The 141,508-nt window shown below is 46.8% G+C and overlaps 1 protein-coding gene across 1 annotated transcript; it reads right to left on the bottom strand.

Annotated features, from left to right (window-relative positions):
• Nucleotides 1-66,285: 66,285 nt before the first annotated feature.
• On the bottom strand, nucleotides 66,286-121,259 carry NSG2 (neuronal vesicle trafficking associated 2). The gene is made up of 5 exons (XM_027605710.1): nucleotides 121,103-121,259; nucleotides 120,052-120,202; nucleotides 104,663-104,746; nucleotides 70,535-70,645; nucleotides 66,286-68,110 (listed from the first exon to the last, which is right to left on the bottom strand). The coding sequence occupies exons 2-5, from the start codon at nucleotides 120,178-120,180 to the stop codon at nucleotides 67,919-67,921; spliced, it is 516 nt and encodes a 171-aa protein (XP_027461511.1). The 5' UTR covers nucleotides 120,181-120,202; nucleotides 121,103-121,259; the 3' UTR covers nucleotides 66,286-67,918.
• Nucleotides 121,260-141,508: the final 20,249 nt, after the last annotated feature.

A 141,508-nucleotide genomic window follows, 5' to 3' on the forward strand; every position in this document is an offset into this window, starting at 1 on the left:
GAAGAGGGGGAGAAATCAAACTCTTCCTGGGGTGAGCACAGGGCTGTTATGGACTGAATGTTTGTGCCCCCCAGAATTCACATGCTGAAACCTCACCCCCAGTGCTATGGTGTTAGGGGGCGGGGCTTTGGAAGGTGATGGAGGGTGGAGCCCTCAGGAAGGGGGCTAGGGCCATTACGAAAGGCACCCCACAAAGCTCCCTTGCCGTCTTTGTGCCATGTGAGGACGCATCAAGAAGTCAGCAGTCTGCAACTGAGAAGAGGGCTTTCAGCAGAACCAGCCGATGCTGGCACCCTGATCTCGGACTTCCCAGCTTCCAGAGCTGTGAGCGATACACGCCTGGTGTCCGTAAACCACCCAGTCTATGGACTCTGTTACAGCAGCTGGAGCAAAGACAAGTCTCGCCATGGCTTTAATTCTTGATTTGGCTAATCTGTCTGGAAGCTTAGGATCTGGTGTGTGACCTTGCTTAATGCTCATGATAATCAGTGAAGCGGGAATCTTTATCTTGTCCATTTAACAGATGGAGGGACTGAGGCTTGGAGGGGTAAAATTCACCCAGCCATCAGCAGCAGGTTTGTTCAAGGATTCATTCACCCATTCAATCCACACATACCCAGTGGGCCTCTCCTATGTGCCAGGCTCTGTGCTAATGACCAGCGTGCCAAGCGCTCTTAACAGGACAGACACGGTGCCTGCCCTCAGGATGCTTATAGCCTAGTGACAGGGACAGACGTGTATGGAATACCCACAGACGATCTCACAGTTGCAGGCTGTTGCGAAAGCAAAGTAGACAGTGCTACTCATCAGAATGGAATTGGAGTTACCCAGGAAAGGGGCTGGGTGGGGAGAAACTTCCAAGGAGGAGAGAACCCTGACACAGGGTCTTGTCTGATCAAGTATGAATCTTCTGGTTCCCAAGGGGGAGCTGGTAGCCTCTCCCCACAGGCAGCAAGTGTGGAGACAACACCTCGAGCTCCTGTACTGCCTCACAGCCTCCCCAGCCTTGCCGGGGCTCCTAGCCAAAGAAGTGAGTCTCTCGCTCTGCACACAGTCTGAGGTCCCTCAGGGGGAACAGGCCTTCCATGTGAGCTTGGAGACGTGGAGGTCATTCTAAGGGGTGTGTGTCTCAGTGCCTCAGGCTGTGCATGAGTGATGCCATCGGGCTGCCGTCATGGGGCCAGCCAGCGAACATTCTGAGGTTTTCAGAGACGTTAAGTGGTGATTAGAGCACAAATAATCTTCCCCTCTCGTAAAAATACACATCAAAAGCGTGTTAGGCCTGGCCCCATTGCTATATTCAGACAATTGGATCTGCCTCACTATGTGAGTTCAAATGCTTTAGAAGTCTGGCAACTGGAGAAAGAAAGTATCATTATGCTCGGGGGTGAAGGGGTGCTAGGTCCCAAAGCAAGGTACTCCTGAATTCTCGTACCAAGAAGCCCTGTGTGGGAGACCCCCTCGCTATCTCAGGGAGAAAGCCAGGGGCAGGTGGAAGGAGAAGCCAGCAGAGGCTGGCTGTTCAGGGCCTGAAGCCTAGCTGAAGATTCTGATCTTTATCCTAAACTATTGGCGCAACCCAAGGGGTTTTGGTGGAAGTGACATCATCTGGTGCCTGTTTTGAGAAGATGTCTCTGAGGCTCTGGGAAGAAGGACCGGGCAGGGGCCTGTGGGAAGCAGAGTGTGGATGCAGGAATAAGGTGCTGGGGGTGACATGGAGCACGGGAGCCAGGGAGGGGAATGCCGAGGGCCGGCCATAGGATTTGGCTCACTTCCTCTCCCAAGCAGGCAGCAGGGAACCACATTTTCTCATGGTGTCCAAGTATCCAGGCGATTCATCTTAATTGCTGAGAACGGGCCTGAGAGTTTTGTGTGAACATGGGGCACTGACTAGAGCAGCTGATGACCATGAGTGGATTTTGAAATGCAAGCATCTCCAAGCTGGGACACGCAGGAAGCAGACGCAGGAGTCTCCGAGAGGGGCCAAAGTGCGTGTACTTCACTCTGGGCATTGTAAACCTCAAGCAGTCGAGTGGAAGTAGTAATAAAACTCGGGTTCCGTAATCAGAGCATCCCCTTCCTTCTTCTGTTAGGGGCCTGCCAGTCCCCCATTCATGCAATTTGGTGTGAGCAAACTGATATTAACTGATCCCAGGACAGATCATCACAGCAGAACAGAGAACACATGTATCCAATTCTTGGCTTTTGGATTTCTAAATAATAAATAAAATAATAATAATAATAATAAATATATAGAACAAAGATGAATGGTCAGGGTCCATTTTCCCACTCCTGTAGTTTCTACACCAGTGGGAGGAGAGGGCAGGTGACAAGCAAGGACAACGAAGGACACAGGTTTAGAGAGAGCCCAGGACAGGAAGCCAACCCAGGGGCTGCCGGCAGAAGCTGGGTCAGCCTAGGAGACCACCTGTTTGTACTCTCCGGGGGCTTGCCCCCGCATGATAGACTGTCTAGTTTCCATAGCAGTGGGCGCTGTTAGTTGTCACCATCAAGAAGCTGGGTTAGCTGTCCATGAGACTGAAAATTGTCCATCATCCGCAGCCTTCACGGCACCCAAGAGCACCTGAAGCCAGCCCCCATGTGATGCACCTAGGCAACCCACCACCCCCACAACCTCCTGGGACCCCCATGAGCACCCCTCCCAAGACAAAGGGTAAGCTGTGGAAGGGAGGTTGTTCTGGAGACTTTTTTTTGGTCCATCCATGCACGGGAACAATCAGAGGCCTCCTCTTCACACACCATCACGTAACTCACTTCGTAAGTGGTCGGGTTTGGGGGCTTTTGGGTTTTTTTCATCATGAAGTCAAATTACATATATTGATCTGAGACCAGCTTTTCCCAGTTCATAATACACTTCAGAGATCTTTCCTCGTCAGAACACAGAAGACTACTTTGTTCTTTTTTAAGAGCTGCAAAATAATTCTTAACATGGAAACATTTGTAAACACCCTCTATTGCAAACATTGCATTGTTTCTGTTCCCCACTGTTATAAAACAAAGCGTGAACTTGCGCCTTCATGCGTGTGTGTGTGTGTGTGTGTGTGTGTATCTTTGTGCTTTTGGAGTGTGGAATTTCTGCATCAAATTTTGATGGCTTTTGGCCTTTTGCCTTATAGAAAGGCAGCATTACTAGATCCACATGCTGTGAATGATTTGACCAAGACGTTGAGGGAAAAAGACTTGGCCAAGGTCCCTGACTGCTAGAATGGAAGAGGCAGGATGGGAGTCCAGGTCTAGCTGCCCCCAGCCCTGGTAAGCAGCTACACAGCAGCCTCAGCTGGAGGAAGTCTCCACTGCCTCACACAGAGGGGCCTGTGATGAGTTTGGAGGCACCAGGCATCTTGTGGGCCCAGCTAGGTGTGTCCCTGTCCCTACAGGTTCAGCCCTGTCTCTGCCACGCCCTAGTGCCCACCACCAGCTTCCCGAGGGCAGCCCCCGTCACAGAGGCAGGAACAGCCAGATCAAGCCATCGGCCTGGAGTCAAGGTTACCAAACAAAACAAATGTACCACTGGGGTCTCCCTGACAAGCAGATGGCTGAGACCATCTTTCTCCTCCAAGCCCAGTGACAGAGCTAGCTGGGGTGCGGAGGCATTGAGGGCGAAGTGGCTTCTGCAGCACTCAGCAAATTCTATGACCCAGCCCCAAACACAATGTCCATTAGTGAGGTCTAATGAATGTCCTGCTTACGTTTACTTGGAAGTCTCGGTTAGGAAAGAAAGAGCTAAGACAGATCTTGGGGCTCTATTCAGTTTCTCCCACTGAAGTTGGGAAAAAGATTTTTTTCTCAGAATATATTATTTAAGGGCAGTATTTCAAGTGAGAGGGTCAGGAATCGAGAGGAGTTCAGTGCTAATTGGCAAGTGGTCTGAGTAATTTCATTAATCTGCTGTCCCCTCAGCAGGCCAGGCATGCAGCCCGTTCCTTGAACTGTTGGTTAATTCACTGTAGTCCACACAGACTTTCATCCCGCCTCCTTATTTATCAAAGCCTGGTAGCAAGTGTCTACTCGCCTTTTATTTCCTAGAACGCAAGCGCCTGACTGTTCCTGGATGCAAAGCACCCCGCCACATTCCTCTCTGCCCTACACAAGGTCAAATACAGAGTAGGTGTTCCCTAAATGTCTGGTGCCTTGAGGCTGGGTTCATTCATCCATTTGAGAAATATTCCACAGCTCTGATATGCTGTGCTCTGCTCTGCACTCAGGTTTATCTGATTCGGTGGCCAATATATAAGCAAACTACGACGTTGGGTGGTACGAAGCAGGAGTCCTGGACGGAGTCAGAAATAGGAGTTCTGGCTTGACCAATGCCCTTTCTGGGTGTCAGCTTCCTCCGCTATGATAGAAGGGGCCCTGGAGGGTCACCATGTCTCTACGACCAGCCAGCTCTGAGGAAAAACCGATAACCTTTATCAGAGTGCATAGGCCTTCAAAGAAACAGATGTGTTGCTTACTGAGTAACAGATGTGAGACAAAAGCGATCAGTCCTGGGGAAATTGACTGTTTGTTGATGCTGTTCACAGATGGAAGAGCAGATGTGGACCAGTATTGCTGGGGGAACCTGTCGCCATTGGTAGGCAAATGGCAGAGGCTGAGGCCAAGGACGGGTGGGCCGGGAAAGGGCTGTGGCCCTGGACTCAGGTGGACCTGAAGCCTTGTGCTGCTCCTTCCCAGCTGTGGCCTCTCTTGGACACTATCAACCTCTCGAAGCCCATCTCACCTGCATCACTTCTGTGAGAATCAAAGGTGCTGGTGCCAAGACTGCGACATCGCACAGTGGTGAGCCCCTGAATTCTGGAGTCCAGCCACATGGGTTCAAATCCCTATCATAACCTTTCTAGGTGGGGACTGTGGACAAATCATTCATTGTCAGTTTTCTCATAGAGATAAGAAGTAATTATTCTGGGGTTAAAAAAATTATAATAAACGCTCGATAAGGGGTCGTTATTAACACATAACTGCCTGGCACACAGTAAGTGTTAAATGTAGCGCTTGGGGAGTTCATTGGAATAATTGAGCTTGGTGCTCCCAGTGCGTCATGAGAGTCAACGGGAACGTGACGGGGCTGCTCAGCTGGCTATAGGCATCTGTGTGTGGCAATTTGCGGTGAGTGAGGGACAGTCTGACTCTAAGTGGGCTGACAGGCCTCTGGCTCTAGCCTGGGGCAGGACCATCCTACTGGGTAGTAGAGTCAGAGACAAGAAACTCCGGGCACTATAAGGATAAGAGAAGACCATCGGGATTCAAGTGGGGTTAAGGAACCCCAAGTCCTGACGTGGAACCTGCTATTTGGGGCAGTGGCCCAAGGGTAACCACTGTGAACAACAAGTTTTAGAATGTGGTTTATGATGCTTTGGGATCTGTTTTGGTTCCGTGTGTGTGTGTGTGTGTGTGTGTGTGCGTACACGCGCGCGTGTGTAAGGAAAACCAATTACTAGCATGCCGACCTAGAACCCCGGGGCACCTGACATCCACTAGCTTCCCTGGTGGTGATTATTGTCCCAGGTGGGGAAAGGAAGTCTCTTGTCCCCATTAGATTAATGCCAATGTAAGAATGTATTTGTTCTGGCTTCGGCTTTCCACAGCTTTCCCTCAGGAAATCACAGAGGACATTTCCCTCTGGGTGGTAGGAAGCCGTTTGCCCACCCTCAGTACTGAGAGGCCGTTGGCTGGTGGGAGCCCCTCTGAGGCAAAGGCCTGCAGAGCCGGCTCACCCCGGAGCTGCTGCAAGCCCAGCAGGAAGCGGGGGTGGGGGGCAGGAGGAGCTGGGAGCCCCCCAGGCGGTGTCCTTCTCCACCAGCGATGCTGGGATGTGTCTCAGCCACGGTGGTGTCTCAGGGAAGCCTCCACACTGGCTACCTCCAGCCCTCCCACACTGGTTTTAAAACTCCAGATTCATTCTTTCTAGAAACATGCACCCCTCCAGCTCAGTCTTACCCACTTACCAGCACTAACCTCTGCCTTCAAAGCAGGTATCCATTGGAGGGAGCAGCCCCAGCTCTCCCAGCCCCTTCCTCCCCTCCTGGGCTTGTGGGTCCCTCAAAAATAATAGGAGCCATCACAAATCTCTGCCACTTAACCAAGAAAGATTATATTGCTTTAAATAACAGAAGAGCAGAGATAGACGTGAAGGAAGAGCCGTGGCCCAAGTGGGCTTTGGCCAACTAGGAGAGTCTCCCAGACCTTACCTTCATCTTGCCATCACCACAGCGTCCTCTAGGGGCCTGGCGTCTAGGCTTGGAGGCCAGCTGGGAGGGCGCCCCATCAGGGCTCTGACAATGGTCAAGGACATATAGAGCTGCTGCCCAGGCCCCTGGGGCTCCCACAGTTTATCTGATTCCGTGGTTTTGGTTTCAGTGAAGCAGAAGACGACCACCCCGGCCAGTCCAAGCAGGTGATGGAATTGTCCCAACAATCGCCAGCGAGCCGCTGCAGTGGGGAAGCTGACTGGTCCTGGTTGGTCACTGCCACTGCCCCGACATTGGGCTGGGAAAGGGAAAGCAGCAGGGTTAACAGAAAGACGCTTTAAATGAACCATACCGCTGTGATCTTGACCTTTTGGTGAAGTGACTAAGACACTGTCCATTTTCCTGCTTATTAAAAGCCCACTTCTGAGACAAAGGGCATTGTGGGTGCACTCACTTCCTATGGCTGCCATAACAAATTACTATAAACTTGGCTGCTTAAGACACAGATTTATTCTCTTAGTGTTCTGGAGGTCAGAAGTCCAAAGTCAGTGTTAACCAGGCCAAAATCAAGGTGTTGGCAGGGCTGGCTCATCTAAAGGCTCTAGGGGAGAATCAGTTCTCTTCTCTTCGAGGTTCTAGAAGCCACCCTCATTCCTCAGCTTGTGGCCACGTGACTCCAATCTGCTCCTGTCACCACATCTCCCTGTGTCCTCCTAGGAATTACACCGGACCCACTGGGATAACCCAAGGTCACCTGGGGAGATGGAAGTGAAAACACCCCATTGTATATGGTGGGGTTTGGGACATGCTACCCCAAACCCCATCTTAGAATATTGAATGTCTTGAGCTGAAGGAGTTTGAGAAAATGGCAGAAGCTGGAAGGTCACTCTGACACCCCCAGCCCGTCCTTCTTTCCTGAAACAGATCGTAAAACTCCCATGGGAAAGGTAGCTTCCAGTACCAGGAGGAAGGAAGGCATGCTTACCCCCAGACAGGGAACTTGGGGCCGAGAAATCTTAACCCCTATCTGCCAGTTCCTTCTTCACCATTCATTCCTCAATCCAAACGCCTTTATCTCGTCAATTCTTCAGTTGTTTCTGTGTCAAAAAGGCATACAAACTTCCTGTTTCTGGTCACTTCCTCGAGTCTTCATCCTCTTGTGAAGACTCCTGCATCCAGGTGAAAATTCAACACTACTGGTCTGCTTTTCTCCTGTGGACCCGTCTTTGCCAGCTTACTTTTTAGGCCCAGCCAGGGACTCTATGAGGGTCAAGGAGAACATTTTCCTCCCCTACACAGTCCGATAAGGGCAGCATCACGTCAGGTCAAGCAGGTGGATCAGGGCCCCTCTGGCAGCAGGTACTTTCGGGCTCTGCGTGTGAATCATGGGCACGCGGGACAAAGGCTTGGCGGAGCCCACAGTATGGTGTGCCCGGGGGTTTCAGGGAGCTAACGGGCTTCCCCACCCTGTCCTCCAGGTTGCATGAGGCTAAGATGGGCGACATACGGAAAGCGCTTCACGAACTTCAAGGCCCTGTGTGAATGGCAGACCTGAGGCAGTGGGGGCCTCTGCCACCACCCACGGGTCCATGGCACTCTTCTCTGCTCTGGTTTCCATCAGTCAAACAGAGGCAACAATCCTGAAGTGACCTCAGAGGGTGTGTGAGGGGCAGATGAAACAAAGCGATGGGGCTATGAAAAAAAATCATTAAATGCCAACACATAATCTCATGGTCACTCTCCAGGTTAAAAGCCTCCAGTAGCTACCACACAAGCCAAAATCTCTTCCGAAGGGACCCCAGAACCCAGCTCTGGCCAGTGCTACTCTGCTGGACCCCCCCCCGACTTCTCCACCTCTCTCCCTCACCAGGGCCCCAACCCCTTCCCCCCTCCATGCCGACCTTCTCTCTATTCCTTGGACACCCCCAAACACATGCTGACTTAGGACACTATACTTGCCGTGTCCTCGGTGTGTCGGGCCCTGCCCCCAAATCCCCCACGCCTGCCTCCTCCTTCTCGTCCCTCCTCAGAGGCCTCCTCTGTGGCCCCCACGCCCCCTCTCACCTCGCACACCCCGCCACCCTCAGATTCTCTCTTCTTTTCCTCACATAACATTTATCATCACCTGGAATTACTTTCTTCCAGTACTTACTCGCTTGTCTCCCGGCGGGGTTAGGAGCTTCACGAGGACGGGTACCACGCCATGTTTGCTCGCCTCTGCATCCCCGGTGCTTGTATGACAGCTTCCAGAGCAAGGAAGACAGTCAATATTTGAAAGAATAAAATCCCAAGTGAAGAGATGGATGAGTGTAACGACAAGGATTCCTCCAGGGCTTGCAGCCCTTACTGGACAAACCGAAAGGGAGATTTGTTAACCTTCAAGTCTTTTTATATCAGGCAGTTTGGTTCTCCCTTCAGGAAAGTGGAACAACTGGCAATAGCACCCAGACATCCTGGAGGGAAAAATGAGACTATCACTGTAGAACGTATGAAGAACTTCAGCACGCCTTGTCTCACTCTTCTTTCCATGGGGACGCTGCATATTCGCTTGTATCTTAACAGATGAGGAAACAGAAGAGAGCCCAGCCGAAGCACAGAGAGGCTGTGTCACTTGCCTGAAATCACACAGCTCAATCATGGAGGACCCAGGCTCCTAGGGAAAACTATGTTCGGAAATACCCTATGCCAAGCTCCTCTCTCTAAGAACACTGATATCTGTCTTTTGTTCTGCGAGCAGTTCCTTATGAATGCACTCCTTTGGTTATTCCACATTCAGTGGCACCAAATCTTGTGCTGGGTGCCCAGACTCGGGCACTGCCCTGACATATCCATGCCAGATGGGGGAAATGAACTGTGACAGATACCCAGTTGCTGTGGTTATTACTGGCATTGTATTCTGTCTAGCATCCTACCTTTCTTCCTTTGGTCACTGCCCTTGATTTTCCCTTGGGAAATCGCCCCAAGGTGGGCGTGTGTCCTTTTCCTGACCAGTTGAAGGCACAGAGACTGAATCAGCTTAGGCACCTGACCCAAACCAGGCCAGCAAACCCATCCTAGGAATTTCCTGGAAGTTTCCTTTTCCCAAAGGTATTGTTTATTTGGGAAAATATAGGTTTAAAGTTACAATGGCTATGTGAGAATGAGCCAAATATGATGAAGCGGTTTCTCATTTACTTCCCATTACTACCTGGATCGAGCCATGCCTGAGGGTACAACTCTCTTGTTAAGGCCAGCCAGAGCTGGGCTTCTGATACTTGCAACTGAAAGAATCCTGGTGAATACAAGATGTGTGAGTCATCACTATCCCGCGCCGTAGGAATACACACTATGAAGGTTCGCCATTTGGAGGCCAGGGTAAGTCTCAGAGAGGAGGGGACGTTCGAGGTGGAACTCGAAGGAAGGGTAGGAATTCTTGGGCAAATCTCTAGGTGTTGGGACTAATATACACAACCACACTGCCATGGGATTCGGCAGGTCCAGCATTGCTGGACCACAGAATGAGCGGGTAACATGGGGAAGGGCTGAAAGGGGATGTGGAGCCCCTCACAAAGGGCTTTGAAGGCCATGCCGGAGTTTGAACTTTATTCTGTGGGCAGTAAGTTCTCACCTAAGAACATTCAAAAGGGAAGGCTGGGTTTCTGAATCAGCAAACCGTTCAGAAACCCTCCTGGAACAGGTGACCCTCGCCTCCTCCCTCCTGGAATCCTGTCATCTCCTCTGTGGGTGGATCAGCCACCCCCATCCCCACTGCACTTCAGCAGCTGAATGGCATTGGCATAATTAAGCCATGCTGGGCATATTTCCAGAAGAGACCCAGCCGAGGCCAATGAAAGCTGTGATTCTATTACAGTCTCAGATTTCTTTCAGACTTAGAAATTCTACTTTTCCTCATTTTCACCTCAGAAACAAAACACAGTCCGTCCGGAATTGGGCTCCGCGTGTGATGGGGTGTGGGGCTTTCGGGGGCTCCGACAATCTCTCTGCCAGCACCGGTGGGGCCTCCTTGCAGGATGCCACCCAAATGCCCTAAAGAGAGGGTGCCCCCTCTTGACAAAGGAAGCCTCTGGATAGGGGAGGAAGCAGAGAGTGTGCAGATGGGGAAGATGAAGCAGGGCCAGACTGCCCTCAAGGGGAACTGTGTCTTCATTAGCATCTTACTGGTGCGCTTCCTTGAGGGAGGTTGAGGGTGCAGCCCCCTGATCTGCCCTGGGGCCAAAGGCCTGCTCTCCCCTTGGCTTCTGTGGGTGGGGGAGGCTATCCATTGTGAGAGCCCCGCTGGACCCTAGGAGGGCGTCAGGATAACCCCAGACTCTTTGAGCCTAATGTCGCCAAACAGATGCCTGGGCATTACCTGGGAAGTGTCGTGATTGCAAAGCCTGGAGCAGGGTAATAATGCATTGTTACCCTAATCTCCAATCCCCCCCACACCTGCTCTTGTCCACCCCTGCCCCCACCTGCGCAGGTCCACTGCCCTCTCCGGCAGCCCACTGTGTCGCACCTGCCCCGAGCCTGCCACGGCCCACACCGCCGGCTGGATCTGGGGGTCCACAAGGCTGCTGAGCCTGGGAAGGAAATGACCCCACATGCTGGCGCCAGAGGCAGCCCCGGGGGCTTAGAGATGGTGCAGGGGGGCCGAAGGAAGCTTCCAATCCAAACTGACAAACCTGGTTGCCCTATTGTTTGCTCAGCTGCTCAGCATACTGTTCCCTCTGCTCCAAGCCGTTCCTCCCCCAGAAATCCACACGCTCTACTCCCTCCTCCTCCTCCTTCTCATTCCTCCTGCTGTGCTTCCTCTTCTCTCCTCCTCTCTCAGATCATGACTCAAATGTTCCCTTCTCGGTGGCAAACCCCTCCCTGACCACCCTATTCAGAAATGAACACCGCCCCCTCTTCCCAAAATGAACACCCCCTTCTCTCTCTCCCTCTCCTCTCTCTCTTTCACACACACAGCATGCACACGCTCCCAAGAACTCCTTATTACTGCCTTTCCTGCTTTCTTTGTCTTCCTAGCACTTGCTGGCAATATAGAAACCCACATATATCAAGTATGTACATAGTTCTTTCATGACAACAACTGCCCTTTGTTAGTCACTTGCGGTGTTCCAGCCCCTTCACGGAGCACTGTGTGTGCGGCGCGTTCCCCCTGCCGGCCTCAGGAGAGAGCAGGCGTCGCTCCAGGAGCTGTCCACGGTGACATCACCGAGGACCGACAAGTCTACAGGGCAGAGGTCGGGCCCAGCCTAGCTGGAGCTTTGGCTCAACGTCCCTGGAGGCTGAACTCAAGAGTGTCAGCTGGGGTCTTATCAGATGTGGCTGTTAATAGAAGTCATTTCCTTGTGACGGTAGGTAGGACTGAGGTCCCCATTTGTTTGCTGGCTATCGCCTGGGGGCTACTCTCAGCTCCTAGGGGCCCGTTCTCCCATTCTGGCCACAGGATCCCTCTGCAGACGCTCTTGACACAGGCACAGAAACAGTCTCAAACTCACTTATTAATGCTATCTCCCCCCCCCCCCATGCTCCTCTAGAACATAGATTCTGTGTGGGTGAGGATTTGTGTTGGTTTTGTTCACTGCCATATCCCCCAGCGCCTCAAACAGCACCTGATACATAGTAGTTGCTTAACACATGTTGATGGAATAAATGGCTACAGTGATGAAGGATGGAGATTCTAGAGACAGACAGATGGGGTTCAAACTCTAGCATTAGCATCTGCTGGTCTCGTGGCGTGGTGCTCAGCCCCTCTGGGTTCAGCTCTCTCATCTACAAAACAGGGGTGGTTGTAATGAAAATTCCTTCCTCCCAGAGTAGTTGAGCAGATTCATGAGATCCTGCATGGAAGGCACGTAACAGGTGTCCAGCCTCATGAGCATGGAGTACTCTTATCCCCTGGTGTGGTGATTTCCTTCCATAGGGTTGGGTAACTGGCCATTTTCTTACTGGAGCTCTCTGCAGGTAGAAAGAAAGTAGTATTTCAGAAAGGTCCAGTAGTTTTCTCGAGGTCCCAGGGTGAGTAAGTGGCCAACAGAACTAGAACCCAGGACCGTGTTACTCAGGGACAGACGCCAGTAAGTGGGGGACAGTAGGTAGGGAGGAGTGTGAGGGGCGATGGGGCAGCCGTGAGGTTGTCACAAGAGACTGGGGAGGAGAGGTCACCTTCCATTCCACAGATGCACTCCAGGTGATCATGTGGGGCACATGCTTAGAAGGTGGGCTCTTCCCTCACAGACCCAGTGGGAGAAAGCACACACCATGATGTTCTTGTACAATTGTCTACATATATAACTAACTGAACATCGATTCTGCTTCCATCCACTGTGTGTACATCTGTCTCTGCCCGCCCAGCATCCATGCCCTACTCTTCTGGTTCCAACACCTGATTTTGCTTTGGAAACCAGTCCTTGCCCATCCTCAGCCCATGTGGTTCTGGTGCGACTGACCATACCTCTCTGCTTCAACAGTGCTCCTTGCCAGTGATTGGGTCAAGGATAGGCATGCCACCCAGCCAGTGCAGTGAGAGTCAGTCCTGGGGTGATTGGCTAGAAGTTTGGAAAAACAGGCTCTTTTAGTGTTGCTAAGCTAGTAGGATATAAGCAGGAGCTGTACAGCATCCCCATATGGAAAGAGTATAAATAGGAAACCCAAAAAGCTAAAACGGAAGAAAAACAATGGGGAGACATGAAGAGAAAGGACAAGTAGGAGAAAGGAAACAACTTGGTAATATCGTTTGAGTCCCTGGATCTCACTGTGCCTGAAGCTAGCCCTGTCCCTGTGCTTTTCATTTGCATGAGTCAATACATTTCTTCTTTGCCACGTCAGTTGGTGTTGAGTTGCCGTCACCTACCACCAAGAAACTTCTGGTTAATGCACCGACTCCCATCCTGACTTAGCTATTAAGCAGCTTGTGATGTGTTCAGAGGTTTAAGAACATTGGAGGGAAGGAAACTACCGTCTACTGAGGACTTATCATGTCCCAAACCTTTACCAGAATCATCTAATCCTTCACAAACCCTAGGAGCTAGAAGTTATTACCCCAACATTACTGATGGAGGAACTGCAGCTCAGGAAAATGACTTCCAGAGCCAGGTTGCAAAGCAGAGGTTCAAATCCTGCACCTTCCTTTTTCTAATGCAGGCTTCCATGGATTAGGGAGGAAGGTCTTCTAAAAGATGGGACTTTAGAGCCTGGTCAAAAAGCAGGAATGTGGTCGTGTTAGGCCAAAAATGGGTAGGAAAGGAGTTCTAAGAAGAAGGAATCACACAAGCCAAGCTCAGAAGCAGGACCATGGAGAGTTGTTTTGGAAAACAGCATGGAATCCAAAGGGACTGGAAGCTAGAGCTCAGGGAGGGACCAGAAAGGAGAAGAGACCTGAGAGACGGACAGTGACTAGGTGGCAGAGGCCTGGAGAGTCCCCCTAAAGCACTTGACTGTAACCTCTGACTTCAGGGAGCTTTGACAGGTTTAGCAATTTCGTAAGATCCTTCTGAAGACACTGGGTGGGGTGAAATAGGGTGCTGGTACATGGCCCTGGTGAGAAATCAGGAGGCCTAGACCAGGCAGGGGGAGGAGGATGCGGGTGAGGAGGCACATGGGGAGAAGATTGTAAAGAAAAGGTATCAATACAACCTAACAATGAATGGAACGGAAAGAGGAATCAGAGAGTCCTCAAGTGTGGAGTTATTTACAGGAAACACAGTGAGGTTTTTCAGACGTCAGGAAGTCAGGTGAAGTAGGATCAGGCAGCAAAGATGATGATTTCTGCCAGCAGTGCTGAGAGTCTTGGGGGAAGACTGTCAGGTGAGCCGTGGGATGGGCAGGTGGTAAACAGCTGGACTCAGGACAGAAGGTCAGGGCCGTGGAGTCAGTCCTGGAGGCCAGTGACTTGAAAGCAGGCTCATGACCCCTGTCCCCCTCCCACATCACTGACAGACTGAAGAAGACCACGTGGAGAAAGGGACCAGGGGGTACCCTGTCCTTAGGGTCGGGTAGCAGGGCAAAGGCTCCAGCCCTACCACTAATGAGCAAGTTTCAATTCCGATCCTGCTGTGTGGCGCCCCAGTTGTATGATCTTGGACAAGTCACTTCCCCTCTGTGAGTCTCAGTTTCCTCCTCTGCAAAATGGGGGTCAGAGGCCCCGCCTCAGAGGGTTGTTATAAGAAGAGATGAGCACAGAGTATAGTCGTAGCTCTTCGAGGACAGTTCTTCTTTCAGCATTGCCCCTGAGGAAAGGAGGGATGTTTATTCAGGGACTGAAACTTACCTACTGACTTAGTCTGGTCAGAACAGCGTTTTTATGGCCTCATTCCTCTTGCCACCAGGACAGGAAAGGCATTTTATGGTGCAAGAGCATTTTTGCTCAGTTCTTCTAAATCTTCCTTGCAAGGTTCTGCACAAAATCACTCAGACTGTAAACAGAATTGAACAAATGGCTGAGGCAATTTCCCCTGACACTCTGAGCCTCCCACTCACCTTTGCATGGTGTTCACATTTCTCCGGCAGCCCATGGAGGACAGTTTCTGGAAGCCCGAGGTCCTGGATGGTCCAGCCCATGAAGATTGATGCATATCTGGTTAAAATAAAAGGTCACCAGTTATCTGCATAGGGTTTGTTCCTGTCCAAACAGTTATCAGTCGATGTGGCTTTGACCTCCCAAGGAGCTCCTGCACTTTGCCAGCTATGCCCATTTAATACAAACTGAGGGTTGCTGGAGTGGTGGGGGGTGGGAGGGATGGGGGCGCTGGGTGATGGACACTGGGGAGGGTATGTTCTATGGTGAACGCTGTGAATTGTGTAAGACTGATGAATCACAGACCTGTACCCCTGAAACAAATAATACATTATATGTTCATTAAAAAAAGAAAATGTATAAATATTGGGAAGGAAGAAATAAAACTGTGTTTACAAATGACAAAAAAAAGTATGCCAGTTTCAAAATACATTTCTTATTGTTGTTGCAATTTAAGCCCTAAAGCAAGGGTCACCAATTCCAATATCCACAGGGACCAAAGTGAATGGTGCTTGCTGGGTGTGGGACAATAGGGCACAGCGGGGCCTCTGTAAACTACCAGCTCAGGCCTCTCAAAAGGACGAAAGGACATAGCTGCCCCTTGACCCCTCTCCCCCCATCACCATGTACAAATGTGATTCTAACACTGCCAGAGCATTCCAGTTTTCTAGAGAAACTGGAAACCAATGTTTTCACTTGACTATGTGCTGCTGGGTGGGTACTGTGTTAAGTTAAATTAATGCTTGTAACAGCCCTTTGAAATAATTGCTATTATTAGGCCCATTTGATAGATAAAGAAATTGAGGCTTAAAGAGGTCAAGTGATCCACCCACCAGGAAGCAGAGGGACCAGGGTTCAAACCGAGGAGGTCTGATTCAACAGGGCGCTCTCAGCCACCACATTTGACAGTTCCAGGGACCCAAGCCCAAGGCAAGGGAGACCCAAGTGGTTGGGAAGCCTGCAGAATAGCAACAGTGTGGCTCTTCTCTCAGCAGGTCTGTGTTTGAATCCATGCTGCGTGACCTTGAGCGAGTCACTCCACCTCTCTGATGTTCCGGTTTCTCACCTGGGAAAAGAGAAAATAGTGGCAATGCTCTTTTAGAGACTCAGCCAGTCAGTGCGCACATCGTCCAGTTTCTGGAACATACGCGGTGCTCAGACACACATTGTGAGAATGTGGCCATTCGACTGGACACCTGAGGGTCCTCAAGGTCATCAGGGTTGCCTGTGTGACTTAAATAAAGGCTTCCCAGATAGGAAGTGAGCTCCCAGATCTTTCACTAATGGCTGTCCAGGTTTTTTATAACCTTGGGAGAATATCAGGCAGATCCATCTTCTACCGACAGGTTGTCATCCCTCAGCCGTGAAAGGACTTGCTTTCCTCAAGCCTTTGTGCTTGCAGGGTGGCTAGCTGGTGAGGAGCTGGGTCTGTTAGATGTACGGAAGCTCATTTACCCTAAACCCAAACCCCTTGTCCTCATCTGGGGATGCCTTAGCAAGGGAGATACCAAAAGTAAATTCGCAAAACACATTTTCTTTGCATCCTCTAGCTGTTTCCTTTTGGCTCCAGTAGGACTTGGCAGACTTGCCTTGGGTTTCCAGCCAGAATCATAAAGCATTTATCACACATGAGCATACGCACATACGGCTTCAGTTGCTGGATCGTTTTAACCACTCGGCTTATAAATGCCCCCTCCTCTAACTCTGTACCACCTGCTCCCTCCCTACCCACAAGTAAACTCTGAATCCACTTGAGTCCAACAGACACTCACTGCACAGCTGTCCAAACCCTGGCCTCTGGTTGGTGCAGGGCATCTCAGGAGCAGTTCTGAACAAGCTCCGCCCTTGAGGAGTCCACCTGCCCGGGCAGGTCAGATCCTGTCACTCCTCTGCCTAAAACCTCCCAGGGTGTAATGGAGGCAGCTGACTGTTCACCAAGTCGGCCTCCGCATCTTGCTGGGGCACAACTGAACCACATTTCCCAGCCCCCTTTGCAGTTAGGTATTACTATGTGCCAAGTGTTGAACGGCATCCCATAAAAATTCATAGGTTGAAGACTTGGGACTTAACCCCCAGTACCTCAGAGTGTGACTTTATGTGGAAATAGAGTCAATGCGGATGTAAGTAGTTTTGATGAAGTCAGACTGAAGTAGGGTGGGTCCCTAATCCAATAGGACAGATGTCCTTATGGAAAGGGGAAATTTGGACACAGACACACATGCAGGGAGAACACCACATGGAAATGAAGGTGGGGGGGTGCTTCCACTAGGGAAAGCAATGCCAAAGATTGCCAGCAAACCACCGGAACCTAGGAGACAGGAGACATGGCCTGCAAATCATGGAACACAGACAAGAGCATGGGACACATTCTCCATCACAGCCCTGAGAAAGAGCCAACACGCCAACACCTCGGTCTTGGACTTCCAAGCTCCTGACTGCGAGACAGTCCATTTCGGTTGCGTAAGCCATCCAGTCTATGGCACTGGGTCCTGGCGGCCCTGGCAAACTGACCATGTCACTGAGCTGGACCCCATGAAACGTGATGGCAAGAACTGTGTGCCCGGGACAGCCTGTGCCAGAGACACATCCGACAAGGCCGCCCCAACCCTCCGTCCTTCTCCCAGAAGTGGACACGCAGATGACTTGGAGCCACGCGTTGGAGGTGTGGGGCTGCTGTCCGCCTGGGTCTCTGTGTGACAGCATGGGGCACAGCCACCACCCCCGGCAGTGACTGGGTCTGATGTACTAGAGAAACGGAGTCTGACTTATTAAGCCCCTGAGATTTGGGGGTTAGTCTGAAAACCCTATTTAAAGTAGCCACCCTCACTTCCCTTTGGAGCATTCAGCACAATTTCTGTGATGCTTTCCGTTTGCTGACTTGCCCATTTTCTGCCTTGCTACCAGACCCTCAGTTTCACGAAGGTGGAGGATCTGCTTGCTAACAGCAGGCCAGGCCCGGCCCTCCTTCCATTTTTCCGGATGGGATTAAGTCTGGTCGGAGAAAGGGGCAGGGTCACACTCACAAGCGCTGCTCACAGGGACGTAAGCTGACCGGCGTGTGAACAGGTCTGGGGAGCAATGTCTTTAGCGGAAAGAAGAGAAGGACAGAGAAACTTCAGAATGCATTCTATAGGAGAGAGTGGCAGGGGGAGGGGGAGACGTGAGGCTGGGGCTGGATGAGAAACTCTGCAGACTAAGGCACAGGGACTCAGAATGTTCTGCAGCTGAGCAGGTGGTGCACCGGCCACCTGTGGGGAGCAGTAATTCCAGGGAGTGCAGCTGGACAAGTCTGCAGCAGCTGGACCAGGAAAGCTTGGATGAATTTTCACTTAATCCACCGACTTCCAAACCTCTCAGACCACACCCCAGAGAAGGAAACACATCTCACACCACAGTCCAGGACGCACGCATTCATGTCTGAATATAACAGAAATAACAGTCTTAATAAGTAATACTGGCCCTTATAATTTAAAAATATGTCTTTTATTTCCTATTCTATCCCATCCCATCTATTTTAAAATGCTGATCTCTTATGCTAAATGGATTTCACGGTAACTATTGGGCTGTGACCCAGAATTTGAACGTCTCTGCTGCCGGCACATGGAACTCCTTTAGGTGGGCTCAGAGCCAGGGAGGGGCCCGATGAGCAGACGGAGGTTGGGGAGAAGGGGAGGGAAGGGCAGGGCGGCCAGCCCCACAGTGGAGGGGCAGCAGCCCAGGCCAGGGGGTGCTCTACACAGGGCAGGGGTTACAGCCGGCGGGATGATGGATGCGATCCTGTGAGCAGGTGGGTGCCTGGGGACTGGCAGGAACCCAAGTACAGGAAATGGCCCTAGCTCTTTCTGAGGGCTTGGCTGAGCACTGTGGCATGAGTCCCAGGCCAGGGTGGGGACCGTGGGTTGGTTGATGGCTTGGATGGCTTTGTTGGAGAGGAGGGTCTGCAGAGGGGCTGGGAGTCAGAGCCAGAGGTGCAAGGAGAAGGGAGAGTGTCCAGGGGGGTGTGGGCACATTTGCGCCTCGAGAGTGGCCGGAAGGCCTCAGTGTCTGCTCTCAGCACAAGTGGCAAACCCTCAACACAACACGGGGCTGGGTGTGTGTGCGTGTGTGCGTGAGCGGCGCATGAGCGTGAGTATGTATGTGCAAGAGGGTGTGGGAGTTGTGTGTGCTTGCATAAGAGTGTGCACGTATGAATGTGTGAGTGTGAGGGGGTGTGTGTGGGAGCGCGCATGTATGAGACAGCCTGTGTGTGAGCAGGGGACCTCCTCTGGCCGCGGGGTGTCAGCCTCAGGTCTCCCCTCATCACCCCTCAGGTGGTGGCCTAACCCAGGGTGTAGAGTCAGACAGAATCCTTAGTCAGGTGCTGACTATTCCATGCTCACATGTGACTTGAGCCATATGGCTTCTCTCTGGGCCTCAGTTCCCACACCTGTGAAGTGGGTATAGAAATCCCATCCCTGCAAGGTGGCTCTGTGAGGCTTTTTGAGGCAAGGTGTGGCACATGGCTGGCATCTTCAAAGCAGATGGAAGAAGGTTCTGGGCTTTACTTCATTTCCACTGGGACCTCTCAGGCCAATACCTGAGGCAATTTGCCTCCTTTCTAAACCTCTCTCACTGCAGAAGTTGCTGCGTTAACTATTTGCTACCTTAGGAGCCTTTCCCCACTCTCACTGGTGGTCCCCCTCTATCCTGGAGACTGATGCATCCTTGAGTGACAGATGTCAGGACTAAGGGTTCACCTCTGCTTTCTTGAGCAAACTTCTCTAAGGCTTCTCATCTGCATCTGAGCAATGGGCACAAGACTCAACCCTCCCTTTGCAGGGCTGTTTTGGAAGAGCTGATGAATTACACATTTGGAAAGGTTTGTCAACTGTGAAAGCAGCTTGGGTGGTGACGAGATAATCGGAGATCGTGGGGATGTTGGCATCTCAGACAAGCCCCTGGCAAAGTCCCTGCAGAGAACTAGGAGCCCAGAACAACCCGGGTCTGCTCAGGGTGCTGGGTGTGGGTGCGGGCTGCCAGAGCCTGCGGAGAGAATTCCCTCCTTCCTTCCCTCCTCCCTGCTCCTCCCTCATCTCCTGGTTATATTTGGGTTTGGATGTGATTCAAAGGGAGGGGAACAGAGATGGTTCCCAAGAGGGCCCTGGGTCCTCCCTGACAACAGCTTGGGCCCCCTAGTACCTCCCTCGCCCCCCCAGGGGGGGCCCGTGGAAAGACCTAGAACAGCATCTCCACTGCCCCCACCCCCAATCTTTGCAGCCAGCCCTGCTTCCTGAGCAACAGGGATAAATCTGCAGCCTTCCAAGGGCTAGAATTCTCCAGTTCTCCCTGGCACCCGGTTCCCATGGCAACCGGAGGCTCTCCTTTGCCACCTTCAGGAATGTCATTAGGGCTGCTGGGGGGTGGGGGCGGGGAAGCAAACAAAGGAAGACATGTCGGGCTGTGCAGCATCTGCTCCAAGCAGAAGCCCTGTGTGTAGCAGGGGCTTTTTCTTTCCTCGTAAAGAAAATATACCAACCATTTCATTACATCAGACCAACCAAGGCTTTTCTTTCCTAAGGGGAAAAAACAACAAAACTCATAAAATGTACCTCAGAGCCCAGTCTGAGAACTGGAAAATACACGCTAATGAGTGAACCACAACAACACTACAAAAATAATAAGGACTTTACATTAAACCCTCCCAACCGCCTCCACACAGAAGAGGAAACTGAGCTCAGGAGAGGCCAACAGTCCCCTCAGGGCATGGAACCAGGGGTGGGGGGTGGGGATGTGAGCCCAGCTCAGAGCCTGCTCAGCATGAGAAGCCCCGCCAACACGCCCTCCCAGGAACCCGCGATGATGGCATCAGTGTCTGATTTAGGAGCCAGGTGCCTGTGGAGGAAGGGGAGGGATGCTGGATGTCTTCTTGGCCCTCCGCCCCCAGGTGGGCTGATGCAAACCTGGACATAACCCAGATCCCAGATGTCTCTGGAATCCACGTTCATGCCATCTTCCAGCTGGATGCTTCGAGCTTCTTCTGCTTTGGTCTCACTAACTTCCATCGCTTCATCCCAAGCCCCCCTTCACCGAGGCCACAGAATCTGTGCAAACACGCTCTGGCCATATCCTCCCACCTCTGCCTAGCCAGCACAAGATGAAGTCCAATCTCCTTAGCATCAGCCTCTGGGCCCCGCGCTGGTGGGTTCACCATAGACCTTCCAGTATCACCCTCCAGAAATAAGCCCGTTGCTCCAGACAGACTGAGCTCCACGTGGCTAACCAAATGGTTCCTGTTCCTTTTGATCTCTTTTCCTTTTATTTAAGTTGATTCCTCTGCCTGGAACAGTACCCTTCTTCCCTATGAGCCACATAAACTCCTGGTTGAACATCCAATTTCAGCCCGTGCCATCCCCCCCTGGGAGATCTTCCCTAATTTCTGGTCTCCTCCACCTCCATGCAGACTTAGTCCACCTCTCCTCTGGGCCCTTAAAATATTTAGACTCCTAGCACTTTCTTCATTTACTGAGATTACCTCCTTAGGGTCTGTGAACACTTTGAGCTCGGGGACCACAGCTGGTGCATGACTGTGATTTCAGCACGCAGTAGACGCTGAGGCATTTTTAAATGGCTGACTGGCACATTCCCGTACACAAACATGCAGATGGACAGTGAAAAGAGGAGAGCACGCAAATGTGACTAAAACTTGTTCTAAGCTAAACCAACAAGAGGTGGTGCTGGAATGAGCTACTTTCCAACTTGAAAATCTCTTTGGAGTTGTTACAACATGATTTGCCTGATATAAACAAGTCTGATCTAATGTTGGACGAATGACCCGGCTCATGGCATGGTTATCCAAGCAAGTTCAAGAATTAGCAGGATTAGTCTTACCTTGTTTAGCACCGATTACATCTCCGGCCAGTCCACCCACTTAGAGGAAAATCCATGGCCTTAAATGCATTTATTAAGAACCACAAAGCTTGACAAGAAAAGGACTTAACTTGCATCTAAAAAAGGCAGAAAAGTACAAAATAACTCACTCTCTAAACTGAAGGAAACAAGAAAGATGACAGCAGAAATTAATAAAATAGAATACAAGCAAAACAAAAGCAGTAGATTTGATCAATACAAACCTGACATGGTTTTTTTGAAAAGACCAGTATAATAGACAAATCTCTGGTAACTCTTATCAAGAAAATCAGAGAGAAGATATTAAAAAATAACTTTGGAAATGAAAGAAGTCGAAGAGCTATAGATAAGAGTGATAATAAAAATGCATTCAAGAGTGCTAAGAACAAGTTCACAGCAATGAATGTAAGCGTCTCCATGAAATGAATGACTTTTTAGGAAAATATGAATTACTAAAATTGATTCAAGAAGAGGTAGAGAACCTAAATAGAGGGGTGCCTGGGTGGCTCAGTCAGTTAAGCGTCTGCCTTTGACTCAGGTGATGATTCCAGGGTCCTGGGATGGAGCCCAGTGTCCTTAGGCTCCCTGCTCAGCAGAGTCTGCTTCTCCCTCTGCCCCTCCCCCTGTTCACGCTTCTCTCTCACTCTCACTCTCTCTCTCTCTCTCAAATAAATAAAATCTTAAATAAGAAAGAAAAAGAAAACCTAAATTGATCAACAAACAGGAGAAAAGTTTAAAGTAACAAAAGGCCTGTCCCTTAAAAAGAAAATAAACTCAAGTGGTTTATGATGAGTTCCACCAAATTTTCGAACAAAAAAAAAAGTTATCTATGATATATAAACTGTTTCAGAACATAGATTAAGATGGAAATTATTTCTCAGCCTCTGAGCAAATCCTGATATTAATATTAAAACAAGGAAATAGTAGGCTATACTCACTCAGAAACATACATATAGACGTGCTGAATAAAATATTAGCAAATCAAATCTAGTGTATTAATATTATAATTCCAAGGATATTTTGCTATTCAGTATCTATTCAATACTAGAAAAATCTATATATTTTACCAGCTTAACAGATAAGAGAAGAAAATCGTATGATTGTTTTAATAGATGCTACAAAAGCACAATAAAATTAAAGACCTGTTTCTGTTGAAAAAAGTAATGATGTAATAGCTGATGTTTCACAAACATCAAAATTCTAAACAAATAAAATTGTCATTATTTGTAGGCAATATTCTTATCTCCCTAGAAAATCAGCTAATAAAATAACAGAACAAGAGACATCAATGAAGGGGGAGTAGGTAGATATTACACAGCATTTAAAAATTAACAATTTCCTGGGTGCCTGGGTGGCTCAGATGGTTAAGCGTCTGCCTTCGGCTCAGGTCATGATCCCAGAGTCCTGGGATCGAGTCCTGCATCGGGCTCCCTGCTCAGTAGGGAACCTGCTTCTCCCTCTGCCTCTCTCTCTCTGTCTCTTAGGAATAAATAAACAAAATCTCAAAAAAAAAGTTTAACAACAAAAAAAGTTAACAATTTCCTTTGCTAAATAATAATCAGCTCTAAAATGTAATTAAAGTTCCCATTCATAACAAGAAAAAACAAAGAAACATACATACAATATTTAGGAATAAACTGACAAGAACTGTGCAAAACCTACATAAAGGAATTATTAAACCTAATGAAATGAATGCTAACAAGAATGAAAAGTCCTGCATAATGGAGATTCATGCCATAATCCTGGATAAAAGACAAATTATAAAGGTGTCAATTCTCTCCCTATAATCTTCATATTTAATGTAATCCCAATCATAATTTCAGCATGATGTTTAATGAAACTTGGTAAATAGATTCTGAACTTGACATAGAAAATGCATAAAGATTATAAGGAAAATTTTCAAAAAAAAGAATGATATAGAACTTGCTATACCACATATTAAAACACACTGTAAAGCTATAGTTATTAAAATGGTGTGCTTAGTGGTTCTGAAATAGACAGCAAATAGAACAAAATAGAAAATATGAAGACCAACCTATATACGCTTGAGAATTTTATTTCATGATACCACGTGGACTACTCAGTAAACAGGATATCTTTCTCAGTAGGAAAAAGTGAGGATATTTAACAATTTATGGAATATAATCATGAAAAATAATGAAAAAGATGCTTATGGACATGGAAGATTTCCAGTGCTTATTGTAAAGTGAAACGAGGTAAGTCATGGAACAATACGCCTACTGTAATTCCATTTCTGATTTAAGATGCAGGTCATGTTGGAACGTAAAAGCACAGACGAGTCTAGAGGACGGAAGTGAGCCTATTCACAGTGGATAGTTTGGGGGAGGAAATTGGAATGGGGAGGGGGTGTGAAAAAATTTCCCATTTTGTTCTATATTCTAGATTATTTTAATCTTTCATGCTGAAAATGTATTCATGCATTTCTTGCTTTTATGCATTCAATAATAAATTAGTGTTCAGGAAAATTAAAAAAAAAAAAAACCTCCATCATACACCACAGAAAAGACCCTGGATATGCCAGCAAAATAGATCTGGGGCTATAGAGAGCTCAGGAAGCTCCCCCCTCTCCTTCGCCCCCCACCCCCCCCACCCCCACCAGCCTGTCTGCTGTCCCCACGCACAGTCCATTTCTTCTGGAGACAATTCCAAGTCTCTTGGTCTGGCCTTCTTGAAATTGGCCCTCACGCAGAAGACCACCCAGTTTCTGGGACTGCCTTCACCCCTGGGCTCCATTCTTCTGACATTCCTTAGCATTATTCCCCACTCTTAAGCTGGTCCCACCTCATCCAGCCCAACGGGGGAATTCAGAGCATCCCAACCAAAGTGTGTGTCAAGTGAATGCCAAGGACACTGAGCCTCAGACACCACTCCCCTGAGGAGAAGCAAGAAGCCACACAGCAACCGCTGAGTATCCACTTACCAAGTGCTTCCCACTCCTCGACTTTTATGGCATCATTATTTTATACACCAAACTCTGTGTTTCCCGCGGGAATGAGGGAGGGCAAGGACTTCGTTTTGTTCATGGTCTGTCCTTTCTCCAGCACCTAGAAGTGTGCCTGGCCCCGTAGGCACTCAATAAATACTCACTGGATGACTATTCCTGTAAGATGCCCGTTGTGGACACTTCCTTCTGATTTGTGACCTCCCAGGGTCAGAGTAGGCTCCCTCCTCCCTCCTTGTGAGTCAAGGCTCATTTCTTCCCAGAAGTTTTCAACAATTTTTGAACCACCTAGCCTGTGGGCCTGGGGCCATTTTTCTCCTCTGGGTCTTAGTTTCCGTGTCCTGAATAATGTAATCCCCAAATCCCCATGTCAGGGACAAGTCAGGACTCTACAGCCAGCACCGTCCATGGCTTCTGGGACAGCAGTCATGGAATTTGCATTTTTCCGCAAGCTTGATCTCATAAATTTCCCCTGCGCATCCTGGCTGAAGATTCGTCAGACCAAAGATTTTCTATATCTCCTTTCCACCACCAAACTCAAGGAGAATTTCTAATTTTCCACAGAGTTCCAGCGCTCAGTGGGTTTCTTCCCCAGGGTTTGGGCTCACCAAAAATATTGATTTTGATTTCTTGAGGAGGAACCATAGTTGATCCAGCCTTCCCAAAGGTGCTAATGAGAAGTGCTTCGGCCAACCTGAACCGCTGTCATTCTGTCTCCTGGTTAACTGGCCCCTTTGCACCGAGGTGCGACCTCTGGGCAAGATGGCTTGAAGCATGGAAAGAGGCCAGGCATGAAACGTAGAGGACAGAATAAGGAAACTGAGGCACACGCCCAGCCCCCAGGCAAGGAGGTACTGATGACTGTAATCTTCAGAGGGATTTGCAAGAACTTGCATGCGTTTAACTCCATGGCTTAAAGAATAGGACTATAATTTCATAAACCATGACAAGCAGTAATAATCATGATCACAGCTAACATTTCTGAGCATTTGCTGCATGCCAGGCCTGGACGGGTTTTATCATTTTTAACCCTCCCTTACAGGTCTGTTGTGCAGGCCTGATCACTCTGCCTACTGCCCGGATTTGGAACCTGAGGTCAGCTCACTTGCCCAGATCACCTGCTACACCCCAGGTTCCGCTCTTTACACCCAAAGGACTTCGAGTGGAGGAGGGGTTTACCCCCACACGAAGCTCTCTCACCTGAAGAAGGAGGAGTACCTGCCAGGGAGACCAGGACGCAGGCCTGCAGCCCAGTGTACCCCTGAGACACACTGGAGTCAAACGTTTGCCTTTAGCACCAACTGTATTCAGTGAAATCCAATCTAAAATTTAGCCTTGCCTAAGGCTTTTTGTGTTCTAATTATAGTCACTATAAGTTAAAAAAAAAAAAAAAACCACCTAGATGCAAAGCCATTGGCCACACACTCCACATACCCCAACCCCTGAAGGCATGTTTTCACATTTTGCATTTTCCCCAGTTCAGTTAAAATAGTTCTTTCCAACAACTGGTAAAGAACTTCCTCTCAACCTAAGAAATCCAATTTTTTCCCTTTGTATCTCCGTGAAAACAGGGTGGGTAATTATACGAACCTAATTATCCACTCTTTCAAGAGTTGGGCTGCTCAGGCTGTGTTTGTGGTGCTAGACTTAACTGCCCTGAAAACTCTACTCGCACAATATTATAATTATCATAATCAGCCATGCTACCCTCGAAGCACTAAGTGGGGACCTTTTTCTGGAAGAAGACAGAGCAAACCCTTTCTCAGTGATAAATAGGTAGCAGAATGGGAGGCAGTTAGCTTAGTGGTCTGAGTCACCCAGATGACAGTTCCAGTCCCGGTCCTGTCCCGACCAGTTCTGTGACCTTGGACAAGTCACGTGACTTCTGAGTCTCAGTTTCTCATCTGTAGCTGGGGATGAAATGGCTTCCTTCACACCATCCTGGGAGGTTAACAAAATAATGCATGTCAAAGCAGGTCCTAGAATGCCTGGCACAAGGTAAACATTCACTCAATGATAGCATTATTTCTATTTTGCATCTTTGTATTCATATTAGCTCATTGAATTAAGGTGATAAACTGTGCGTGCTCTGGGTACATTGTCAACTCCTCTCCATATGTTCTCGCACAGTGTCCATCTAAGGTCACCTCTTAGACCTGGAAGTCACTCTCCTTGCCTGGGAGAAACCCAGATTGTAAAGCTGAAAGAGACATGGAAAGACCATCAGCCTAGGCTCCCAGGCCTCAGATTTCCTTCTATAAAATTGGCTGGTCATCTCTACCTCACCGCTTTGTCACAACTATTGATAAAAATATATGAAATGTCCTCCTCAGTGCCCAGCACACGTAACTGTGCCAGAAATGATTTGTCTCCCTTCTGGTACCCACTAAACCATGCACTCTGCACTCCTAGGAGGGAAGCAGGGCAAGGGTCAGTGTTCCCCCCGGAGCACAGAGAAAAACTGGCCTGCTTATGGCCACTCAGCCAGATAAGGCTGGAACGTGAACTCGGTTTCTGGGTTCCACTCCCATGCTCTTTCCAATGCTCCATTCACTCACTCAGTGAAAGTCTACTGAGTGCCTCCCCCATGCCCGGCCGTGGGCTGGGCTACTGCAACGGTCCAGGCTTGATATAAAGAAGGCCTGACCAAGGCCAGTGCCGGAGAAGAGGGCAAGGGGGCAGCTTCTGTGCCTTCTCCTCTCTCTTCCCTGTTTATTCCTCCTCTCATTTTCTTCTCTCCAGGGCTTCACCACCCACACAGCCAGCCACGTTCTGATGAGGTTAATAATCAGGGTGTCAGCTTTAAATACCAGTTAACTAAAGGGAGAGAACCTACTTGCCAAAAAAAAAAAAAAAAAAGAAAGAAACTTAACAAGAGGAAAATTCCAGTTGAGCTAACCCATTACCACAGCCCATGGTGCCCAGTCTCTAGTACACAGTTATATGCCATTCATTCACTCATTCATTCTTGAAACAAGTATTTACAAGCATCTATTAGATGTTAGCCTTGTTCTAGGACAGAAGTCAGAAAACTTTTTCTGTAAATGGCAAGATAGTGAATCTTTAAGGCTTTGTGGGTCATACGGTTTCTGTGGCAACCACTCAGCACTGTTGTCATAGTGCAGACAATATGGAAACACATGGGGGTCACTGTGTCCTGGTCAGACTTTATTCACAGAAATGGGAAGCAGGCTGGGGAGTGCTCACTCCTGCTCCGAACCCTGGGACACAGCACAGAAGACCCAGGTGCCCTCACAGAGGTCAGGGTATGGACATGAAGACAGACGGCGGAGCACTGTGGTGAGAGGGAGCGTAAAGGAGGCAATCGTGATGATAAGGAGTAGTTCGTTCTATACGGAGTGCCTGCTATGTGCCAGAAACTTTACCTACGTTATTTAATTTATCTTCCCACAACCCCGAGAAGGAGGTGTTACGTATGGTCACTTACAAAAAACAGGCTCTGATGGGTGAAGTGCCTTGCCTGGACCACATGGCAGTGACCAGGCAGGGGGCCAAGAATTGAAGGCAGGCAGTCCGACTCCAGCATTCACACACCTGGATGCAGCCTCTCTGTGGAGGCTCCAAGGAGGCAGGAGTCTGTTGATTTGGGCAGGTCATGGGAAACTTAGCCAGATAGGGGATGCTTAACATCTTCAAGGACTCGTTCAATGTCCCCAGACAGGAGGGCACAAGGGGGTGGAGAGAGTAGACAGGGCGTCCAATGGTGAGGTATTTTTTGAATGTTACCTACCATGGACCAGGCACTATTCAAAGAACAATATAGCAGTAAGCAAAACAAAGTCCCTGCCCTTGTGGAGCTAATATTCTTGTGGGGAGAGATATACAATGAACAAATAAATATAATAGGTCAGAGGGTGGCAAGTGCTTGGAAGGCAAAATAAAACTGGTAAGGAGGCAGAAAGTAATCAGAGGGGGCCTCTATGAAGAGCTGACATTGGAGAGACAAAAGGAGAATGAGACACCTAATCCAGGTAGTGAAAATAGCATGTGCAAACGTCCTGGGGTAGAAGCATGCTTGAGTGCTTGAGCAGCCAAGAAGGGTCAGAGATGAGCCTGACCTTCCACAGCCCAGAGTTTTACCACTAAACCATGCTGCCTCCACCTCACAGACCCAAGGGCATACTGGCTGAGGTGGGCACAGCCAGGAATGGTGAGTGGTCCCAACATTTCCCTGGCCATCCCTCCACTACCCACAGGGTGCTGAGAGGGGAGCAGCCTCCATGGAAGCCCAAATCAGAGGAGAGGTAGGTGTGTGTGCCCTGCCCTCAGGACTGAAGACCACATCCTGGGTTCTCATTGAGACAGAGGGGCCAGGAGCAGGGTGTGTAACCTGCAAAGGTCTCCGTAGCCTTAGTACAGCTGTCAGAGGAAGAGATTAAGGGGGGGAAGGACACACACACACACACACACACACACACACACACACACACACGCACACCAGAACATTCATTTCCTAGTAAATCCTAACTGGTAAAAGCAAAGTCAGCCAACACTTCCGTAAATAAAACATCACATTTGTCTTCTGTGAATCCATTCGGACTTCCCCAGTACTACAGGCAGATGTGTGTAGAGTAGAAACAACCCTCTAGGTTTACTTTATTTACTTTTAAAAAATGAGCAGACATAGGGGCGCCTGGGTGGCACAGTTGGTTAAGCATCCGACTCTTGCTCTCAGGGTCATGGGATCAAGCCCTGCCTGGAACCCCACCTCCAGCCCCTTGTTGGGCTCCACTGCTAGGTGGGGAGTCGACTTGTCCCTTTCCCTCTGCTTCTCCCCACCCCCACCCTCACCCCACTCTCTCTCTAAAATAAATTTTAAAAAATCTTTAAAAAAATGAGCAGAAACAGTAATCATTTTTTTTTTACCCATTAAAAATTTAGCTTTCAAAAATTATTTTGACTAGGGTTGGAAATGCACGAGTCAGGTGAAATTAACTGTTTTTTATTTCTGTTTTTCACCCTGCAATGGCACATTTGTGAGTTTCCTGGGAATGAAATGTAGTAGTCTCTGGTTACATTTTCAGCCCACAGCATTGATTATGGTGAAGACTGCTTTCCTGAGGCGTGTGCTGTATTGGGGTGGGTGGGAGAGATAAGCAGGAGGGAGGTCTAAAGAGGCACACGTTGACTTTGAGCTTGCTGCCAATCTGTTTCTGGATAAATTCGTGTATATGTCACAGAAATTTGCAAGGAATTTTAAAGAGACAGAAAATGATATATTCCTTCTGACAATATCTGGATGCCAGAAATAAGTTTCTGGACCTCGTCTCAAGCAATGGGCCGGAAATATAGCATTACCCTTCAGGACTCTTAGCTAAGAGACTGTGTGCAAGAGCATGTGTGTGGTAGGATTTGGTCTGTGTTCAGAAAGAAGAGTTTAATGCATTCATTATCTCAGTTCTTCTCTCTAGGGGAAAAGCAGGCTGTAGGGATGCCAAAAACTGGAGCTGTATCTGTTTGCAAGCCTTTCTCTTGTATATTTATCCAAGGAAAGCGATCGTAAGGGAGACCTGAGCTTATCACATTTTCTCTCTCCACGCCTTTGTTCACACAGATCCTTTCCCCCTCGATGCTCTTTCTCTCTATTTGTACATAAAGAACTTGTCCTTTTCCTTTGAAATCCAGCTCAGAATTCTCTTTAGAATATGGTGCATTAACTCCTGGTAGACATCAGTCCTCACAGAATCCGTAATTATAGACAGTGGACACAATACAAAAGGTATTCTACATGGAAGGTGGAGCTGCTCTGAAGACTCTGGGGGATGGTCAAAGCAGCCAATTTAGGAGGGGAGTCAAAACGTAGCAAGGACTGGCACGGGGTGAAATCCTCTTGGCAGCTTTGGTCTGAGGATGGGCTGGAATCTTGGAGTGGTGTGGGGCAACCACAGCTCTGATTAAACAAAACAAAACAAAAGAAAACCAACAAAACCACTGTCTTTATGGCCTGAGGAACAAAAAGACAGAGCCTAGGGTGGCCACAGCCACCAGAAAGTGAGGAGAAAAGTCTGGGAAAGCAGAGAGCTAGGGAAGGGGAGCCCCAGGTTCTGTGTGTAACCAGAACCAACCAAGTGTCTGACCAACCCCGTGTGTGCATGGGTGAGACTTGAAGCAGCCTAGATAAGGCTCTAATAGTAACCTGAGGATCGATCAACCACTGCCCCAGACCTCCCCATCTCCCCCCACCCCACTGTGTGTATGCATGTGTGTGCATGGATCGTACCCCTGCCGCGGTCAGAACCGTGCCTCAGCTTGGCAAGACCAGAAACACAATCTGTTGAGGGCACCTGCAGCTGACCTATGGGGCTGGATGCGTAGACCACCAGTCGCTTCTGTCATCCCCTGAGACAGAGGGGTTGGGCCACTTGTGAGGAGACTCTTGGGGCTCATCAGAAGCCAACTTAAGGCAGAGAGGACCAGGGGTTGGACCAACCTCAGCAGCAGAGCAAGGGGGCAGAAGGGGCGAGAAGAACAGTGAACATGCTTGGAAACTCCCCTGTGGCCGGAGCACTCTCCACAGATTTCCTCATTGTGCCCTCACTACAACTCTAGCAGGCGGGTGCCATTCTTATCAACATCCCTGTGCACAGAGGAGAAGTCTGGGGCTCGAGAGACGTATCTGGCTCCCCACCAAGTGCCCCTCGTGGGTTTGGGGTGTCTGAGATGGTACCGATGCTCTCAGTGCTGGCGATAGTCGAGTCCGTGACCGGGAGCAAATGCGTCTGTCCTCTCCGGGGTGACAACGAATCTCAGCTTTCTCTGTGTGGCCTTGATATGGGAAATGGTGGGAAGCAGCAGGGCAGTTCGTTCCCTAGAGGTCACTCACTGGGCAGTGGTGGAGGGGATTCAGAGCGTGCAGTTGGGCTCCCAGGCCCACCCTCCAGGGCAGGGAAACCCGGCTATGCACAACCCCAGCCCCAGGCTCTCTCCATGCCCACCCAAGTCTCCTTGCCCCCTGGCAGGACACAGTCAGCCATGACCCCTCAACCCTCCCACAGGCCTGGTGGGGCAGATGCGATCTCACCCACTATGCAGACCGGGAAACTGGGATGAGGGCATCCCTTCTTCCCACACATAAAACCTTGTTCTGTGCCTTCTCTGCCCACATGGGACACAGGGGAGGTAGGGTTGGGTAGCTGTGCTTGGCTCTAGAACTTCCTGCGGCCTTCAGTCAGAAGCTCCTTTGCAGTTGATGACCACCTCCTCACCCAGTCTTCCAGGCGAGGCTCAAATGTCTCCCCTTTCAGTACAGGATTTGTGTCCCTTTAGTGCCTGGATTCTCGGTCGCACCACTTTGAAGAATGAAGAGGTAGACCAGACGAAGAGTGGCGGGCAGCAAAGCAAAGTTTATTGAACAAGAGTTCAAAGTTCCCGGAGAGGGAGGGGGACCCGAGTGGGTTGCCCTCAGAGTTTCTAAGTTTAGGGGTTTTTATGAGCTCTTTTGGGGAACTATCTTAAGCAATCAGAGTGTGCCGAGTCGTGCCAATCAAGGCTTCGGGCACGTAGCTGTCTACCTATTAGGTTCATGTGTATGTGCCGATGGTCTTCTTCTGCTGACATCTGGGGCTTTGGTCTTAACTGCCCCTTGCCGAGATAGAGACAAATTCTTCTGTGGTTAATTGCCTTATTTTAGGACGTTTTGCAGAAGTCATTTCTGCAAAGGCTGCAAAACAGAATGTCAGTAGGGTCCTGCCTGAGCTGCAGAACGGGACGTCAGTGCTGTTTTAGTGTAGCTGTCCTGACTCCATGTTTTCTTGTTGGGGACCCTGGCCCTGACTGCCTAACTGTCCAACTCACTCCCGACACTTTGTCCCACCTCAGAAAGAGCTAGCGATTCTCTCCTCACGCCCATGGCTCCCTCATAGCAGCTCCTCCTGGAATTATAGCTATGCATCAGCAGCGTCCCCTCCTAGGAGGAACTTTGGGGGGAAAGACCTGCAGGATGGGGGCCATGCACAGGGCTGGGCTTTATTGGGAGGCAGAATGTATAGAACGTGGAGATGAAGTAGACACGGGATGCTAGAGGATGGAGGCATGAATACTCCCAACTCTCTGGTATATGCTAGAGTGCAAGATGCTGTCATTTGCTGAGATGAGGTGGAAAAGGGCAGCTGGGACATCACGGACGGAGGGGGCAATTAGAAGTCCCCTGAAAGCAGGAGTCTTGGCATCAATGCCTTCCAACAATCTCACACCAGAGAGATCTTGACGAGGACTTGAAACCTTTGGAGGCAGATTCCCCCACCCATCCCCTTTCTCTTATGTCCCAGCTATTACATATCAAGGACGCTTATTTAGATGGTGAAAGCACCCGGAAAGAAATGGAAACAGGGCTTATGAGAGCCCTCGACAGGGCTCAGATTGCCGGGAAATCACCCTCCTTTATGATCCCGGCCAATGTCTAATGAGGGCCCAGGAAGGCGAAGAGATGAATATTTAAAACACCCAGGGTCCTGGGCGAAGCAAATGGCCAGCCTTGAAGTCAGGGGTCTGGGCTCTGGTCCAGTGCCGCCTCTAATGATGGCCACAGTCCTGGAGGCAACTCCTCCGCGCCTGTCCCCCAGAGTGTTCCCAGCCTGTCTAGAAGTTCTGCTCGTTCCGAGGCCATTTTCTGTGACTCCTGTCCTGCTCCCTGCAGAGGTAGACATTTTCCTCCTCACTCTTCAGCATCCCGCATTCCTCAGTTACAGCAAATGCCACATTTAATTACGGTCCTTCCCGGTCAGTGCCACAAAGGAGGGAGAAGCAGGGGACCAGATGGTTTGGGGCTCCCTTTTCCAACGTTACCTCTCACTACACATGACTTTGGGTAAGTCCCCTTTCCTCTTTGGGTCTCTGCACCCCAACTATTGTGAGGTTTCAAACATGAGAAGAAAATGCACATAAACTGTTTAATCATCATGACTAGCACATGTGAACTGCACAATAAAGATTAGGCCCCCACCCCAAGAAGATGGTGAGCTCTGTGAGGACAGGAGCCCTCTCTCTTGGGCATCTCCAGGGACTTGGACTTTGCCACCAGACTGAAGTGTGTTCATGTCCTGGCTCTGCCCCTGACGAGGCACATGACCTTAAGGCAGACCATTTTACTCGTCTAAGCCTCAGTTTCCTAATTTGTAAAAGAGTGGCTTTTGTTAGGAAAAATGTGGATTATGAATGTGAAGTGTCTGTCAGTGTCTGGCACTTAGTATTATAAAAGGCTCAGATTGTTGAATTTGGCACCCTAAACTGTAGGGTCTGTGAGATCAGGAACTGTTTCTTTCCTGTTCACTAGCATATCCCCAGGGCTGCCAAATACAGGTGTGTAAGTTGTGCACTGCACTGTTCCAGAGAATCCTTCATATAGACTTTGATGCAAATTATGCTCTTTGGAGTTGTACAGTACATCAGCCCTGCCAGAACAGTGCCTGGCATTGTTCTAGGTGCTGTAAACAAGACCAATTCCTTCTCTCATGGAGATTATATCATAGTAGGGAGGGGGAATAATAAGGACAATAAATAAGTTCCCAATAAATAAAATAGGGTGATGTAATAATTCCTAGGAGAGGAAAGTCCTCATGGCTACAGTGACAGGAGCTGAGGCATGAGTGTCAGCTGTGCAAACGCTGGGTGGGGTATTACAGGAAAAACACAAAAGCAAGGGCCCCGGGGCAGGTGTGAACGTGCCAGGAAGTAGTCAGAAGGCAAGGTATCATGGGCACGCAGGCCCAGGTAAGGACAACATGCCCTTCTAAGTGGTTCTGGATGGCATGGAAGATTTCCGTCAAGGGCGGGACATGATTCGATTTGTGATCTCTAAAGGGGAGAGAAGCAAGCAGGGACCAATCGGGAGGATGATACAGTCACCCTGGCTGGAGATAGGGGCCGTCGGGACCAGGGAGCATGTTTGGGAATCAGAGACAATGAATCCAGGCCAGATATATATCGGACACAAGTGGGCTGGACGTGGAAGAGAAGAATGGAGACTGGCTCTCATTCCTGGGGCTTCAGGTGGAGAGCTACGTATGGAGACAAGAAGCCTGGGAGTGGGACAGGCTTGGGGGAGAGTCTGCCTGGAAGGCACCTGAGCGGAGGTGTCCAGTGTTCAACTCATGTTCAGTAAACTCGTCGGATGCATGAATCAATGAACAACTGAGGCTCCATGTTCTCGGTAAACAGAACTAATAGGGCTCTTCTGGTAAAATTGAATGAGCTCATGGAGATCGTGGCTAGAGGAAGTTGCTTCTGATGCTACCCTGAAGAGGCACAAACGGTCCCTGTGGTCTGACCCACACTCCCTTCCCCTCTGCCCCTCACATAGCCCTCTGACCATCCCAGAACCACCCCCCCCAACCCACACACACACGCATGCTTCGCCAGTCTCCAGGCTTCTCCTGTCCCACTTTGTGAGGAGAGCTGCTGCAGCCCAGGGATGGTTGAGGCCCTTTCTTAGGCGGGGAGGCCCTGCTCCATTCCCGGGGTGCAGGGCCAGAGTGCTTGAGGGTGCAGAAGCAAAGACTGTGTCACCAGGCCCGTCGATTTATCATTGTGCGGTGCACTTTGGTTGGGGTCCCGCTGAGCATGCTGGGGGGGAGGGGGAGGGTGCTCCTGGTGTCCTGGGGAGGGCTGGCCCCCTGCATGGCAAAGCTGCACTTGCCCGTGCTTTTCCCGTAATCCCTCTGCCATTCTCCACACTCCTCTGCTCCCACCCTCAATTGGCCTTTTCATTCTCTGGCAGGTGCTCTCTCTGAATGGAAGGTGTCTGCGAATACTATGAATATGTGAAAATGTCAGGGCTCTTATTTCTCCACCGTTTCATTGTAAATGCTCTTCAGAGACCTAGAACTTCACAGCCGAGCTATGGGACCAGATCCATTCAAGCCTGGATCCTGGTTCTGTTAATTACAAGCTGTGCTGTCTTGGGCAAGTGGCTTCCTGTCTCTGAGCCTCAGGTTCCTTGTCTGCAAAAGGGGCTACTCGTTAGGTGTGAATGCTGACCTAGGGATGTGCCCAGCACAAAGTCTGGCCCAAAACAGAGGCAGATTAACACGGAGGAAGAACTCCCAAGTTCAAGGTGGGGGATATCACCTGCTTTGAGGCAACAGAGCATGAAGCTTAGAGAAGAAGCATGAACAAAAAGGAAGGAGCAGGAAGGATGAGTGGGGAGGGAGAGCGCTGCCACAGGGGGGCTGGGCCACGTCAGGCCACACACAGCAGTACTACGTAATTTAAGGAGTGTGCTGAGGGCACTGGGCAGCTTGGATGGGCTGTAGCAGGAGCACATGATCTGACTTCTGGTGGCCTTGCAGAGGATGAATTGCAGTGGACAGTGGATGAAGCAGGGACTGCTAAAATCGAATCAGGCGAGAAATCAAAGCCGAATCCCACTTCCTCTCTTGAGCCCTGGAATCAGATGGACCCAGGTTCAAATCTCAGCCGCGCCACTTGGCATTTGGGTCGACTCGGACATGCCACTTTCCCTCTCTAAGTTTTGGGTTTCTCATCTGTAAAGGGGGAGGAGTTGGACCATGCATCTTGGGGCGATTATAGAAATTAAATGAGCGAATGCATGGACAGAAGCTAGCATAGAAAGGCACTCAATAAATGGAAACTATTACTATTGAAGCCTTTTTGTGCCTGTCATGCACATAAACACACATGGCCCTAATAAACCCTTAGGCTTGCAGAGGAGCCCCTCCCCATTTTTATAGCCACTTCCAAATCAACCACTGTCAGCAGCTGTGGGGTGAGGGGTGAGTGGCACAGAGGCCTCAGAGGATTTGTGCGGTGGCTCGGTTGCCTAGCAACAGCATCAGCATCTGCATCATGGCAGAGCCAGGCCACATCAGGCACCAGTCAAAACAAGGCAGCAGCAATGACTCATAGCCAGTCCTGGGAACTGGTGGGCGAAGGGCCTTGTTTTTGGCAAGGATCGGGTACCCACAGGATCTAGCTCAGGGCAGGGCTCAGCCCCCAATCTAGCCCCTCCTTCTCTCCTACGAGGCCTACTCCTTCACGGTCCCCTGGGCCTTCTGGGGCAAGGAGGGGACTTGGGGTTGATTATGTGTCAACTGTATGCCAGAGCATTCTGTAACATGCTGAGTGTTCAGTCTTCAGAGCAATGTTTCTCCCCAGGTTACAACGCCTGAAGACAAAGAAGCCCAGAGAAGACTAACATACGAAGTTCAAGGCTGTCTCCTCAAGACCATGCCCTTTGACTAGGCCACAGGGGGCCTCCCAGATCCTGCTCCCCTGCTCTCACCTCTTTACAGAGCTCTAGAGTCAAATGGCCAAGCACTCCTTGCCCGCCCCCCCTCAGCTGAGCCATGGGCCCCTCACACAGGATGACCAGAGCTGGCCTCCTCATTCTCCCTTATCCAGTTCCTTCTCTGCCTGGGCCTTCTCTGTAATGCACCAACACTACCCCATGGTGTCTCGTAAAGTAGCTGCCATCCTGGGCCCTTCCCATCCTCCTCAACCTCAAGGCCAAACAGTCACAAAATCCCAGCAACTGTCCCCTTCCCTTGCTCTCCTCCTAGGTCTTCTGTCCAGCTTGGGCCTGGCCGTGGCCCCCTGGGAAGTGTGCCCGAACCCCAACCCCACCTGCTCTCCTTCTCCATATGGTACCTTCCAAACGCCCGATAGGACCTCGGCATGGGACTCCGGGCTTCGACACCTATATGGCTCCACCTACCACAACCCAAAGCCCAAACTCATTACCAGGGCCTGTAAGCCCCCCAACAATCCAGTCCCCCTACCTATAGCTCACCACGTGCACAGACACACAGCACACCCTCACCCTCAAAGACGCTCACGCGCGCACACACACACACACACACACACACGCACAGCCTCAAAGACACACACACACCTCTCCCTCTTGACCGTGGGTGACAGAACTTCTCCTTGCTCCCTGGTGACAGACGAGCTGAGCACAGCTGGGAACCGTGGTGACTACAGCCCAGCAGTCTTCCAGGCAAAACATGGCCTAGGTTCCAGGTCAGGGGCCGCTCTTCCCTGATGCTGGACCTCCAGTCACGCTCAGATCAATCAATACCTATTTACCCCAGTGAGACCGGCCACCCATGTCATGTTAGTCCTGCCAGCGTGGAGGTGAAGAAGAAGGACCCCAGGCCTGTGGACCGTGACGACTTAGGCTTGAGTCCCAGTGAAGCCACTCGCAAGTTTTCAAGTATGGGCACACATTCGCTGATAGTCCCTCTGAGTTGGGAACCGAAGGCCCCTGCCCTAGCACGGGGGCTGGACTTGGGGGTCTTTTCTAAGAAATGGAAGAATAAAAATAAAGAGGAAATGATGAGGTGTGACTTCTGAGACCAAGTCATAAGGGGTGCTCCAGCTTTGCTTTATCCTCGCTCTTGGGTGACTCATGCTGGAGAAAGACATCTGCCGTGCCCTGAGCACGCTCCAGCGTCCTGAGGAGAGGTCCCGTGACGAGGTGCTGAGGCCTCCTGCCACGTGAGTGAGCCTCCCTGGAAGCGTGTCTTGTGTGCCATCCGTCCTGCAGATGCCTGCAGCATCTGCCAGCACCCTGACCACTGCCTCAGGAGAGACCCAACCCAGAACCACCCAGCTCTGCTCCCCAGAAACCGTGAGGTAGCAGACGTTTGTTGTAAGCTGTCAAGTCAGGGCCGAGGAGGGGCAATTGGTCTCGAAGCATGGGCACCTTATACATTATCCTAGAGTCAACCTCTTACCCTCACTCTGCTTCCATTTCCTCAGCTGTAAGATGGTTCAGTAAGAGCATGTGTCCAGTGTTGTTGAAAAGACGGAATGATTCATGATCGGGGAGTGTTTAACACAGTGCCCGGCATGTATTAAACATCCAGGAAATATCGGCTATTATTATTCTTATTTCTTACAAAGGGTTTCCTTTACATTTCCAAAAACTTGAAGTAAGACCAAAACATCCAGGGCTTGCCCCGTATCCAGCTGAGCACACCTGCCACAAGGAGCTAGGCGCTGTGATCACTGAAAGTCAGTGCCATTGCTTTGTTAGGGAAGAATTTCAGCCGAGGGATTCCCAGCCTTTTCCTTCAAAGCAGTAGGGTCCAGAATCACAAGAATCATAAATAATAGCAGCCATAAGAACAGGCGGCCCCTATCAGGCACCGAGCTCCTAGTCTGCAGAGTGCCTCACGCACACCGACCCTCGCAGGCAGGAATATGGGGCCCGGTGACAGGTGAGGAACCGAAGCCCAGAGGGCAGAGCGCGATGGCCAAGGTCCCCAGTGAGTAAGCAGTGGAGCTGGGGCACGAAGCTGTTCTATCCGATGTAACAGCCACTGCTAAGAATCGCTTCGAGAGTGGACACCCCGCTTGCCCCTCACCCCTCAGGAACGTCCAGAGAGGCAATGCTGGCTGTGGCAGGAACTGAACGTCTGCCCTAAAGGCAAAAGCCCTCCTTTTGGGCTGCATCTGTAGAACACTTTCCTCCCTGCCTTTCAGGGGCATGGAGACTCAGGGATCCCCCAGAAGCCAGGGGTCCCGTGTGGCTGTAGGGTGCTAGCACATGGGGGTGCGGACAACCTCCCCAATCCCCACACCATCCACTGCCCTGTAGTCGTGGGAAGGCCTCCAGATTCAGGGAAGGCCTCCAGAGCCGGGGAAGGCCTCCAGATCCGGGGAAGGCCTCCAGATCCGAGTAAGGCCAAAGGCCCTGGCGTGAGTGCAAGTGCCGTACGGTTACCTCTGGATGACACCAGTGCCCACCTCACTGAGATGTCACGATGGCACATGGCATTCTGGGAAGCACAAGAGGGGCCTGCCTTTGCAGCTCTGGTCTTCCCATCCAAAGCACTGCAGCAAACACCCTCCTTGAACATATCGGTGTGGCCATTTCCTGCTCCGCGACCCCTCCAGATGTCCCCAGAGGTGGCAGTCTATGGCTGGGACCAAATAGGGGCCTCTCAAATGGTTACCAAGAAACGTATCTCTTCTGGCCCTTTGTCCTGGGTGTTAACAGTGCAAAGATGACAGAATGCGCTAGACTCACATGCCATCATCCGTGTGAGGCACATTAAACTGGAAAATTCAAAGGCTTCAGGTTCAGCTGCTAACACGTGGGCTAGCTTTCATCGACGTTCTTGTTCCCACTAGAAGGCTTGACAGCTTAGTCTTAGGATGAAAAAGCCAGATGAAAAACTCTGAGCAGGGACAGAAGAGACTACACATTCCACCATCTCTGTCTCTTTGCTGAAGGGACACTCAGGCTCTCTTTGCATACCTCTACTGATGGAGAGCTGACTACCTCCCAGGACAGCCCTTTCTGGAACCAGATTCTGGAATTTGAGCCCTGGATTGGACATCCCATGCAACGTATGACCCTGGAAAAGCTGCTTCCCTCCTGTGAAGTTCGGCTTCCTTTTTCATAAATAAGGCTCATGATCTCACAGGTCCACAGGGAGATTCAAATAAGATATTGGCTATGGATGTAATTTTGAGATGGCAAGCTGCATGCGGATGGTGAGGGTTATTTTTGTCATAATTGCCATTATTATGAGGATGTTACACTAATTGTTCAGGAGCTTTCTCTGAAACTGAACCCATATTTCCTCCCCTCTAGCGCCTGTGCACTAGGTCTCCCCACCCATGGGTTAATCACAGTGTTTGTGGTGAGAAACAGAAGACTTTGTCAGCTTTATTAAGACTCGAATCCAAACCGAGAATCGTCATTCTGGAAAAATATTGGCCAAGGGTGCACTTTCAACCTATGCCTCCCCATTAATAATTTGCGGCTAGTCACAAGGCCATGTGCATCAAAAAGAGGAACGTGCCCCCATCCTCCCTCCTCCTCCTCCCGCTTTCTGTCAACAAGCATTCCAGTGCTTTCTATGGAGGATACAGAGAGGCTTTACCAGCTCACCCAACACACCCCACCTCTCTACTCTGTCTTCTATCGATACATCTCTTTCTCTGGTGCTTATCGCGATCAGACCTTTCTTAGTCATTTGTGTACTATCTGCACCTTCCTGCGAGAACGGGGACCTTGTCATCTTGTTCTCCACCCTGTTTCCAGCGCCAGCCCAGGGCCAGGGATATGAGATGCTGAATCCATGTCTGTAGCATGAATTTATAAATAAATGGTGAATAAAGTGCAGCTCCCACACCCAAAGAACTTCTGCCCGGTGGGGGACAGACAAGTAGAAGGATGGTATCAATTCCGTGCCATCCGTGCCATGATAGCAGACGAACAGGGATGAAACAAGAAGAGGTGAGGAAGGCTTCCCTTGGGAGAAACTTGAAATGGGCCTTGAGGGATGCGTAGGAGTTAGCCAGGTGGTTGAGGAAGCTGTGTGTACAAACGAGCAGAGTGTTGAATGACAGGATGCACTTGCAATAGGACACCTTCTGGAGCCCTGGGATCCCAGGGTCCACCGGGAGAGGGGAGGTGGGAAGCCTTATCTGAAATCAGGTCAGGACCCACGTGCCTCATCGTGAGAGCAGAAGGGAGCTCTGAGAGCTGGGCAGGAGCTCGGTGGGGTCAGATGGCAGGAAGACCACTTCTGGGAAAAATCTGTCCAAGGTTTCACACGTAGGGCAAAGCCAGGAATCAAACCCGGTTCTTTCTGATTTCAAAGCTCAGTTTCCTTGCCTTATATCACCTACCTCCCTGAAGACACAGGGGGACAGGTGTGAAAAGGAAGGGAAGAGAAGAAAGGAGCAAGGGGCAAAAACATGCTGCCTGCTACGGTCGGAATGTGTTCCCCCAAATTCATATGTTGAATTCCTAACCCCCAAAGTGATGGTGTCAGGAACTGAGCCTTTTTGCCTAAGTCAAGTGAGGGGAGCCCTCATGAATGAGACAGATGTCTTATAAAAGCATGCTGTTTATGGTAACATGAAAGATTTTAAATCCTTCCTCGTTCCTGGGTTCAGGCACGATTTTCTCTTTTGTGCATGCAAAATGAGGAGACCTAAGCTTTGACCCACTTCGCTCCCTCTCTTCTGGCACCAATTGTTAGAAAAAGCTTTGGATTTAAAATGAGAATTTCAGAGCAGACAGTCCACACTCTTAAAAGAAAGGAAAAACCCAGTAACTGAACCCCCAAGAGAGAGTCCCACTCGAGATGACTTCTGCGCGAGATTACCGAATCGTCACGTCTAATCATCTTCATTTTACAGATGAGAAAGCTGAGAGTCAGAGGTGGACTTTTTCATACCAGCATCACATTAGGAAGCGAAGACTGAGTATAGCTGATCCGTCATTTGGGTCCATGTCACCATGTGGCAGAGCCCGTGGCCATTTCTTCACCACTGGGCCCAGCATGGGTACTCAACAAATGTTTGCAAAATGCATGTGTCGATAGATGGATGAGCATGATCCTGTTCATTGTGACATCAACTTCCATACCTATATTTTCATTCCAAGTATAGTGTCTGGTTACCTAACGTTTACTCCATCGAAGTTTGTTGAGAAGACTGAGCAATCATGCCCTCATGGTGCAGAGTGGCAGGACCATCTCCTGCTTGAGCCCAACAATAGACCCGGAAATGAGTTGTCCCAGCCCAGGAGAACACAAATGACTGGGGGTCGATGTTGTAAAGGTGGGCTGCCTCGGGCTAGTGTGGAGAAGACAGACCGGGTGCTCACCAGACCCCTTTCTCTCTTCTCCTGGGCAGGCAGGGGGACTCTATCTGCACCCAGGCAGGGTCATGAGACTGGAAGAGGGCGCAACAGGGACAAAGATCTTGAGGCAGAAATTAGCAGGCTGCGTGTTTGAGGTACAATAAGAAGGAAAATGTGGCTGGAGTCTGCCATGTAGAAATGATTTTTTTTTAACCTAACAAGGCTTTTGTGAGGGTCATACAGAGGCAGAAAAGAGAAAAACCTCAAGCAGCAGCCTTCTCTTTGCTTCCCTCTTGGACCTCTCACAGAAGGATGGTCTGGCTAAAAGGGTGGGCAAGAACTTGAGCCTAATGGGAAGCTGAGGATGATGAGATTGAAGATGACTCTCAACAAGTGTGCAACTGGGTGGCTTTCAGTTGAAGTGACAGAAAACCCCATTGGCTGTGAATCCCGTACTAAGGACATTTATTTCTCTCTCATTAGAAGAAATCAGGGGGTCAGTGGCTCAGGGCTGGTGTATCAGCTCCACAATATGAGTGAGCTACAACAATATTCCTTTGAGTCTCTTGTCCTCCTCATGGTTGCAGAATGACTGCCACAGCACCAGGCATCATGGCCTCCCTTGACCATATTCACAGACAGAAGGCAGAGACCCGTGGTGGCAAGGGCCAAAGAGTTTACCCCCACATGCCTCCTTCTTATTACGGAAAGTATACTTTCCAGGAACTCCCCAGCAGATTGAACAGACCTGGATCACTGGTCAGACACAGGGAAGGGATAAGGTGACGCTTCGGTGGTCACCATGCACATGAGGTCACTGCTTAGCCTCTAAAGTAATTGGTTGATTCAGGAGAAGCAAACAAACACATCGAACTAATCAATCAACTCTCAGGAATAATAACTGGCCTTTGAACGGCACCTTATAATTAAAAAAGATTTACATGCATTGGCTCATTATAAGCTCCCAGCTGACTTTTCAAGGAGAGAGTAAGTATTACCCTCCTTTTATAGATGAGAATACTGAGGCTCAGAGAGAGGGAGTGACCGCATGTGGCAGAGCTAGGTTAGTCTGTTTGAAAAGCCCCCACTGCATCTACTCTTCCTCCAGCCAAGCCAACTGCCTGGCTGACTAAAGAAGGGCTTTGTTCACACTGTCCAGAAATCTCCTTCGGAAGGAAGGGTAAGGGGAGGGCGTCCCCGGCTCTTGATCCCCCACTGTGTTCAGAGAGCAGGTACACGGGGAGCAGAGCGATGTGTCTAAATGGTCGTTCGGGGGTGAGCTCGCATTCTGGACTTGACTGACCTTCCCCCAGACAGTGACACGCCTCCATGCTGCCTTGAGGAGACCTGGGATTTGGGGAGCCGGAAGCCCCAGAGAAAACCATGGCGGATGTGTGATTGATGGACTCCCAAAATAGGCTCCGGAGAACCAACGAGGGGGGCGCCCTGCAGGAGGCTTGGTGCGGAAGTTATGGACTGAGATTTGGGATGGAGAAAGGAGGGACAACTAAGCCTCACCTGCCCCTGCCTGCACCCAAGAACGGAGGGGGGCCGCCTTGGGAGTGGGAGGTAAGGGGAGTGCGGCCTTTAAAAGGCTCAAAATGGGGGAAGATACGGAGGCCTGTCTGAATTTTTCTTCCCTCGAAAAGCCTCTTCTGAAATCACAGAGTGCTTTTCTCAGATCATCCATTTTACTTAGTTATCATTATTTTCATCGATTATATATTATTAACAACTGTATCTTTACACTTTACAGAGTATTGGTCTTCCTTCGGGAATTAGGAGACTCCAAAAAGCAAAGATGCGGAGGAGAATAAACTAGCTTGCTTTCCTCCACTCTAGATAGGCTCTCAATCCTCCACCTCCATCTACAGCTGCCTCTCAGCTGGATTCCTGCCCTTTGCAGCCTCCTCCCCTGAGGAAATGGCATTAACCATCTACTTTCTTTCAAAAAAGAGAAACACAACAGCCTCGTGGCCGAACGTGGAAATGTACTTTATCTGATAACCAAGTGGATGAGCGCAGTCCCTTCATAACGTGTGCTCAGACCCAAAACCCACCCCTCCTCGTGCTCTTCAGGGGGACGACCTTAGGGCATTGGAACTGATGCCCCCCTCCCCGTACTTTCTCTGCTCCTTGCCCTCCCCTCCCCAGCCTCAGGCCCTGGTCCGCAGGCTGCCTCTGGGACTGAACCAGGTGCCTAAGGCGGAGAGAAGGAGCTTCCTTCTGGCTGGCGGCTTCCAACTTTCAAAAACCTAAACCCCCAGGGGAAGGACATCTCACAGCGCAGACGAAATATTTGGGAGAAAACACAAGGCTGTATGAACAAGCTCTCCCCTTTCTTTGTAACTTGCCACCCCTCTGATCAGAACTGAATTCTTCAGACTGGGGTGTCTCTCCCCTGGAGGGAAGATCTTAGAGGAGAAACAAGATACTTTGGGTCCTAAAGAAAACGTCCTGATTTTTCTCCAGGCTGAGCACCCCCGGAGGGTGGCAAAATCCCTAAGGAGTTTGCGGATCCTAGAGAGACGACACCTGCCCCTGGCTTCCCACGGGGAGCCCCAGAGAGGTGAGGGAAGCCACAGAACGGGATGCAGGCGTGTCTTGGAAACAAGGCTGTGCACAGCCTCACAGGGATGTGCCGGTGACCGGGAACTGTGGAAGCAATGAAATGATTTCCAAGCACCCAAAGAGGCAAGACTGAACCAGGAGCCCAGCAGATTCAACACAACTAAAAGAAAGCAGCCTTATCACCCCCACTCTGTCTCCTTCCCTCCCTCCCTCCCCCTCTCTGTCTCTCTGTCTGTCTCTCTCTTATATACATACACACACACACATCAGCAGCAGCAGATCTTGGATTGATCCTTCAAAACATAAGGACGAGAGGGATTGTCCCATCAGTATTATTATTTCTGTTGTTCTTCTCACCATCCTCACACCCCAGACCCCACCACCATCTCTCACCTGACCTGCTACAGTAGTCTCCTAACTTACTTCCACCCTTACCCCGCTATAATTCTTTCTGCCCACAGCAGCCTGGGTGATCTTTTAAAAACACAGTTTAGATCATGATAGTCCTCTTTGGCTCAGAATCCTACAGCAAGTGTTCAGTTTGCTTGGTGCAAAATGCAGATTCCCTCTGTGACCTGCAAGGTCTTACCTGTGTACCCCTCGGACCTCATCCCCCAGTCATCTCCTTCTGGCTGTTCTCCAACACACTGAGCTTACAGCCCACCTCAGGGCCTTTGCACATGAGCGAGAATATTTCCGGCTGACATGGGGCTTGCTCCTTTAAATCATTCTGGCTCAAACATTACCTGGGTACCTGATCTGAGGGCATGACTTCGTCTATTTCTTTCATGTTCCTATCCCCGATACTTAGGACATCACCTGACACTCCATGTACGATTGATGGATATTGATCGAATGAATAAATTTTCCAAGGGTCCATCGAGTGGAGTCTTGAGTCTTGATGGATGTTATCAAAGACCAGAAGATCAGCTCCTTCAGCCCTGTATAATACTTGAGTTCTCCAGATTTTAGATGCCATCCAAGGAAAAAGTGGAGGAATATTGATTATGTCCACCACCTTAAATATTGAATTAATATAAATGATAGAAAGTGAAATTGTTTTTTGCACTAATTTCATGGCCTGGGATTCCCGGTTGGCACACCTTCCTTGAAACAGAAACCCCCAGCTAGTTGGAGGCGACCCTTCAAGGTCTTCAATGACTTTGCTGCTGGACCAGCTCACCTGCTTCCTTCATTCATGGGTTTTCTTAAATAACATTTCATCCTTTCACTGTGTTGCACCTGGGCTGGTGGGCACTTGGGTACTATAAATAATAACAATTAATATTTATTGAGCATTTACAGTTCCAGAAACGGAAGGCTTCATATGGCTGATCTCCTTAATCTAACCAAGGACCCTGGGAGGTTTGTAAGGCTTGCACTATTATCAGCCACACGTTGCAGATGGTCCCTGACCTAGAGGTACTCCGAGGTCTGTAGGGGGGACAAACACATGAATCAATAATTACCATATGGCGCAAACTCGAATAGAAACAAGCACAGTGCTGTGGGAACACAGATGGAAAGCTGGCTCGTTCTCTTTAGGGTGGGGGTCAGTGAATTCTGCCTCCTGCAGCTCCCAGATCCCTCTCAGACTCTGCCTTTTTGGGACCTCCAAGCCTGTAGTTCGTCTCTCTGAGACACCCTGCCCTTGGCTCTTCACATGGCTGGCCCCTCCTCCTTCAGCTCCAGGCACCCTCCAAAGTAGGGCCCCCAACTTTCGTCCCGGAGGCACCAAGAATGTGAGCTCCCTGAGGGCAGGGGTCCTGTTGCTCTTGTTCACCACTGCATGCCCAAACCGGGATGATGAGTGTTTGACACAGCAGACGTGCTTGGTAAATATTGATCGAACAAATGCCTCTGTGAGCATGTGAGTTAATTAAGTAATTGAAATTATGAGAGGCTCAGTATACTAGAAGGGAGGAAGGGAGAAAAAGCTTTCCAGACACATTCGCCATGACACGGGCGAAGCTGGAGGGGGTTTGCCAGAACTCATGGCAGAGGGAGCCCAGAGATCATCAGAGATATCCTCTGCCTCACTCTGCTTACAGAACCTCCTGGTCCGTATCTCCCAGCCCCTCTCCCCCAGATCTCCCCCCAGCAGAGCTCTTAGGACACACTAGATTCTCCCTGACGTCTGATGAAGGAGTGAATGATGGGGCATCAGCCGAGCTGAACAAATATGTCACTGAATGGGGCGGTGCTGCCTCCCGCTCACGAGCTGTCGTCCTCAGAGAGAAGTGGCCAGTTTGCTGTTTATCTCAAAGGCACGTTCACTGGAGGTGTTCGTGTCAAGCAGACCTGGATTGGAACCCCACCTCCATCACCATGGCTGAGCCCTGAGCCCCCGAACCCTAGTGTGTGTGCCTGTCTTGGAAATGACAATGCCTCCATGCTGGCTGCCGGGATTGCCCTCTGCAGAGTGGCCGCTACAGAGTAAGGGCTCCATAAAGAACCCGTCATTGAATGAGGGAACTAACGGATGAATGAACAAATGACAAAATAAATAGGTATTTTTGGTGAGATCTTGAAACTTCCTCAATTTAGTGAATTTGAGACAGCCGGATGTAAGAGAAGCTGCAAATTCTCTTCTCCAAACATCCGGAGAAGGCACGGACGTGAGCCCTGCTGGAGTCTTACTTACCGGGCACCCATCCCAGCAGTGGTTTTGAGGGTCTGGGCCGAGGATGCTCGTGTGATCTTCCCCACACGGGACCTGTGCTGTCCTGTCCCGCACCCAAGCAGGAAGAACCAATACGACCAGAGGGGCTGCCCCACGCAAACGGAGAAGGGGCCCCCATAGAGGGGCCTGGGGGCTTGAGGCAGGCCCCAGAGAGCTTGTTGGACCTTTGCAGGCCCAGCTTAGTAGCTACAAGGGTGGGCTCCGGAACCCAACTGTCCGGGTTCGGAAGTCAACCCTGCTTCTCACTAACTGAGTGGCCCTAGACAAGTCCCATGTGCTCTGCATGCCTGGGCTTCCGGGTCTGTAAACTAAAAATGGTAACAGCACCTGCCCCACTGGGTTGTGGGGGTTCTGGAATCGCCACGGGGGAAACATGAGAGCAGTACCTGGCCCACTGTGGGTTCCCAATAGATGTTGGCTGGAAGTGGAAATAAAAAGATTTTAGCATTATTTATCTACACCTGACTTAGTGTCTGCTCTCTTCTGGGTTCTGGACATGGAGGGTATAGAGCAACAAGATGCGACCCCAGCCCCACGGGGCCCCCAGTCTGGTGAGAGAGGTCACTGTGTCAGCAGACAGGGGCCCCCAGTGACATCGCTGCTGTGACAGCACTGAGTTCCTGCACCAGGGACACCTAAGCCGACCCGGGACGCCCGAGCGCCCTTCCCGGAGGACGTGATGAACTTCACGGGGCAAGGGCCACAGAGCCAGGAAGAAGGGAGGGCAAAAGGCTGTGTATGGCATGGCCCAGGGGCAAGGGAGCTTGGGATGGCTGGGGCACAGGAGGATGAGAAACACACCGGCAAGGTGCGAAATGGTCACTGTCAGAGATTTGCAGGGCACACTCTGTGTGCCGGGCCCTGTGCCCAGCACTGAAGACCGAGAAAGCAGACAGAGGCAGCTCCCGAGGGGGTGTACATTCTAGTAAGAGAGATGGAGACCTAGATGGTAATGCTGTGGAGGGTGCCAGGCATGCCCAGAGCCTGGAGGAAGCCCCAGGTAAGCACGGGAAACGTGTTTTGACAGACCCTCAGAGGACACAATGATTGCAACGGTGTTCCTTCTTTCCTGCCTTCCACCAAGAGGCCAACCACCATGGTGGTTGAAAGGGCCGGCTCTCTGCTCAAATCTCCACTCTGCCACTGAGTGGCTGTGTGACCTTCGGCCAAGCCTCTTAACTAACCTCTCTGTGTCCTCACTGAGTTGCTATGAGAATTAAACAAGTTGACATATTTAAAGCACTCCGAACCATGCGTAGCATATAAGTAAATGCTCTATGTGTTAGATATGGTAGACCCCTTGTTCCGTTTATGGATTAAGTGTATTAAGCTCCCCTGGGTGCCAGGCATTGTTCTAGTCACTGGAGACATCACAGTGGCCTAAATAGACAAGATCCTTGCCTTCACCCAGCTTCCCAGGATGTGGGGCTCTCAGGGTTAAAGCTGGAACCATCCTGGGCAAACAGAGGCGGTTGGTCACCCTACTTCTGAGCTGTGGAGCTTCGGGAAATGATTTCCCCCTTCTGAGCCTTCTCTAAAAAGCCTTTCCTGAGCCCAGTGTCTGTGCCCTTTCCTGGCCACTCGCCCCCTTACTATCCTTTTTTTGTTTCTATCACAGCACGGGCCGCTAGCAAGCAGCGCATTACCTTGCCTGTTTGTTTGTATACTCGCTGCTCTTGTCTGCCCACACTGGAACACAAGCTGCAAGCCTGACGCTTTCTTCACTTAGAAAGTGAGCCGCCACCCTGTACCCACCACCTTACAGATACGTGACGAGCGCTCCAGGGAGATCGTGACAGGGAAATTCTTTGTAAAGGACAGCACGCATGTGAGTCGATTTTGGACACAGTTTCATTTTTTTTTAAAGATTTTATTTATTTCTATGACAGAGAGAGACACAGCGAGAGAGTGAACACAAGCAGGGGGAGTGGGAGAGGGAGAAGCAGGCTTCCCGCGGAGCAGGGAGCCCCATGTGGGGCTCGATCCCAGGACCCTGGGACCACGACCAGAGCCGAAGGCAGACGCTCAACGACTGAGCCACCCAGGCGCTCCTTTCAGCACCCAAAAAGTTGGGGTACAGCAGAAAGGACTAGAGTTGAGTTGGGGAAAAGCCCAGACACCTTAGTGTTGAACAGGCTTATCCTGTACATGAGGAAACAGGAGGCTCAGGGAAGGTGACTGGCCCCCAGGCTCCCAGGGGCTTCACAGCAAAACTGGAACCTAGGCCTCTTAACAGGGAGCTCCGTCCCTCTCCCCTGCTTCTCATATACCTGTCTCTCTGCTACCCCTCAACATCTAGCAAGACCCTGTGGAGTCCAGGATATCACCCAAAGAGGAGTCCTTCTTGTGGGGGAAGCCATTCTTGGCGGTGGGGGGGGGGCGGATTCCTTGCAAATGGTCACATTCATGTCCCAAGCCCTCAGCCCCAGCTGTTGCCAATGCTACATGGATTGAGAATTTGGGCAATGAACTTTTTGATCACTGTCAAGAGTTTTTATTTCCTTCAGTCAACTCTGGCATTATATTATGAAGGCTCTAAAATATTAATATTCCTTATGATTTGGAGTCAACGGGGAAAAAAACGCTTTGCACAAATCGCAAACTCTGAGATTTAAAAGCGAACCCCAGCATTTTGGTTTACACTTCAAATGAAAATCTCTTATTCAGTCTGGGCCTGCCCAACTTCTAACCTTCACTGGAGTATAAACATTATTTGCTTTCTTCTCGAGTCCAGAAATATGTTTTACTAAGTCATCCTAACCATTTTTTTAAAAGGCTAATTTAGCACGGCAGCATGTGCGTTATTAGGCAGGGAATCTGCTCCAATGTGCTGCCCAAACGTTTACCCGCAACAAGACACTTGGACACTTTGTCATGGACCATCGTGTATTGACAACCAAAAGGGAATTCATTATTTCCACTCCAAACCTGATTCTCCTTCTGGTTTCCTGTCCTCGTAATGCCAGCATAGTTCACTTAGGTGTCCAGAAACAAAGAACTATTCTAGACTCTTCCCTCCCCCTCACCTGCCACATCCAATCTGTCCCGTGTCCCATCATTTCTACCTCCACCCCTGTATCTCTTAAATCAGTTGCCATCCCTCCAGCCGTACTACTTAATTTAGTTGGTGTCTTCTTTTCTTTCCCCCAGACTACTACCATGGCGCCCTGACTGGGTCCTCCCAGCCCTGGCCCGTACACCTGCTAATGTATGCACCACCCAGGCCAGTGGTCAGACATCTTGCTGACTGTCTACTTTTTCTTTATTTTACATTCATCTCTTTCTTCCTGATTCTTTATTAACATCACTCCTTTTGGCACCCAGCCTGATGTGTCTAATATACGGCCTTAACTATGCATCGATTCTTATCAACTAAGTAATGTTGCTTTGTAGGGAATGTGTTTTAACTTAAATAAATAGTATTATGCTATCAACGTCATTGGTTTTCCCTTCTTTCCCTCAGTTTTCTTGCACGGAGATCTTTCCATGCAGCCGTAGCTACACCTGTTCTGTGGTGTCTGGCTCCCGTAGCGCATTCCACAGCGTGCATCCACCCCACTTTCTACTTGTGCTTGCCCCTAATGGGCACCCGAGATCCTCTCATCCCCTTCCACCCAGAGCCTAGCAACGACTCTCTTAGGACACGTTCCCCTGCAGACCTTGGAAAGAACTGATCTAAGCCGCACACCTAGGAATGTGTGGGACCTATGACACATGCAATCCTTAATCACTTTCCAGAACTCTGCCAACGTGCACCCTCACTTCCAAGCACAAGCGTTCTGGTCTCCCCACATTCTCACCAGCATGTGGAATTATTCACTGACTAATGCTCACCGCGCTCATACACATACATCGATTATCACAGTGTTGTTCTCACTTCTACTTCCCTCATTGCTAGGGAGATTGGGCCCTTCCTCACGTATTGCTCAACCAGTCGGATTCCCCTCTATGAAGCAAATGTTCATCTTTGTCCTATGTCCTGAGCTCTGTATTTTCTTTTTAATTGGTTTATAGGAGTTCTTTATAGAGCACAGGAACAATAATGTGTTGACATGGGATACTGCAAAAATCTTTACTCAGCCTGTCATTTGTCATTAACATTTCTGGTGAAATTCTTTCATTGAGAGAGAGTATCTCCATTTCAACATCAAATTCATCCATTCTTGCTGTCTGGCTTGTCGGGATCCCTTTTAGTCGCCCCCTCGCCCCAGCTTACTCCTGGTGCCAACAGTATATGACTTCAGCTGAGACAGCCATGTGCCTCCAGTGTCATCCTGCCTTAAGGAACGCAAGGGACTGGTGCCCAGATGGGCAGGCACCTGACCCCACTGCACCACAGATCCTATTCCTGAGGAAGGTGACAGTGGGACTGAGAGCAAATCAATCAATCTCTGCCTTCAGTGGTGGTCAAACTTGGGAGCTGTTGATGACCATTTTCTATTGTGATAAATCTGCCCCACAGGCAGGCATCAACATGTAACCGACAGGGGGCGCCTGCGTGGCTCAGTCGTTAAGCGTCTGCCTTCGGCTCAGGTCATGGTCCCAGGGTCCTGGGATCGAGCCCCGCATCCGGCTCCCTGCTCGGCGGGAAACCTGCTTCTCCCTCTCCCGCTCCCCCTGCTTGTGTTCCCTCTCTCGCGGTGTCTCTCTCTGTCAAATACATAAATAAAATCTTAAAAAAAAAAAAAAAACGTGTCACCGACAGGAGGAGAGAAGGAGAGAGGACAGAACTGGAGGGTGTCCTGATTTCCCATCCGATCCTCTGGCTCCTGAGGCTCAGCCCCCAGGGGACAGCTCAGCAGCTTCCCGACCTGTGTTCCCCAATTGCCTTACAAAAAGCAGTGTTTGGGCATTCAAACGCTATCTTTATCTCAGCCTTATCCATCTACCACCTGTTCTATTGCTTACTTAATACTTCACATTCAATTGATCAGGTATGTTCGCTTACAGCTTTGCAATTTCAAGAGAAAACTCTATACTGAGACTACGAACAGAAAATAAGCACCACTTGCTATACCTTGAGGTAATGATGGAAACAAATATAATTAGAACAACGCCGATGCTAACTGAAGGCAGAGCCCTGTAGAGCGTGTTCAGACAGAGTAGACCCAAACTGGGACTTTCTTCTTAATGTAATCAGGATTTATAGAGATGTACAAAAAGAGTAACCTTTTCTTGGTGTGATTCAATGGTATTGAAAATCTTTTCTCCAATCTCCTAAAACACTTCCCGGTCCCAGTGATATCTTTAAAAGTCAATGTTCTAACGAATCCCCTCTCTGTCCCCTGACAAGCTTTTTATTTTCTTTCTCCTTAATCTATGTCTGATTATTGGTTTCTGATCATTGCAACTGAAAACATCATAACAAAGTAAAGTATCTTCACCTAAGGGACAATCGTTCTAATTTATTGTTGAGAACCAAGCTTAAAGGAACCAGCACACATGCCTTCCTCCCATATTCTGTTGTTCAGAACTCAATCATGTGAACCCTCTCCTAGAAGCAAGGGGGTCTGGGAAATGTGGTCCAGAGCTCAGCAGCTGCTCCTTTGCACCATGGAAGGGATGCGTGACTCTTGTGTGGACAGTGTCTGCTGTATGCTGTCACCAGTGGCTGGCACAGGGCTGGACATGCTGTGGGAACTCGGCTGAGGAAGGGAAAGAAGGAAGGAAAAGGGACAGAGGCAGAGAATGTGCCCTATCCTTTGCCTTTAGGTGGGAAAAAAATTACTATTCACCCTTCAGGCTCATGATTTTAAATGAGCGTGAACTACATTTTTCCCCAGACATATTGATACTCAGCATAATGCAGAGAGAATTGTATGGTTTAATTAAGCAGTTTTATTTTCATTCCCAGGATCTTTCTGGGAGGACATTATATACAGATTAATTCGTGAAAGGTCATCTGGAAAATACATTTCTATAAATTAAATCTTGTCTTCCCCTGGCCCTCATTATGCTATCAGTCAAGTTTCTCTGGGAGCATATTTCTAAGCCGTATCATCTTTAAGAACTCAGCTAAACATACAATATCACACACTGGGGTGCGAGATGGTACTCAAAATAAGTCGCAGTATAAAATGCCTGGCACTGAGAATTACCTGGATGTGGTATGCATTTCCTAAGGCTGCAGTAACGAAGCACCACACAGTGGGTAGCTTACACAGCAGAGATTTGTTGTCTTCTAGTTCTGGAGGCCAGAAGCCTGAGATCAAGATGTTGGTGGGGCTGGTTCTATCTGTCAGCTCTGAGGAAGAACATATTCCATGTCTCCCTCCTGGCTTCTGGATGCTTTGCTGGCCATCTTTGGCATTCCCTGACTCGTAGGTACATCTTTCTGATCTCTGCTTCACGTTCACATGGCATTCTCCCTATGGACATGGTTGTCTCTGTGTCCAAATGTCCCTTTTTTATTGGGACGCCTGTCATATTGGATTTGAGCCCACCTTAATGACCTCATTTTAACTTGATCATCTGTAAAGACCCTATTTCCAAATAAGGTCACATTCTGAGATTCTTGGGGTTAGGACTTCAGTGCATGAACTTGTGGGGGACACGGTTCAACCCATGAGAGTCATTGTCTCAAAATCAGAATGTTCAAAAGAGAAACAGCAGGGGCCATGTAAGAGAACAAAATGCACTGCACCAAAGTCAACCAGCTTCCGTGAGGTCCTCATGGTCCATAGCTAGAGCACAGGGAACACTTTGATTTATCCAGCTTTCTTTCCCGGAACTTAAAATAGCTACTGACCTCTAAAAGAATGGGCTTGGTGAGACGCTTAGAATGTGGGTTCCAGAGGCGGAGTCCTGGGCTGCAATCGGGGCTTACATCTAACCAGCTCTATGACTTGATACATGAACCTCTCTGTTCTCATCTGTAACCTCAGGTGGTGCATGCTTCATAAGATGGTCATGATGACTCAATGAGCAAAATGCCCGATAAGTAGCTCATAGCAGGCATTGTGCTAAGCCCCGGGTATAGAATGATGTCGAAGACAAGCCTACCTTAAAGGAGTTGTACAGTGAAGGGCCACGCACCCACCCCCTCATATCTCTCCAGCCAGCCATCCCCGCCATCCTGTCATTATTCCGTCTTATTTTGTATGCATTTCAAAATACATTTTTTCCTAAACATTTCAGTGTGCATATCATTAACTAGTGTTCAGTATCTATTTATAGTTTTTTTTTTTTTATTGTGAGGTAAACTTTCAGACAGCAAAATGCACAAATCTGAAAAGTACCTGTTGATGGGTTTTGACAAATGATACCTCCGTGAAACGTAAGCAACTGTCAAGACACAGAACATGTCCATCACCCCGGAACCTTCTGTTACATTCCTTCCCAGTCAATCTCTAAACCCGCCCACCCTCCAAGACAGCCATTGTCCTAATTTCTATCATTAGGGACAAGTTTGGGCTGTTGAAAACTATATAAATAAATCAGACAGTCTGTCCTCTTTGAGGCAAGCTACTCTCACTCGGCATAAAGCTTCTGAGATTCCTCCATGTTATTGTGTAGACCAGTGTTCCTTCCTTTGGCTGCCTGGTAGTGTTCCATCGTGTTCCTTTACCCAGTCTCCCGCTGACGCACACCTGGGCTCTCCCCTGTGTTTCAGCTATTGTGGAAAATGCTGCTATGGAGAATCTTACACAAGTCTTTGTGTGGACGTGTGCCTTCATATTTCTGAAGAGTGCCATTGCTGGCCATAGGGCAGGGTTATGTTTCGTTTCACTTAAAAAGTTCCAGAACTTTTTTCCAAAGTAGTTGTATCATTCTATATTCCCACCAACAATTTCCTAAGATACTTAAAAAGGAAGATCACTCTGGTGGCCTCTGAGAAAGACGGATTAGAAGAACAAGCCCAGACCAGGCAGATGACCAATTGGGAGGAATCTGCAATGTTCTGGAGCAGGATGACAGAGGCTGGACAAGTACCTCCCAGGTCATAAAACCTCTGTTTAAAAAAAAATTTATAATGCAGCATGATCTTGATCCTCCGTGTCTGTTCCGAATAACCCCAAACCATGATCAGGACACCAGACGGAGCTCAGAGAGAGAGCGCGCTCCATTCTTGCTTTAGACAGTAATTTCTTGGAACAAAAAAAGACTTACAAATACGGAATATGTCAACATCCATGCCAGCATGTTCTTTTATTAACTCTGAAGATGTTTGACCTATTTAATACTGAAGCAGAACGGCCTGGGCTGAGAGATGAGGGTCCTTCAGTGTGGTTTCTCCATCCCTCCCCTGGCCTGCAGCTATTGCAGGGAATTCAGTGAATTGGCCTCCATATCTGTCTCCCTGCAGCATGGTTTCGAGTGCTGTCCAGAAAGCTAAGCCTGGAGTTGGGGTCTCCAGCGCTCTCAATGAATCTGGGGACCTCTTAGCAAATTGTAGTCCATCCCTTTTTCAAACTCCTTATACTACCTGGGAACCTTCAAACTGGGGGAGCAGAGACCTGGGGGTACACAAGGACTTGCGTGTGTTTTATTTAATCAGTTGCCAGATCTTCAGTTTGCAGAAGCCCATGATTCTAAAATGGACCGTCTGCCAGCTCCTAGGGTCTCTGCTCTCCTTTCCCCCTTCCCCTTTGCCCAACACCATCCTGCACCTAGCCGAAGAAAGGCTTGCCTCCCCTCCAGCCTAATTATGACTGTAGTCTTTGCCACAGGGGCCAAGGTAGCCAGGCCCAAATAAAGGGAAAGATTTGAGAAGGAACAGCTGCAGAGGGGGAGAGAGTCCCTTAGCAAAGCAAAGACCTTCAGTGACGAACACTGGAGCAAATTCCTTATAGGGCTTCCCCTTCTGATTTTATTCAATTGTCTATTTCTCTCCATTTCCATCTATCTGTCATCTATCTATCTATCATCTGTCCAACTTAGAACTGGAGTTCAGAAGGGGGATAGTTGTGTCAAGGTCAAGTTTTTTGAACTGAATAGTGAAGTCAGGTGTTTTCTGAAAATTTGATTTGGCCACTAGTTTAAATAAGTGGCCTTGCCATTTAAACGAGGTGGCAGACATTTTCCAAACTGAAAGAGTTTAAATGTGCAGCTTCAAGGTTCCAAAGAAAATAGATTTAAAGCATATACTTAGCATACAATAAACGGCAAGCTGCATCTCTTACAACCATTTAAATTTGTGATTTACATATCAACCTAAAAATGTGCAAGGGAAAACGACGCTTTTTTAAATTATTATTGTCTTAGGGGGACTTGGAGTAAAATATTTTGAAGCCCTCTGCGTTGGGATGTCACCCTTCATCCATTCGAGCTGTTTGCTCAAGGTGTTTCTTCCAAATAAATACAGTGCTCTTCTTAGAAGGAAATCTGACAAATTGACTTCTCTCTATCTCATTGCAGGAGGGGAAAAATTCTTACAAAACTGTCCCTTTGCTTTTGGAAAAAGAAGTTCATTTGCAAAAGATGCCATCAGCCACAGCAAAGCTGTGTGCCCGGCCAGAGGAAAGACAGACCTATCACAGAGGCGCAGACTCACAAGGCAACACCTCTGGGCCACACCTCTTTTGCAGGCCTCAGCTAAAAGACGCTTTCTTCCCGGAGCCGCAGGAAGAGGCTGCAGGCTGAAGCCCAAGCCAAAAGCAAATGCTAAGTCCCAAGCCCCTGGCTGTCTTCCCTAGGAGGGCCCGTCCCCCCCGCCACCGCGAACCGTTCTCCCCCCCCCCCCCACCCGCCCGCCCCCGGCTCACCAGGCAGCAGCCCCTGCACCAGCCCCGAGAAGATGGGGCTGCCCGGGGGGCTGGCTTGAGCCAGGCCCCACCAGGCTACACCCGGGTTGCTGAGGAGGGGGTCAAAGAACAACTCATTAAAAGCACCACTTCTCACGCTAGAGAAAATGCAATAATGACTTTAAAAGATTTTCCTCTGTTTTCCTTCCAAACCCAATTAGATGCCAACTACCTTTGCTGATCTCAAGCCCAAATTGCTGATGCTATTTTACCTAACTCATGATTGCAAAGGCGCTGGAGAGCTCACAGCAAATAAGTGAGGGAAAGGGGTTGTTTCCAGCTCATCTAGTCCAAATGAAGTTTCGCTCCTATTTTTTTTTTTCTCGCGGCCCCCCGCAAGGTTGGCTGTTGTGGGTGTGCCCCGCCCCGGGCATGATAGCGGTTGTTATTATCTGGGGGTTGTGCCCCCTGTCACCACACGGGAGGCCCCAGGCCCTGGAGGCCGTGCTGGGGGCCGGGCCCTCCCCTCTGCCAGTTCCCAGCAGCTCTCCAGGCGGCGTGGGCGCTGTCTGCGTGGTTGGGGGGGGGGGGTCCGGCAAGAATGCAGGGCAGCCCTCAGGAGCTGTGTGTGTTGGGCGCCTTCACTCTCACCTTGAAGGTGGGGGTCTGCATTTCCAGTCATCCCTGGCTCCCCAGGTCCTAGCAGACACCGGGCACGCGGCGCAGTGGCCTGTACGCTGAATCGGAGAGACTCACTCGAACCTGTGTTCATTTATTGTAACACCGCAAACAGTTGTTGCAAGCCTCTTGGAGAACGAGCACAGCCTCCGGGGTCTCCGTTAGTTTGCTAGAGCTGCTGTTAACAAGTTCCACAGACCGAGGGGCTGCAAATAACAAAAACGTGTCTCACAGCTTTGCAGCTGGCGGTCTGAGGTCAAGGTGCTGACGAGGCGGTCGCCTTCCGAAGGAGAACGCGCCTGGGCCCTCCCTGGCTTCGGCTGGTTTGCGGGCGGTCTCGGCACGCTTCGGTTCATACATGCGTCGCCCCAAGCCCCAGCCTTCGCAATGGGTTAGCCCTCTGTCTGTGCCCCTGTATCTAAATTCCCCCTTTTTTAGAAGGACCAGGCACACTGGACCGCCTCATTTAAACTTGAGTACCTCTGTAATACCCCTATTTACCCATAAGATCACATTCTGAGGCCCTAGGGGCTAAGATGTCAGCATATCTTTTTGGTGGGGGACACTCTTCAAGCCACAAGAGTCTAAGAGACCACGAGGTCATGACTCCATAAGTTTCTAGCAGTGTGACCATATGCTCTAGAGTCTTTGAGCCGAGGCGCGGACCACTTGCGAGGTTTTCTGCAATTTAATGTAAAGGACTCCTCCTCTTGTACTTCTACTTCTGTAGCATGGCGGAGTTCCCAAAATGGTTGGATACTCAAATGACCTTTGCAGCACCCCTGAGAAGTAGGGATTGGCACCATCCCTCCATGGATGAGGAAAGTGAGGCGCGGACTGACGGCGTGGCCTGCCCAAACTCCCAAGGGCAGGAATCAGTGCAGCCGGGATTCACACCCAAGCCCAGGACTATTTGGATGCCACTGATGTGCGGATAGCTCTCTCGTTTTCTCTTTCAAGAGCTCACGGGTCTGAATTGTGTGTGTGTTTTTTTTTTTTTCTTTATTAATTAGTTGGACAGCTTGCATAGAAGGGAATAAATTGCCAGCATAGACACATCCTCCTCATCGAATGTGTTTGTTTAAAAGCTGCTGGGGAAAAACCCAGCCCCGCACACAGTCAGCAGATGATCTCTGTCCTGCAGGAGAGCAGGACTGGGGGGCGGGGGGCCTCTAAGCCAGTGGGCAGAGGGCCGTGAGGAGGATGGAGGAGGCAAGGGCGGGTCCCAACGCCTCCACACGAGGGGACAAAGGCCGGCACCCTGGAGCTGGAGCAGCCGGGCCGTTTCAAACGCCGCACTTGACCTCTCGGAGCCTCCATTTCTTCATCTATAAACTGAAATCATAATGATAATACCTATGCCATACTCTGTTGATTGAATAAGCAATTATAGAATAAGGAGTACACCAGAAGGATAGATGAGATGCAGTGGGGACGCAGAGGAGGGGCTCCCGCAGAGTGAGCGCACAAATAGGGAAGGGCTGGAGGTGGTGAGAAGGGCAGAAAGAGTGTGGCCCTCACTCTGTAAATTCAGGGGGGCAAGATCTCTCTCTCTTTTTCCTCCAAACTCAATGAGATTCCTATCTAAGTCCCCATTCTGGTGGGCCAGCAGGAGAGGTAACCTCAGGCCTTTGAGGAATTTGGTTCTGGAATCCTAGGCGTCTCTTAGAAACAAGTGTGCCTGTCTCTGGGGCCTCTGTCAGCCTGCTTCTAAGCCACCGATGGGCATCTGCGGTCTTCTGGACACGCAGACATCCCATAGCCAGTCCTCTCTGGGGCCTCAATGCCCCTTGGTGGGGGCCCCCCCTTGGTGGGGGTGAGTGGCATGCATGGCTCTCCTCTCTCTATGACCCACAGAACTGTCTGTTCCATGCCCTGCTCCCTTCAGCCCAGAGGATCCTTTCTGGAATAAGACAAATCCTTCTCCATGTTTCTGCAAGACACTTCATCTGTATGCAGGAATTATCTCCTCTCTGAGGTACAGATTTTAGAAACAAAAGCAAGAAGGTCAGGAAGGCACTTTCTGCTTCACGCCCTGCTGTATCCCTTTCCCACACAATGAGCACAAAGACAATTCCCAATTTCAGTCAGGCACGGTGAGGAGGTTGGAGAAAGGGGCGGGGAATGAAACCTTAATCTCCAAGACATGATCCCAGCTCAAAGGGCAGTTGAGGCTATGGGTGCTTGTGAGGGGCCAACTTGGTGGGACTGAGTGTGGGTGGGAGGGGAGGGTTGTCCACGGAAGACAGGAGGGGGTAGGAGAAATCAGGGTTCAGGCTTGAACGGGCTTCCCATGACAAGGTAAAGAGGCTGGATTTAATCTTGAGGGCCAGGAGAAGCCAGTGAGAGGCTGTGGGCAGGAGCGTGACAGGATCAATGCAAGCCCTTGAGAGGGGCGGAGGGAGACTGTGAGGCCGTGCGAGGGTGAAGTGAGCGGGCATGAATTCAGGTTCCGGTGGAGGAAAGGGCAGAATTGAGTCACACTCTGAAAGTGGAATGGGCAGAACTTAGCAGCTGACCAAATGTTGGTTGATGGGGGGGGGGGGGAGGGCGTCTAAAATGAGACCCAGGTTCCCAGTCTGGAAAGCTGAGTAGTTGATGAAGTCATCGCCCAGTTTCATGAAAAATGAGGCATATTTGGGTAAAATATGATGAAGGTTTTGGGGGGCATGTTGAGTTTAAGGTGCAGGCAAGAGTCTTCAATTAGAGTTGGTCAACAGGAAGAGGCACACGTGGGTGTGAGTCTCAGAGGGGAGATCTGAACTGGAGATGGACATTTAGGAGTTATTGGCATAAAGACGTTTTTCATCTATCAATTTAACCAGGAATTCAGATAAGTAATCTGATGATAAAAATAGACTGCATACCCCTGTGATACAGGGATGCACAGGATTTGGGGGCATAGCAGTGGAGGATCCAACCCAGTTTGGGGAGAGAGAGGAAGACTTCACAGAACAAGTGATGTCTGCTTCCTGAAGCATGAACCAGAATGTGCCTGATGGCTGAGAGAGCTCGGAGGCTGAGGAGCTTTCTGGAGAGAGCTTACCTGAGGGACCACGGAGCTGGTATCATGAGTCCAGCCCAGTGTAAGGCCTAGCCACTGTTGTAATCAACTCTAAATGAGGTATAGTGTCCAGAAGGAAAATGGATTTCATTTGTGTATTGGTCTGGGCAATTCTTTCTGCCGTAACAAATAAAACCTAAAATTTCGTTAGTAACACCATAAAAGTTGTTTTTCATATGTAATAACCCAATGTAGGCAGGTGGCTCTCCTCCACAAGGAGATTCAGGAATCCAGGCTCCTTCCATTACCCCAAGTCCTGCGAGTCCTCGGCTTTGAGACGCTGCAGAGTGGGGAGGAAGGGGAGGGAAGAGAGTAGAGAAGCTCCGTCCCCTGCTTCAAAGTGCCAACCTAGAAGTGACACGTATCACTTCTAACATTTGAAGGGTGAAAACCAGTGTGTAATCAAGCTTGGATATGAGGGGGGCTGGGAAAGATGACCCCTCACCAGTCAAGGCCCTCCTAGCAATAACTCCATGCTCTGGGAGGGAGTCATGAGACGTCTTAGAGAGCCACAGTGTCTGTCACCAACAACATCAAATCAAGCAATAGAGCAAGTGTGGAGAACCAGTGCAGGGAGAGATGCCTCGGCTGCAGGAGGCCCCGTGAGAGTGAGAGAGAGTGACACAAACAATTCACAGTCTGCCCTGGGTGCAGGCGGGAGCAGCTAGGGTGCTGGCCATCTTCCTAGCACCCAAGCACGCTACTCCCATTTGTCTTTCAGTGCAGACTTCATGGATTCCCACAGTGGTCCCGTGTAGGGCACAGAGGAGGTAGGAGTGCCGAGGATACAATAAAAGAATAAAGAGAGCTATTTTGGTTAAAACTCTGTCAGGATCTGGAGGACAAGCAGTCCCGCAATGGGCCCCTGATAATAAGGTGAAGTTTAAAGGGCAGAGAACACCATGTCCCCTTATTCCACCAGAGCCTGAGGAAACAAACCACACTGCCTCTAGGGTATCTGTGGCATTGGCCATCGGTGCCTGAGAACATCTGGGGCACACGTGGAGCTCAGCAGAACCCAGCAGGAGTTCACATCTGTCCTCAAGCACACATGACGCTCCACCTGGGCTGGGGAGGAAGGTCTTTACAAGGAGCTGAATCCTCCAGGAGCAGATGGAGGCATGTGTTTATGACATTTAAGGTATTGTTGCTAATAAGAGCTCATTATTATTCTCAGTGGTGAGGCCTTGGGAAACTCAGCTGAAATATACCACAAGGCATTGGCCTCCTAAAGTGCTAACCTTCAGAAAACAAATGGCTCTACCTGTGAGTCTTTACAAATTAAGCACAAAGGAAAGTGATAGGGGCGCCTAGGTGGCTCAGTCGTTAAGCGTCTGCCTTCGGCTCAGGTTGTGATCCCAGGGTCCTGGGATCGAGCCCCACATCGGGCTTCCTGCTCAGGCAGGAGCCTGCTTCTCCCTCTCCCACTCCCCCTGCTTGTGTTCCCTCTCTCACTGTGTCTCTCTCTGTCAAATAAATAAAATCTTTAAAAAAAAAAATGGAAAGTGGTATACTCCAAAACACAAAGTTAAAGATTTGAAAATTTTCTCTAGTGGTGTTAGAAATTCTAAATGTCAAAAAAATGTACCTGAAACAACTTTACCTGTATACTAGAGACAAATAAGGCGGAAAATATATGGTAGATAATAGAGTCATATTTTCCACTGTCAGAGATAGAAATTACAAGCAAGCAAAGAAGAGATGCTAGCATGAACGCTTTGGTTTTGCGTTGGAAACGAGGTATCAAAATAAATTCATGTCTGTTTGATTTTTATAGATGGACAGATGATAAGTGGATGGTAGGTAGAAAGATGATAGATAATAGATAGACAAAAAGAGACAGAAATAGTGATATACATATGAATTACTATACATTTATAGTTTCCTAACTCTGTCCACTGAGAGGGTTTGGAAGCGACGACACCCCTCTAGGAATACATACAACTAACACCCAGGTCTTGGTTTCTAGATACCATTTCTCAAAAAGGGAACCAGGGATCCTTGGAAACATGGTTGATTCCGGGTCTGGGAAAGGGAATACAAGGTGGGTCTGGGACATGCCATGGTGCCAGAGCCCACGGGCTTCCTAAGGGCAGGTGGGAGGTGACCAATTTCTGGGTCATGGGTATGTCACAGCGCTGCCGTATTCTAAACCACAGCAATCCTGTGAGTGGAGGGTTTTTGGGGTTTTTTTAAATAAATAATTCCAATTTACAAATGAGGAAACTGAGCCTGAGGAAGGGAGTTGTTCAAGATATGGCAGCTATAATTGTTGAATAAGGCCCATAGGTAAATCTTTAAACATTATTTCATTGAATTCTGGCAAAATAAGGTAGGTACAGTTCTTGTCCCCATTTTAAAGATGGGGAGGCTGAAGCTGAGAGGGGGAAACGGAGTTAGCCGAGGCCACAGCTACAGGAAGGACGGCACCGGGAGGCCGTGTGCTTCCCAGGGACTCTGTTTCCCCCTCTGCCGCCCACGCCCAGCACAGCGCTCACCGGGGGCCTCGAATTGAAATATAAATTACATCAACTCGGTCCACAGCCTCCAGACATCCTTCCTTTGGAAGGAGGCAGAGAGGCACAGAGAGGGAAAGACAAAGAGAGAAGAGAGGGAGGCAAAGAGTGTCCAGGGAGGGGATGGCCACCTTTGAGGGCAACTATGACTAATGAACTCTGGGTCTGGGTTCGCAGAAGCAGATCGTTTCTGACAAAAGGACAGAATCAGATAAACACCCCGCTGTGCCAGATTTGAGGCTGGTCTATGGGGAATGACATTGATGTTGCCATGGAAACCAGTCTTTTTCCCTCAACTGTTTGGGAACACTATTTTTCTAAAGAGATGGTGATGTGTGCTTCTTGGAAAAAGGATCAGGGATTTATGTCTTCTTCTCCTTCTTCCACATGACTCCCCAGTCAGATTAGAACATGAGGTAGGGATGGGGGGCACGATAAACTGATCAATAACAGTTCTAACAGATAGTCTCTCGATTTTCCAAGAAAAACGAACATCTCTCTGAACACCTCCGGACCTGCCTGCCTGCTGGGATTACCGTGGTGCCATCATGGCCTGTCCCCGCGGTGCAGCAATGGTCTCTTCTGGCCCCTGCCCCTGCCCCTGGCCTGGCCCGGGAGCCACAGGGGAGTGGCAGCTGTGTCCTGGGCCTGTTTCATCTCTGCATCCAGCACGGGCACGGAGGAGACATCCCCTTACCCGGGAATGCTGTCTGCTCTGTGGCGCCCTCTCTCCACCCTCATGAAGTCTCTCCATCACAACGCAAGCCGTCCTTCAAGGCCCAGGTCTAGGGCCCGGTCCTCCAGGGACCCGCGGCTGACAGCCACACTGTCCGGCCCTCCCCTCCACCTCTCTTGCACACCTTCCTTCTGTCTTCTCTCCCGGTCAACCGGGAGCCTCTCAAAAGAGCGCTTCCCAGTGTCGGTGAGTAGGTTACAGAGGGTGCAAAAGCCACAGACGGAGCTGATCCTATGGACCAAGGGGCTGGCTTATCGTGATTTCCTGTCTTCTCCTGACTCTCCATCAGCCAGTGGTGCTCTGCAAAACCCCATCCTCCAAAAACCAGAGCAGCTTTTCCCTGACCAAACCGCCGCTGGTTAAACTCTTCTAGAACTAATCTCCCACTCCTTGGGTCTTATGGGAAGAGTTAGGTATCCTCTTTTTTTCCTGCTGAGAAAGGTATGACTCTACCAAGCAGAAAGCATGGCCCCAGGGTTGCCCCTAAAAACAGAAGTGTCTGTGGCCCATCCCCTGTCCCCCACCCTGTGCCTCCTTTCCAGTTACACACCATAGCCTCTTCGTTCCAGAGAAAAGATGGCTTTGGTTTATTTTTTGAGGCAATGGAGTGGCAGATCCATTTGTGACAGAATGTTTGAACATGTGTTCATTAAGTCTTTAGTTGACTTTGTGTAATTGAAAAAAATAGTGGGTGTTTACGCCTTGGCCATATGGATCAGCCTGCCTCAACGAGTGTGGTCTGCCGGCCCAGATCCTTGCCCGGGCTTCACCCTGGCCTGAAGAGAGGCTGAATTGCAGGGCTCTGTGGGTGCGGGTAGGGTTGTCTCACCCCAGAACTCAGCAGCGTGGGCCATCCCAAAGGACAGGAGCCCTGTTCTCTTCCTTCTCCATCCCGCCAGGCGTGCATGAATGGCCATAATCCCCGGTGCAGCAATGAACTTGGAGCCTCAGCCTCCAACTCTGCCCAAAGTCAATCCCAGCCTTTCCCTCAAACGCACCTTCATCTGAGTTTGAGAAGAGCTGTAAACACAAACCATAAACTACCAAGCAAAATATAGGGATGAGCGGTTACTGCTGAATGGCACCTCGGTTAGGACACCAGTCCCAAAACCTGTGGGTTAGAATCATGGCTCGGTGGCGGCTTCCTAACCACGTGGCCTTGTACAGGCTGGGGCACTGCTCCATGCCTCCGTGCCTCCCTCCCAAAGTGGGGGTGAGGATGACAGTGTGACAACAGTGACGCTGATGATGAGGGTGCTTACCTCATGGAGCTGATGGAGGGTTATATGACACACGTAGTACCTGGCACGGAGCAAGGGGCGTTCACGTGTTTGCTATTCTTTTTTAGTCGGGGGAGGGGGCCTCTAAATCACAATCCCAAGATCAAGAGTCGCATGCTCTACCAACTGAACCAGCCAGGCACCGCACCTGTTTGCTATTCTTAACACTAACCATTAATACTGAGTTCTGGCTGAGAGTAAGCTAGTTTGCTTTTATGGTAACAGTGACCTGACTTTAGGGGGGGGAATGAACTATAACCTTGACAGGGTTGTTCAAGGTCTTAGAGAAGCAGGTTGGGGGCAAAGGAGCCATACACACCTGGGTTCGAATCCCAGCTCATCTTCTATGGCCCTAGGGCACCTCTCCATCCCTCTGATCTTCAGTCTTCTTATCTGTGAAATGGGGGTCAATAACTATGCCCTGCCATGGTTATAATAAACCTAAAGCTAATTATGAAGAGGACCCCCACTGATCACTCATGACCTTCTTCCTCAAGCTGTTGGCTAACAGCCAACTGTGTTATACCAGTGGCATCCTCAAACTCTTCTTTTGCCAGCATCTATGTCCACGTCCAACTCCATCTCCAGATGTCAGGGTGTTGACTATGCATCATTCATCCCTGAATGCTCCGTGCCCAGCATAGCCTGGCCCTCCATGGGTGCTCAGCAGATACTCACGGGGTGAAGGACAGTGCACTGCAAGCCAAGTGGCCAGGTGTATCTCTTAGTCCTTGCTTCTGACCGCAGCATCATCTCAGGGCCCACCTGCCAGAGGATGAAGGTCCCCCACAGCCCAATTCCAGCCCCAGCCCCACAAGACACTCTGCCCCCACAGCCCACCCTATCTTCGGGGACTGATCCCTGCCCCCGGCATCTTCCCACCAGGCTCACTGAACAAAAGGTGAGGAAAGTTGCAAAGGAAGGTCAAGAATTTCAGACACATCTATCTTTATTTGTTTCCTGTCAGAAAAGTTCAAGAATTACACCAAAAAATACTTCAGCCTCTGCTACCTACTGACAAAAATACACCACAAAATTATAAAGCGCTCAGCGGTTTTGCTAGGGACAATTTGTTATTCCGCTTCGGATGACAAATGAATTTACAGGTGACTTGAGATGATGGGGTGGGAGGAGGCGAGTCAGATGATAGCATTTGGCAGGATAGTTTGAGCGATGCTAGTCTTCTTACCCAGCTGTTGTGTATGATTTCGGCAACATAGCGAGCCAGGAGAAAATGTCCATTCAACGGCCTGTCGCAGCTTCGTGGGGAAACAGTACTACATCTCAGATAACCAACTCTCCCAGCCAATTCTGGCCCTGCAGGCCTGGAGCCACATCCCACTGAGTGGGCCTTCCGGACACCTTTGCAGGAGAGTGGTATGGGAGTACCTGATGTGGTCCCAGTGCAGCGGGAGCCCTGGTCAATGCCAGACGCTGCCCCCCCTAGTCAGGAGCTTCTAGAACTAGACTGGGGACTTTGGGTGCTTGTCCAACGGCTGTCAGTACAACAAGTGGGCAAAAGATGGTCACATTTTTCAGCTTCCTTTAGGGGTGATTTGGCATTGTTGCAACCCCGGTCTTAAAGTCTCCCTGGCTGTTACCTGCAGTTCCCGGTTATGACCTTCATCACTCTTCCAATTGTTATTAGCACTTTGGGAAACAACAAGCAAACAAGACTCGTAAAATGTGGTGCCTGTGCTTATGGCTTGGCCACATATGGTACGCCTGTCCCGTGCCTTGCTTCGTCCTGCGGCCTCTCGTCCCCTCTCCCTTCCTACCCCTGCCGGCTCTTAAACATAGGCAGTATCCGGGTGTCGATCTAGGCACGCAAGAAAAAGACAGAGAAAGTCTGCCTCTGCTCAGGATTTGATTGCAACTATGCATCCCCAGGCCTCATGCGCCGGCCCAAGCCCCAGCTCAGATTCCTGTATGGACAGTCTGTGTTAACTTGGCAAAACACACCCACGGTGGGTGCTCTTGACTCTGGGTTGTGTGCGTCCCAAGCTTAACCATGCCAAAATCAGCCCTCTTCTCTAAATAGGCTCGTCCTGACTTCCTATCTTCCTCTCCTGCACAGCAGGGGCCAACCACGTAGCCCCAGCCTGCATCACTCACATTTTCTGTACCTTCCAAACCCCCCACTGAAACTACGGCTTCTCACTGAAGAAGCCTAGAGTCTGTGCTCTTTACTGCCCACCAACGTCTTCCAGATGCAGCCAGTTTAATCCTTCTTTGTCCATGTTGTTTCCTTTTCTGTTTTTAAATTTTCCTAACAAGTAATAAGCAGTGGCTTTGAAAATATCTTACATGGGAACAATCAACACGAAACATGCCTTTGTACATAATCCTGACTTGGGGACGAATCAACAATACCAAAGGACAAAAAGAAATATCGATTCAGACAACTCCAGTGCACGATATTTTCGGTGAGTTCCCCCCCACCCACCCCGGCCCCACCCCCGCCCCCATATCCCAGGAGTACAGTGGTGTCTTGTAACTGGAGCTTGGCTTAGCCGACAGGGGGGCTCCCCTCTGTGCCCCCCATTCTGGCTGGGGGTAGGCCTCTAATGGCCCTGGGTCTTGGGCGGCTTGGGCTCATGGATGACAGCTGCCGCCGACAGCCACGGCCCGATGGCCCGAGCGGTGCTCTGCTTGGCCACACTGTAGTGGCTGATGACCGTGTAGAAGCGGCTTCTGGAGTTGGGGTCCTGGGATGAGTAGTAAGCATCCAGGGAGGCCGGGATACAGCGCTTGTGCTGAGGACGAGAGAGACAGAGTCAGGGGGAGCTCAGCGGACTGCTTCCAACTCAACCTGCACCTCGGCCACCCTGTCTGAGGGCCACGGCCACAGGAGGCTCTGTACCAGAGGGCAGGTGATGTCACCTGGCCTGGGCCCGGCCCTCAGGACTCTTTCCCCAAAATCATCACCATCACCATCTCAAAGCTGCCACCTACTCAACCTCAGAAAAAATAAACCTGATGCTAGACTGGTGGTTGCTGGAGGCTAGGGGATGGGCGGCGGCGGGGGGGGGGGGGGGGGGCGGGGGTGAAGGTGGTGAAAGTGGCTAAAAGGCACAGACGTCCAGTTTTAAAATAAATAAGCCTTGCAGATGCCATGGACAATGGTGACTATTGTTAAGAACTCTGTCTTGTATATCTGAAAGTTGCTAAGAGAGTTGATCTTAAGAGCTCTTATCATAAGAAAAAAATTTTTTTGTAACTGTGTGGTGATGGATGTTACCTAGACTTACATTTAAAAATATATGCAGATATTGAATCATCACGTTGATTCTTGAAACTAACATGTTATATGTCAATTATCCCTCCATTTACAAAAAAGAGAGAAAGAAACCTGAGGCTGGTACTAATCCACGGTCCTCTGCTCAGTGACTGTGAGGCTATAGAGGACACCAATCCCCACCCCCCCACCCCCACCTCTTGATTCAGCTCAATCACCCATCCCCCAGCTGCTTCTCCGGGCCATGGCTTCAGCCTATGGCTATTTTATTTCTTTGATTTTATATTTGTAACTCCTCTCTCTTTGATCCAAATCTTTGGTTCCCAACAAACACTGATAGAATGGTCTATTTGCGTTATCCTACAACATATATCAAATGGTCACAAAATAACACGAATATTACGACCAACAGTTAGAATATTGAATCAACTTTAAGATTTCTCTATAACTTTCTGTATCCTTAGGCCATATTCCTCTGTGGCTGTACAGTCAATGCACTCTGCTCATTTGGAATATTTATTTTCTTTGTATGTTTATGTCCCCAAATTAATATAGAGCCAGGTTCTCTGTTAAGCTTGTTTTTGATTTTGAGGAATGACTTGTTGTTGTTTATTTTTTAGATATGCCCCCAGACGTTCACAGACAGCAAGGACAGGTGGATAGCGAGATGTGTCCAGAGCAGCCTTGCTCCTCTTTCCTGCCCCCTTCACTCTCTTCCCCCTCCACCCCCCCACACCGAGTAACCATTGTCCTAGTGTTTTCATTTATCCTTCTAGAACTTCTTTCTGAAAGTATAAGCAAATATCCTTCCCCTCCTCAGTGCTTTTTCTCGTCATTATTGTCCTGGAGGATATTCCAGGCCCGGGTCTGGAGGCCTTCCCGCCCATTTTCACGGTTGCGCAGAAACCCCTTGTGTGAACATGTCATCGTTCATTCAACTGTCCCCTCTTGAGAGCTGTTGCCTCTTTGAGAACCTCAGCTTTTAACCGCCAGGAATGTAGTCTGAAGAAGCCACGGAGCAGAACTGAAGGACGTGTGTTTCTAAGGCAGGACACACCCCATTTGACTCCCTCACTTAGGAATGTAATGTGACGGTTTGGAAAACTCTCTTATCCTACACGTTCTTCCCCTGTTTCCTTGTATGTAAAGTGGGGGCAATAAAACCTAATTTTCAGAATGCATGTACAGCTCAACCAAGACAATGTTTATGAAAATATCGAGGAAAGGCTGTGACTTACAGCCTATAGGTGCGCAGTAAATGGCAATTTATAAATATCTGAATCACCTGTTTTTGCTGTAGAACAGATTCTGTCTTTATGACAACTAATATTCGTTGAGAGCCCATTACCTAATAGGTCTTTTATTAACTTAAATTCTCTCCTTAAGGCCTCACAAAAATCCTGCAGACAGGTGTTACCAGTGCCCATGTTGCAGGCAAGAGAACTGAGGTTCAGGGGCGAAGAGACACCCCAGAGTCACGTAGCTGGTTCGGTTCTTCAACGGAAGGGGTGCGACCAGAGCAAGGTTCAGTGGGACAGGCCCAACAGAAGGATTCAAGAGACTTCGAAAGCCCCCACTCCCACCACAGGAACTGGGAATCGGACATTAAACCAGGAAGATGGGTGCCCAGGCAGAGCTTTCTGAAGATGGACTGGCCTATCTCAAGCAGGAGTGAGCTCTCCCTGCCCGCTGACCTCCAGCCTGAAGCTGGACCACCTCCTACTCCTGACTCCAGAGAGCACCGTCTGGGAGGGAGAACTCTACTGCCTACTGGAAGGAAACCAAGTCCTTCGTGAAACCCCTTGCCTGACACAGACTACATTTTCAGTAGTCTGCAGGGAGGTCCCCCGAATTTGGATGCCAGTGAAGAGAAGACATTGATAAACCCTCTAATTGAGGTTGGCAGTCACCTGGGGCCACTCACCTGCCAGAAGCCTCTTACCTTGTAGACAAATCCCTCTGGGCAGCTGTGGTCATAGGTGAAGGCTTTGTAAACCACCAGGAACACGATGCAAGCGAGGAAGGCGAGGGCCAGGCTGACAAGAATGGTGACCTGGAGGAAAACAACGTTGAGAGTCACCTAGCCTCAGTCCTACCTGCCTTCAGCCCAGCACACAGGCAGCCTTCGAATCCTGGAGCCGGTAGGCAAAGTGATATGTCAGAGAGAGCAGGGGCGGCCTGAGGCCTGAGGAACTGGTTCTGTCTCACTCTGCCACTAACTTGCAGTGTGACCTGGAGGAAAGCACCTGTACTGTTTGGGCCTCAGTTTCCCCCTTCTGCTAGATACTTTCTGAAACTCCTTCTTGGCCCAAGGTGTGATTTCCCCCCTCATTTACTTTTCTTGTTTTTGTTCTTGTTTTTCACTTTTCCTGTTAAGTGTGTGTGTGCTCGGGTGCACAGCCTGAAGCAGGGGGCGGTGGGGTGTGTGGCGGGGGCAGTCATTAATCCACCTGTCACTTCCGGTGCTTCTGCTTTCCATCACCACCGCCCTCCCTAGAACTACTGAATTCTAATCTCAGATACACCTGCCTCTTTCACCTCTGTAGGACATGTGACCAAACTAAACCCCTGCTCCTCGCCATCCCACATCTGTTCTGTCTACATTTTTCCCCAAGTCCACCTTTACAGTCACTTAGGCCAAACATCTTGGAGTCATTCTTTTTTTTTTTTAATTTTTATTTATCTGAGAGAGTGAGAGAGAGCAAGCACGAGCAGGAGGAGAGGCGGATGGAGAGGGAGAAGCAGGCTCCCCGCTGAGTAGGGAGCCTGATGCAGGACTCGATCCCAGGACCCTGGGATCGTGCCCTGAGCCAAAGACAGACACTTAACCATCTGAGCCACCTAGGTGCCCCTTGGAGTCATCTTCAACGCTTTTTCCTATATTCTACATCCAGTCCTCCATCAGAAGCTATGGTTTCTGCCTTCGAATATATCCCATAATCTGATGGCTTCTGACCTCCCAATTGTCTCCAACCCAGCCGAGTCATCACCACCTCTCACCTTTAGTCCCAAAGCAGCCTCTAACTAGCAGCCTTCTCGCCCTCTTCAATGCAGTCACATGCAGCAACCAGGGAGGTCCTTTCAAAATCTAAGTCAGGCCATGTCTCTTGTCTGCTCAGAAGCATCTCATGGTGTCCAAATTGCTCACAGTGAAAGCCTAGCTCCTAACCATTATCTACGAGCAAACTTTAAAAAAATAATACAAGACTAAACAGACAGGATTTACCAGAAAGGAGTAGATGGTTAATTTCAGAGGTGCCTCCAGGCTTACACCAACCCCATCCCACTCCCCGTGTACAAAGTGGTAGGGTAATCCCATGACATGGGCACCTAGCATTACACGCAGAATTCTTTTTCGTGCTATTTTTAAAAGCTGGTGGCTTTTTGAGCCAGTTGGCCCAGACACATGGCAGATTTCCTCTCGTGAAGAGGAGGTTTCTTTTGATTCAGAAGAAAAATAAAATCAACCTCGGGGGTCCCCATCCCATCTCCTCTCCACCCCAGGTCATGGTTTATGCGGACCAGAGAAGACAGAAGTCTATGTTGCTCCAAATGAACGGAGTTGTTTGTTGGCAGCTTTAAATACTGGGTGGGAGGCATTGGAAAAGCCATGAGGAAGATGGAGATGGGAGGTGTCCATCCAAACCCAATGGGCAGACACTGTCCGTGAGAAATACCTTGTGCACGTGTGTATGAAGTTTTAGGACAGTGCGCTATTATGATATAAGAAAAATATATATTTGGGTCTTGTTCCCAATTCCTGGCACAGAGCTCCTAAAACGCTTAAAATCTCCTAAATGATAGGAGCACTAGAAGCATCTTTTGCTTGGGTTTTGTGCGGAGTTCCTGAAATAGCCCAGATCCATAAAGATGAAAGGAGTCTTTTATTATTCATAAGGAGCCCCTTTCAACCACACCTGAGTTTATGTTAATGACATGACTTTTGGAAAGCCTCTAAGGAGGGGGGCCAGTTGCCAGGGAGCGACCCATGGGATTAAAGGGTTGGAACTTCTGACCGCACCCCCTCACCCAGGGGGAGGGGAGAGATTGAGTTCAATCACTAATGGCCAGTGATTTCATCAATCATGCCTATGTAATGAAGCCTCTATAGAAACCTTAACTGAAGGGATTTAGAGAGTTTCCAGATTGGTGAACAAGAACGCGTCCATATGCAGGAGTGTGGCTCACCCCATTACTCTACATGGGGACAGAAGCCCCTGTGCTCAGGACCCTTCCACGCTTCATCCTGTGTACCCCCTCCGGGGGCTGTTCATCTGTATCCTTCATAATAAATCAAGAAGACTAATATTAAGCGCTTTCCTGAGTTCTGTGAGCTGTTCTAGCAAATTATTAAAACTGAGGAAGAGAGAGCAGGAGCCGCCAGTGAATAGCCAGTTGGTCAGGAGCGCAGACACAGCCTGGGACTTGGGACTGGCATCTGAACTGGGACAGTCTGTGGGACGGAGCCCTTCACCTGCTGGGTGTGCGCTAACCCCAGCAGCTCGTGTCAGAGGCGAGTTAAATTATAGAACATCTAGTCGCCGTCCCCTGAGAATTGGAGAATTACCTGGTGTGGGGAACACCTCGCATGTTTGATGTCAGAAGTATTGTGGAAGGATGGAGAAAAAGCAGTTTTTCCTTTCAGATGGTGACATGCAAAATTCACTTCTAAACTCTTGTCAGCACAGTGCGCTGGCCGCCCCTCCATTTGCATGCTGACCCCTCAGCTGCAGCCTGTTGCACACGCACCAGCCTCCTGCCCAAGATTGGGGTGGGGGTGGGGTGGGATGGGAGAGTGCAGAGACCGGACTGGAATCACCCGGGTAAGATGTGGAGAGAGTTGGAGATGTCAGTGGAGGCTGGAAGCTGGAGTCAGGGATGCCCCACATATGCATACACCCCTTCAGGGACCTCGAAGATAGTATTTGATTAGTACAGGGAAGGGGCCACCACAGACCTCTGGCTAATGCTAAGGACCTAGGAATACCTGGGTCAGCTGATGTTTGGAGCATAGATATAAGGACTTGTAAATGCCCAGATTTCCCAGTAGCTAAAGGCAGAAACAGCCCAAATGTCCGTGGACTAATAAATGAATAAACACACTGTCCATCCATACAATAGAATATTATTCATCCCCAAAAAAAATGAAGTACTGATAGATACTACACATGTCGATGGACGCTGCAAACACGCTGAGTGAAAGACACCAGACATAAAGGGCCACATATTATGTGACTCCATTTATAGAAATATCCAGAATAGGTCAGTTCAAAGAGAAAGAATGCAGATTGGTGGCTGCCAGGGGCTGGGGGGAAGGGGAATGGGAACAGAGTTTCCTTTTGGGGTGAGGACAATGTTTGGGAACTAGGTAGAGGTGATACTTGCACAATATTGTGAATGCACTAAATGGCATTGAAGTTTTCACTTTAGTTAATTTTATATGTGAATTTTACCTCAATTTTTAAAAAATGCCCAGAGCCCAGGTTGATTCTTTCCATCAAAAGGCCCTTAAAGTCCTGCTGGCATGCCCTCACCAGAGCCGCGCGTGGGGCTGGCTGAGACACAGACATGCTTGCAGGTGCAGCCCCGGACAAAGGACAGCTGCAGAGCTCGCGTGTGCCAAGGAGAGAACAGAGACCCGCAGCCCCACCCTGTCACCACCGCCAGCCTCATGCAGGGGAAGCCCCCGGGAAACCCCCATCTTAATGTGATCAGACTGAACAGAGACCCAGTCTCTGGGCTGACCCAGCATGGGCATCTCCGGGGAAGCAGCAGGTTGGTGAAGAGGAGGAGGCGCTGGGAGCTGGAGCAGGGCCCAGCACACCTGTCCTTGGGACACGTTCCCCTTAGGGAGCCGGTGGGGAGGGCCGGGCTCTTCCCTTCCTAACAGCTCTGAGTTAAGCCCCGTTAAGCCCCCACCTAGGAGGGGCAGGGTCTGATTCACCTCAGTGCTCCCAGAGCTCCAAAGATAAGCCCAGCAATTGTTTCTGGAACAAGGAAAGAGAGGGAGGGAGAGATGGAGGGAGGGAGGGAAGATCCTGTAGGATTCAATGCTGATGCCAAGATTGTTACCACCCTGGTGGATTCTCATTTGTTGGGTTAGGGACGGTAGGTCCAGGACACGGGGAGTCTTATGAACTCTCTGGGTGATTATAACATACAAGCTATAGGACGAGGACCACTACTCTAGGATGACTAGGTGTGAGTGGTTCTCAAGCTGGCTACGCATTCTTAGAATCACCTGGGCAGCGTTTTGAACAATCCTGATGCTCTGGATCTGCCCCAGACCCATTATAGCAGAATCGCTGACGGTAGAGTCCAAGCCCCAAGGTGACCGTCGTGTGTCCGCAGGGTTGAGAAGACTTTGGCACACAGACAGCGGGCAGGGTGCCCAATATCACTGCCAGAGACCAGGGTCTGGTGCTGAGGAGGGTGCCAGGAGTGTGGCCACCCAAGGGATTTTGCTGAGTGAGGCTAACAAGCCCCGGAACGAGGCTGAGCGGAGACCATTTTAGGGGAAGGAGACTTTGCCTCCCTGTCCTGAATCTTGGTAACTTCTGCAGCTGGAGGCCAGTCATTCCCTAAAACCTTGTGGAGGTCAGAGAATACAGGGCTGTGAATCAAGCACAGGCCCTCCCTTGGAGCCTCCCAGCCTACAGGGTGAGGGAGAGCTGGACAGATGGATGTGGGCACGTGCACACCAGGGGTGGCACCCTGACTGAGGGCATCAGCACAGGGGACTGCTGGGCCTAATCAGCCTGGAGGTAGGGGATCATGGAAGGCCTCCTGGGGGAGGCAATGTTGGAAGTGACTTCAGGGAAGAAAATAGGATAGGGAAGGAGGAAGGTTCTGGGCAGAGAAGTCGTATCTGCCGTGGAGTGGAAGCTGGGGCTGTTCTGGAAACATCATACAGTTTGACATGGCTGGCCCAGAGGGTACAAGTGAGGGAGAGAGAGGTCTGGGGCAATGGGTAGGTGGCAAGAGAACAGATAAAGAAAGACCAGGCTAAAACTTGCACTGTATCTCCAGGGCAACAAGGAACCCCTGAAGGTTTTCAGGAGGGAAGTGACAGGATACAAATGATATTTTGGAAAGATGTCTCTCGAGGCAACGTGAAGGCAAGTTTGCAGAGGCATGGCTAGAGGCAGAGGCCGGTGGAGAGGCTGATGCACTGGGGCATGCCCCAAAAGCAGAGGCTGGACATGGGGTCATGAGGGTGCAAAGGAGTGCATGGTTTGAGAAGCTGCTAGGAGGTGAGCAGGGTGATGGGAGAGGGAGGAGCGAGGGGCTGACTCTGGGGACAACGGGTGACATTTGGGTTGGTCTGGATTCTTGGGAACAGCATTGATTGTTGGAAGGGTGCTCAGAGAGGACCCCAGAGAGAAGCTCCCACTTCCCCACTGAGCACCTCGCAAAGTGAAAGCCTGACTGCACGTCAGTGAGGACTAACTGGGTTTGTATAATCTCAGAGAGGTCCTACAACCCTCGGCGTCACCTCGTGATGTAACAACCTGGAACTAGAAATCAGTTCCGGGCTAGATTTGGGTTTCCTCGGAGATGCAGTCCTCACCGCTGGACGTAGCCCCCCCTCCCCATCTCCAGCCGCCCCCCGCCACACGTTCATCCGTGCATCCACGCAGCACACATTTATGAAGGGCCCACGGCGAGCCAGATGCTGCCCTATAGTCATCGCCTCGGGAGCTTACGGCAGAGACAGGGTCAGACGCTGAACAGGCACAAAGAAAGAATCCTAAAACAAGCCCTGAGCGGGATCTGGAAGGGCACATAGCAGGGATAGGGTGGTCCAGGGTGGGAGAAGGAGGCCCCCATAAGAAGACTCTGGCCAGAGTGGTCCAGGATGAGGCGCCAGCCCAAAGACCCACAAAGGGAGTAGCTGGGTCCTAGTGGGTCTGGAAGGAGCAGGGTAGCTGAGACAGGGCACAAGGGGAGAGAACATTGAGATGATGTGCCACAGGGCTTTGAGACCAAGGTCACCTTTGTCCTGCCCAGGAGAGCGACTTCCCACAACATCCATCCCATATTTCAGGTAACGTCCTGCTCAGCCTGGCCCGTCTCTGCCACCTCCAGCCACACAGGCCACCACTCTCTGGCTCGCCTGGTCCCCTCCAGCTACGCCCAGCCCACTGAGCCCTCCTGCACTCGTGTGTCTCAGCGTGGAACTCCCGCGTGTCCTTCCTGATCACAGAGAATGGTCCTCAGCCTTCCGGTCCAGCCTGCTATCCCTTCCTTGCCGGGCTCTGTACCAGGGCCTGCGTCGGCCGCTCTGAGGGTGCTCCCTCTGTCATCATGACCTCTTCATACCTCTGACCTTCCCTTCCCCAGGGAATGCCTTGGGTAGCAAGCATATTTCATCGTTTACTCTGTGCCCGGCACCATGACTCCTACAGAGGGGGATCAGTAAACATCTCCTGAACCGAAATGCTGAATCAAAGACCGCACAGTGTGTGTGTGTGTGTGTGTGTGTGTGTGTGTGTGTGCGCGCGCACACACACACACACACACACACACACACTTCCCCAGACATACACAAGCAGACAGACATGCAACCCGGTCCCAAGCACATTGTGTTTATCTAGGATGGAGGACTGAGATAACCTGCCCTTGGCCTTCTGTTCTTTTCCATCCCCTATTCTCAATCCCATCCACCACAACCCCCAACACATGCTCAAACAAAAGTACCTGAACCTTGAAAAGGGCCAGGTTTTAGGTTGGAATCTGCTAAGACCTGCCCAAGATTTCTCCTCACGCTTTTGAGCATAGGTCAGAGAGAGAACAGAGAAAGAACTCAGCACAGAAGTACGCAGCTCACAGCTCCAGCAAAACCATGCTGGGATGGGGGCCATAATGACCACCCGCCATGGGCCACACATCCATACAATGATAGTAGCAGTGGTAGTAATATTGATATTACTCATAGATATTGGGGCGTCTGGGTGGCTCAGTTGGTTAAGCGTCTGCCTTCGGCTCAGGTCATGATCCAAGGATCCTGGGATCGAGCCCCGAGTCAGGCTCTCTGCTCAGTGGGGAGCCTGCCTCTCCTTCTCTCTCTCTCTGCCCCTCCCCCCCACTTGTGCTCTCTCTCTCTCTCTCTCCCTCAAATAAATAAACAAAATCTTTAAAAAAAAATCAGAGGTGCTGTTATTAGGAACTTACTGTATACTAATATCGGCACAATCATATACTGCAAGTAGAATTATTATGCCCACTTTGCTGATGGAGAAACTGAGGCTCTGACAGGTTAAGTGACTTGCCTAAGGTCCCACAGTGAGTAAAAGATAGGTTCAGACAACACACCAAGGCGCCTCAAGGATACCTTGAACTCTCCGTTCCGGGACCAGCCACGGTGTCTTCTGCCTCAGTGGGATTTGTGTTCAGCATCCCCCTAGGCCTCAGCTCCTTCCCTCCACTGCCTGAATGCACCCTCATTTCCCCACTTCCAGGCCCCTTGTATTTGCTGGTCCTGCAGCTCATCCTAAGCCCAAGTCAAGTATCTCCTTTTCCCCGGAATCTTCCCCAAAGTCTTGAGGCAGTACTCAGCCCCTCCCCTGTCAGCTCACAGCTCCCTGACACTTTTCTCAGTGCACCGTCATTAACCACCACGGTCTGCTTCCCCTCTTGAGAGGTCGTGTGGAATAACACTTCACATTTCCATTTACGAAGCACTGATTATGTGCCAGGCACTGTTCTTGGCACTGGACATGGATTTATTCTTGTAAACCTCACAACAGCCCTACGAGGTAGGTTCATCTTCATTGTTTTAGATGACGAGACTAAGGCACAGAGAGGTTAAGTAATTTTCTCAGAGTCACACAGCTAATTAAATAATACAGCCGGAGTCTAATTCAGTGAAGTATTGGCCTGGGCTCTTCACCCATGCTGTATTCCTCATAAAGCATTTATTCATTAAATGTCAGCTGAGCCCCTACAATGTGCCAGAAATAATTCTACACATTGGACATATGCTGAGGAGGACAGGGGAGGGCCCTGCTCTCATAGTTTCCCTCCCATCCCTTCGAGTGACTTTCCTCCTCTATAAAAGGGGAATAATAATAGTACCTGCCTCTCAGAGTTCTGAGGATTAAATCAGATAATGCATGTGAAGCCTTGTAGTGAGTTGACTCACCCCGCAAGACAGATGTCCATGTCCTCACCTCTGGAACCCGTAAATATGGCCTTATTTGGAAAAGAAATCTTTGTAGATACAATGAAGTTAAAGATCTAAAGATGAAATCATCTTGGATTATGCAAGTGGGCTCCAAATCCAAGAACAAGTGCCCTTATAAGAGACATACAGAGGAAGACAAACCCACAAGGAGAAGCAGAAACTGGAATGATACACTTGCAAGCCCGGGGAATACCTGGAGCCACCAGAATCCAAGAAGCAAGGAAAGACCCTTCAGAGGGTGCAAAACCCTTCCTTGAGTTCGGACTTCTGGTCTCCAGAGCTGTGAGAGTACATTTCCATCGCATTAAGCCACACAGTCTTCAGTAATTTGTTATGCCAGCCCCAGGAAACTGATAGAATGCCCTCCTACAGGGCCTGGCAGTGCTGCAAATGGGAACTCTTGGATTTCTCCACATCATCTGCCATGCTCCTCAGCATGTAGTCCAAAACTTCCAACCACTCCAGAAGACTGCCATTTTTCTCAACATATGTTGCTCTTATGCACCTTTTCAGCCTTTCCTCCCTTAGTGAACTCCTAGGCATGCTTCAAAACCCAACTCACAGCATGTTGCCTTCCCTGACGAGCCTTCCCTTGCCTACTTGTGTTTCATCACACTTTCTTTCCTCCACCACTAAGCACTCGGCCCCGTACCACGACTATTCATTCTATTGTGTGTGTCATGGGGCAGGGACCATACCTTGTTTGCCTCTGTGGTCCCAGCTTCTGGCTCATGAGCTGGCACTGGGTAGAGGGGATGCTAATGTATACCCCACATTCCTTAGCCCTCACTGCCTTGCGGGGTGACTGGATAAAATCACTGCATAAGGCCATTTGACGCTGGAAGAATTATTAGTTGCCCCTGGAGGAATCTCCTGGTCTGTCTGCTGTGCCTGTCAAAGATGAGAGGCCTCTCTCTGATGGCTGGGAGGACTGGCTTCTCCATTCTGGGCACTGTCCATGAAGTTCTGTGCAGCAGTGGTGGCCCCATCCCAAAAGGACTCTCAGCCTACCTCTGCCTCTGATGAGCTGTGTGACCTTGGGCAGGATGCTTCACCTCTCTGAGCTCATTTCCTAATCTGTTAAATGGGGACAAAACTCCCAGCCCACAGGACGGCTGAGAGGATCCATTGATTCACTGTTTGTAAAAATGCCCAAGGTTGTCCTGGTGCACGGGCTCAACCGATAATAGCAATCCTTTACTGATTGTTCAGTAATACACCGGGTACCGTGTCCAGCACTTTGTAGGTAGTGTCTTTTTTTAAATCTTTCATGGGAAACCTATAAGCCCACTCATTCCCTGCATTTTACAGCTGTGCAAACAAAGGCGCAGAGGCACCGGGTAGCCTGCCTGAGGCCACCTGGTTATTGAAGCAGCAGAGCTTGAATGGAACTCTGGAATACCTGATTCTGACCTTCTCAACCCTAACCATTACCTTAAGTAGACTTTTGGTAAATATTTCTCTGCCCTGTTGCTGCCTTTCCTTGCAATAGCTCAATGAAAGAAGACAATCTATACTCTTAACTGATTCTAGGGGGGATGTCACCTAGACGTGGACGTGGAAATCCCAGGAGTTAGGAAGACAGAGGAGAAGAACAAAAGCCTCCCACTGTCTGCCGAGCCAGGACACCGATCTAGGACCCTCATTGTGGCAGGAAACGTGAATTTCATTCACATTCATGTACTGCAGCCTCATGGCATCACAATGCTCAGGAAACCACCCTTTTTATGAAGAATGCAAACCCTGGAAACCTCAAAGTAATCGAACCACTCACATCGGGGAAATTAAACTTTGTGGGGAGATAAAAACAGAGCTGCCCGACAGACATTCATCTTTTGAATGCAACAGCTGGAACCTCCAGAGACAGAATTAGGCCACCCGGTGCCTTGCTCCTGGCTCGGTCCCAAAGATCCTGACAATAGGGCTTGAGTGGAAAGTGCAAGGGGATGGTAAATTCTCCATAAATCCTGCCTCAATGACATCCTGGTTTCCCTGGCCCTGTCCCTAGCACCAAGAACTTAATGGAGTAGAGTTTTAGAGCCAGGATGTCGAGACCGAAAGCCCAGCTCCATGACTGACTTACTGTGTGACCCCGGGCAATGCATGAAGGCTTCAGGTTAGGCCCGGCCCGTGGTAATGACTTCAGCACCCATGGAGCACATACATGGCTCACATCATTTCATGTCCTCGAAACTCCTTGGGGAAGGTACTAGCAATGTGCCCATTTTACGGATGGCAATGACTTGACATATATGAAGACAGAGTGGAGATTTAAACTCAGGTCTAACTGAGAAATACAGCTGCCTTACCAATGGCTATACTGCTGATAAATCTATAACTGTGTTAGAGTTTATTTTTATTCCAAGTGCGCTGCACCATTATAGTAAGAACAACATGGAAATCCAAGAGGAAAACACCTATTACAATCCTGCCATCCTCTCAACTCTGTTTTTACACACTTTCTATTTATTCTTATCCACATGCATCCTTGCATAAATCTTGATTTCTTCCATTTCTTCCCATTTTACCCATTCGTCACCCATCCAACTTTCTACGACCACAAGGAAAGCCTGGCCCCTCCCAGCACCAGACAGACCTCACTTTACCACCTGCCAATGGCTCTAGGTCATTACACTAATCTACACAAAACTGTCATGAAGTATGACCAAGATGAATAATGCAAAAGGCCAAAGGGCCACGTAAATGTGAAAGTGATGAACTAATACTTCTCGTGGCCACCACTGTTACTGTTATAATCGTGCATCCTCAGAGCTGAGCTTGGTCCAGGTGTTTCTGCAGCACGAGGACCACCGGGTATTACATTGTGTTGCCATCACCTGTGACCTGTCCTCCCTGACAGACAACCCCTCAAGGGCAGTGCTGTCTGCCTTTGGGTTTCCAAGGGCCCAAAGGCCCCACCGGTGATTTTTGTTGATGGGACAGAAAGGCACCTCTCATGGGGGTCATTTTTTCTCTGGCTTCTCCTGCCTTCCCCTCCCAATCCATCATCTCTGCTGGCCTCCAAAGGGATCTTCTTAAATTATTCCTCAGCACATTTTGTGGGAGTGGCTGTAGATCTCATCTCGGCCCACTGCAGGGCTGACCTCATGTCCGGACACGGTACATCTACGATTTACTGAGCATCAAAGCCATCTGAGGAGACTGAGTAGATGCAGGGTCCCGGGCCTTACACCCAGAGATTCTGGTTCCCTCAGTCTGCCCTGACACCTGGAAACCAGCATTTCCACACAAGCCTAACAGTTTCCAGGTTTCAAGTAACCTGGAAACTATAGTTAGATCAAGGCAAAGACCAAAACTCTTTGCCTGGTCTCTAAGAGAAGAGAGCAAGGGGCTCCCACTCTTGATTGGCAGATACTCAGCACTTTACAAATATTAGCTCACTCAGTCATACCCAGTATCCCAAAAAGTTGGTATGGTTGATATTCCTGCTTTCTAGATGATGAACCTGAGGATTGCTGGCACTTCTTCAGTTCCCAGAGTTTTCCAGCCCATCAGTAATGGAGCAAGAACTAGACGCCAGATCTATTTGGATCCAAAACACATTTTCTGTCCTCAGCACTACACTGTCTTCATCATCTGGCCTCTGCTGACCTGTCCCACATCACCAACTACTACTGTCTCAGCAACCCTCACACACACACACACACACACACACACACACACACACAGACCAACATACTGACGCAGGTAGACACACAGACACAGAGACCTATGCACCGACACACAGACATACATACACACACACGCACACTCTCCCTCTCTCTCTCTCCTTAGCTCCTGAAAGTTTTAGACCTCCTGCTACTGGCATGCCTTTCCACTGCGTTCTCCCTGGAGTGCGGTCCCACAGCACACGCCAGGTAGCCTTCCCAGACCTTTCCCTCAGGAGTGAGGCCTCTCTGAAGCCCCCAGGTGCTGGGTTCTAGCCATGGTCACTTAGCTGTGTTGTCATGACTTCTTGCCCCATCAGCCTACCCCACTCGACCAGGAGCTTTTCAGGGGCAGGGGCCATGCCTCCGTGACCTGTCCAGTTCTTGTCCTGGCCCTGCCACAAAGAACGTACGAGGGAGCTGGGAAGGACTCATACGCGTTTGCTTCAGCCACACCCAGAGCCGGGCCCCCGAGCAGAGCAGGGCAGGTCCCCTCCAGCCAGGGCTCTGTGCACACCACAACCACATTCAGAAGCACACCGCTGTCCCCCCGCATCCCAGCCAGCCCTTGTCTAGACCCATCTCCATGGAGACACCAGCCCTGCCACCCAAATACCCGGTTCCATTAAGCTACTTTCATTCCTCAATCCCCTTTCTTGGCAGAGAGGTTGATTTTAAAAAGAGAGAAAGAAGCAGGTCAGCAAGATTTAGTCTGGAAAATTAGAAATCATCCTCTATGTTCCAATGTGTGGCACCGCTAGAAATACCAGCGGGGTTTTGGAACCAGATAAGCCACTCCACGTCTTCCTGTACATCTTGCAAGGGTGAGAAACCATGCCTGCCAATGCCACAGCAGCCCCACAGCAGAGGGTCCTCGGACAGAAAGCAGCTGTGCTTGGGGGAGGCGGCATTTCTGCTCCTCTCCTCAATTTGCTGCCTTTGTCCGTGAGGAGGAAGGAATCTGTACCCCCACCTTTACCTCCTCTCCCTCCCACCCCACCCACAGACACACAGACGCACAGACATGTGCACCCTCCCCACCTGGAGGAGTCTTGGAAAAGAGACTCACAGAAAAGAGTTAAAGCCCCAGGCCTGAGACCTTTACCTTCAGAAGGTCTACTTGCAGGGTTAGCACTTGGCTGGTGCCTGGGGACATGCACGTTCCCAGAACTAGTAAGAGTGGCTCACTATGCCTAACCTATACAGGCAGTACGGATGATGCTGACACCTGCCTTCCTTCCGGGGGTCTGGAATGTGGGTACGTGCTGGGCAAGGGTGTGCCTACGTGACCAGCTCCCAGTAAGAACCCTGAGTCTCTAATGAGTTGCCTAGTGGACACAATTTCATGCATGTCACAACTCATTGCTGTGGGAGCTGTGTCCAGCATGACTCCATGAGGAGAAGGGTCTGCAAGCCCGTGCCTGACTGTGGCCCTTTCTCCTTTGCCTTGTCTCCTTTTTGCTGTAATAAAACAGAGTGCTGAATACAGCTATACACTGGGTCCTGTGAGTCCTTCTCATGAATCACCAGCCTGGGGGTGGTCCCAGGGGCCTCCAGTACGGCTCCCCTCACTGGTCCCCTTTCTGGTTCCCCTAAAGGAGAAGCATCGCGGACCTGATTTTTCAGAGCCTGGCAGGAATATCTGTTGCTATGGGCCCTATGTCTTAAAGACAGGCACCAGCTTCCACCCTTGAACCTTTCCCTTCCTCCCCCTTCAGTTCAGGCCTCTTGAATCTCTCTTCCTTACTTCTTGCCTCGTGGATCAGGACAGGGTAAGGGTCTTCTTCTTCCTGCCCAGGAGGAGCCTGTGCCATCTCTTTTCAGGTCTATACCTCCTCTCTTTGTGGCCTCTTGACCCATGTGATCACTGGGTGAGCCTACATCAGGATTTGGGAATAAACACTCTCTCCTATCTTGCAGCTCACGTTTTTTTCCCTCCGGTGGTGGCGAATGTGCTTTGGACTGCTCTTTTCTCAAAGTGTAGTACGAGATCCCTCCTTGGGGTGAGGGTGAGCAGGCCAAGATGAGAAGCCAAAGGCTCTCTGAGGCCTCCCACCAACAGCTCATGCCCGCTTTGCTCACGGAAGAAGCGATCTGTCCGGATATCGGGTGCTCTCCAGGGGTACTTTGCCTCCTTACGTACAGACGTCCTTGGCAGGGAGCCTCAGAAGGAAAGAGTGAAAGGGTTCTGGCACCAAAACATTTGTCTTCCCAGCTCTTGGCAAAGTACACATGTGGGTATGTAAGCTGACTCCACAGCCACATGGCCCAGTCAGGATGCTCAGCAGTTTCACCTTTAGGTCACACCTAGGAGCTGAGTCAGCCCTCAAGGCCTAAATATTCTCAGGTCAGCCAAGGATGTTTCAGTGTGGCCTCAGGCGGAACATTTTACCATCAGTCTGTTCCATCCTGATAAAGGGAGAAAAATGCAATGGCTGTCCCATTTAGATTTCCCAGGCCTCAGCTTTCTCATCTGGAAATTGGGATCATAATAACCACTTTGAAGCCCTGGGGTGAGGATAAAATGAAATCGCTGTGTGGAAATACCGAGCCCAATGCCTGGTGCAGGGCCAGTGCCCAGAGCTGTCCAGCCCATTCTTCGTCCTCACCAAGGATCTGGGAAGAATAAAGGTGCCTCAGGATCTAAAATCTGATTTCCTCTGACTGTCCCACAATTCCATGCTTTGAATGATTTTTTTCATGCCAAACAAACGGCATTCATTGAATACTAATGAATTCATTCTCCTATTTTGGATTCCTTGGACTCAAGGACATACCTGTGAATGAGAGATAACCAGAGTGACCAAAACAAAGACCCTCGGTGTCTTTGTGGGTCCGTTTGGCCTAATCAGAAGAAAAGAAATTGTTTGGGTTTTATGAACTATCCGGACAAGACTGAAGACAGCCATCAGTAGTGGCCAGGGCCGGTCTGAGGCCCATGCAAGCTCAGAACAGACCTGCTCTCCACTTCCAGCTCTTACCCTGCTTTCTGCATGACTTTGGACAAGTTCCGTGACGTCTCTAAGCCTCAGGTTCTCCACCTAAAGATGGGGGTTACAACGATCCCTAGCCCCCAGAAGCACTGAAAGGTACCTTGTGGATCATACAGATCAGCGGCCCAGCTTTGCTCTACACGTTCAGCAGAGGGCAGAACAATTTCTGTCATACTACCTCTGGGGTAGAAATACTGACCCTAAAGTGGCAGGCAAGGACTGGAGAGTGAGCGTGTGTTTTGTTCACTCCCACGTTCTGTTTAATTCCTCCACAGGAGTTAGTTCTTAGAGAGGGAGCTGGCTGTGCTTATGGGCCGTGCTTCCATATCCAAGATGATTTCATTGGAAAGGTTTAAGATGGGCAGTAAGAATTCTTAAACACAGCTGGTTGTTTTAACTTTATTTCTTGTTGGTAGCTTTTTAAAACCAACTCTATAAGGTAGGTCTTCTCATTTTTCCTGTTTTATAAATGAGGAACATAAGACCCAAAAAAGTTGAGTTGCTTGCCTAGGTAGACTCAAATAATGAATTAAGATGCAGAATTTGAACTCAGGTGCGATTCCAAAGGCTGTGTGTTACCTTCCACTCACACTACTTCCTCTGGAATGGCTGCTAGTAGTGTGGCTCTTTGGAAGACAAAGGTTCTCTCCATCCCCAAACCAAAAAGATGGCGTTATTACACTGTTTGGCTGGCTCCCTGTGGAAGCTCCCAAAAACCCATTAAGGAAGCCTATCCTCTAGGGCCCCAAATGAATCCAGCTCAGTAAATTGCCTTTTGAAAGGAAAAGGAAACATCTGTGGCCTCAAACTTTATATGAGCAATAATTCGAGAGTCTCTTTCAGAACCCAGGAAGGGAAATTCCCCCACGGAAGGAGGAGTGGTGCCCAAGTGTGGACCCTGCTCGAGCCAGGAATTCATTAATAATTGTGGAACCCTTGAAAGAGAAGAAGCACAATTTAAACTGGAACATTCCAAAGCAATAACTTATCTCTCAATATAATTTGCTATTTGCATAATCATTAGAAAGCAGAAATGAGGGTCTGGGGGCCCCGCTTATGTGGGAGACAAATCTCTGGCCTCCTGAAATATTTTTCATTTCAGAAGTTCAAACCATTGTTCGTTTTGGACCCGAGGACCTTAAAACAGTAATGCTTTCACAAGATGGAGAGGCTAGGGCCTTACTGCACAAGGTTGTGTCTTTCTAAGCTGATAAAGACAAACGCAGAACAGAGATCTAAACAAATGCAACTTGATCTAAACAATGTATCAAGGGGGAGGGAGTCAAGGCTTCCTAGGTTCCCAAGATGTGCGAGCACAGAGTAGACAAGCAACATAAATGGGGGAAGAGGGCCAGGGCCAGGCACTGGAGGGAAAACACCCCATCCACGGGGACAGCAGCTGCTCAGCCCCAGGCAAGTGCTGTCAAGGACAGGAATGAGGGCTCATTACAGCGAATCTGCTTTCTCAAGAAAAGACAGAGGTTCGGAACCTTATGGGAAATTTCCCGATATTTAAATTGGGGGCAGCAGATACAAAACTATGTTTTCTTTCATTATACATTTTAAATGTTTCCTTATAAAATTGGCCTTTTCAATCCTATTTTGTAGGAAATCAGGTTCCAAAAAGTAGTTGGTTCAGGGTCAGATAGCAGCAAAGTGTGAAACCAGGACTTGCCCCCAATCAGTTCTACGAGGGAGGTGATGACCGATTTACTGCACAGGTCAGGTGGGAGGATTCAAGGTGTCCGGAGCACGTGTCCACAAAACATCTCCAAAGAGCCCCAGCACCTTCTACTGCAGGGAAGGGAGGGGATTTGGGGGTGTGGAGAAGAAGGATCTACCGTTTATTGAGCATCTGCTATGAGCCAGGCACTGGGTTTTGCACACATTGCTTTATCAAGTCCACACAACAACTGTTTGATGAAGATGCTATTGTCCCTGTCTTATTGAGGTCAAGCTAGGGGACTTCCCAGGGTCCCACAGCAAGGCCAGGTCAAGGCCTTCTTTCTAACATTTGCTCAGCACACCTGGGCCCTCCTCCTGCCTGGGCTGCTGAGCAAAGGGAGCCCTGGAGCTTCCCCTACAACCTTGTCACTCACCCGCATTTTGTAAATATGGTCCAGATAAGGAGACCCTCACAAATCTTGCCAGGGCTCTTTGGCACCAGGGGAAACTCAGTAAATTAAGATGTCACACAAGCCTTGCTGTTTCCACAAGGAGTGATTATAGCTACAAATCTGTCCCAACATGCAGCCAAATGGGCTTTGAGCAGATAGGTCATGAAGTTGATTTACTGCTGCCGTGATTATGATTTTGATTTATTATGAAGAAGACAAAAGGCTTCCAAGGGATCAGGATACAAGGGGTATGGCAGTTCAGTTTTGGCTTTGCAGAGACTGGGATGCAGAGGTTTAAAGGGAAGCAGTGGGAGGTGGGAGAAGGAAGCAGGCTCTAACACCAGACTGGCCTGGGATCCAGTCTCTGCTCCACCATTTTCTGGCTGTGTGACCTTAAGCAAGTAGCGCCACCTCTCTGAGCCTCCATCTCCTATCTGCAAAAATGGAATTATCATAACAGCTACCTACCAGGCACGTTGGAAGGACTCCCAGAGACACTTGATGTAAAGCTCCCAACATTGTTGGATATCATTATTGTCATTATTACTGAAATACATTTCTTAAGCAGTCACCTGCAGAGCCAACTGTTTGACTTCCTGTCACTGAAATAGTCAATGCTTAGCTGAACCTCTTAATTTCATCAAAATGGTCTGGTGAGTCAGAACCTTAATTAACTTTTGCATGGTGTTCTTGGGGCAGGAATCAGACCCTTGCATTTCGCCCACTCTCCCTGACTCCAAATAATGGAGGTGCATGTCCCTTATAAATTGCTCTGACTCTACAAAGACGAACAAATCACCCGGTAGACACACAAGATTGAGCACACAGCCAGCCTGCAGGGCCACAGAGAAACCTCTCTGCAGAACACTAACGCAAGGGCTTGGAACCTAATGAAATTACCCTCCCTCTGCTGAGTTCCCTAAAGGGATTGCAATCCCGTTTGTGTGCTTATTCAATGGTGACCTCAGCCCGACCCCTCCCAACAGCCCTGGTAGGAGTTGAGCAACGTGACCTAGAGTGAAGGGGCAGTGGCATTTCCTCGATGCTGCTCTTTGCAGGATTGCAGAAAACGAAAGGGTTGGGAGTGAGGTTCAGGTCAGGGTGGCTTCCCGGACACGGAAATCAAGCAGGGCAGAAGATGCAGAGTGTGGAATGTTCTTAGCGACAGGCTGTCCATGGCTAAGAAAGCCAGTTTGACATTTGCCCTGTGCTGTCTGTTCCTTGAGGGTCCCCAGCCTTGAAGATTTATCTTGGCACCCCCTGTCTTTGTCCAAGGCTTGACTGCAGTAGGTGTCCAATAAATCTGTGCTGAGTAAATAAATGCCACCTAACCAGTTTCATTCGTCTGATTTTTATTACACCCCCCATCTATTTCCAGAAATGATTTAAGGCAACTTACAAGCTACATGATTTAGCAATCACTACCATTCATTGAATGCTCACAGTGTGCCAAGTTCTGCCTTGAGTACATTACCTGTTTTCTCCAGTGTGTCTTCACAACCATCCTCTATGGTGGGGATTATTATGATTAGCCCCATTTTACAGATGAGGAAAACAGTAATGAAGTAAGTGGAAGGAACAAAGATAGGCATAAATTGGAAGCAGGTGTTATAACAGTGCCCACACTCAGAGCAGGGGGGCAAAAATTGGCTCAACGTTTACTAGCAGCCTGACAAAAGAAAGGAACTGGATCTGTTAGAACATTCAGAGTCCAGAAGATTAAAAAAAAAAAATTGCTCGGAAGATGCACAAATGGTTCTTAGCTGACTTGTGTGGCCTTGGGCAAGTCACCTCTCTCTCACCCTCTGTTTTTCCCTCTGTACAAAGGGAGTGATTACAGTAATGTCCCCATCACAGGGCAGTTAGGAAGGTCCAGGAGCTGATAAAGACCGCAAGCCCAGTGCCTGGAACCCAGAAGACACTCCATCAATATTCGCCCTCCTATCTCTTCTCTGACCTTTTTGCCCCATCCACTTATTGAAGGAGGCCTCTTGGAGCGTGGGTGTTTAACTGTAAAATGATTGGCAAGGCTGCCCAGCCAGCTCATTATTACTTAAAAAGAAGAAAGGAGCTGTGCAAGGCGTCTCGGGGCTTTTCAAGCACGCCTGCTTCTGAATTTCATGAGCAGTGGGTGGCTGAATGGTTTGGTGAGTTCCAGCCTGGGCCCTGCTTGAAATCCACGTTAAATGAAAGGTGCCTCCAACTCCCCATTATAGTGTCGTGCCCTGGGAGGCTCCCGAAAGTCACGCTTTTCTGTCATCTCCTGCAGCCAAGAAATGCAATTGATTTTCCTGGCCTCATTTTCGTGTTTTAAAGAACTATTTCCCCAGGGCTCCTCTGAGAACTGAAATGGAGAAAATCTCATTCATATTTTACCATGTAACCCAAAGACTAATCATGCATCTGGCAACAGATACTGGCAGAACATCTAGTCCATAGCAGACCCAGGGCCAGGCACATGGGACATAGAAATGACAGGTATGTGGTCTCTACCCTCAGGAGAACCCTTTAGAAGGCAAGCTGTGATGAAGACAGCACCAGGCGAGAGGGTTCCTAAGCCAGCCTGGAAGGAGGTGGGGAAGGGTAATGTGGGCCGAGAGAACAGCCTGTGCCAAGATATGGGGGTGTGGATGGTACGTGACGGTGAAAGAGGAGGCTGAAAGGTAAACAGAGGCAAGCTCAAGAAGGACCTTGATGTCAGACTAGAGTTTATTGGGAGAACCAGAGAGCTAACCCGTGTTTAATATCTGGTGTTCACTGATGTGGTTCCATGTGAGCATTAAACATTACTCTGGCAGTTTGGATGGAAATTGAATTGGAGGTGGTAAAACTGGGAGGTAGGAAGACCAGTCAAGGGCTCTAAAACTAATCCAGACCTGAACACATATTCCATGAGTGGCTTCTTGATAGCCAAGTACTAAGCTAGGTATTTGGGGAAATACCAAAATAAGGAGATAAACTCAGGTTTACTGGGTGCCCACTGCATTTTGATGTTTTACAAGTGTTTTCCCATCTAAGTATCACAAAACAAGATTGGTATCTCCATTTTACAGATTAAAAAAAAAAAAACCTAGCTCAGAGAAGTAGAGGTGAGTAACACCAGGAACTCCACCCGCTGAAGAGCAGCGTGGACTCTGCAGACCAGAGTCAGAGACGGCAGCAGGCTCCAACACAAAAAGGAGGGACAATTTGCTGTATGAGGGAGTGAGATGTTGCACTCTAGAGCCAAAAATAATTCGTGTATGCCTAAAGGGGAAACTGTAAATACAGAGCCCGGAGCTCTATTAATATTCAATGATAAATGATGTTGCTTTAAAATCAAATAGATGCACATGAATGGAGGTTTTAGCTGGATGCCGGGAACATTAGATTGTGGGCCAAGTCTGGTACTTCCATGAATCACCCACACCACCTACCCCAAGGCCTGGGTCCTGGTCGCTATTCTGTAAATATTTATTGACTGAATGGGGCCACTTAGAGAAAAATTGCTGAACGGAGTTACAATTAAGAGAATGACAATGGGCGCATTTCAAAAGATAAACTTTCAAAGCTTTAGAGAAGAAGCTGGGTACAAATGAAATTTGTTTATTAGTTCTTTACATATTTACTGAAAACTACCACACCCTCCCAATAACACTAAGCCAGATGACTTTATGTGTTAATTCTTAAAAAAAAAAAACCTCAAAGAAACAGTATTACTCTATTCTTTTAAATTTTCTAGAGCATCGAGAAAGAAAAAGGCATGTACATTTTCTTAACAAAGGCAGCACACACACACAAAATTACTCAACACAAACTCACAACATTCCTAAAGCAAAATTTCCAAAGAATATATTATCAAACAGAATTCAGTAGTACACCATGACCAAATGTGGACGTGTATGAATGGCTTAGTATTTAAAAATCTACTCATATAATTTACCATAATGTCAGGCCAAAGAAGACAAACCATATGATGCCCTCAGTACATGCAGAAAAGGTATTTGGAGAGGAAAAAAAAAAATCCATCAAAATGTAAATGACAAAGGAGCACCTGGATGGCGCAGTTGGTTAAGCATCTGACTCCTGGTTTCAGCTCAGGTCTTGATCTCAGGGTTGTGAGTTCAAGTCCCACACCGAGTTCCATGCTGGGTGTGGAGCCTACTTAAAAATAATAATAAATAATAAAACTATGTAATTGAGACAATTTGGTATTGTCTCAATTTTTGATATCAAGTAACTGTCAGATCAATGGAAGAAAAGAGAACCCAGAAATAAACTCAAATACAAATGGGAATGCACTATCTAAAAATGGGGGTATGTCAAATCAGAGAGAGGAAGGATTCACTAATAAATGTGGAACCAATGGCAAACTTCTAAAGAAAGAAAGTTGGATTCCTACCTTGCTCTTTGCAAATTCCAGATGGATCAAAATTTTATTACAGAAAATAAAATCATAAAAGTACCAGAAGAAAACATGAGTTTAGGGTGGAAGAAGGCCTTGATTTTTATAGAGTCAAATGTATCAATATTTTCCTTTAGGACTTCTAGAGTTGGTGATTAATCTCAGTTAAAGCAAAAGTAGGAAATCCTGCAGGCTTAAAAAAGAAGTAACACCATAAACAAAACCAAAAGGCAAAGGACAACTAAGAAAGTACCAAATAGGTGAGAATGACTAAGTTCTTAGCTTTGGGAAGAGGCCACACAAATCAGCAGGAAGGAACAGCAAGTCGCCCAACAAAATAAGATGTTTTCCAGGAAGGATGCAAAGGTCAAACAGTCAATTAGAACACAGAAAGTGGCTCCATCTCACTGATAATGAAAGACATACAAACTAAAACAAAGAAGAGGTGCCATTGTCTCTATATCAGATTGGTAAAACTTTTAAAGCTTGCTAAAACTAGCAATGTGAGGAAGAACACACTTGTAGGCATGATAGAGGAAGTATAGATTGTTGGGAAAAAGTTTTGGTAGATAATTTGACCAAATCTATTAAAATCGAAGATTCACAGACTCTCTGGCAAAGCTTGTAAGATGAAGATTCTCATAGCTTACCAATATACTTGTAAAATATATGAAAGATGTGTGTGCGTGTGTGTGTGTGTGTGTGTGTGTGTGTGTGTAGACACGCACACTAGGAAGTTTATTGCAGCAGGGTTTTTAACGACAAAAGACTGAAAGCTAGAACAACAATAAGAGACTGATTAGGAAGATTATGAAAACCCTCAGTCTACAGTCATTAACAAGAACATAAAAGGATCTCAATGTGCTGATGTACAAGGATCTCTAAGCTATATTATTAAGAGAAAAAAAGCAAGGTACAGAAGAATATATATAAAATGGTCCCATTTGAGAAAACAAAAAGGATATCAAATGTATACATGTGTATATAAATCAATATATGCTGCCATGTAGAAAATGTCTCTAGATGAGAACATAAAGTATTCCTGGGCCATCCAATGGAGCTTTGTGCAATGATGGAAACGTCCTGTAAATCTGAGCTACCCACTATGGTAGCCACTGGACTCCTGTAGCTATTGAGCACTCGAAATGTAACTTGTGTGACTGAGGAATTAAAGTCTGAATTTTATTTCATTTTGATAAAGGAGTATAGTCACATCTGGCTAGAGGCTTCCAATTTGTACGGCACAGACATAGATGATGAGTATTTGAGGTGAGAAGGATTACAGAGGGAGAGAAAAGGAGACATTTTCCATTTTATGCCTTTCTACACTGTGGGAATTTTGCACACGTAGATGTGTTACTCTTATTTAAAAAGAAAACTTACTGACCACCTATTGTTTTCAAGGCCGCATGGTCAATAGCTATGGGGGATGTAGAACTCAGCCAGGGGTGACATCTGTCTCCAAGAGCCCAGGCTTTCACAGGGCCATGGAAAATCGCAGGTAAGGAAATAACTGCATGAAGTTGACAAACTCTGTGCAGTGAGGAAGATCCCAGAGGAAACGGTCTGTTCCATAACTGACAGCAGGGAAGAGAGGTGATGTTTGAGCCAGGCCAATGAGATGAACAGGTGTACACTAGACCACGGGGGAGAGAAAAATATTCAGGGTGCAAGAAACAGCTAAGCTGAGGAGTGGAGGAGATAGGGCAGAGTGTGCCCAGGATTCCGTGGGTAATGTAGGTTGGTGGGAGGAGTTTGGCGAAAGGAAGGAAGGGAGATTGAAGAGATGAACAAAAGACAGGTTCTTGAGGACCAGGTACAATGAACTAAGGGGTTCAGATTTCACCCTGAAGGCCAGGGGAAGCCCCAAAATAATTTTAAGCAGGAGTAAGGAGTGATCACAATGACTTTGAAAAGAAACACACACTGATTGTGACTTGGAATGTTAAAATCAAAGGCTGAAGCTAGAAATGGGGGTGCAGTTGAAATATACACAAAGACTTATTTTTATTCTCTATAGAGAAATAATAGTAAAGCATTTATTATATAATAATATAATAAAGCAATAATAATAAAGAAATAATAATATTTATGGGTCTAAAATTGCACTGTTTGCCCATGAAACAATCACATTTGGTCTGTTTAGAGTTATGCAGTACCCAGAAAAAAGAAAATTCACAGGACCATATTTTCCCCACCTCCCAAGGCCATCTCATTTTTTATTAAGCCCCTGGGATCTTGAGAAGTCTTTGTCTTTACCTTAACTAATTTTCCTAGGGCTTCAACTCTCTAGGAGATGGCTAGGATAAGAACTGAATACTCGACAAATCTGACACATCTTAGTGGGGCGACAATGGCATGATTCCTCTTTTTAGACCGATAAACATGGTGGTAAGTCCTAGACCAATGTTTCTCAGCCTTGGCACCCATGACATTTGGGGCAGGATAATTCTTCACTGTAGGGGTCATCCAGTGCATTCCAGGATGTTTAGCAGCATCTCTGCCCTCTACCTACTAAATGCCAGTAGTATGCACACACACACACACACACACACACACACACACACACACACACACACCACAGCTGTGACAACTGTAAATGTCTCCATATACTGTCAAACGTCTCCCCTCATTGCAAAATCATCCCTGGTTGAGAACCACCGTAAGAACATCAAAGACAGGAGAGACCTTGGGGGCAATCCCACCCAACTGCCCATTTTACAGATGGGAAAACTGAGGTCCAGAGACTGAGACTAGAAGCTAGTTTTCCTCACACAGGTTAGAGATTTTTTTGGAGACCAGAGATCTTTTTCTTAGCTTCAAAGAAATGTAGTTTAAAAAAAATTGGCAGAATTTTCATTCAGGTCAATTTCACCTAGGTGCATATTCATTTATCTTTTCTCTCTCTCTTCTCTCTTTCCATCTCTCTCTCTCTTTGCCTCATATACATGATTCATCATAGAATTTCTATTTACTAATTTGGTTTTCTAGCCACAAATGGTACCAAAATTATTATTATTATAATTCTGTTATTATTAAAACAACCACCCTCTCTAATTCAGCATTTTTCATTTTTTATTTGTTCACAGTGAAGAGATTAAGGGGAACATATCTAATATATATCAGGGGCCCCTGACAGATACATCACAAACAGTATCATTACAACAATCCTCTGAAGTGGGCATTAGTATCCCCATTTTGCAAAAGAGGAAACTGAGGCTCATGGAGGTGAGGTGACTTGCCCAAGGTCAAACAGCCAATGAGCCAATGAGTGGTTCTATAACCAGATTTGAACCCCTGTCTGTCAGATTGCATAACACAACTGAGTTCAAGTTGTGGAGAATTAGAGTGAGCTCACGATTAACACCCAAGTGAAAGTTGAATGTCCTCAGAGAACCAAATTCCCTCCCAGTTTCTTGGATCACGGAGCTGAGGAGCTTGTCAGCATCTCCAGGAGAAAGCTAGGCCTCTGGCAGTTGCTATGACAACTACTTTTCTTATAATTATAGAACATGGTGGTGACACACAAGCTGCACATACAGTCACTTTGTTAGGACCTGTCTGCCTCTGACACTTCCAGGAGCTTAAACATCATAAATTTTTTTAATCACATTTAATATAATCACGCATTGCAACAGTGGAGGCCCAGAGAGCAAGAAAGTCAGGAGATTCACCCTCCCACCATGTGATGGGACCATGAGGCAAGCCACATGACAAGCAGTGAGGAAAATGGCAATTCTCCCTTGGGAAATTTTGCTTCTCTTTTTTTCTTTTTTGGATCAATGCATTTCAGGGCTTGGCCAAACAGTGTATTCAAAGAAAAGAAAAAGGGAAAGAGCCAAGGCAAAATTAGCCTAATTCTTGGCAAATAACAAGGAAAAGCAGCAAAATTTAGAATTCTAACAACCACTTTTCAGTTTAGTTTCATTTAGCCAGTTCCCAAAATGTGCAGGGTTTCCCAATTTGGAAGATGGGTATAGACAAATGAGCACATACACACACTCACACGTACACTCAAAAGCATCCATAGTCACACATACCACTCTGGGTCAAAAAAGCCTGATTCCGCCCCTTATTGGCTGTGTGATTGTAGGTACCTTAACTAACCTCTCTGATCCCCAGTTTTCTCCTCTGTGTATCAAAATGCTGCCTACTTCATGAGCTATAGTAAAGATGAGATGGAAAATGACTAGCTAACTACCTGACACATACAGATGTTCAAAAAAAGAAAGTTATTGTTATTAATTAACTACAAATAATTTTAAATACTGCTTTACCTTCTATGAACATCTTCCTCTTACTACCCCCACGTGGGATTCAAGAAACACTATGAAGCCCTGCCTTCAGTGCTGCCTTCAGCAACTCAACCATGTAGCAGGAGAACTCTGCCCAAGCAGAGACAGACACTAGGACAAAGGGCAATGCTGGGACTTGGGGAATCCCAGATGAGGAACTGACTTGGGGAATCCAAGACTAGTTTCTGCAGGAGGTGACATTTGAGCTGGGTCACAAGTCAGAGAGCATGGGGTAGAGGTGGGGGGAGACTGCGCGGGCAAAGATCCGGAGGTGAGAAAAGGCGTGGTGGCTTTACAGCACTATGAGAAGGCTGCGGTCCTGGGGGTGCAGGAGGTCAGTGGCACGGCGACTGGAACTAGCAGCAAGGACCACCTTTGGACGAGCCGGCAATGCCATACTAAGGTCCTCATGCTGTTGCCTGTAGCAAGTAGGGAGCCACTGAAGATTTCTCAGGCAAGATCAATGATCCAATCTGATGTTGCTCATAATGGGGGGAAGGAGGTGGCAGGGAGATGGAGGGTCAAAAGCTGACACAGTAGAAAGGGCGAGTGGGGAGGGACAGGTGTGCCCAGGCAATGTCAGTTGAGACAGAGGGCTCACAGAGATGGATTGAGGCAGGCTTCCCACTGGATGCCCGAACTAGGTGGATGTATTCCATCTGGTCAGATGACCAACTCCCCAGAAATGTACAAGAGGAAGTTCACATTTCCTGAGCTCCCAAGGGACAGTGTTAGTTTATATTATCTCACTCAGTCCTTACACCAGGCTTATAATGTAGACGTCACTATACCATTTTACAGGTCAGGAAACATGGGTTCAAACAGGTGAAATGACCTGCTTTAGTTCACACAAATCCCCGACCCCTATATTCCCCCTTCTTCCATATTGCCTTTCATATTGATTTTGCGGGGGGGGGGGGGGGGGGCTAATTTGCCTGTGTTTGCCCATTTCCATGGTGTAAATACTCCCACTATGGCTGGTTACAAGCTTGCAACAGTTTAACAACTGGCTTGCAGCCTTTTAATAACTGGCCCTCAGGAGGCCGTGTGAGCCAGCTCCAGCCCCTGCTGAGCAGCCCGGTAGGAAAGAAGATATTCACTAAACTCTAGCAGCCTTCTTATACATCCAATGTATTAACTAGTCACTTGCTTTATTGCAGCGTTTACTTACCAGTGTTTGTTTGAATCAACAAGCATGAGAAGTCAGCAATTAAAAGCAGCTCCAGTTATTGGGCTATAGAGTGGTCACTGAGCCACCCAGACACCCAGGCCCCCACTGAAATCCTGAGCACATTCCTTTTGAGACAGCGCCACGGAGGTTTTTGTTTAAAAAAAAAAAAGCCACATTTGCTTTTCAATGATCAATTGATAACAATATATATATTTCTGGAAGTTACTCTAACAGTATGATTCTATCAGGCCTGGAGAAAGCACCCAGACAGAAACATAGACCAGCATCTTTATTCTGATTTTCAATTAAACCCTAGCCAGAAATGCAATAATAAACATCAAATATGATCAGGGCCTTTCTCTACCAAATACTCATATGCAAATTCTTTCCTTACCTGCCAGATAATGACTCTGCTCTTAACCCAGCAGGCAATGTTTTTAATAACTCACCTAGAATGTTCCTCAGAATAAAAAAATTAAAAAAAATAGGAGAGCAATAAAAACCAAGACAACAGATAATAAAGTAAAATGTCTTATCTCCATTTACTACTGTCAGCAAAGATTAGAATCCCATCCAAGGAAGGCAGCCCCTGGGGTTTTGATGAAAAATTGGCAGAAGCAAATGGCAAAGGTATAAATGGGGTCTCACCTCCCTTGGAATGTGGCATCAAGAAGACATTTACAAGAATGTGTCATCATCAATAAACTTAGGAACAGAGATAAAGCCCTGATTTTAAATAAAGATGTTGAAAACGAGGCAGCCAGAGCTCTGGGGTTGTTTAAATGTGGAGTTTCTCAGTCAGCCAGGTGGATTTTTTTGTTTACTCATGCACCTGTTCACTCAGCTATTGAAGGCATCTTTTAGTTCCTAACGTGGCCGGGCGCTGGCTAGGCTCTTGAGGTGCAAAGATGAAGGAAACACCATTCCAATCCCAAGTCAGTGCAAGACATGGCAGGTAAGTCCATGACGCCAACACCATGTAACTGGTGCTAGAATAGAGGCTCGTACAGCAGGTGCAGGAAACTAAGGAGGAAGGACAGACCATGTGGGCAAGCCAGCAAGACCGCACAGGCCAGGGGCCATTTGGGGTGGGTGTTGAAGGGTGAGTATGGACTATGCCCATTGGTGAAGGCAGGAAAGGCATTCCAGCTGGAAGGCACAGCACGAAGAAAGACAGGGAGGCATACTGTGTACAGTGTCATAAGGGAAGTGCTTTGGGTGGTCAGAGTGCTTGTGGGAGAGGCAGGTGAGCTGTGGAGCTGCAGAAGGACTTTAAAGGGGCCAAAGCCCTCATGGGATATGCACTTTAGGAAGAGTCCTTCTCTGGAGTGGTGAGAAGAATGGACAGGAGCCTGAGAAAGGAGGCCCAGGGACCCAGGATGAGGCTGGGTGATGAGAGGATGGGTGAACAGAGAAGAAGGTACAGTTATTGGAGACTTTCAGGAGGGAGAGGGGCCTGGACTCTGCTGGCTTTTAGATGTGGCACTTGAGCCTGGCGAGGCTGGTTCCAGGGCTGCCCCATATCTTTTCCCATGTTGGTGGGGGGGGGGGGTACGCTAGTGGAGTAGAGGCCTGAGATGGAGTACCAAGGCCCCATCGCTTGGCCAGAAGGAAGGGAAGGAGGAAAGGAACAAGCAGCAGGTAAATTGGCTCCGCAGCATCCCCAGAGAGCTACTCACTGGTAGCCCAGCTCCCATTCCACTGCAAGCAGCCTTGCCTGACTCCTGAGCCCCTGCGTAGGGCCTGGGAGCCCAGCCCAGCCACACAGCCTCCTGGTGTGGAACTTGGGGGAAGCACCAGGCTCTCTGAGCCTGTTTCCCTTGCCTGTAAGTGGGGTGATGAGCTCACCAGCCCCGCATGCCGGGATCACTCAGTGAGATAACATACATAAGGCACCAGTCACAGGTCAGGAGCAGAGCAGAAATCCAAAAGAACTGAGTGGATCACAGCAGATAGATGAAATAGTGAAAAAGCAAAGCCTTATAATGTTAGGGGCCTGAAGTTTCAGTTGGACTTTTGTTTATTTTGTGTTGTTTGTTCGTTGTTGCTTGTTTTTTAGTAACAGCCCACAGACCCCTATTCTCTAAGAATTACTAGCCCTCCCACTTCCAGTCCTCCGCCACCTGGCTTCCTGGTAACGTGTCCGTTTGCCTGACATATGGTGAGTTCTGGTCCCTTACCACTTATGCATCCCTGCCATTCTGACTTCTCCCACTGACTGTGTTCTGGGTCTGATCTGCAGACATCCCCATGCATTTGGACGGCCTCCCTATCTGAGCTTGCCCAGGCCATAACCACCAGAGTCAGACTTTCTGGACCCCAAACTGGGGTGTGGTCAGAGACGAATACTGAGCGGCAGTCCCAAAAGACTGGGGCTCCAGTGGCCACACACCAGACACCCACTCTATGCCAGGCCCCGTGCTGGGAACTGGAGACACGTGGGTAGGCCAGAAGTGACCTTGCCCTCCAGGGACCAGAGGCTGGGGGCAGGTCTGCAGATACAGGAGCAGCCAGTTACAGTACAGCGGCATTCAAGGCCCCCTGTGAGCTGCAGAGCCAAGAGGAGGCACCAAACCCGGCTGAGAGGATCGGGGGAAGCATCCCAGAGGAGCTGACCCTATAGGTACAGTATAGCTGAGAAGGTGGCCAGAATGTTCTTGACGAATCCACATTTGTGAGCTCCTCCAGAGCAAGGATTTTGTCTTATGCATCTTTGTGTCTCCCAGCAACAGGCATTTGGCCCAGCCCAGAACAAATATTAATGAAGACAAAAAAGGAAGGAAAGAAGGCAAGCCAGCCACAGAATGGGCACAGACAATGGCAGGGTGGCATGGACGTGTGGCGGAGAGTGAGATATAGCTGGCTTCCTATCTTGTTCTAACACTGCCGGGCGGAATGACCTTGGAAGCCACCTCACTTCTCTGAGCATCAAGTTCCTCATCTGTAAAATGGGGACAACAATAGGCATTGTTGTTGTTAGGCTGAAAAGTGGATTAAAAGCGTTTTTTAACAGATACCGGGATTATTCATGTTATAACCAACGTGTTGAGAAATAGCCGACCAAAAAATTTCCCTACACTCCCCAGTAGGCAAAGAGGTAGCTCCAGAGGTCACGGTAGACAGCCAGGGGCTCCCCATGAATCCTGACATTGAACAGGCCCCCCTTGAACAATTCTGCCTGTTTCCCCAGCCACGTTCCCAAAGGGGAAAGCCGGAAAGGGAGGCCCAGGTTTGTCTCGACCAACAGACAAAAGCTGGCTAATTAGGCAGGAAGCTAAGAACCCAGGAGGAAGAAAGGGGGTCTGAACAGGAAGGAAATAAGATGAGCATTCATTAAGATCTAGAGTGTGCCAAGGACTTACACTGTTTGTTATGTCCACAGTGTGTCCTGGTTTATTGATGAGGAATCAGGAGCTCAGAAAGGCGAAAGGACTTTCCCAAGGTCATGGAGCTAAGAGGTGACAAAGATGTGATCTCAGCTTCCCAGCTCATTCTAGCCCCAAGGCCCTAGAACAACCTCTCATCAACCTAACACAGTGGCCTCCAAATGCAAAACTCAGTTCCTTCTCACACCAGCTTGGGGGACAACCAGGTTTGACAGCATGGCCAGATACAACAGCACCCCGCACCGACCAGCACCCCGCACCGACCAGCACCCCGCACCGACCAGCACCCTGCACAGACCAGCACCCTGCACGGACCAGCACCCTGCACAGCGCCTTCCACGGCAAAATCAGCTTTAGAGGAACACTCAGCTCCCAAGACTAAGAAAGAAGGAGCGGCTCCTCTCTGCATGCTACTGTTTTCTTAAGTAGCCTGCTGAACGCTTTCTCAAGTCTGTGACCTCTCACAAGAGCTTTCTTGGTTTTAGAAAAGACAAAAAGTCCAGACAATTCTTTCAGCCCACTTTCTCACTTCATTGCCCCGCCACTCTCTCCTCTCATTCTCTCTTACGTGGCTTTGAGCCGCTCTGTCTAGATCAGCTCTGAAATGTGAAGTCATAAGCCTTTCCACCTCTGTGAGGGTATTGGAATGAGGGACAGATGCATCTTTGCCATCCCCATAGTTACCTCCTACATGAGCAATATCCTTGGGAAGTAGCCCAGCCACTGTTTACCCAGCACCACACTCTCTAAGACTAACTGGGAATTCTGACTTCCAGCCCTGGTTCTCCAGCGCAGAGCCATCCTGAGCCCCAGGCCATTTACATACAAGGGTGACCAGACCACCATCCATGGCCCATATGCTCCAGGCACCTCTCACTCAATGCATGCCCCCAACCTAGGTCCCCCAGTTTCTCCTTCAGTGGACAGCATCCCCTTGCCCAGCCAGCCAAGCCAAATACCAAGGAGTCGCCCTTTTCCCAACAGGAACAAATCCTATAAATTCTGTCTTCAAAACAGACCACCTGGGCCCCAAGCCTTATTGCAGCCAACAGCTCAGACCCTCAGACTCTCCCCCAAAGCCTCCTCCCAGGTCCTCGAGCCACCGTCACCCCAACAGATATAACCTCCACACAACCCAGAGGCAGCTCTCTTTAAAAAAGCAAAAAGAGGCTAATGAATGCTCACAGCTTTACATAAAGGGATTTGCTCCATTCCTCCCATTTTGTTCCAAGTGGCAGGGCCCCCTGCCTACCCGTGACACCCGTGCTGACAAAGGACTGCTGCCCCCAAACCTAACACCCTTCCTCCTTAACCCCCTAGGACTAATCGAGTCAAGCTGCTGGGGGTGGGGGGGGCTTCTGCAGCCCCAGAGCCGGACTGAGCCCCTCCTTTTCTCTTCGTTGACTCACTTCTGTTCTGTTCGAATGGGGAGTGACCCACCACGACAGGCGGCGTGGCTGAACAGAAAGGCCACTCTGGCTCAGCTCTGAGCCGCGGCCCTGCTACTTGCTGGCTAGAGGAGCAGATCACGTCACTGCTCCGAGCCATGGCTCCCCTTCGAGAAATGGAGGATTACATCAGTCTCTCAGGGGCTTGTGGGCAGTAAATATGATTAAATAGCAACATCACTAAAAGTCAAAGAAGAGGAAAAAATCATCCAACACCACTGCTGTAACACGGCCACAGAGGGGGCACACACTGATACATTTTTGCCATGTCTTTTTCCCTCTGTTTACTTGTGGGTTTTTGCATAGTTCCAATCCTGGAAAACACACAATTTGAATCCTTGCTTTCTTCACTCAACTTTCTCTCTGAAGTATTTGCCCAAATTATTGTGTCTTCATAACTATCATTGTAAAGCAACTGATAAATAGGGAATAATTCCATCAGAAGCTTGTAACACTCTATTTGGTAAAAATAATAATAATAATCCTACTTTTTTTCTGATTATCAAAATCATGCATGCTCATATCAAATTTGGAAAGCACGGGAAAGTAAAAAGAGATGAAAATATTGCAGAAGCCCATAATTCTGAGTAAATGAAATACTTTCTGAGAGAAAGGGAACCCTGAGAAACTGCTAAAATAATCCATCATATGGCTATGGTCTTATTTACAGAATCATGAGGAAGTTGTTGAAAATGTAGCATTATTTCCAATACTTTGATGTTCTAAATAACATTGAAGTAAACGTTCTTGTATGTGAATCTGGGCATATTTCTAATGGTCTCCGCTGCCAGGAGAACAGGTCAGCTTACTCTCTGGCCCCATGCATATACTTTATTCCCCAAGGTACCCTCACCTTCACCTTGAAGCTCTGATCAGGCTCATTCTTGTGGGCATGCAGTTCAGGCCAGATCCATATTCATGGGGCCTACACTGTGAGCCAGACACTGAAGCTACAGCCAAAAATAAGAGCAGCCCCTGTCCTCAAAGAGGGCGTCAGCATCCAGGGAGCTCCCACACTCCAAGGGATGCATACAGAGGGGCCACACTCCCTCTCAGGCTCACACACCCAGCGGCTCTAACCCAAATTTAGCAGGGAGATAGGGAGGGACGGGAACAGACCAATATGTTTATCCATGTACACACTCCAACCAAGGGCTGTTTTCACTTTCAAAGCCCCCAGTCACAGCTGCCACTGAAGAGCTACTGTTCTTTTGTATTTATCATGTACAGATCGTAGTGCTCTGCATGTCTTCTGCACTTGCCCCTCACAGTGACCCTACTATTACCTCCATCTGATACATGAGGTTTGCAGACTTGTGGTGGCCACTTGGCCTAGTATAAAGTGGAAACAGGGCTCATACCCAGCCAGACTGCTCCAATATCCATCTAAAGAACGACTTTGTTCTAGTAAAATCATGGCTGATTTTGCCTCCTAAATATCTTTTAAGTCTTTCCATGTCTCTCTATCTGCTCGCCATTCTTGTTGGAGCCACCATCTCTTTCTACTTGGACGACTGCAGTAGCCTAATTGTCTCCAAACATTCCCTCTTGCCCGCTACAGTCCACTGGCCACATAAAAGCCAGTGTACTTTATTTAAAACCCAATTAAATCATGTCCTTTCCCTTCTTGAAGTCCTTCAGAGGCTTCCTTTATGCTTCTAGCATAAAATCCAAATTCCTCCATAGAGTCTACACAGCCTAGAATTGTCTGCTTTCCGCCCACTTCTCCTGTCTCCTATCTGCCTACTCCCTGCGCCCTTCTAAGAGCCTAGCCTCACTGCCTGTGTTCTTATTCAGAGTTGGGACCAGCCTCAGGGCCTTTACACAAGTTGTGCTCTTCTCAGCTTCCTAAGTGACTTCTCCAGGGTACTTCCCTCAAGTTCCTCCCTTCGTCCTTGCAGAGCATGCTTCAAGACTCCTTCATCACAGTGATATATATTTATCAGCCCTCCTAGTGACCGCTCACCAAGAAATAGAAGGTCAACCATTTGGGTTTTTTCCACTAAGAAGTCAGCTTTTTTTTCCCCCTTTGTCTTTTTTGTATTTTGTTACAACCATCCACTGACTAATATATTTGAGGGCTTTTTTTTTTTTAAATATACATTTCCATCATATTTCCTGGAGATTGTGATGGAAAGGTAGAGAGATGGGTACAGGGGGAAAAAGAAGAAAGGAGGCACATTCCTCAATTATCAAATTATCTGAGCATTCCAGAGCAGAAGAGAGCATAAATAGTCCTCAGGAGGCAGAGCTTTTGTTATTTGATCAGACTCGGTGAGCCAGATAGTGTGGCCTCAAGAAATCCTCCCAGAAATAGCCTCTCTCATTTCCCACTCCCCGGGAGCACCTGCTCTACTAGCGCGAGGAGCCTGGAGCTGGCTGAAGCCAGCCTTACCTTTACAATTTGTGTAACGAAACTGACCGTAAATTCGGCGATTTTCGGCACCCGAAACTTCCCTTTGTTCTTCTGTTCAGGCTGATATTCTGTTCTTGTCTTCACAATCACCTGAAATGTTCAACGAGTGTGAGCACAACTGGAGACTTGAACTGCTTCTTTTTTTCTTTTCTTTTTCTCAGTAGCTAGAATTTTTATACATTGCATAAAGATCAGAAAATAAAGAACCTCCTTCTCAAACATATAAGAAAGTAGAAAATTCAAATTACCCATACTTCCCCAAGCCAACAGAGACAACCATAGGTGACAATTTGGTTCACACCTTTCCAGATGTTTTTATATGCACATATATATGCATATATTAGACATATGTGTGCTATTTATATAAGCATATCTTTTCTTTTTATGTGACAGATTCATACTTCGTGAATTATAACCTATTTTAAACATACAACAATATATTAACATATTTTTATGTAGACAAATACACAATTGTATTTTGCCTTTTGATGAAGCATAATATTTCACTATATGCATATACTACAATGAATCTGATGAGTCTCTATTGTTGAACATTTAAGTTATTTTCACAGCTTGGGTTATGTAAACAAGTTATGACGAACATCTTGTAGCTCAACCTTTATATATATACTTGATTCCAATTTGACTTAGGCACTTGCACAGAGAAAAACATAAAGGTCTTTGAATCTCTTGTATCATCTTGTTTTTCTAAAGTCTGAATATTTTGCAGAGGTGGTTAATATCTTATCAAGATATGCTGTCAACCTGCCAAGACATTTATGGAACTCCATCCCACTGTGTAGGCAAAGTGGAAGAAAAAAAGAACCTGACAGATAATCAATAACCATGGCCGAGTGCCACAGTGTCAGGGGGAACACAGAAGCTGTCTGAGACTCAGGGCCTCACCTGTAAAACACGGGCAATAATCTTCCCTGTTTCGCAAGGTTGTTCTGAGGGTTAAATGAGATGATAATGGGTAATATTTTTGGAATTATTTATTATGTGCCAGAACTAGATCAAGCACTTCATAAGCCTTTCTCTACATACCACGACTATTTCCAGTCTTGGGACAAGGAAACTGAAGCTCAGAGATACTAAGTCACTTGTCCAAGGTCACTCAGCTAAAAGGAAGCTGCCTCCTAACCATGATCACTCTTACTTCTCACTGGAGCTTAAATTAACTGAATCTTCATGGAAAATTCCCATGTTTTCCTGGAGACAGTAGTCAAGTGTACTGACTCAAGCAAAAAAATTCTCCTATGAAGAATATTCTTTAAGTCTGTGAGGCATGCCATTAACTAAATGTAGCTCAAAAAGGAAAGGATGGAGAAAGGACTGCTATTACTGAGCATCGCCGGTGTGGCACTTACATATGTTGGTTAAGGAGGCTCGGCGACCAGCCCATCTAACAGTTCTCTTCCTCCCCATGATCTAGAATCCAAAATTTGCAGATGTCAGTTCTGCTCTTGCGTCCCGCCCCTCTCTGTAGTCTGCTCCTCCAAACAATGGAAGTGAGCCCTGGCTCCTTCAAATAGGGAATTAGGGCAGCCAAATAAGGGTGAGGGTCTTTTGGGAGGTAGGGTGGGTTGTTCTGTTCTTTTTATTTTCTTCCTACCTCCTATTCTAAAGAATAGGAAAGCAGAAGCTTCTTTGGCACAGGTAATAAAAATAAGTCTCATGCTTTGCAAATTTACCGTATAGCAGGCCCTGAACATTTGACATACATATCTCACTTAATTCTACGCTGTGGGGCAGACACTGATACTGTCAGTACTGTAGGAAGGTGTAAGGGTATGTGCTGGGTTTGAACACTAGCTCCACTCCTAAGCCTTCTGTGTCTTCTCCTCTATAAAGTGGGACAATAACCGTAAATATCTCATTGGGTTGTTGTGAGGCTTCAATGAGTTAATAGAAGATAAGCACTCAAACCATTCATTCAAAAACAAATGTTTATTTGCACACTGCCTCTGAGTGCTGCCAAATTTTCTTCCATGGACGTTCAAAGCAGATGTGGAATGGAGCCTGGCCTGCACTTGTCAGCCTGCAGGTCCTCCCTACCCAGCCCGAACAATGCTGTTCAAGCATGCTCCTGACCTCCTTGTCTGGAAAAAAAAAAAAAAAAAAGGTAGGGAGTGATGGATGAATAGAAATTTACTGGGTGAGGGGCTCCTGGGTGGCTCAGTCGGTTAAGCATCTGCCTTCAGCTCAGGTCATGATCCCAGGGTCCTGGGATCGTGTCCCTCATTGAGGTTCCTGCTCAGTGGGGACCCTGCTTCTCTCTCTCTCTACCCCTCACTCATGCTTTCTCTCCCACTCCCACTTTCTCTCTCTCTCAAATAAATAAATAAAATCTTAAAAAAAAAAAAAACTTCGTCATAACAGACTAGAGAAAGCGTCTCCTACTGGCCTTGAAGAAATAAGCTGACTTGTTACAAGAAGACCATGCAGCTGGAAGGCAGACTCTAGATGCTGAAAGTGACCTCAGCTGACAACCAGGTCACTCAAGAAGATGGGGACTTCTGTTCTACAACCACAAGTAACTGAATACTGCCAACAACCTCAGCAGGCTTGGAAGAGGACCCTGAGTGCCAGACGAGAAGGCAGCCTAGCCAACGCCTTGACTTCAGACCCGTGAGACACCAAGCAGAGAACACAGCTAACTTGTGCCCTGACTTCTGACCTACAAAAACTGTGAGATAATATATTTGTGTAGTTTTAAACCATTACATTTTTGGAAATTTATTGTACAACGATAGAAAACTGATATGCTTTCCCACACTGCCAAGTCCATCTCAACCAACAACCATCTTTTGGGTTGATCTGTTTGCAGCTAGATCCTTAGCCATCAGATCTCTGGTGTTTACACATCACAGAGGAAATGTTAAGAAGCATTTGCTTCTTAGTCCTTCCCTCCGCCCTCAATTTCTATGAACAGTTTTTCCAAAGCTTCTCAAAAAGCTCGAAATCATTTTCATCATTCCACATAAATTTAAAAGACCCTATGCATAGCCGACATTTTGAGACAGGTGACAGAACTTTAAAAATATTACTGTCGGAATAACATTCTAATTATCATATTAAACATTTTGTGGTTGCTTCCCTAGCATCCATTTAGATCAAAAGTCCCCAGATATTCCTTTTGGGAACCCACTGCTGCCCCTTTGTGTGGCAGCCATGTGGTTTGGTGGGATTGATGCCTCCCTTCGTGATAGGAATGATACGTTAAGCCAATCAGGGCCTACTATCCTCTTGATCACAAAATATGATTGGCTCAAGATTAGGACCAATGAGATATGAGGCAAGATTGACTAGGAACTTGGGGAAAGAAGCCTCCTTGCTCTTTATGGGTGTTCCTCAAAGAGCATGCTCTTCCTCTGGCTGGTGTGGTGAGGACTTGAGTTCTGAAACTTCCGCAGAGATTGTTGTCACAATAAGGAGTAGCCGAGATGAAGACAAAGGTGGCATATGAAGGAGAGCAGAGCCAAGAGGACCCTAGAGAAATGGAGATGGGCCCTGATGACACAGTGCCCTCTGGATCACACCTTGCCTAAAGTTCACATTGAACTCTGCAGTTATAGGGGCCAATTTATACTCTTTGGGCCTTAGTCCAATTTGGATTAGGTCCTTCTGTGAGGTAAAAAGATCTAGCTGATAAAAAATATGTTCCAAGAAAAATGAACTGAAAAGCTATTAGAATTTAGTAAGACGGCCAAATACTAAATAAGCATAAAAAAAAACAGTAGATTTTTTTGGCACCAGAAAAAAAAAAAAAAAAAAACCTCAAAATATAATGGATCCACCAAAACATACAAATAAAAATGTTCATGGCCACTTTTTTCATAATATCCCTGAACTGAGAACAATCCAAAAGTCCATTAATAGGAGAATGCATAAATTGTGGTTTATTCATAAAATGGAATGCCACACACATGGGTGAATCTTACAGACATTACCTTGAACAAGATCTGACCCCAAATTTTTTTGTATATTATATGATTTATTTATATCAAGTTCAAAATATACATAAAAATTATATATTATTTTATATAATTTATATATAATATTTATAATAAATATATAAATAGCATGTAATGTTTATAAGTATATATATACTATTTCTTTTTAAAGTCCCCCGTTTACCATTTGCAGTAATGGTGGGGGTGTTGAGTTTAGGCAGAGTTGAGGTCATAGCCCTCCTTCAAATCCATGTCCTGCTTTGCCCTAAACCCCTATGACAGGCTGCTTATGCCCTGAGTGACTTTCTAATGAAAGGGGTTCTTTTTGGTTTCGGAGCCCCAGTTCTCAAACTACCAAGTTCAAACACAAGCCACAGGTCAGGTGGGTACCTGACCCAGGCTGGTCTTCAGTCTTGTCCTCTCTTTAGCTAAGCCACATTTTCCCCAAAAGCAACCCACGTGGCTTAATATTTTACCACCGCCCCTAAGGAAATGTTAGCTCCTTAGAACCCCATCTCCACATCAAAAGCAGGTCTTTGCCCATTTGCCTAGGACAAGAACAGACAGTCCTCTGGCCTCTTCTCTGACCTCTCACTGGTAGGCTTGTTTGCTCCCTACCCCTTGAAATGCCCTTCTCCCTTGGGTCCATGGCCATATTTCTCTTGGTTCTCTTCCCGTTCACTGACCAGCTCTCCTCAGTTTCCCTTTCAAGATCCTCCCCTTCTGCTTGACCTCTCAATGATAGAATTTCTCAGGGTGAAGTCATGGGCGTGCTTCCCTCCTACGCACCTCCTCTGAGTATTCGCACTCCTATAACTTCCAAGTCCATCTTTACCCTTATAACTAAATTCAGACCTCATCCAGCATTCAGATTTCCCTACTGGACATTTGCCCTTGGACCAATCTGCCTAAATATACCATGTCCACAGCAAAGCTCTTGTGTTCCCAGTCCACCTGCCCCTTACTAGTTCTTCCCCAAGCCATCCGCCCCCAAATAGCGGCATTATCCATGCCAGTGCTTATGTCAAATACAGGAATTCTCCCATGACTCCTCCCTTCCCTGCACTCTCCAAATCCATTTCAGCACCAGCTCCTGCTTCTCAAAAACTTCTCTCAAATCAACCCATCTGTCCAGTCACACTGCCTGCACCCTAGTCCAGAGCATCGTCATCTCTCCATGAATGGTTTCTCTGGCCAACTTCTTTTTTCCATTCTTGCCTCCCCAAACTTAGGGAAAAGGGTTTTCTAGACCGAGGGAACGGCATATACCAGCGTACGTTCAGGAGACACTCAGGAGGCTGGCACATGAAGGAGCCACAGGAATTGGTTTTGAGCGGCCAGAGCATAGGGTAGGTGAAAGTGAGGGGTAAACAGAGGCTCTGAATGCCACACCAAGCAACTTGAAGATTAACTTGAAAGCAGTGAAAATCCAAGGAAGGATTATAAACCAGAGAGTGCCTTTCCAGATGTATAGTACAGGTAATGGATAAGCCTCTGGCCACAGTGAGATACACTGGAAAGATGCAGAGAACAGGAGAAATACAACCCTACAGAGTTACTGGAATCAACCAGCTATTGGGCGTGTCATGAAAGTTGGTGTTCTGTTCCCGTGGAGGGGAGCCAAAAACATTTCCCTTCTATAAAAGAAGATACGGCAACAGTCGCTTTTTTTTTTTTAAGTACTATGAAGGGGAAAGCATAAGAAATGTTAGCAAATCATTAATTGTACCTTGGAGGAATCAGCTTACATAAGCAAAGAAAGAGAAAAGAGAAAATACATTTGCAAAGAAAGGCTCTATTCTCTGCAGTTGAAAAAAAAAAGTGGGGAAAATGGAGCCCTGAGCTCTTGATTAATAACAGAAAGGGTGGGGGGGAAGTGGAGAGAGAAGAGGAAAAATCCTTTCTATGCTTTTTATCATTTAAAGTGGGGTCTTACAAATATTTGGAAAAATGAACCTCCAGATTTTCAAATACCATTGTGGATTTGGGCAAAGATATAATTTGTTTTCATATTTATACATCAGTCCCCATTGTCCTGTCAGTGGCTGATATGAAGAACATAATTTAACATAATTGGCGTTGTGAAAATGGGATAAATTATTCATCCCAAAAGGACCCCTAGTCTGGATATATTCTCTGTTCACTGGCAAGGCCAGATAATACATGGTGGTTCAGATGGCACAAAGTACAGATCATAAAAATTTAAAATACTACTTCCCGGGATTATCAATAATGAAGAGGTTCCCACATGGAGAGGCCCCAGGATTGGCAAGAACAATAAATAAAAGTGCAGAAGTGCTGACAAGGAGCAAGATTGTATTTTTATGAGCTGGACTTTCACTGGCCAAAAATAGATCTAAGTTGTACCCTGCAGCTCATCCCTGCTGCTAAGAGAGAAGTTCAGAGCAGGATAGGGAATCTGCCAAGCACCTACTATGTGCCAGGCACTGTTCTAGGGGGTCTACTGATGTGTACTCTGTTAATTCTCATAACTCTCCTCACAACCTTCTCTCCAATCTTCATGTATCTCCTTTAAAATCATTATTATTCCCATTTTTCAAATGAGACAATTCAGCCTTAGAGAATTCGTCACTTGCCTATGATCAAATGACTGGTAAGTAGTTGAACTGGTGGTTCAAACTCAAGATTACCCTGCTCTTTCCTATCATTGTTTTAAAATGGGTACCCAGGAGCACTTGGGTGGCTCAGTTGAGTAAGCATCTGACTCTTGATTTCTGCTTAGGTCATGATCTGAAGGTCCTGGGATCCAACCCTGAGTTGGGCTCTGTGCTAAGCAGGGAGTCTGCTTGAGATTCTCTCCCTCTGCCCCTCCTCTCTCTCTCTCTGCCTCCCCAAAATAAATAAAATCTTTAAAAAATTTAAAATAAAATATAATGGGTACCCACTACCACTATGCCAAAAGCTTTACATCTTATATCATAGGAAACCCTCTCTATCACTCTGAAGTAAGAATGATTATCCCCATTCTACAGATGAGGAACCTGAGTCTTGGAGAGCAGAAATGACCTCATAACCTCACAGGGCACTAAGAAGTAGAACCAAAGCTTGAATCTAAGCTTTTGGCTCAAATCCAAGTGCCACCCACTAGGAAGGTCACCATTCAAGAACTCTAACTCTGATCTTGTGGCACCTGGTACACACGAAGGGAATCCATACATACTGTTGAATGAATGAATCCCATCTGTAAAGAGACAAGGTGAAATTGACCAGATGGGGCCTGAATACTTAGTTGGGAACTTTCTCCCATTTCCCTTGCTCACCTCTCAACCCATACTCCATCTTTTTGGGTTTGAGTCTACTCTGTTTCTCTGGGCCCTCAAAGCTTGGTAAGGGCCCAGAACACAGGGTAAAATGTCAGTGCTCAGAGGACATTAATGGTAGTGTTGTCCAACCCCATCAACTCACAGATGGGGAGATGGAAGCCCAGAGAGGGGAAGGTATTTGCTACGGGTCACACAGCAAGACTGGGTCAGAAGCGGGACTCTAGTAAGGGCCTGCTCACTCCCAGTCTAGGGCTCTTTCCATGGGATCAGGTCTCTTTTCCTTGCTGGGCTTTTACTTTTTCAGAGGCAGAATGGAAGGTGGGCCAGTATGGCCTCAAATGCACTGGCCATCCCACTAAGCCTATGACTGTCCAGCCCCCCGGCAGTACGTAGCATGCGGGGAGATGAGGGACTCTCCATATGGTCCTCTCTGGGGTTTGGGGTGTGGGGAGGGCTCCAGCTCCTGTTCTGAGTGGAAACTAGCCGCCTGGGCTGGAATCTTTGTAGCAGAGACCCGCAGATCTGCCCCTGGGCCTGTCTTCTGTGGTCCAGAGGCCCAGCCCACTTCACTGCTCAGCACTCCTTGAGGCCTGGGGCCAGCCCTGTGCTCTCCACAAACAGATGAGAATGGTAATAAGCAACAACAGTAATAACAACAGCCTCACACTAGCATCTACTCTGTGCTGGGCACTGGGGTGAACACTCGACATGCATTTTCTCATTTCACCCCTAAAACAGTTGTTACAGGAAGAGATTATCGTCCTCATTTTACCAGCGAGGAAACAGAGGGACAGAGTGGTTAATAAACCTGCCCAGGGTCACACAGCAAGTAGGTGGTAGAGTTAGGGTTCAAATTCAAATTGCACTGCTGTAATGCCTTCCTCTACGTGCAGGGATGCCGGCTTGCTCCATGTGTAAGTGTGAGCAAGTCACTTCCGTGCTCCAAGACTGTCTCACCATCTGTGAGAATGGGGGTGATTTTTTTAGTAGAAAATTTGATAGATGCTCATGATAAAAATAAAGCTTGAAAAATATGGAATGAAAGTCTTCAAACAGTCCACCCTCCAACCCCTATCCCTACTCCCTCAACATATAATGGTTTCTTGTGCGTCTGTCCAGAATTGTTTTATGAATGATAAGAACAAAACATACACACAGATGTGTTTCCACAAATGAGATGACTCCGTGCCATGCTCTTTAAAGCTATTCCAACTGAGCGGTGTGTCTGTGGTTCCTCCCACATTAGCACAAGCAAGAATGCTTCGTTCTCCTAGCAACCACTCAGTATTCCACATCCATGCGCTAGGGTTCATCTAACCGGCCCAGTCGCATGGAACATTCCAGTTGTTCATAGGTTTTCTTTATGCATAAGCCTTTGCATACTTGAAAGAATATACCCATAAGGTAACTTCCTACCAGTAGGAAGCATACCAATCGAATGGTACGCATAGTTTAAATTTTATAAACAATGTCAAAACACCCTCTGCAAAACATTGCACCAAATTATATAACTGACCAGAGCGTATGGAGATCTGCTTCGCCTCAGTACTAGCAACACTGGGCTTTATCAAATGCTGTGGGATCAGGGGTTTTTTGTTTTGTTTTTGCCAATCTAATAGGTGAAAAATTATATTTTGTTTAAAATTATATTTTTAAAATTATAAAAATTTTAAATATGCTGAGTGGTCATTTTTATATCTATTTACTGGAAATGCCTGGTCAGAGCCTTTGCCCCGATTCATGGTGATTTATAAAGCTGTGTCTTGAGAGTGTCTGAAGAGCGAAACGAGGGGGCTCTGTGAATCTCAAATGTGCAGAGATGTGCATTTCTGCTGCTCCCTAGGGAATGGCTGACGGTTCTCTGATCCTGTGCTTCAGGGAGAAAAAGAACGCTCTTTTTAAAGCCACGAGAGAAGCCAAGAAGGCTCGCGGGACTCAGTGACAGGAGAGGCATCTCCTTTGGCCACATCTGTCCAGGTCCACCCTGTCGGATCCCCTGTACCTTCACCTTGGAAACCCCATTCATATCATGTTTCATTTTTACAGTCATCTTTCAAAAATGTGAACTGCAAGACCCATATTCTGGATGTCCAGTGGAAGATAGGAAACTATATCAATAAAGCACCATTTGTGTGCCATTAGACAATTTTCATGCTTTTTCCTCACAATAACCCTGGTAGATAGATATTATGCTCATTTTGCAGTTGGAAAAAAAAGTCCAGAGAGGCTAAGCGACTTGCCTAAAGCCCCACAGTAAGGAAATAGCTTAGCTGAGATCTGAACCCAGACCTCAAGGATGGCAAAGCTCATGTGGTTTACCCTGCAAAATACCAAGTGTATCAAACCTCAATACTGGATCTACAAATGTCTGCATTCTTTTCCTCCCACAAGCAAGTAAGCCAACCTCATCCAGGACATGTAAAGACTTAGGAATTAGTAGAAAGGAAAGGAACATTTTCCCAGAGCTTGGTTGCTGGCTTGCCAAATACATGATTCATCTGGGGATTTGCCAAGGTGGGGCTGTGCCCGTTTGTGGCTTACTTTCTGCAGACCTGCCACCCACTAGTTGGCATCTCCCAGCACACCTGTGTGCTGATCTTGGCTGCACTGTTTTCTTTTGGGTATCCTAGGATAGCATTTCACCTCTCTGAGTCTGTTTCTGCATCTGTAAAACGGCAATAATGGTTGCAACCTCCCAGATAGGTTGTGGGGGATATCCAGATTAACTGTGCTCACTTAGACACACCAAAGGCAACGAGGCCCCATGGGCATGTCCCAAAATTTGCTGTCTGCAGATTGATGTTTCAGCTTCTCAAGAGCTTGCGCTCACAGGCTGGAAAAGTCGCCCAACTGCTTACATTCAAGTCTATTCCCACATGTGTCAAGTGGAGAAACTAAGCCCAGCTTTAGGCTATGGAAGGGACAGGGGTCCTCGCTCAGCCAGTACTTCCCACTGCCCATTGCATGCCAGGATTCATGATGAGGCCGAGCCAGGGCCCTCCGGCCTAGTGGGCAAATCTCCTCAGTGCCCACCAGACACAAAGTCAGCCTAAATCCACCCACCTCCCCATTCTCACTGCCACTGCCCTAGTGCCACCTCCCACCTCCTTCATGAACACAGCAGTGGCCTTCTAGCTGACCTCCTGCCTTGCACTCTTTCTCTACTTCTACCACTCATGGTGGGCATGCTGCAGGGAACCAGTCACCTCTGTCTTGGGGAAACAACTCTGGTGCTGCAAGGGGGATACGTTGGAAGGAATGAGGAAGAGGAGACCCATCATGAGTCCCTCATCCCTAGGGTGGCCCACAGCAGCCAGAGGAATCTTCCTTAAATAGAAATCTGATCCCATTACTCTCCTGCTTTAAACCCCTCCAAAAAAATACACTGAGCCCCCCATGAACTGGTACCCACCTCCCCTCATCTCCCAAATGTCTCCCCCTCATCAGTGTGTCCAGCCCACCTACTTTCCTGCCTATCCCTCCGACTCCCTCAATACCTGTCCACATACTAGACCCACTGCCCCTACTCCTTTGACCACCCAACCTCCAGGTCTCAGGCGGGCCTCCTTCCTCAGGAGGACCTCCCCGACCAGCCTCTATCACAGTTCGGTCTCTCAAGTCTTATCCTCTCTCACATCACAGCTCTGTATTGTTTCCTTAAGAGCCCATTTTCAGCTTGTGTCTCTGTGCATCTGTTTGTATGATGGCTTGTTTGAAGTCCCTCTTCCCCACTGGACTGGAAGCTCCGTGAAAGCAGTGGCTAGGCCTGGTTTTTATGGCTGGATATGCATAGCCTGGCACAGTGCCTGGCACAGAGAAGTGCCCAAAAAGATGTGTTGGGTGAGTGAGTGAGTAGATACCTTCCATGGTGATAAGTAAAATCATAGCTATAATGATGGGTGGCTAGGGAAGGAACCCAGGAGAGCTGCCATCTGAGCTGGGTTTAGGAAGATGAGTACTGGCTTAACAGACAGGCAAGAGGTGATAAGGACATTCTGGGCATAAGGAATGGCATGTGCAAGAGAAGGGAGCATGAACCACCCTGGAAACTGTGGAAAACTCTAAGGCAGGGTTTCTCAACCTTGGCACTGTTAACATTTGGGGCCGGATAATTCTTTCAGTTTTGGTGGGAGGGTACATTCTATGCACTGTAGGATACTTAGCGGCATTCCTGGCCTCTACTCACTAGATGCCAATAGTGTTCCCTCCCCTAAAGTTTTCACTACCAAAAATGTCTCCAGACATTGTCAAATGTCCCCTTGGGGGGAAAAAATCACCCTCCACTGCTCTTGATATGTCTGACATGTTGGTGTTCAAGGTACAAAGTGGGAATGGTGAGAATGGAAGCCAGTAGGGCAAATAAGGATTTGCCAAGGTAAAGATTTGAGACTGTAGCCTGTGACTATGATTGAAAGGGGTTTCCATGGGAGAAGCACCTGGTCCCAACTCTGGGAGGCTCCCTCAGGTGCAGTGTGGAGGATTTGATTAGAGTGCTAGACAAGGTGGGAAGCTAGCCCATCTCCTCTCCTGAGGCAGGCATGAATCCCTCCAGTACTGGGCAGGGAGGAAGCATTGGAGGCTGGGATTTTCTCTCTGGAGGATCACACCCAGCCCCCAGCAGCTGGTCCAGGGAGCCCACGGAGGAGCATGGCCATGGATGAGGGATGTTGAGTTTGAGGAAGCACTCTCTGGAGGTGGAATACTTCTTGTTATTGACAAGCACAGTGAAGAGGGAAATATTGGGGTTTCAGGTGCACTGGGATTCCAACCCCAGCTCTCCCACTCCATCTGTGAGGCTTGGGCAAGCCACTCTATTGATGTGAGCTTAATTTCCCCATCAGTGAATTGGGTGCACTAAAACCCCCCTCACAGGGCCATTGGGAAGATTAACTGAAACAACAGATATGAATGCCTTTGTGGCCCATTCCCAGCCCAGTGCAAAGGCTTCAGACCTGCTCATTTCTCCATTTGGCCTCCGAAAGCTTTTCCCCCTGAAACTCATAGACTCCATACTATAGTACATTTAGTGAACAAATCTAAAGATGATTATCAGTATCACACGCCAAGCACGCTCCGTATTTTACATTTTCAAAAAAAATATGATTTAACATTGGTGTCAAATATACTTCTTTGTGATGAACGTTTTGGCTTCAAACACTCACCATCTGACTGGAACCTAACCAAAGCGCTGACAACTGTGTCAGGACTCACCTCACCTTCCCTACAGTCCCGTGACCTGAGTCCCAATATCATTATCCCCACTTTACAATGAGGAGGCTGAGGCAGTCTAGGAAGCTTGCTTCAAGTCATCAGCCAAAGTAAAACAGTAAAAGGTAGGGCAGAGATGTGAACCCTCCTAGAGCGGTAGCTTCAGAGTCTGTGCTGCTAAATAAGTATTTGGAGGACCCATTTGGCTTCTCAAGTGGAATTCACTTCTAACACATCTGTTCTGATGTCAGGAAAACTTGTTTACTCTTGTAAATATTATAAAATCAAAATTCTAGCACAGAATACCACTACTAGAGTTTCTGACTCAGAGAAGAGTAGACAGAGGCCTGAGTGAGGAGAAACAAGTTACACAAATCACACTGTGGGTTGCAACTGAGTTTGAACAAAAGCCCAAGTCTGTGGACTCCCAGGCCAGCTGGCTCCTTGTTCCCGCTGAAGTGAAGTTTCTGGAACAACACTGCCTAGGTTCTGGGTTCTCTAGACATCGCCAGGATGCTTGTTAACTATGTGCTTTGGGAAGTTACTTTATCACTCCATGCCTGAGTTTTGTCATCATCAAAAATTGGATTAAAATAGCAATTCCTTTATTGGGTCCTATTAACTATTTACAGCTAAAAGAAAAGTGTGTGTGTGTGCGTGCGCGCGCACCACATGTACGTATGATTTAGAACAGAATCTAGTATTTAGGAAGCACTTGAAAATGATCATTATTATTCTTTTACAGTTACTTTTGTGCCAGAAACTTTACATATGAGGCCATATCTAACTTTGTTCTGACCACTGTGAGTAGGGGTGATCCTCCCTGTTTCACAAAGGAGGAAATGGTGGTGCCTGGTAGGAAGACTTGGTCATGAACATCAGAAGAGTCTGTAATGTGCCCCTGTGAGGATGTGTCCCAGTAGGGATTTGCATCTTTCGGGATGCATTGCTTTCCCTTTCCATGCGTGCAAGTCCCCAGTGTATTTGTCCTTCAGGCTTTGGGACAGCCTTTTGGTTCATCTGGACTGGGCACTCAATGGTTATTGTGTCTTTTCCTTTCTAAAGAAGAGAAGGAAGCCCTTGAAGGCAAAAGGGTGGGATGGGAAGAGTAAGGGGAAACAGAGGCCATGGTATGTCCGGATGATTTGCGATGTGTCTAGGGATGGGGGGAGGGATGATCTCACCACAATCCCTTTTCCTTGTGCACCTTTTAGGGACATGCAGATCTTCCAGGTTGTAGCTGTTGGCAGAAGGGTAAAGAATCTTCCTAAAACCTCAGGAAAATATCCCCTTGCTCCTCTCCAATTTCCATTATATCCGGGTTCAAATTCCAGCATTGCCAGGTACTCCTTCTCTAAGCTTGGATAACTAACCAAATTTCTTTGATCCTTCACCTTTTCACCTATAAATTTGAGTGCATAATCCCTGACTCCCATGGGGAAACGTGCATCTAACGCAGCGGTTCTCAACTTTGGCTGCATGCGTGAGTCACCTGGGGAGATTTAATTAATACTGATGCCTGGATCTCACCCCCAGAGGTTCTGACATAATTGTTCTGGGGTGTAGCCTAGATATCAGGATTTTCAAAGCCTCCCCTAGGTGATTCTAATATGCAGCCCAAAACTGAGAGCCTCTGTTATCCATGCAGCAGATACCTAATTAATACTGTTCTTTTACATTTCTTTAGTGTTAAGTGCCTGTTCACATTTTATTTTTAAAAGCCTTATCAGTCTCACAGGATGGCTCAAGGATTCTTTATTTCTGCCACCCCCATGCACATTCTCATACTGACAACCTCTGCACTTTCAAAACAGATGACTCAACCCCCAGCCAATCAGCCAGGTCCTTTATCTAGCTTTGGCTCCTCTTCTGTTCATTGGCTAGAGCCAATTGGTTAAGACACACAATGCCCTCCTGGAGATGCCAATGAGAAAAATCAAACAGATGGAATGATCCATTGTTTGCTCTTCAGCCAGGGAACTCCATCATTTACCTCCAAATCTATCTCTTACGGTGTGCAAAAGCTTATATTATAAAACCCCAAGTTCTCTCAACTGGATCTTAAACAATAACGTTTCTCCCAGCTCTGCCCATGGGATAACTTTTGTATTGTTGCCCACCTTTGTATAAATGCCCACCTCCATTCTTCATGGACTACTCCCATGTCAGGAGATGTGCCATCAGCCAGTCATTCATTTCCAGCCACGCCTCCCCAAAGACACTCTACTCTAGTCATGCTATTTCTCAAAAGCTTTCCATGCTTTGCATATGTCTTAAATGTCTTTTCCTCCTATGGTCTATCTGGAAGGTTTTCACTCACCTTTACAAGCCAAATTCAAATGTTCTCCTCTGCAGTTTACCTGATCTGTTCTTCCAGTCCCTTCCCACCCCAAGAGAATTTAATTGTTTCCACCCCTGTGCTCTCATAATCTGTGAAATTCTCAGGTATAACATTTACCCTGATGTATTATATTAAGCATTACACTAGATAGGGATTTTGTGATTTGCCTTTTCATAACCAACTTGTAGCACAAGGATAGGGCCTTAGCAGGTGCAAACTAAATGCTTGTTGGACTGCATCCAATATCTCTGTCCTCAAATCTATACCAGTGAATTTTTGAAACACCTCCCCCCCAATAATCAAGACAATTTTCTCCATCACCATCCACAAGCTTATTAGTATTCATCTGCTATGATAAAACTTTAAAAAAGAAAGATTAATTTTCTTGCCCATATATGTATATGTGAACAAAAAATGAGTAAACACTTACCATAAACCTGAAATAACACAAGAGATGTCATGTCTCTGGAAGACTACATTTTATAAGAAAGGGGATATATTTGGCGGAGGGAATGAAAGGGTTTGGAGAGGTGGAATTTTTACTGCTTTATTTCCTGAGATGGGGGGAGCATGAGGGACTGATGGGGAGAAGAGCAACTGCTTTACCTTTTCCGGAGCAGGCAGCTGTAAGTGGTTAACCTCCAAGGGAGTTATGAGAGGGACGGTCTGGAAGCCATCCTCAACCGAAGGCGGCTTGGTTCCCTTCTCACTGGGGTTACTGTTCAGCTTCACCATCCTTACGCCTTTCTTCCCAGACCTAAGGCAAGCAGTGGGGTTCTGGTTACAGTGGGAGGTGAAGCAGGGTAAGAGAGGGCTGACGACAGAGAAAACAGCAGTGTCCTCAACGGGTCCACTTGGTTTTCAGTGTAGAAATCAGTCATCTATATATTTTCTGCTAGATTTCATGACATGATTCTCATTATCCAGCAAAACTTCTTTAATCATCAAAATATGCCACCTGCCTATGGAGTTCAACAGCCCTCAAATTCAGGAAAACTCAAGGAAATCCCAGACTTACACCAACAATATACAAGCTTTAAAAAAAATCCAAGATACTAGAGCTAATACAGTCATATAATTTCAGTGAAAAGCTTATTTTTACCAAAAAAATAAATCCTATTATTCTGGGTCAACCTGCAGTATGATAAATTTCACCTTACCACCACACCTTACCACCTTGCTATTTTATGATGTTGGCTTTTCTTCAGCAATCTCCTTAAACCACAATAAATACATTCAGTGTCTCTATGTGTACTGTACCCTTTCACATGATATGTAGATTGTACAAGAGATACAATTTCCTAAAACAAAACAAAAAAAAAGGCTGGCTTGAACCTGATCCTGTTATTCAGCCATGGAATGCCTCCATTTCCTCAATAGCGAAGGGCCATTTTTTTTTCTTCCATGGAAAGTTAGCAACCCCCATATTGCAAGATTGCCAACTAAATAAACAAATCACATTTATTTCTCTCAAGCTCCCTTGGAAGTCAAACGATGCTCCCACCCCACCCCTAGAAGCCCAGACAACTGGATTTCTCTTGTCAATCCTGCTGATGGAACATTATTAGACAAAATAGGATTGTTGTGGAGATGAAAGGATGATAAAGGGTCGGAGGATATTGAGGAGTGGTTATAACAAAAACAAATGCCTACTTACTGTGATGCACTCTTGGGGGGTCAGAGCAGATTCAAGCCAATTTGAAGAGGAGGAGGACGGCCAGGAGTCCTCCCTCCTCAGCCCGAGCTTGTGGTGCTGAAAAGACAGCGCCTTGCCTGTGTCTGGATTGGGAGTTTCTGAGAGCGAGGCGCGAGCAAGGGGAAGAGCTCCTGGCAGCTGCCTGCCTGCTCCCTCGCTCGCGCCCCCTCCCACCGGGGAACGGGCTCCCACACCATCTGTCATCTGGCACCACCTGCTGTTTCTCATGCATGGCCACAACCAGGGCATGGGACAAAATGGTTTCAAGAAAGTGGGAGGGATTCTGGCCATAATAATAATAATAATAACCGTATAATAAGCAATCCTTGAGTCTTTAGAAAAACAGAAGAGACATATTCATTAGGAGAAAGGATCACTTTTTAAAATCTTCCAGAGCAATATTATGAAACCCAGAATGGTTCAGGACCTGCGCTGTGCTCTGACCTGTTGTAAGGAGTGAAGGGAAACCTATATTTATTATTTCCCATGCAGTGGGCACTTTTCCAGTTTCTTTCAGACTATTTTCCTCATTTGCAAAATGTGATGGGATTAGTGTGAGGTGGGAATGTGATCACAACAGGAAAGCAGCTCAGAGCAGGGCACACTATTCTCACAATGCCGCTGGAATCACACAGGTCAGGTAGAGCACCGGGAGCTGGACCTTGAGCCCTGATCCATGGCCACTGATGTTTGCATGCAGTCCACAACTTTGTATAGCTTCCAAGTTGGTGTCTGGAATCAGAGAAGGTGAAGTCCTGGTATCAGCTCTATGAAGTTCTGACTGTGGAGATCTTGGACATTTTGTGTTCCCTCCCCAAGCCTCCATTTCTTTATCTATGATGTGGGAATAATAATACCTCCCTTGCAGGGTGGTTGTGAGTAAGATGAGACTGTGCTCAAGGATACCTCTTCTAGCTCAGGGACAAGGTTCCGAATGGCTGAATTATTTCATCTCTGGAGATTGCTCTTACACTCTTAGAATCCTCTGAGATTAAGACTATTGCCACAAGTTTCTCCTCGCTGTGGTTCAAATCACTGTTGGTCACTTATCCCCAGCTGCAGTGCTATTTATGATGCACATCATGAGGTCGAGTGGTTTGGCATTAGTAATAGCATCCCCTTTCACTTTCAAAAATATCCTGGTTCCCATGATAAATTGTTTGGCCACCTTAATTAGTGCTCACATGATGAGCATACACTCTATCACCTAAAAGGCCAGGAGAAAACATGCTTATTATCGGTATTGTTCAGTAATGAAATGGACATGTGTGTGCATGTGTGCATGTGTATGTGTAAAGAGAGATGTTTCTGAGACAGTAAAGTCTATAACATATCAGAGCTGCACAGGGTACTGTTACTAGAAGTATGCATATATATGAGAGGAAGTTACTTTAATATTAATTTCTCACTCTCTCCTTTCCAAAGACCAGGATGACTTTCAGGTGCAAGCATCGTCTAAGGAAAACACAATGTAGACATCCACATGGAGTCACTTGTGAACACTTGTGTCTGATCCAATTATTGTTGTCTCCAAAGGAAAAAAAAAAAGTCCCTTTGACACAGCTTATGATTGATTCACAAGCAGAAGTCACACCTTTAATAACTCCAAGCCAGAGGTCCTGACAGTTTAGTAAAAGGTCCAGGAGAAGCACCTGTCTCATGGCAATGGGAAATCCAGGCTTCCTGGTGTGTGGAGTCAAGAGAGAGGCTGCAAGAAGAAACAGGGGGCTGGAGTGATGTGGAAAAGCCCCTTATGGGAAAATGATATTGAGAGGAGCTTAATATAATAGACTATTATTCTTCTGTTGAGTTCTGGGAAATATGTTTCACAGTTGAAAACAAAACTAGAGCATTTTTATGAGGTTTTCCATGTGTGTAGATGTAATATATAGGATAACTGCAACATGAAGAGGAGAGGATAAATGGACCACTACAGTGGTAATGTTTTTATATTCTAAGTGGTAAAGTATATTCCCACTAAACAGTGAAAAGTTAGCTATGTCTATTTAAATCCCCAGAATAACCAAAAATATACAGAGATAAGATCAAAACTACAATAAAGAAATATAAATGGAATACTAAAAAAAAAATCAAATAACCCAAAAAAGGCAGGAAAGAAAAAACAGGAACAACAACAAAACAAAGGAAACAAGCAGAAAACAAATAATGAAATCGTAGACTTAAATCCAAACTTAGCATTATCATCCAGAGTTCATAGTTTACATTAGAGCTCATTCTTGGTGTTGTACATTCTATGGATTTGGACAAATGTGTAATGACATGTTTCCATCATCTGGTTATCATACAGAATAGTCTCATTGCCCTAAAAGTCCTCTGTGCTCCACGTATTTATCCCTCCCTCTCCCTCAGTCCTTCACAACTACTGATCTTTTAACTGTCTCCATAGTTTTGCCTTTCCAGAATGTCACGTAGTTGGAATCATACAGTAAGTTGCCTTTTCAGATTGGTTCTTTCACATAGTAAAATGCATTTACGTGTCCTCCATGTCTTTTCATGGCCTGCTAGATCATCTTTTTTTTTTTTTTTTAGCACTGAGTAAGATTCCATTGTCTGGGTAAAACACAGTTTATCCACTTACCTGCTAAAGGACATTGTGGTCACCTCCACATTTTGACAATTATGAATGTGGCTACTATAAAAATTTGTGTGCAGGTTTTTGTGTGGACATAAGTTTTTTACTTCTTTAGGTAAAAACAAAGGAGTGCAATTCCTGGATCATATGATAAGAGTATGTTTAGCTTTGTAGGAAACTGCCAAACTGTCTTCCAAAGTGTCTGTACCATTGTGCATTCCCAGGAGAGATGAGAGTTCTTATTGCTCCATATCCTTGCCAACATTTGGTGATTTTGAGACTCTTGAATTTGACCATTTAATAAGTATGGAGTAGCACTTCATTATTGTTTAATTTATATCTCCGTGATGTGACATATGATGTGGAATATCTCATATGCTTATTTGCCATCTATATATCCTCTTTAGGTAAGTGTCTATTAAGGTCTTTGGCTCATTTTTTAATTAGGTTGTTTTCTTATTGTTGAACTTTAAGAATTCTTGTGTATTTTGGATAAGAGTCCCTTATCAAACATGTGTTTTGCAAATATTTTCTCCCAGTCTATGGCTAATCTTTTCATCCTCTTGACAGTATCTTCTGCTGCAGAGCAGAATTTTTTAATGTTGATTAAGCCCAGCTTATCAATTATTTCTTCCATGGTTTATGCCTTTGGTGTTGTATCTAAAACACCACCACCAAAACCATCTAGATTTTCTATGTTATCTTCCAGGGATTTTATAGTTTTACATTTTACATTTGGATCCATGATCCATGTTATCTTTGTGAAGTGTGTAAAGTCTGCACCTAGATTAATTATTTTGCATGTGAACATCCAGTTGTTCCAGCACCATTTGTTGAAAAGGCCATCTTTTGTCCATTGTAATGCCTTTGCTCTTTATCAAAGATTGGTTGACTACATATTTTTAGGCTTATTTCTGGGCTCTCTATTTTGTTCTATCAGTCTATTTGCCCATTCTTTCTCCAATAACACACTATCTTCATTATTAAAAATTTATAGTAAGTCTTAAAGTCAGATAGTGTCAATCTTCCAACTTTGTCGTTCTTTTTCAATATCCTTGGCTATTCTGGATCTTTTGCCTCTCCATACAAACTTAAGCATTAGTTTGTTGATATCCATAAAATAACTTGCTAGAATTTTTATTGAGATTGCATTGGTCCTATAGATCAATAGAAAATCTGGCATCTTGGGAAAAACTGACACATTTATAATATTGAATCTTCCTATCCATGAACATGGAATATCTCTCCATTTATCTAGATCTTTTTTGATTTCTTTCATTACATTTTTGTTTTCCTCCTATATTCGATATATTTTGTTAGCTTATACCTTAGAATTTCATTTTGGGGTAATACTATAAATGGTATTGTGTTTTTAATTTCAAATTCTACTTGTTAATTGCTGATGTATAGGAAAGCAATTGACTTTTGTATATTAACCTTGTATCCTGTAACTTAGCTACAACTGCTTATTAGTTCCAGGAGTTTGCTTGTTGATTCTTTCAGATTTTCTACAGATTAAAAATCAGAAAACATCTGGAGGGAAGATATGGTAGAAAAGTTTGGGCTCTCTTCCTAGCTGTTCCCTTTTCTCTAGGATCTTGTCCCTTCCAGTTCTGGATATCTCGGTAGCAAAGAACTCCAAAGTTTGTCTCCCCACCTCCAAGAGACTGATGAAAGCTCTAGGCCATTGCTTTCTGCTAAGCTTCTAAGGATGTCATTAAGAATTGGCAGTGTGAAGGGGAAAAGCAGCGAGAATTTGGAGTTTGCCCCAATCCATTACTAATTTCTCTCTAGAACCTTAGCTCCCCAAGTCCTTGCTTCACTGGTCCATTTCCTTCAAACAGCTGTTTTGTCTGTTTTATTTTTAATTGACAAAATTTATTTTTTAAAGCAGTTTCAGGTTTACAGAAAAATTGAGTGGAAAGTGCAGAGTTCCCATATACCCCTGCCACCACCCACCCTGTGCAAGTACACATACAGTTTCTCCTATTATTAACATCTGACATTAGTGTGAAATATTTATTACAATTGATGAGCCACTGATGATACATTATTATTGACTAAAATCCATAATTTACATTAGGGTTTACTTTGTATTTGTACACTCTGTGAGTTTTGGCAAATGTATAATGTATCCACCATTACATGTATAGAATACATTCATCATTACAGTGTCATACAGAAGAGTTTCATAGTCCTAAAAATCCCTTGTGCTCTACCTATTTATCCCTCCCCCCTTCCCTCCAAACCCCTGGCAACCACTGATTATAAATTTGTCTTTTTCAGAATGTCATATAGTTGAAATCATACATTATGTTGCCTTTTCAGATAGGCTCCTCTCACTTAGCAATATGCATTTGACTGTCTTCCATGTCTTTTCATGACTTAATAGCACATTGGTTTTTACCACTGAATAGTATTCCATTGTTTGGATATACCACAATTTATTTATCCATTCACCCAGTGAAAATATCTTGATTGCTTTCAAGTTTTAGCAATTATGAATAAGGCTACTTTAAACATGTGTGTGCAGGTTTTTATGTAAACATGTTTTCAACTCATTTGGGTAAATACCAAGGAAAGGAAATGCTAGATCATATGAAAAGAGTATGGTCAGTTTTGTAAAAAACTGCCAAGTTCTTCCAAAGTATTTGTATTATTCTGCAATGCCAGTAGCAATGAATGAGAGTTCCTGTTGCTCCACCACCTTACTAGCATTTAGTGTTGTCAGTGTTTTGGATTTTAACCAGTTCAAAGCTGCATAGTAGTATCTCATCGTTTCACATAGCTGTGTTCTATTTTAGCCAAAATTTTAATTGCTCTCAGTTTAGAAGTATTGCTAAAACAAGCTTCTCCATCACACCAAACAGGAATTTGAGACTTGTCCTCTCAGGTTCTAGGTCCAAATTCCCAGAGAAGAGCTCTGATGGGCCCTAGTAGACTCCAGTGCCCACTTCTTATGAGGGAAACAAAATTTGAAAAGGACGACAATTTTTATTCAAACCACATGGTTGAAGTGGACAAAAGCACTTTCTGGAAGAAAGGAAGGTAGCATTTCCAAAAAGTGAGAAGGAATATTGATCACCCAAAACAACAGATATCTAAATATAATAATAACATGCTGAAGAGTTTAAACGTTATCAACTTCACCCTTAACCTACTAAATACCCTTAAGACAGTGTATTGGCATTGTCCTGGATGAAACAAAGAAATAATTATTTTTTTGAACATTATCTGACCATTCTAGATGGCTTGCACCATAAGTTACTTATAAAGAACATTTTTAAAACACCCATGTTTTTAGCATAATGTCATAAGCATTTTTTTCACTTTTAAAATGTTTTAACTGGTATTTACTGTTTGTAACCATTTTCCTTAATAATTGTGTGTATACTATGGAAATTAAGGACACAGTCTTTAGAGCCAGACTGTCTGGGGTCAAATCCCAGCCTTGCCACTTGCTAGATTTCTGGTTTTGGGTAAGTTACTTAACTGTTCTGTGCCTCAGTTTCCTCATTATAAACCTGGATACTACTAATACTTACTGCATAGGAACATTATATGGAGTTAATATATGTAAAGTGCTTAGAACAACACCTATCAGTACAAGACAAATATTTACTCATGTTATTCAATTATTATATACACTTTTTTAGACCTAGCTCCTATGTTAATCAGTTTTGTTTTTACTTTCCTAATTTACACTTTTAAAATGTTTTATTTTTCCCGATTTCCTTAAATATATCTCATTTTTCTCTTTTGAGCTTCCTGGAACAAATATCTAGTTTAATGATTTGCTTTCTTCCTGTTTGAAAATGGGAAATTAATGCTATTATTTTAATTTACCTCTGATTACTGAGGCTCTTTCATTATTATTCTTCAAATATCTTATAACTTAAGGTTTGTTTCTCTGACTTGAGTCATTCAGTAAAATAGTTTTGTTTTATTTTAATTTCTACATGCTTTTCATCATTACTAATTTGTATCTTTTGAGACCAGTTTCTAGTTTTATTGTGTGTAGTCCAAGAGTATTTTCTGTACATTTTCTATTTTGTAGAATGTATTAAATTTCCTTTGTGGCCTAGCATATGAACTATTTCTGTTAAATTTTCTGAGCATAAGGAAATAAGTCATTTTCTATTTAAATACATATGATTTTTAGCCATCAAAAGGAATGAGATCTTGCCATTTGCAACGACGTGGATGGAACTGGAGGGTGTTATGCTGAGTGAAATAAGTCAATCAGAGAAAGACTTGTATCATATGACCTCACTGATATGAGGAATTCTTAATCTCAGGAAACAAACTGAGTGTTGCTGGAGTGGTGGAGGGTGGAAGGGATGGGGTGGCTGGGTGATAGACATTGGGGAGGGTATGTGCTATGGTGAGTGCTGTGAATTGTGCAAGACTGTTGAATCACAGGTCTGTACTTCTGAAACAAATAATGCAACATATGTTAAGAAAAAAGAAAAAGAAGAAGATAGCAGGAGGGGAAGAATGAAGGGGAGTAAGTCAGAGGGGGAGACAAACCATGAGAAATGATGGACTCTGAAAAACAAACTGAGGGTTCTAGAGGGGAGGAGGGTAGGGGGATGGGTTAGCCTGGTGATGGGTATTAAAGAGGGCACATTCTGCATGGAGCACTGGGTGTTATGCACAAACAATGAATCATGGAACACTACATCAAAAACTAATGATGTAATATATGGTGATTAACATAACAATAAAACATTTAAAAAAATTAAATACATATGATTTTTATACATCACTATTAAGTCAAACCTGTTACATAAGATACTTAAATCTTCTATACCCTGATTTTTCACTTGCTTGTCTGTCAAGAAATGAAAGATAGGGGTGCCTGGGTGGCTCAGTCAGTTAGGCATCTGACTCTTGGTTTCAACTCAGGTCATGATCTCAGGGTCATGGTATCGAGCCCTGTCTTTGGGCTCCACACTCAGCAGGGAGTCTGCTTCAGATTCTCTCTCTCTCCCTTTCCCCTTTCCACCTCCCTCTCTAAAATAAGTAAATCTTAAAAAAAAGAAATGAAAGATAGGTGTTTCTATTTTCTACTACTGCTGTGATATTTCTCCTTGCATTAAAGCTATGTTATTTGACATAAAGCTTCATGATGTCACATCTTCTTGTGAATTTTGCTTTTATGGATGTAAAATGACCTGAGTCCTTTTTCGTGCTTTGTGATTTGAATTCCTCTCTATCTAAAATACAAATGCAAACTCTTTTCTTTCTGTGATTGTATTTGCTCTTTCCAGCCTTTTATAATTGGACTTTATTCTTTACATAGGTCATTATAAGTAACCTTTTTAATGTGGGAATTTAACTCCTTAAAATTAACTCTTATGATGATATGTATTGTCTTATACTTGTCATAATGTTTATTGTTCCTTGTGATTTCCTTCATTGTTTTTTACATAAAGTTTCCTCCAATAATTTGGAAGGCACATATAGTGTTTTAAATTGATGTCTTCAGTTATTTTTTAATATACCCAAAACATATTTGAATCAACATTCATCTCCCAGCCTCAAGAATAAAACAAAATCTTCTGATATCCTCCCATGTAAAATTAGATGATACGCACACATCATTTTTTTTTCACATCACATCACATTTTTTCTCCTCCTGTTCTGGCCTCTCATTTCTCCTATAATTATCAGATATTAAACCCAAGTCTTTATTTTCACTGATGCACATTTTCCCATTTTACTTCCATTTCCTGAGACACTCTTGTCAGGATTCATAGTGGGAGAAAAGTGAATACAGTGTGAGTCTTTTCCCAAAGGGCTCAATGATACTTTATCTGAAAATAATTACTTTACATACATAAGTTTCAAAGGATCTGTGATGTTTCTGTGATAGGTTTTCATTACATCTTCGCATTTAATATTTTGTTTTGTTTCCATGTATAAGATATACCTCCAATGAAAGAGATGATAAAAGAACTTTAAATGTCTCATTATAAATCTTCTTAAGTTGTCAGTTTAAGAATGTTATTCAAAATTTAATGATGTGATAGGAATATAAGCTTTTCAGAAATCTGTTCTAAGAATCTCCCAGAGGCCAGCATAAAAAGAAGCTATGCTCATACTATTGCTAGGAGCTCTATATTTAAATTTCAAACAACAGTAGTCAGAAAGCAATGAAAAGCATGAGATTCTCTTTCTTCTTAAAAAGGGAAGAGGGCATTGCCTACTTTTGATTTGAAGGAAAAACAGACAATAGAGAGGCCAAAAGGCAAATGATAGAAAGGCCAGTCCACATCTCTCCTCAGATTGGCTAGAAACAGATGAAGAAGACTTTCTAAAATAAAAAAAGGGAGGCAAGCCCTGGGGGTGAAAATTGACATCAGCTTAATTCAAGCAGGATGACTTATGAAGAACCCTTCCAATTAAGTCTGGGCATCCACTTAGAAATAAGTCGATAAGAATAAAGCCTTTTTTAAAAAATTTTAAATTTTGCCAAGAAGTATGTCTTTAAAATGCATTCCAGGGCACTTTTTCCTGTTAAATGATCCATTCATCTGTCTTTTCCAACAAAAGGTTTCTCAGTCTATTTTGTAAAATGAGTAACAATTGAGTGGAAAGTTTCGGTTGTAGAACAGGTTTCCCCAAAAGCAGATTCTGAGAGCTTTGAATGCAGGAAACTTACTAAGGAATGCTCAGGATGAAGAAAGGAAGGGAAGGAAGCAGGACTGACCAGAAGGAGAAGTTGAACTGTGATACAATCTCAATAACGCCCTCAGACAATCTCACAAGTACCTGTGAAGCCGGGATGACCTTTCTTAGTTGTCTTGAATTCAGTTGCAGGTGGACACCCTTCTCCAAGAGGGCAAGAATGGATCTCTTCAACCAAGGGCAATTCCTGGAGAGAGCTAATAGCTAAGGCTGTCAGCCAACACCTAAGGGGCAAAAGACTTTCAGTCCTGTAGGGGGATTTAACTGGGCAGCGCAGCACCCACCACAGGCTCTATCCTAGGCTGTTCTCATGCTCCCTCACTTGACAGTCACACCCTGTGACTTCAAATACCATTCATATATCAATAACTCCTAAATTTATATCTCAAGCACAGAGATTTGTTCTGGTTTCCAGACCCATATATACAACTCTTTCCTTGACATATCCATTCCAATGGTTCAAGGGCACTTGAATCTCAACATGTCCAATTCCTGCTCTCTCACCTCAAACGTGCACCTCTTCCTGCTTTGCCTCTTGGTGAATTGTGCCATCATCCATCCATTATACAACCAGAAAACTGAGAGGAATTCTTGACATGTTATTCCTCACTCCTATATCTAATCACCAAGTCCTGATCACTCTCCCTCCCAAATATCTCTCACATCTAACCCCCCCCTCCATGACTCCTGAGTCCACTCTGTCTCCCCGTCTAACAAGTCTCCTCACAACTGTATTTTCCTCCCCACCAATCTATTCTTTAACCACAGTCCAAACAAGTTCTGTGAAATGAAAAGTCTAGTAATTCTTTTTCCTTGCTTAGAATTCCTTAGAAGCTTTTCTTCTTCTCCTTCTTCTCCCCCTCCTCCTCCTCCTGCTCCCCCTCCTTCTTTTTAAAGATAAAGACCAAAATCTCAAACTTAGTCTGAAAGGCTCTTTATAGTTTGTCCCCTGCCTATTCCGCAAGCTTCATCTCCTGCCACCTTTCCCCTTACAGCTATGCTCCAGCTTCCCTGACCTCCCAAACACACTCCTTCCCAACCCAGAGACTTTTCCTATGATGTTTCCTCAATGACTCCCTCTTCAGGGAGTGCTCTTTCCTATTCCTATAATTAATTTCTTATTATTCTTCAGAGTCACTTAAATATTACTTTGTCAGAGAAGTCTCCCCTGAGACCCCAGACTATATTTGACTCCCCTTGTACTACCTTAGGAGGAGTTTTTCTATGTTGAAATACCTACCATTCTCAAAAATTTTTTTAAAGTTTTTCTATGTTGAAATACCTATAATTCTGTTTTTCTATGTTGAAATACCTATCCATGTCTTTTTATGTTGAAATACCTATCATTCTTAAAAATTATATGATTATTTGTGTAATTATGGTTTAATGAGAGTAGAGATTGTGTTCTTCCAACCAAAAGATCAACAACCAGGGGGTAGATGGGTAAATTTTAGTTCACAGCATACGGTAAAATATTATACAGTCATTAAAAATGATGTCATAGAATTTTAGGTAACATGGGAAATGTTTATAATGTTGAATAAAAAGAGGAATCAAAATTATAGGGACATTATGATTTTGATTATGTGAAAATATAGAGACTGAATACCAACTATGAAAGAAAAACAATGGGGGCATCTGGGTGGCTCAGTCAGTTAAGTATCTGACTCTTGATTTCAGCTCAGGTCATGATCTCAGGGTTGTGAGATCAAGCCCTGTGTGGAATTCTGAGCTGGGCACAGAGCCTGCTTAAGATTCTCTTTTAGGGCACTTGGGGGGTTCAGTCGGTTAAGTGTCTGACTTCAGCTTAGGTTGTGATCTCTGGGTCCTGGAATTGAGCCCCGCTTCAGGCTCCCCGGTGGGGGGGAGGGTGTCTGCTTGTCCCTCTCTCTCTGTCCCTCCCCCTGCTTGTGCTCTCTTTCTCTCTCTCTGAAATAAATAAAACCTTAAAAAAAAAGATTCTCTGTCCCTCTCCCTTTGCCCCCCAAAACTAAAAATAAAAAAAAGAATAATTATGAAATGTTACAGAAGTGCTAATTATTGCTACAATGGCAATCATATTACAATATATAAATGTATCAAATTAACATGTTGTATACCTTAAATTTACACAATGTTATATGTCAAATTATATTTCAATAAAAAAGACTGAAAAACATTAAAATGTTTATAGGTTTTTTTCTGCATGATTTTTTGTCTGATTTTCATTCTTTTCTTAACACTTCTTTGCTCATCTCCCCCAAAACATTATTTATTTTTAAATCAGTGAGGAAAAATGAACAATTTTCTGCTAGATAAAAAGTCTACTGAGTTCTAAAAAAACAAGTTTTTTTAAAAAAACAATCATTTATAAGAGACAAGTAAGCCAATATGGTAAAAATCAAATAGTTGAGTATAAGTTTACTGGATGTTATGAACACTTCATGAAAAATTCCTTTTATTCCTCTCTGACACACCAGAAAGTATTAACAGGCTGTAAACATCTATTGTTATTTTTCTTCCAACCTTATTGAAATATAATTAATAAGCATTGTAAATATTTAAGGTGTACAATGTGTTAATATGGGTATACACTGTGAAATGATCACCACAATCAAACTAACTAACATATCCACCACCTCATATAGTTACCACTTTTTACTATGTGTGGTGAAGACATTTAAGATCTATTCTCAGGGCGCCTGGGTAGCTCAGTCAGTTAAGCATCTGCCTTTGTCTCAGGTCATGATCCCAGGATCCTGGGATCGAGCCCCTCAGCAGGGAGCCTGCTTCTCCCTCTCCTTCTGCCCCTCCCCTCCACTAGTGCTCTCTCTCTCTCAAATAAATAAATAAAATCTTAAAAAAAAAGATCTACTCTCAGCAAATTTCAAATATACAGTACAGTATTATTAACTATAATCACCGTGCCGTACATTAGATTTCCAGAACATATTCATTTTGCATAATGCAAACTGCATCATTTTGCAAACTTTGTATCCTTTGACCAGCATGTCTCCATTTCCCCCACTCCCCTGCCCCTGGACACCATCATTATACTCTCTGCTTCTATGAGTTCAACTCCTTTAGATTTCACATATAAATGAGATCATGCAGTATTTGTTTTTCTGTGCCCAGCTTAATCACTTAGCATAATATCCTCCAGGTTCAATCATGTTGCTATAAATGACAGGATTTCCTTCTTAAGACTGAATAATATTCCATGTATGTGTATACATACATACAGCTGACCCTTGGACAATGCAGGGATTAAAGGCACTGATCCCCCAAGCAGTCAAAAATCTATGTATAACTTTTGACTCCCCCAAAACTTAACTACTGTACTAATAGTCTACTATTTACCAGAAGCCTTACTGGTAACAAAACAATTAACACATATTTTATATACTATGAGTATTATATACTGTATTCTCACAATAAAGTAAGCTAGAAAATAGAAAATTTTAGGAAAATCATAACAGAAAATACATTTATAGTACTATCCTCTATTAATTTGAAAAACTGTATAAGTGGACCTATGCAGTTCAAACCCATGTTGTTCAACATTGACTGTACATATATATATATATACACACACACATACACACACACACACACACACACACATACATATATATATATCACATTTTCTTATCCATTCATCCATTGATGGACACAGGGTGATTCTATAACTTGGCTACAGTGAATAATGCTGCAGTGATCATGGGAGGGCAGATATCTCTTAGAGACACTGATTTCATTTCCTTTGGATATATACCTAGAAGTGGGATTGCTGGATCATATGGTAGTTCCATATTTAATTTTTTGAGGAACCTCCATACCATTTTCCATAATGGCTATACCAATTTACATTCCCACCAAAAGTGTACAAGGGTTCTTCTTCCTCCATATGCTCACCGACACTTGTTATCTTTTATCTTTTTTATTTTAGCTATTGTAACAGATGTGAAGTGATATCTCATTGTGGTTTTTATTTGCATTTCTCTGATGATTAGTGATGTTTACCTTTTTAAAAATTTTTTTATTGTTATGTTAATCACCATACATTACATCATTAGCTCTTGATGTAGTGTTCCATGATTCATTGTTTGTGCATAACACCCAGTGCTCCACGCAGAATGTGCCCTCTTTAATAGCCATCACCAGGCTAACCCATCCCCCTACCCTCCTGCCCTCTAGAACCCTCAGTTTGTTTTTCAGAGTCCATCGTCTCTCATGGTTCGTCTCCCCCTCCAACTTACTCCCCTTCATTCTTCCCCTCCTGCTATCTTCTTCTTTTTCTTTTTTTTCTTAACATATATTGCATTATTTGTTTCAGAGGTACAGATCTGTGATTCAACAGTCTTGCACAATTCACATTCCTCGCCATAGCACATACCCTACCCAATGTCTATCACCCAGCCACCCCATCCCTCCCACCCCCCACCACTCCAGCAACACTCAGTTTGTTTCCTGAAATTAAGAATTCCTCATATCAGTGAGGTCATATGATACAAGTCTTTCTCTGATTGACTTATTTCACTCAGCATAACACCCTCCAGTTCCATCCACGTCGTTGCAAATGGCAAGATCTCATTCCTTTTGATGGCTGCATAATATTCCATTGTGTATATATACCACAACTTCTTTATCCATTCATCTGCTGATGGACATCTTGGCTCTTTCCACAGTTTGGCTATTGTGGACATTGCTGCTATAAACACTGGGGTGCACGTACCCCTTCGGATCCCTACATTTGTATCTTTGTGGTAAATACCCAGTAGCGCAATTGCTGGATCGTATGGTAGCTCTATTTTCAACTCTTTGAGGAACCTCCATACTGTTTTCCAGAGTGGCTGCACCAGCTTGCATTCCCACCAACAGTGTAGGAGGGTTCCCCTTTCTCCGCATCCCCGCCAACATCTGTCGTTTCCTGGCTTGTTAATTTTAGCCATTCTGACGGGTGTGAGGTGGTATCTCATTGAGGTTTTGACTTGGATTTCCCTGATGCTGAGCGATGTTGAGCACTTTTTCATGTGTCTGTTGGCCATTTGGATGTCTTCTTTGGAAAAATGTCTGTTCATGTCTTCTGCCCATTTCTTGATTGGATTAGTTGTTCTTTGGGTGTTGAGTTTGATAAGTTCTTTATAGATTTTGGATACTAGCCCTTTATCTGATATGTCATTTGCAAATATTTTCTCCCATTCTGTCGGTTGTCTTTTGGTTTTATGGACTGTTTCTTTTGCTGTGCAAAAGCTTTTTATCTTGATGAAATCCCAATAGTTCCTTTTTGCCCTTGCTTCCCTTGCCTTTGGCGATGTTTCTAGGACGAAGTTGCTGCGGCTGAGGTCAAAGAGGTTGCTACCTGTGTTCTCCTTTAGGATTTTGATGGACTCCTGTCTCACGTTTAGGTCTTTCAACCATTTGGAGTCTATTTTTGTGTGTGGTGTAAGGAAATGGTCCAGTTTCATTCTTCTGCATGTGGCTGTCCAATTTTCCCAACACCATTTGTTGAAGAGACTGTCTTTTTGCCATTGGACATTCTTTCCTGCTTTGTCAAAGATTAGTTGACCATAGAGTTGAGGGTCCATTTCTGGGCTCTCGATTCTGTTCCATTGATCTATGTGTCTGTTTTTGTGCCAGTACCATACTGTCTTGATGATGACAGCTTTGTAATAGAGCTGGAAGTCCGGAATTGTGATGCCACCAGCTTTGCTCTTCTTTCTCAACATTCCTCTGGCTATTCGGGGTCTCTTCTGGTTCCATACAATTTTAGGATTATTTGTTCCATTTCTTTGAAAAAAGTGGATGGTATTTTGATGGGGATTGCATTGAATGTGTAGATTGCTCTAGGTAGCATTGACATCTTCACAATGTTTGTTCTTCCAATCCATGAGCATGGAACGTTTTTCCATTTCTTTGTGTCCTCTTCAATTTCTTTCATGAGTATTTTATAGTTTTCTGAGTACAGATCCTTTGCCTCTTTGGGTAAATTTATTCCTAGGTATCTTATGGTTTTGGGTGCAATTGTAAATGGGATCGACTCCTTGATTTGTCTCTCTTCTGTCTTGTTGTTGGTGTATAGGAATGCCACTGATTTCTGTGCATTGATTTCATATCCTGCTACTTTACTGAATTCCTGTATGAGTTCTAGCAGTTTTGGGGTGGAGTCTTTTGGGTTTTCCACATACAGTATCATATCATCTGCAAAGAGTGAGAGTTGGACTTCCTCTTTGCCAATTCGGATGCCTTGATTTCTTTTTGTTGTCTGATGGCTGTGGCCAGGACTTCTAATACTATGTTGAATAGCAGTGGTGATAGTGGACACCCCTGCCGCGTTCCTGACCTTAGGGGAAAAGCTCTCAGCTTTTCCCCATTGAGAATGATATTCGCTGTAGGTTTTTCATAGATGGCTTTTATGATATTGAGGTACGTACCCTCTAATCCCTATACTCTGCGGAGTTTTGATCAAGAAAGGGTGCTGTACTTTGTCAAATGCTTTTTCTGCAGCTATTGAGAGGATCATATGATTCTTGTTCTTTCTTTTGTTAATGTATTGTATCACGTTGATTGATTTGCAGATGTTGAACCAACCTTGCAGCCCAGGGATAAATCCCACTTGGTCATGGTGAATAATCCTTTGAATGTACTGTTGGATCCTATTGGCTAGTATTTTGGTGAGAATTTTTGCATCCATGTTCATCAAGGATATTGGTCTGTAATTCTCCTTTTTGATGGGGTCTTTGTCTGGTCTTGGGATCAAGGTAATGGTGGCCTCATAAAATGAGTTTGGAAGTTTTCCTTCCATTTCTATTTTTTGGAACAGTTTCAGGAGAATAGGTATTAATTCTTCTTTAAATGTTTGGTAGAATTCCCCTGGGAAGCCATCTGGCCCCGGGCTTTTGTTTCTTGGGAGATTTTTGATGACTGCTTCAATTTCCTTAGTGGTTATACGTCTGTTCAGGTTTTCTATTTCTTCCTGGTTCAGTTTTGGTAGTTGATACATCTCTAGGAATGCACCCATTTCTTCCAGGTTATCTAATTTGCTGGCATAGAGTTGCTCAAAATATGTTCTTATAATTGTTTGTATTTCTTTGGTGTTGGTTGTGATCGCTCCCCTTTCATTCATGATTTTGTTGATTTGGGTCATTTCTCTTTTCTTTTTGATAAGTCTGGCCAGGGGTTTATCAATCTTGTTAATTCATTCAAAGAACCAGCTCCTAGTTTCGTTGATCTGTTCTACTGTTCTTTTGGTTTCTATTTCATTGATTTCTGCTCTGATCTTCATTATTTCTCTTCTCCTGCTGGGTTTAAGCTTTATTTGCTGTTCTTTCTCCAGCTCCTTTAGGTGTAGGGTTAGGTTGTGTATTTGAGACCTTTCTTGTTTCTTGAGAAAGGCTTGTATTGCTATATACTTTCCTCTCACGACTGCCTTTGCTGTATCCCAAAGATTTTGAACAGCTGTGTTTTCATTTTCATTGGTTTCCATGAATTTTTTAAATTCTCCTTTAATTTCCTGGTTGACCCATTCATTCTTTAGTAGGATGCTCTTTAGCCTCCATGTATTTGAGTTCTTTCCGACTTTCCTCTTGTGATTGAGTTCTAGTTTCAAAGCCTTGTGGTCTGAAAATATGCAGGGAATAATCCCAATCTTTGGGTACCGGTTGAGACCTGATTTGTGACCTAGGATGTGATCAAGTCTGGAGAATGTTCCATGGGCACTAGAGAAGAATGTGTATTCTGTTGCTTTGGGATGGAATGTTCTGAATATGTCTGTGAAGTCCATTTGGTCCAGTGTGTCATTTAAAGTCTTTATTTCCTTGTTGATCTTTTGCTTTGATGATCTGTCCATTTCAGTCAGAGGGGTGTTAAAGTCCCCCACTATTATTGTATTGTTGTCAATGTGTTTCTTTGCTTTTGTTATTAATTTCCTTATAAAATTGGCTGCTCCCATGTTAGGGGCATAGATATTTACAATTGTTAGATCTTCTTGTCAGATAGATCCTTTAAGTAGGATATAGTGTCCTTCTTCATCTCTTATTACAGTCTTTGTTTTAAAATCTAATTTGTCTAATATAAGGATTGCCACCCCAGCTTTCTTTTGGTGTCCATTAGCATGGTAAATTGTTTTCCACCCCCTCACTTTCAATGTGGGGGTGTCTTTGGGTCTAAAATGAGTCTCTTGCAGACAGCCTATTGATGGGTCTTGTTTTTTAGTCCAATCTGATAGCCTGTGTCTTTTGATTGGGGCATTTAGCCCATTTACATTCAGGGTAACTATTGAAAGATATGAATTTAGTGCCATTGTATTGCCTGTAAGGTGACTGTTACTGTATGTTGTCTGTGTTCCTTTCTGATCTATGCTGCTTTTAGGCTCTCTCTTTGCTTAGAGGACCCCTTTCAATATTTGTTGTAGGGCTGGTTTCGTGTTTGCAAATTCCTTTAGTTTTTGTTTGTCCTGGAAGCTTTTTATCTCTCTTTCTATTTTCAAAGACAGTCTAGCTGGATATAGTATCCTTGGCTCCATATTTTTCTCGTGTAGTGCTCTGAAGATATCATGCCAGTCCTTTCTGGCCTGCCAGGTCTCTGTGGATAGGTCTGTTGCCAGTCTAATGTTTCTACCATTGTAGGTTACATATCTCTTCTCCCGAGCTGCTTTCAGGATTTTCTCTTTGTCTCTGAGACTCGTAAGTTTTATTATTAGATGTCGGGGTGTTGACCTATTTTTGTTGATTTTGAGAGGGATTCTCTGTGCCTCCTGGATTTTGATGCCTGTTTCCTTCCCCACATTAGGGAAGTTCTCTGCTATAATTTGCTCCAATATACCTTCTACCCCTCTCTTTCTTCTTCTTCTGGGATCCCAATTATTCTAATGTTGTTTCATCTTATCGTATCGCTTATCTCTCGAATTCTGCCCTCGTGATCCTGTAGTTGTTTCTCTCTGTTTTTCTCAGCCTCTTTATTTTCCATCATTTGGTCTTCTATATCGCTGATTCTCTCTTCTGCCTCATTTATCCTAGCAGTTAGTGCCCCCATTTTTTATTGCACCTCATTAATAGCCTTTCTGATTTTGACTTGGTTAGATTTTAGTTCTTTTATTTCTCCAGAAAGGGTTTCTCTAATAACTTCCATGCTTTTTTCAAGCCCAGCTAGTATCTTTAAAGTCATGATTCTGAACTCAAGGTCCAACATCGTACTAATATCCATATTGAGTAGGTCCCTGGCAGACGGTACTACCTCTTGTTCTTTTTGCTGAGGTGATTTTTTTTCATCTTGTCATTTTGTCCAGAGGAGAATAGATGAATGAGAGAACAAAATGCTAACAGGTTAACAACATCCCCAGCAAATATACTCTATACAAATCAGAAAAGACCTGAAACCAGGAGAAAAGAAAGGGAAAGAGAAAAGAAAGAGGAGGAAAAAAAAAAGAAATGAAAAAGATAAAAAACAAACAAAAACAGAACAAAACAAGAAAAAAAACAGAATATGATCAAATCTGATCAGGCTAGTGCATAGATCAGTGCCACACACTAGATTTTGGGCATATTTTGGTCTGTTAGAAGAAAGTGCCTCCTAAAATTTTAAAGGAAGAAAGACTTATATATGTACAAAATAAGGGTTGATACAATGAAGGGATGGAAGATGACTGTAAAGATGAAAATTATAAAAGATTTTATAAAAGGAATTGATAAGATAAGAAGTTGTTTGAAAAAAGAAAGAAGATTTAAAAAGAAAAGAAAAGAAAAAAAAGGGAGAGAATGTGATCAGGCAGGAGACTAGAAAAAAGCCATACACTGGTGATTTAGGGTATATTTTGATCTGTTAGAAGAAACTGTATCTCAAAATTTTAAAGAGAGAACAACTTATATATATATATATATATATATATATATATATATATATATATATGCCAAAAATAAGGGTAACTACTACGAAGGGATAAAATATGACTCTAAAAATGAAAAATAAAAAATGTTTTTTAAAAAAAGTGATTGATAAGATGTTGGTTGAAAAAGGGAAAAAGAAAAATTCAAAAAAAAAATCAGTTAAAAAAATTAACTTTGAAAAACTAATGAATCATGGTAAAAAAGCCATGAATTCTATGTGCAGTATTCCCCTAGCGCTGGAGTTCTCCCGTTCTCCTTGATCGGGAAGCTTGGTCTTGGCTTGCTGGCTGTTGGTGCTGATCTTCTGGGGGAGGGGCCTGTTGCCGTGGTTCCCAAATGTCTTTCCCGGAGGCGGAATTGCCCCGGCCTTGTCGGTCGGGCTAGGCAATCTGTTTGGGTTTGCTCTCGGGAGCTTTTTTTCCCTGCAAGCTCTCGGTACAGCCTTGGAGGACCAGAGTGAAAATGGTGGCCTCCCAATCTCCACCCAGAGGAGCCACGAACTCAGGGCCCCGCTCCTCAGTGCGCCCCCAGAGAAAAGCAGTCACTCCCTTGTCCCTGGTCTCCAGCCACACTCTGTGCTCACCCGGCCTGTGACCGAGTGTTTCTCTGGCTCCCGACCCGTGTGGAGTCTCCAAACCCAGCAGATCCCTGAGGTGCGCTCCCGCGCCGCTCCTCCTGGGGAGGAAGGGGAGTCTCCCCAGATCTGCCGCTTGTTGGGTCCCTGCTGGAGGAGCAGTGGCCCGACTGGGCCGCGGATCACAGTTTATGGCAACCCCAAGCTGAGAGCCCGCGCCTCGGCTCCGTCTCTGCAGCCGGCTTCCCCGCTCCGATACCTGGGAGCTCTGTTGCACTCAGGCACCCCCGGTCTTTCTTGACCCTGAGGGTCCTGAGACCACACTGTCCCGCGAGGTTTCCACCCCCAGCTTAGCCACTGGAGCTATGTCCCTCAGTGGAGCCAACTTCTAAAAGTTCCGATTTTGTGCTCCGTGGCTCTATCACTTGCCAGAAGCGGCCGACGGAGGCCCCCTCCCCCGCCATCTATCCTCCCAAGTATCGCCTTGAATTCACTTCTCCGCACGCCCTACCTTCCAGTCAGTGGTCGCTTCTCTGTTCAGAGAGTTGTTGCTACTCTCTTCTTCGGTCTCCTGTTGAGTTCGTAGGTGTTCAGAATGGTTTGATCCCTATTCAGCTGAATTCCTGAGACCAGACGAAATCTAG

This window comes from Zalophus californianus, chromosome 5, assembly GCF_009762305.2.
Source record: "Zalophus californianus isolate mZalCal1 chromosome 5, mZalCal1.pri.v2, whole genome shotgun sequence".
In the NCBI taxonomy this organism is placed as follows: domain Eukaryota; kingdom Metazoa; phylum Chordata; class Mammalia; order Carnivora; family Otariidae; genus Zalophus; species Zalophus californianus.

What these genes read in the sequence shown, in the direction of transcription:
- NSG2 (XM_027605710.1), bottom strand. Translation starts at nt 120,180, where the DNA reads ATGGTGAAGCTGAACAGTAACCCCAGTGAGAAGGGAACCAAGCCGCCT. An exon ending in AGCTGCCTGCTCCGGAAAAG is followed by an intron (nt 104,747 to 120,051) that starts GTAAAGCAGTTG and finishes TGAACATTTCAG; the next exon opens with GTGATTGTGAAGACAAGAAC. An exon ending in CGAAAATCGCCGAATTTACG is followed by an intron (nt 70,646 to 104,662) that starts GTCAGTTTCGTT and finishes GTTTTCCTCCAG; the next exon opens with GTCACCATTCTTGTCAGCCT.